Source organism: Anomaloglossus baeobatrachus, chromosome 4, assembly GCF_048569485.1.
Source record: "Anomaloglossus baeobatrachus isolate aAnoBae1 chromosome 4, aAnoBae1.hap1, whole genome shotgun sequence".
In the NCBI taxonomy this organism is placed as follows: Eukaryota; Metazoa; Chordata; class Amphibia; order Anura; family Aromobatidae; genus Anomaloglossus; species Anomaloglossus baeobatrachus.
Genome location: NC_134356.1, coordinates 484,800,611 through 484,944,789, shown reverse-complemented (window position 1 = coordinate 484,944,789; position 144,179 = coordinate 484,800,611).

Genomic DNA, 144,179 nt, shown 5'->3' with positions numbered 1-144,179 from the left:
AAAGTAGAGACCCTGTGGCATCCCCGAAGGTGGATAGATGTCCCTGGGACTGGTGGGCTCAACAGAATGAGTTAGATTAATGAAGTGAGGTGATAGGCCTGTCTAAGGAGAAGTGTTTGCTCATGCTTAAAAATGTGCGGGCTAGAAATTAATCTTCTTATATGGGGTAGTTCGTTCAAGGAACCTGGCTCAGTACGGATGATGTCTTGGAGATGCAAGTGGGAAGTTTAGATTATGGTGGATGTTAGTCTGAGATCAGTTGCAAAGTGGAAAGCATGGGTAGGGTGATAGGAGGAGATGAGGTAAGAGATGTATGGCTGCACAGAACGGTGGAAAGCTTTGTGGGTGAGAGAGATAACTTTATATTGTACTCTGCAGTGGATGAAAAATCAGTGCAATGACTGGTAGCAAGGAGAAGGCATTAGTGTAGTAGCTGGACAGAAATACAATCCTACCTTCCGTATTCAGGATGAATTGGAGAGGAGAAAATTTAGTAAGAGTTGAAGTAGTCCAGACAAGAATGAATATAGAAGACATTACATTTTTACAGTTTCAAAGATGAGAAAAGGTCAGATGCTAGAGATGTTTTTAAAGTGCAGTTAATATGAGTGAGTGAACATTTGGATATGGGGAATAAAGTAAAGTTCTGTGGAAAGTATGATCCCAAGACTAGAGATGAGCGAACCGGTCCCGGTTCGGCTCGAGGTCGGCTCGACGAACGGGGGTCCCGTTCGAGTTCGGTTCGTCGAACGTTCGACGAACCGAACTCGAACGTATAGGCTATAATGGGAGGCAATCACAAACACATAAAAATGCATTATAAATGTACACAAACAGTTAATAAACATTGCCATAACACTTACCGGTCCTCGCGATCCCTTCTGCACTCTGTCTCCTGCCGCTATTCCATCCGATGATCGCTGAATCCTCCCGGTGACCTGCACTGCCAGCAGAGAAGCAGGACCTATCGTGACGTCAAAATAGCCATGTGACCAGTCACGTGGCTATTATCTCATTGGCTACAGACTGGTCACATGACTATGACACGTCATGTAGGACCTGCGAGTGCATCTCTCCGGTACACGGTGCACATATGTGTATCGCCGTGTACCGGCGACATGCTCTAGCACACGGTCGACTCCCCGTTCCGTTAGGGACCGGCTGACACAGCCGGTCATTAACGGAGATCACCGTTGCCATAGCAACGCAGTTAGCGGTGACGTCACCGCTAACCGCGGCTCCGAGAGCACCGTTGCTATGGTAACGCGTCTGTCAGCATTACCGCTAGCAGCCAGCACTGATCACTCACAGAGTGAAGGCTGTACGCTGCTTCCCGATTGTAGTGAGCATTGTAGTGAGGATGAGGTTCCCCAGCCCCAAGTGATGAGCTGGTGAATCTCATCCTCACTACAATCGTCACTACTACTACACTAGAAAGAAAGAAGACAGAAGAGCAGGATCGTGGAGGGGTGACAGGGGGTAATAAAGATGGAGTCTCTAATGTGTCTGTGTATTTATTTCTATTAAAGTATTTTTTCTCTGTGTGGTGTCTTTTTTTTTAACCCTTTATTGGAGATTCTTAATGGCCGGGTCAAACGTGCCTGACATTAAGAATCTCTGGCTTAATACTGGCTGGTAAAACAAAGCCAGTATTAACTCATGATTACCCAACAAGCCACCCGGCTCCAGGGCTGTTGGAAGAGTTGGATACAGCGCCAGATGATGGCGCTTCTATGAGAGCGCCATTTTCTGGGACGGCTGCGGACTGAAATCCGCAGCAGAGGCGCCCACAAACCTCGGGCTAACCTGTGCTGCGGATTCCAATCCCCAGCTGCCTAGTTGTACCCGGCTGGACACAAAAATAGGGCGAAGCCCACGTCATTTGTTTTTTAATTATTTCATGAAATAAGTGAAATAATTAAAAAAAAACGGGCTTCCCTATATTTTTGGTTCCCAGCCGGGTACAAATAGGCAACTGGGGGTTGGAGGCAGCCCGTGGCTGCCAGCTGTACCTGGCTAGCATACAAAAATATGGCGAAGCCCACGTCATTTTTTTGGTGGGCAAAAAAATTCTGCATACAGTCCTGGATGGAGTATGCTGAGCCTTGTAGTTCTGCAGCTGCTGTCTGCTCTTCTCCATACAGACAGACAGCAGCTGCAGAACTACAAGGCTCAGCATACTCCATCCAGGACTGTATGCAGAAGTTTTTTGCCCCCTGAAAAAATTATGTGGGCTTCGCCATATTTTTGCATGCTAGCCAGGTACAGCAGGCAGGTACGGCTGCCCCCAACCCCCAGTTGCCTATTTGTACCCGGCTGGGAACCAAAAATAAAGGGAAGCCCTTTTTTTATTATTTCATGAATTTCATGAAATAATTAGAAAACAAATGATGTAGGCTTTGCCCCATTTTTGTGTCCAGCCAGGTACAACTAGGCAGCTGGGGATTGGAATCCGCACCACCGGTTGGCCTGAGCTTTCTGGGCCCCACTGCTGCGAATTGCAGTCTGCAGCCACCTCAGAAAATGGCATTTTCATAGAAGCGCCATCTTCTGGCGCTGTATCCAACTCTTCCAGCACCTGCCTGCTATACCTGGCTAGCATACAAAAATATGGCGAAGCTCACGTCCTTTTTTTGTAGTTTTTTGGCAAAAAAAATAAAAAATGCTTCCCTGGATTTTCCATTGCCAGTGAAGGTAACACCAAGCAGTGGGGGTTAGCAGCCAGTAGCTGCTTGGATTACCCTTAGCTAGCAATACCAAAAATGCAGCGGGAGCCCATATATATTTTTTTTAATTATTTATTTAAATAACTAAAAACAAAATGGGCTTCCCTGTATTTTGATTGCTGGACATCACAGTGCTGTAAAAATAAATCTTTAAAAAAATGACGTAGCGCTCCGCGGTATTTTTGATTCTCAGCGCAGATAAAGCAGACAGCTATGGGTTGCCACCCCCATCTGCCTGCCGTTACCTTGGTTGGCAATCAAAATACAGGGAAGCCCATTAATTTTTTCTATTTAAAAAATAGTTAAAAAAAAAAAATTACGTTGGGTCCCCCCATTTTTGATAGCCAGCTAGGGTAAAGCAGACGGCTGTAGCCTGAAAACCACAGCTGGCAGCTTTACCGTGGTTGGGGATCCAATGTGGAGGTCCCCTCAGGCTCTTTTTTATAATTATTTTATAAATATTAATAATTACACAATAAAAGTAGGGTCCCCCCCAAATTGGATCACCAGCCAAGGTAAAGCGGACAGCTGTGGTCTGGTATTCTCAGGGTGGGAAGGTCCATAGTTATTGGGCCTTCACAGCCTAAAAATAGCAGGCCGCAGGCACCCCAGACGTGGCGCATCCACTAGATGCGCCAATCCTGGCGCTTCACCCCAGCTCATCCCGTGCCCTGGTGCAGTGGCAAACGGGGTAATAAATCAGGTTGATACTAGCTGTAAAGTCACCTGAGATCAAGCCCAGCAGTTTGTGATGTCATGGCGTCTATTAGATACCCAACATCATAAACTGTCAGTACTAACAAAAACAAAAAATCGACAAAAGAAATTTATTTGAAAAAACAGTCCCCAAAACATTTCCTCTTTCACCAATTTATTGTAAGAATAATAATAAACGGGTCCCACGACGACTCTGGACCGTCTAGAATATGGGGGGGAGACACTCAGGGAACGTATCCCCCATTTTCTAGGAGTGCGGACCCTTCATGTGAGGAGTGTGGGTGCAATGAATCTGCACTCACTCTCCCCGGGTCCACAGCAGCAGAGTCCATGTCGTAATGGTTGCTACCAAAGCTGCAATGCCCTGCTCATGAGGTAAGGGCATGCCTAATCAGGAGAACTACTGTAGAGGAAGCTCTGCTCACTGGTATATAGGTGCTCAGAGGTAATAATAGATAAAATTAGTGAGTAACCTTGGCACTCTATATCTCCCAGACTAAGTCAGTAAGTCACAATGGATAGTAATGCAAAATCACTCTTTATTGGTTGGTATTAAGAAATTTTTTTTTTCATAAGCATATATGTTTTTGTCCAAAACAAGTTACAAATGACGTTTCGGCCTGAGCCTTCGTCAGATTGGACTTATCTGCATGTAATCATGAAAAATGACAATAATCAGTATCACATAAGAGTGAGAGAACAATAACATAAACTCGAACAATGTAGAGGTACAATTGGGATGCAGCAAAAAAATTGCAACACAGCAAGAAATGAAACACATGATACAAATGTCATAATACAGTACAAGGACAATATAGTAATGACAAATATGGGGTCAGAGTAGGCTTAGACAGCTCTGGTACGAAAGAGATGTCAATCATAAAGTAACATGTGCAGTAGGTGTAGAGCTACAGTATGCATGGCAGAGCTAATGGGTAGACTGACCATAGAAAAAGAACGGAGAAAAAGTGGAGAAAAAGTGGAGAAAAAGTGGAGAAAAAGTGGAGAAAAAAGTGGAGAAAAAAGAGGAGAAAAAGTGGAGAAAAAGTGGAGAAAAAAGTGGAGAAAAAGTGGAGAAAAAGTGGAGAAAAAGTGGAGAAAAAGTGGAACATAAGAGGAGAAAAAGTGGAGAAAAAAGTGGAGAAAAAGTGGAGCATAAGAGGAGAAAAAGTGGAGAAAAAAGTGGAGAAAAAAGTGGAGAAAAAAGTGGAGAAAAAGTGGAGAAAAAGTGGAGCATAAGAGGAGAAAAAGTGGAGAAAAAGTGGAGCATAAGAGGAGAAAAAGTGGAGAAAAAGTGGAGAAAAAGTGGAGAAAAAGTGGAGAAAAAGTGGAGAAAAAGTGGAGCATAAGAGGAGAAAAAGTGGAGAAAAAGTGGAGAAAAAAGTGGAGAAAAAGTGGAGCATAAGAGGAGAAAAAGTGGAGAAAAAAGTGGAGAAAAAGTGGAGAAAAAGTGGAGCATAAGAGGAGAAAAAGTGGAGAAAAAGTGGAGCATAAAAGGAGAAAAAGTGGAGAAAAAGTGGAGAAAAAGTGGAGCATAAGAGGAGAAAAAGTGGAGAAAAAGTGGAGAAAAAAGTGGAGAAAAAAGTGGAGAAAAAAGTGGAGAAAAAGTGGAGCATAAGAGGAGAAAAAGTGGAGATTAAGAGGAGAAAAAGTGGAGAAAAAGTGGAGCATAAGAGGAGAAAAAGTGGAGAAAAAGTGGAGCATAAGAGGAGAAAAAGTGGAGAAAAAAGTGGAGAAAAAGTGAAGAAAAAGTGGAGAAAAAGTGGAGAAAAAGTGGAGCATAAGAGGAGAAAAAGTGGAGAAAAAGTGGAGAAAAAAGTGGAGAAAAAAGTGGAGAAAAAGTGGAGAAAAAGTGGAGCATAAGAGAAGAAAAAGTGGAGATTAAGAGGAGAAAAAGTGGAGAAAAAGTGGAGCATAAGAGGAGAAAAAGTGGAGAAAAAGTGGAGAAAAAGTGGAGAAAAAGTGGAGCATAAGAGGAGAAAAAGTGGAGAAAAAGTGGAGAAAAAAGTGGAGAAAAAGTGGAGCATAAGAGGAGAAAAAGTGGAGAAAAAAGTGGAGAAAAAGTGGAGAAAAAGTGGAGCATAAGAGGAGAAAAAGTGGAGAAAAAGTGGAGCATAAAAGGAGAAAAAGTGGAGAAAAAGTGGAGAAAAAGTGGAGCATAAGAGGAGAAAAAGTGGAGAAAAAGTGGAGAAAAAAGTGGAGAAAAAAGTGGAGAAAAAGTGGAGCATAAGAGGAGAAAAAGTGGAGAAAAAGTGGAGCATAAAAGGAGAAAAAGTGGAGAAAAAGTGGAGAAAAAGTGGAGAAAAAGTGGAGCATAAGAGGAGAAAAAGTGGAGAAAAAGTGGAGAAAAAAGTGGAGAAAAAAGTGGAGAAAAAGTGGAGAAAAAGTGGAGCATAAGAGGAGAAAAAGTGGAGATTAAGAGGAGAAAAAGTGGAGAAAAAGTGGAGCATAAGAGGAGAAAAAGTGGAGAAAAAGTGGAGCATAAGAGGAGAAAAAGTGGAGAAAAAAGTGGAGAAAAAGTGAAGAAAAAGTGGAGAAAAAGTGGAGAAAAAGTGGAGCATAAGAAGAGAAAAAGTGGAGAAAAAGTGGAGAAAAAAGTGGAGAAAAAGTGGAGCATAAGAGGAGAAAAAGTGGAGAAAAAAGTGGAGAAAAAGTGGAGAAAAAGTGGAGAAAAAGTGGAGCATAAGTGGAGAAAAAGTGGAGAAAAAGTGGAGAAAAAGTGGAGCATAAGAGGAGAAAAAGTGGAGAAAAAGTGGAGCATAAGAGGAGAAAAGTGGAGAAAAAGTGGAGAAAAAGTGGAGAAAAAGTGGAGCATAAGAGGAAAAAAAGTGGAGAAAAAGTGGAGAAAAAAGTGGAGAAAAAGTGGAGCATAAGAGGAGAAAAAGTGGAGAAAAAAGTGGAGAAAAAGTGGAGAAAAAGTGGAGCATAAGAGGAGAAAAAGTGGAGAAAAAGTGGAGCATAAAAGGAGAAAAAGTGGAGAAAAAGTGGAGAAAAAGTGGAGCATAAGAGGAGAAAAAGTGGAGAAAAAGTGGAGAAAAAAGTGGAGAAAAAAGTGGAGAAAAAGTGGAGAAAAAGTGGAGCATAAGAGGAGAAAAAGTGGAGATTAAGAGGAGAAAAAGTGGAGAAAAAGTGGAGCATAAGAGGAGAAAAAGTGGAGAAAAAGTGGAGCATAAGAGGAGAAAAAGTGGAGAAAAAAGTGGAGAAAAAGTGAAGAAAAAGTGGAGAAAAAGTGGAGAAAAAGTGGAGCATAAGAGGAGAAAAAGTGGAGAAAAAGTGGAGAAAAAAGTGGAGAAAAAGTGGAGCATAAGAGGAGAAAAAGTGGAGAAAAAAGTGGAGAAAAAGTGGAGAAAAAGTGGAGCATAAGTGGAGAAAAAGTGGAGAAAAAGTGAAGCATAAGAGGAGAAAAAGTGGAGAAAAAAGTGGAGAAAAAGTGGAGCATAAGAGGAGAAAAAGTGGAGAAAAAGTGGAGAAAAAGTGGAGAAAAAGTGGAGCATAAGAGGAGAAAAAGTGGAGATTAAGAGGAGAAAAAGTGGAGAAAAAGTGGAGCATAAGAGGAGAAAAAGTGGAGCATAAGAGGAGAAAAAGTGGAGAAAAAGTGAAGCATAAGAGGAGAAAAAGTGGAGAAAAAAGTGGAGAAAAAGTGGAGCATAAGAGGAGAAAAAGTGGAGAAAAAGTGGAGAAAAAGTGGAGAAAAAGTGGAGCATAAGAGGAGAAAAAGTGGAGAAAAAAGTGGAGAAAAAGTGGAGCATAAGAGGAGAAAAAGTGGAGAAAAAGTGGAGAAAAAAGTGGAGAAAAAGTGGAGAAAAAGTGGAGAAAAAGTGGAGCATAAGAGGAGAAAAAGTGGAGATTAAGAGGAGAAAAAGTGGAGAAAAAGTGGAGCATAAGAGGAGAAAAAGTGGAGAAAAAGTGGAGCATAAGAGGAGAAAAAGTGGAGAAAAAGTGGAGCATAAGAGGAGAAAAAGTGGAGAAAAAGTGGAGCATAAGAGGAGAAAAAGTGGAGAAAAAGTGGAGAAAAAGTGGAGCATAAGAGGAGAAAAAGTGGAGAAAAAAGTGGAGAAAAAGTAAAGAAAAAGTGGAGCATAAGAGGAGAAAAAGTGGAGAAAAAGTGGAGAAAAAGTGGAGCATAAGAGGAGAAAAAGTGGAGAAAAAGTGGAGAAAAAAGTGGAGAAAAAAGTGGAGAAAAAGTGGAGCATAAGAGGAGAAAAAGTGGAGATTAAGAGAAGAAAAAGTGGAGAAAAAGTGGAGCATAAGAGGAGAAAAAGTGGAGAAAAAGTGGAGCATAAGAGGAGAAAAAGTGGAGAAAAAGTGGAGAAAAAGTGGAGCATAAGAGGAGAAAAAGTGGAGAAAAAGTGGAGAAAAAAGTGGAGAAAAAAGTGGAGAAAAAGTGGAGAAAAAGTGGAGCATAAGAGGAGAAAAAGTGGAGATTAAGAGGAGAAAAAGTGGAGAAAAAGTGGAGCATAAGAGGAGAAAAAGTGGAGAAAAAGTGGAGCATAAGAGGAGAAAAAGTGGAGAAAAAGTGGAGAAAAAAGTGGAGAAAAAAGTGGAGAAAAAAGTGGAGAAAAAGTGGAGAAAAAGTGGAGCATAAGAGGAGAAAAAGAAGTGGAGAAAAAGTGGAGCATAAGAGGAGAAAAAGTGGAGAAAAAGTGGAGCATAAGAGGAGAAAAAGTGGAGAAAAAAGTGGAGAAAAAGTGGATCATAAGAGGAGAAAAAGTGGAGAAAAAGTGGAGAAAAAAGTGGAGAAAAAGTGGAGAAAAAGTGGAGAAAAAGTGGAGCATAAGAGGAGAAAAAGTGGAGATTAAGAGGAGAAAAAGTGGAGAAAAAGTGGAGCATAAGAGGAGAAAAAGTGGAGAAAAAGTGGAGCATAAGAGGAGAAAAAGTGGAGAAAAAGTGGAGAAAAAGTGGAGCATAAGAGGAGAAAAAGTGGAGAAAAAGTGGAGCATAAGAGGAGAAAAAGTGGAGAAAAAGTGGAGAAAAAGTGGAGCATAAGAGGAGAAAAAGTGGAGAAAAAGTGGAGCATAAGAGGAGAAAAAGTGGAGCATAAGAGGAGAAAAAGTGGAGAAAAAGTGAAGCATAAGAGGAGAAAAAGTGGAGAAAAAAGTGGAGAAAAAGTGGAGCATAAGAGGAGAAAAAGTGGAGAAAAAGTGGAGAAAAAGTGGAGAAAAAGTGGAGCATAAGAGGAGAAAAAGTGGAGAAAAAAGTGGAGAAAAAGTGGAGCATAAGAGGAGAAAAAGTGGAGAAAAAGTGGAGAAAAAAGTGGAGAAAAAGTGGAGAAAAAGTGGAGAAAAAGTGGAGCATAAGAGGAGAAAAAGTGGAGATTAAGAGGAGAAAAAGTGGAGAAAAAGTGGAGCATAAGAGGAGAAAAAGTGGAGAAAAAGTGGAGCATAAGAGGAGAAAAAGTGGAGAAAAAGTGGAGCATAAGAGGAGAAAAAGTGGAGAAAAAGTGGAGCATAAGAGGAGAAAAAGTGGAGAAAAAGTGGAGAAAAAGTGGAGCATAAGAGGAGAAAAAGTGGAGAAAAAAGTGGAGAAAAAGTAAAGAAAAAGTGGAGCATAAGAGGAGAAAAAGTGGAGAAAAAGTGGAGAAAAAGTGGAGCATAAGAGGAGAAAAAGTGGAGAAAAAAGTGGAGAAAAAGTGGAGAAAAAGTGGAGCATAAGAGGAGAAAAAGTGGAGAAAAAGTGGAGAAAAAGTGGAGAAAAAGTGGAGAATAAGTGGAGAAAAAAAATGGAGAAAAAGTGGAGAAAAAGTGGAGAAAAAGTGGAGAAAAAAATGGAGAAAAAGTGGAACACCCTTTGGTACCTTTCATGTGGCACTAAGGGGTGCTTAGCTTTGTATTTAGCCAAAAAAATGAAAAAAAAATGACGTAGGGTTCCCTCTAGTTTTGTAGCCAGCTAGGGTAAAGCAGACGGCTGCAGCCTGCAGACCACAGCTGGCAACCTCACCTTGGCTGGTAATCCAAAACTGAGGGCACCCCACGCTGTTATTTTAAATTAAATAAATAATTAAAAAAAAAAACACGTAGGGGTCCCCCAAAATTGGATCACCAGCCAAGGTAAAGCAGACAGCTGGGGCCTGATATTCTCAGACTAGGGAGGTCCATGGTTATTGGAATCTCCCCAGCCTAAAAATAGCAGGCCGCAGCCGCCCCAGAAGTGGCGCATCCATTAGATGCGCCAATCCTGGTGCTTCGCCCCAGCTCATCCCGCGCCCTGGTGCGGTGGCAAACGGGGTAATATATGGGGTTAATACCAGATGTGTAATGTCACCTGGCATCAAGCCCTGGGGTTGGTGAGGTCAGGCGTCTATCAGATACCCGACATCACCAACCCAGTCAGTAATAAAAAAAAAATAGACGACAAACACATTTTTATTTGAAAAAACACTCCCCAAAACATTCCCTCTTTAACCAATTTATTAGATAGAAAAACAAATCCAGGTCTGGTGTAATCCAAGGGGTTGCCATGACGATCCACACTGTCCCAGTCAATGAAGAGCAGGATGTTCCCCATTGGCTGGGAGAGCAGTGCAGTGACCTGAGCTAACATGAATAGGTCAGCCCAGGTCACTGCAGGGGGATGACAAGTGCTGCTGTCAGCGAGGTACATTACCTGCGCTGATCTCCAGCACACTGACAGCCCCTGTCACTGAGGTCAATGACCGGCGCCTTCACAGCAAGTATCGCGAGAGGTCCGTGACGTCACCGCTAGTCAGTCTCGGGTCGGAAGCGAGAGGTGATGTGACAAGCGGCGGCCATGGAGGGCAGTGACAGCGCTGAGGTCGGGATGGCGAGACTTCATCACCGCAGGTAAGCCGAGCGGGGGCCATGTGTGTGTGTGTGTGTGTGTGTGTGTGTGTGTGTGTGTGTGTGTGTATGTGTACATGCCGCGGGCAGGAGGGGGCGGAGTGAGCTGAGCGGGAAAGTGTGGGCTTCCTGCACGTAACTAAGATAAACTTCGGGTTACTAACCAAAGCGCTTTGCTTGGATACCCGATGTTTATCTTGGTTACCAGCTTCTGGCAGGCTGCCAGCGATGGCTCCTGCACACTGTAGCTGTAAAAAGCCCTGCTTTTTGCTGCTAGAACCGTTCTCGAACGTATCTAGAACTATCGAGCTTTTAGCAAAAAGCTCGAGTTCTAGTTCGATCTCGAACAGCCCAAAAATCACTCGAGCCTAGAACTGGAGAACCACGAACCACGAACCGCGCTCAACTCTACCCAAGACAATGACTGTGCTGCTTTGGAGTTATGGCTCAATCATGCAAGAAAAAATGCAATATTAGTTATAGGTAGGTTTGTAGAGGGAGTAAATATGAGAAGTTCAGTTTTGGAGAGACTCAGTTTCAGATAGCGGGAGGACATGATGTTACAGACAGTGGACAGAAAGTCACTAGTATTTTGTATTAAAGTGGGTGTGATGTCAGGAGAAGATGTGTGTAATTGGATATCATCAGCATATACAGTAGATGGTACTGGAAACCAAATATGTTGATGGTTTGTCCAATAGGGGCAGTATATACAGAGAGGGGGCCTAGATCTGAACCATGAGGAATCCTGGCAGTAAAGGCAGAAGCTTATATAGAAGTCATGGGGCCTCATAGCAAAGGTCTGAATGGGGTCATTCCTCCCCCCAAAAAAGTTAAATATTCAACAGATGATCTTAAATACAGGCATGCATGTATTAGATGCCAAACAGTGTCCAATAAAGAGATACCATGTGCCATTGTACATCAAGCCATAATATATTATGCTATAAAACATTGTTTCATGTGCCGTAATACATGATGCAGCATGCCATGACCCCCCAGACAAAATAGACAGGTGGATGGCCATTATTATAACTATGATTTATTTCTAAAGCAAACCTGTTTCCCGTGCCATAGTGCACAATGGCCCCGCTGCATGTTGGTCAGATATAAGGGCCATTGTAGCATTCTAAATCTTATAAAGACATAAGAGTTGTCCCCCATCCCCCTTCATTATGTACTAATGTCCCCCATCCTCTAGTAATGTCCCCCATCCTGTGCCACTTCCTGATAAATATATCCCCCATCCTAGTAAATATGTCCCCATCCTGGGTACATCCTGGTATATATATATATATAGGGCGGCACGGTGGCTCAGTGGTTAGCACTGCAGCCTTGCAGCGCTGGGGTCCTGGGTTCAAATCCCACCAAGGACACCATCTGCAAGGAGTTTGTATGTTCTCCCCGTGTTTGCGTGGGTTTCCTCCGGGTACTCCGGTTTCCTCCCACACTCCAAAGACATACAGATAGGGACTCTAGATTGTGAGCCCCAATGGGGACAGTGTTGCAAATGTATGTAAAGCGCTGTGGAATTAATAGCGCTATATAAATGAATAAAATTATTATTATTAATTATTATTATTATATATGTCCCCCATCCTGGTATGTATGTCCCCATCCTGGTAAATTGCCCCATCAGGGGCTCATCCTGGTATATTTCTCCACATCTTGATATATATGTCCCCATCCTAGTAAGTTTCTCCTCATCCTGGGACCCATCCTGGTATATATGTCCTCATCCTGGGCCAAGCCTAGTATGTCTTTCTCCATCTTGGTATATTTTTCCCCATTCTAGTTTATATGTCCCCATCCTTGGCTCTTCATGGTATATTTGTCTCCATCCTGGTACATGGCCCTCATGATGACTCCATCCTGGTACAGGGCTCTCAATCATGCCCCTATCCTGGTACATTGCCCTCATCATGACCTCATCCTGGTACACGGTCCCATCATGGCCCATCCTGGTACACAGCCCTCATCATGACCGCATCCATGTACATTTGTCCCCATCCTGGTACATGGCCCTCATCATGGCCCCATCCTGGTACATGGCCACATACTGGTACATGGATCTTATGGCCCTATCCTGGTATATATGTCCCCATCCTATTACATGGTCTTCATCATGGCCCCTCCTGGCATATTTGTTCCCATCCTGGTACATGGCCCCATCGTGGTCCACATCATGCCTCATCATGCCGCACACAGTAAAACAATACTTTTCTACTCACTTCCTCTCTGCTCCCCTGATGTACTGTGTCTTTTTCTGACACTGTCAGCTGATTTTGAAGAGTAAGTGGCCACTTATACTGGAATCAGCTGCCAGCATATATTCGCTGTTCCCCACGCCTGGGATTATGGGTGTGGGGAACAGTGAATATTCATTCTCTTTAATGCCAGCACACATGATCACCCAGCAACTGCAGGAAGCTGGCATCTGGGTGATCATGTGTGCTGTAATTAAAGAGCATAAATATTCACTGCTCCCTACGCCCATAATTCCTCCCAACTCTAAGCATTGGCTGCAAAGCCGAGAAGTGGGCAGGACTATAGGCATAGGGAACAGTGAAGCATATTCTTAATCGATTTGCAAATTGCAGTGCAGGGGCTCAACAGGTCTCTATACTACAATGCATTTCAGTGGGATATGTGCTCTCAAATGTACATCCAGCTGAAACAGGCCCAGGGGTTGAGGGGACCCTCAGCTCATGGGCCCTAAAGCAGTTGCGTGGCTTACCACCATTGATGGTACGCCACTGAGCAAGGGAAATAGGAGAGTAAGAAGAGCCAGCAAAAGATACAATGAAGTTGCTGTCTGAGAGGTAGTAGGAAGAGAAAGAAAGAAGGGTTAATTTGAGGCTGAGAGCGCATAGCATAGTGAGGAGGAGCTGGTGGTCCACAGTGTCAATTATAGCAGAGAGATGCAGTAGAATCATTAGGGAATAGTGACCATTAGATTTTGCTATTAATAAATCATTAGAGACTTTTATAACGGCAGTTTCAATAGAGTGTAAAGAATGGAAACTGGAAAGTAAAGGGTTACAAATAGAGATGAGTGGACCTGAACAGTACCGAAGACAGACTCTTCAAAAAAAATCAGTGTTCAAGTTGAGAGTTCGAGTGCTTTTTGTATGCTGACCACTAGAATACCCGAGTATGTTTGATGCTTGGCCCAGTGCAAGCCGCATGAAGTGTTTTAATGCCTTTCACTGGGGGTAAAAATAGCATTATAGGATGTAGTGTGTACAAAATAAAAGTGAAAAACCCTCGACACTCCTCCGATGGAAGTGATCTGTTTATGGCTGTCTGCATGTAGGCTGTCTGCATGTAGACCTTATCTAAAGTTCTGGGTGTGCTCATCTAAAGTTAAGAAGAGCTATCTAACAGACAGTGGATAAGACAAGAGTGGGTCAAGCATTTCAGGAGTTAAGAGATGAAACCCTTCAACAAATTAGAGCAGTTCTGTTGAAGTTTTTTTTTTAATGGATTAGGACTACATGTTTGAATAAGGAGGGAAAAGTTTTGGAAGAAAAATATAATATGGTTAAAGTGATAAATATTAGTTCAATGAGAGTTGAATAGTGAAAAGAAAGCCCATGGCAAGGCTGTTGTCTGATATTTTTATTACTGTGTCTCAAGCGCATTGTTCTCTAAAGAAAGATTCAATGGTTATCTTAAGGCCACTTTACATGCTGCGATATCTGTTCCGATATCGCTAGCATGGGTACCTGCCCCCATCGGTTGTGCGAAATGGGCAAATCGCTGCCCGTGGCGCACATCGCCCAGACCCGTCATACTACTTACCTGCCCTGCGACGTCGCTGTGACTGGCGAAACGCCACCTTTCTAAGGGGGCGGTTCGTTCAGCGTCACAGCTGCGTCACTGAACCGCCGCCCAATAGAAACGGAGGGGCGGAGATGAGTGGGACGAACATCCCGCCCACCTCCTTCCTTCCGCATTGAGGGCGCGAGGCAGGTAAGGAGAGGTTCTTCGTTCCTGCGGTGTCACACGTACCGATGTGTGCTGCTGCAGGAACGAGGAACAACTTCGTTACTGCTGCAGCAACAATATTAGAGAATGGACCTCCATGACACCGATGAGTGATTTTGCACGTTTTTGCAACGATGCAAAATCGCTCATAGGTGTCATACGTAACGGCATCGCTAAAGCGACCGGATGTGCGTCACAAATTCCGTGACCCCAACAAGATCGCTTGAGCGATGTCGCAGCGTGTAAAGCGGCCTTTATAAATATAAACCCTACTCTTTTATTTTGGCCCAATCACTGGAGGTCTGCTTCAAGATTTGGTGATTTTCCATGTTTGAGTTTTTCTTTTTCCCGCTGTTTCCTTCATGAGCTATAAAAGTTTTATATCTCAGTCGACATAAACCAATTCTAATGTATCATAATACATCTCTTACATCATTAATAAAGTGAGGTGTTAGCGACCCGCAAATTAAATAATATTCTCTAAATGTTCTATACAAGCAACAAATTGTTTTCTTGTAAACCATATGCTTAGGTTTACAGTTTATGAATTGTCTAACTACCTGAGTAACATGTCCTATACACAAAATAGGAGCTCTTTATGCAAGAGTGATATCTAATTATCATCTTGCATCATTTTATCTAACAAATTGTTAGAGCAACTCAATATCCTGCGTCTACCATATTGTTTAGGTTGTAGTTGTGATTGGTTTAATATTTTTGGTTTACATGTAGCAATCTCTCTTAAAGGGATCCTGTCACTTGGAAAAATGCTATTAATCAGCAGATATGGGGTAAATCTGTAAGTTAATATTTTAAACCTGCCCGATGCTTGCACATTAAAGCCCCACTGCCAGGAGGAAATTAACTTTAATCCTCCTGGCAGAGTTCGGGTTTTAGTCACTGGGCACCGCTTTGTGTATGGAGCACGGTGGCTGTAACTATGACCTCCACTGTCAGGCAACACACATGGCGAGAGTGTTCAGACCAACCAAGGTCTGACGCACAAAGAAAAACACACCTAACAAGCACCACAGACAAGGCAGGAACACCAGGGATACAAAAACAACGGTTATGAGAGGGTATATGGGTACCCTCTAATCTCACCTGTAGTTGTCCCTACTCTTCTAGCCAGGTCCTATACATTCTCCGCAACTGTCACTGAGCAGCTCTCTGGGTCAATACGAAAACCCTACAGATGCCCTCACTAGTGAGAGGCGGGTGAGGTACACTAGACCCACCGCTGCACAAATGGGATAAATAACCAAAATGGAGAGGGTACAACTTCAGAAGAATCTACAGCAGCTCCTTCCATCAAGGCAGCTTTCATACAAATAGCTTTGTATAGTCAGCAAAGCTTACTGGGAGACCTAGCTCTTGAAGTACAAGGGGGTGTATCTACAAGGCAGTTGCAGCTGACCTTAACTGCAGGAGAGCTACTGGCAGAAAAACTGACATTTAACTACTTCAGTACCAAAGGAAATGAAACAACATTTAAATGCAGAGTCCCAGATAGAGATAAGGGGCTCCAGTGTTCAAGCAGCCATTAGTCTCTAAAAACAGGGAGATGACCGTGACATCCACACTGGCTGACCCCTCTGCATCAGAGGAAGCTCAGTCAGTGCTGGCAGGATGGTTACAGCTGCCACTTTCCATACATAGAGCTGTGACTGAACCTGCTCTGGAACCACCTCCATTATTGAAACCGGAACACTGTCAGGAGGACTTTCATTCATTTCCATCTGGCAGGAGCTGGGAAATTTCAGAATGCTATTAACATGCAGAGTAACCCCATATCTGCAGGTTAATATCATTTTTCATATCTTTGGAACCATATAGTGGATTTTTAAGAAGAAAAAGAAATTGTCACACTGTACTAGGGAGATGCTAAAGCTACAAGCAGTGTAGATTCAGGGTGCAGCTAGCAGGCAAACCACAGAGGGCAGTGGAGAAGTCAAATCATGGTCAGGAGATAGCCGAGGGTTGGAAGCCGAGAGGTCACGGATATAGCAGAAGGGAGAGACAGAGGCTGGAGTAAGGAACGTGGATACAGATCAGATGCCGGGAAGTCCAAGTACAAACAAGGGAGGAGGACAAACAGGTCAGGACCGGGATAAGACAGACAGGGATGGGTACACAATAGACAGGAGTGGGTAGTCAGGGACTGGAATAGATGGATGGACAAACAAACGGAGGAGGGTACGGGTCAGAACAAGGTAGCTGGGAGGTAGGACAGATCAGGAAACTCAAGAGAGCTAGTAACAAACGCTGCAGACCATAAACTATCACTGGCACTGAACTGGAGCTGTAACGCTAGGATAAAGTGTCCCAGAAACTGGAGCGAGGCAGGGAGGATTTAACCCCTGATGTGACCAGGCCGAAACGGGGTGGAAAAATCAAATGACAGTGGCCGATACCGGCCTGCATCATGACACAAATGCATCCAGAAATTCCAATTTTGTAAACTTCTCTATAATGTAAATATCATATTTATTTAATTGGACTCTTTTCAGTGTAAACCATGAAACCTGTAAGTCCCTGACCAAAAAATAAAGACATTGGTCCCAAATAATCCGGTCTAGCTTTTTGCATGCCTACTCCACTATTTGCAATATTGGGACTCTCAGGCCATTCAACATGTGTCTCAGTCTCACTTTTTCGGTGCTTCAACTTCACTAAGAGCTTGGTGTCTTAAAGCACTCAGAATTTGACCTTCCTTTCTGACACATTCATTCAATAGTTTATGTATCTTCCACTTACAAATTATTTTAAAGACTATTTTTAAAGGGAACCTGTCCCCAGATTTGGTGACTATAACCTGCGGCCACCACCAGTGAGTTTTTATATACATCACTCCAGAATACTGTATATAAGAGCCCAGGCAGCTCTGTAGAACATAAACTCACTTTTATAATACTCACCTAGGAGGCAGTCCAGTCAGATGCGTATTGCTGCTCTTTGGTCCGACGCCTCCTCTCTTTGGTCTGGTGCCTCCTGTCTGCTGTGATTGCTGTCCTCCTTCAACCCAGCCCAGTATGGATGATGTGGCCTACATTATCCACACAAGCCAGCATTTCGTTCCTGCAGATGCGCGCTTTGATCTGCCGTGCTCAGGGCAGATCAACGTACAGTGCTGGCCAAAAGTTTTGGCACCCCTGCAATTCTGTCAGATAATACTCAGTTTCGTCTTGAAAATGATTCACAAATTATTTGGTATTATTATCTTCATTTAATTTGTCTTCAATGAAAAAAAAAAAATTGTCATAAAGCCAAATTGGATATAATTCCACACCAAACATAAAAAAGGGGGTGGACAAAAGTATTGGCACTGTTTGAAAAATCATGTGATGCTTCTCTAATTTGTGTAATTAACAGCACCTGTAACTTACCTGTGGGACCTAACAAGTGTTGGCAATAACTAAATCGTACTTACAGCCAGTTGACATGGATTAAAGTTGACTCAACCTCTGTCCTGTGTCCTTGTGTGTACCACATTGAGCATGGAGAAAAGAAAGAAGACCAAAGAACTGTCTGAGGACTTGAGAATCCAAATAGTGAGGAAGAATGAGCAATCTCAAGGCTACAAGTTCATCTCCAAAGACCTGAAAGTTCCTGTGTCTACGGTGCGCAGTGTCATCAAGAAGTTTAAAGCCCATGGCACTGTGGCTAACCTCCCTAGATGTGGAAGGAAAAGAAAAATAGACAAGAGATTTCAACGCAAGATTGTGCGGATGGTGGATAAAGAACCTCGACTAACATCCAAACAAGTTCAAGCTGCCCTGCAGTCCGAGGGTACAACAGTGTCAACCTGTACTATCTGTCGGCGTCTGAATGAAAAGGGACTGTATGGTAGGATACCCAGGAAGACCCCCCTTCTTACCCCGAGACATAAAAAAGCCAGGCTGGAGTTTGCCAAAACTTACCTGAGAAAGCCTAAAACATTTTGGAAGAATGTTTTCTGGTCAGATGAGTAAAAAGTAGAGCTTTTTTGGAAAAGCCATCAACATAGAGTTTACAGGAAAAAAAAAGAGGCATTCAAAGAAAAGAACACGGTCCCTACAGTCAAACATGGCGGAGGTTCCCTGATGTTTTGTGGTTGCTTTGATTTTTTTCTGGCACTGGACTGCTTGACCGTGTGCATGGCATTATGAAGTCTGAAGACTACCAACAAATTTTGCAGCATAATGTAGGGCCCAGTGGGAGAAAGCTGGGTCTCCCTTAGAGGTCATGGGTCTTCCAGCAGGACAATGACCCAAAACACACTTCAAAAAGCACTAGAAAACGGTTTGATAGAAAGCACTGAAGACTACTAAAGTGGCCAGCAATGAGTCCAGACCTGAATCCCAGAACACCTAAGAAGAGATCTCAAAATGGCAGTTTGGAGAAGGCACCCTTCAAATCTCAGGGACCTTGAGCAGTTTGCCAAAGAAGAATGGTCTAAAATTTCAGCAGAGCATTGTAAGAAACTCATTGATGGTTACCGGAAGCGGTTGTTCGCAGTTATTTTGGCTAAAGGTTGTGCAACCAAGTATTAGGCTAAGGGTGCCAATACTTTTGTCTGGCCCATTTTTGGAGTTTTGTGTGAAATGATCAATGATTTAATTTTTGTTTCATTCTCTTTTGTGTTTTTTCATTGCAAGCAAAATAAATGAAGATAATAATACCAAAGAATTTGTGATTGCAATCATTTTCAAGAAGAAACTGAGTATTATCTGACAGAATTGCAGGGGTGCCAATAGTTTTGGCCAGCACTGTAATGTAGTGTGCATTCACGGGCGGTCTTTCAGCTTTCCTCATGCCTGTGCATTACAGTACTTTGATCTGACCTGAACAGGGCACATCAAAGTGCACCTGCTTGTGTGGATAACATAGGGCACATCATCCATACTGGGATGGGTCAAAGGAAATCAGTGATTGCTGCAGAGAGGAGGCGCCGGACCAGAGAGTGGAGGCACCGGACCAGAGAGCGGTGACACCCATTGGACCTGACCACCCCCGAGGTGAGTATTATAAAAGTGATTTTTACGTTATACAGAGTGGCCTGGGCTCTTATATGCAGTATTCTGGAATGCTGTATATAAGAGCTCACTGGTGGTGGCCACTGGTTAGAGTCGCCAAATCTGGGTGATAGGTTCCCTTTAAAAGCCTGCTGATATAAATCTTCTATTAAACCAAATTTTAACCAAATTTTAACCGATTAGATATGAAAGTCATTCCTCTATTCGATATAATTTCTTTATTTCTAAGTCTTTATTTGGCCCCAATCGAAATATATTTAAGCAACAAACTAGAGGGCACTCGGTGTGAAATGATAGGTTTTCTAAGCAGATTTTGATCATTTGTTATTATTTGTGTGAGGTTGACAGTAAATAGTCATTATTGGGCTTTTACTTATTATGCATGTGAAGTGATATACATTCTGTGCTAACAGAATTATAAAGTTTCTTAGAGCATGAAATGATTAATAACTGCAATATATTTGACCTCCATTGTATTGCTGAACTGTACTGGAAGCTATGCCAGTACCAAGGAGTTACACATCAATGGTTTGTAAGCGGTCACATCAAATACACACAATACTCAGGGAGACAAACTGGTTTTCTCATGATCAGACAAGACCATTTAGGGGAAATCATTATTTCCAATTATAAAAAGAGCTCAATATCCAGCATATAGATTGTCAGATACGCTGAAAAATGTTTTGGTTTACATAGCATGAAGGTAAACAAGGCTGCGCAGCAAATTACATGCATGGCCATAGATCACAGATAAATGGGATGGAACATAGGCTTACAATAGGTGGGATTTATGTGAATATAGTGAAGGAAATGGAAATGGTAAGCTCCGTCCAGACAGATTACAGAAAATTCCTTTAAACTGCTTTTCCTCTCTATGTAGTATGCAATATCTCTTTCATTTAGCTCCACCAGTCCTACACCACTGAAACGTCAATTTGCTCTTGGGGATTGGAATGAGAAAATGAAATGCGCTGAGTGAAAAGAGCTCTGTGCAATTATCCGTCTGTCAATTAGAGACGGAGGGGTTTTTTCTCCTTTTTTTATCATCAGGCTGTGTCTGCTAACATGACAATTTGTTGCTGGCAGGGAAATAGAACATACAGCGCAATGAAACGCAGCTTGATAAAGCCCAAAGACCCAAATTAAATGCTCTGTAGCTGATGGTATAATACAATGCACTTTTAGAAGTTACAGACCATATAATCTGTAAAATGTAAAAAAAATGTATCAAATGGGAAGAATTAAAGCTACATTTTAAGATGACAGTATGTATACGAATGTAAAGTCTGTGTGTGGGTATGTGTGTATATATGTGTATGTATATACAGTGGAGAAAAAAAAGTATTTGATACACTGCCGATTTTGCAAGTTTTCTCACCTACCAAAAAAATGAGAGGTCTGTAATATTTATTGTAGGTGAACTACAACTGTAACAGACAGAATAAAAAATAAAAAAACCCTGAAAATCCCATTGTATGATTTTAAAAAATATTAATTTGCATTTTATTGCATGAAATAAGTATTTGATACAATAGAAAAACAGAACTTCATATTTGGTACATTTGTTTGCAATTACAGAAGCCAGATGTTTCCTGTAGTTCTTGACCCAGTTTGCACACACTGCAGCAGGGGTTTTGGTCCACTCCTCCCATACAGATCTTCTCCAGATGCAGGTTTTTTTTTTTTCAGTTTTTGGTGTATAATATTCAGCACCAAATCTGCATCTCTTGCCAGAAAAGATGTGGTGTTCTGCCAGGAGATGGAGGTGTAATTGAACTGAGCTCACCTGAGGCGAGTTTACCTGCTGTGACAGGTGGCGTACTGTAGGAACCTTCAGCCTGACTGCAAGTAAACTCAGTGACATCACCGCTCACAGCTGAGGCCAGACAGTGTCTGCCTGAAGCTGTAGAAGGTGGGCCTGCTCTCTAATGTGTTTGCAACTTCAGTATATAGCAGAATCAAGATCGTCATAGGAACTTGTGTGAATTACGTCTACCTGAGTGTTTGAGAAGTTAATAAATTGGAGAAACTGAGTGGGTTATTTTGTATTTTATTTCAAATAAATACCTTTTTCTGTCTTTAGTGTTTATTTATTGTCACTTGCAGGATTAGAAAATCAAAGGGAAGAAGAGATATGGATATATTCCGCGCTGTCACCACAGAAACGATGGTTGATTTAGTAAATTTTCTTTTTTATTCAGGTTGACGCGTTTCAGAGTGCACTGTCTCCTTCATCAGTACATCAAGAAAATGTCTTGAAGTCCTGATGGAGACAGTGCTCTCTGAAATGCGTTGAATTAAATAAAAAAGAAAATTGAATAAATCAACCATTGTTTCTATGGTGACAGTGCGGCATATGCCCATCTCTCTCCTCCCTTTTGATGTTCTGAATCATATACTCTGGGCTGAGGCGGTTGCCATTTTACTATGCTGTTTCAGGGATTGTGACTGGCACAACACCAATAGGTGAGTGTAATTACCTTCTCTCTCTCCTCTGTCTAATCTGGCAAGACCCATCTGCACTTTTGCCCACAGCTTTCATTGTTTCACTTACAGGATTAGTAATGGGGGGGGTCTCACCCCGATGCATAACTAATTTAGGGCCTAGTGGCAGCTGTAAGATGTCATTACCCCCTTATATTACCTCGATTGCCACTGCACAAGGGCCTTTGGGATGAGCCAGGTAAAGTGCCAGAATTGTCCCCAGCGTGAGAATACAAGCCCCCAGCTGTCAGCTTTATCATGGCTGGTTATCAAAATTGTGGGGGACCACATGCCGTTTTTTAAAATTTTCATTATTATTATTATACACAGTGAAGATAAGCACATGGTTGGACGCTGCAGCCTGTAACCGTATGATTTATCTGCGCTGGTTATCAAAATATGTGGGGACCCTATGCCATTTTTGAAATTTGTCATTTATTTTACACTACTATAGGGATGCAGACAGCGTGTGTGATTTCAACCAATCACAGATGCTGTCACATGGAGTGGTGCCGTGGTCTAAATGCAACCAATCACAGATGCTGGGACTGAGGTGGGAAAAGCAGTGAATATGTATGAGAGGTAATGAGCAGACCCGGAAGCAATGTGACAGCTGCGCGGGAGACTGTAAGTGTAAAGGCCCTGTCACACACAGATACATCTTTGGCAGATCTGTGGTTGCAGTGAAATTGTGGACAATCAGTGCCAGGTTTGTGGCTGTGTACAAATGGAACAATAGGTCCATGATTTCACTGCAACCACAGATCTGCCAAAGATTTATCTCTGTGTGTGACGGGGCCTTAACTGTCAAAGAATGTGACAGCTGGACGGGAGACTCTGTAAATATAACTCTTTACAGCCTCCCTAGCTTTTTCTACCACTATTTTACAGCACAATGTTAGAGTCCCAATAGATGTATTTGAGGCTCGTCATTTGGGCAGATATTCAGGTTCAATTCCAGTCCCAAACTTTTTTTTTCTGTATGGCCGGACCCGCCAAACTCGAATATTTGCAGGTTTGCCCACCTCTAATGACAAGTTTAAAGTAGTTGTCCAATGAAAATAAATTATCACCTACATATAGGCTGTGTGACATAATTTTGTGTTAGGGTCCAATCGCTAGATTTCACATCAATCATCAACATTTTTATCCTCAGTAGTACACTTTTATCCCTGTTACAGTGAAGCTCCAGTGTGCATGCCCAACCTTTACTCTTTTCATTTTCTATGGGGCTACCAGAAAAAGCAGAACACAGTGCTCGGCAGTCATATAGAGAATAAATGAGGCAGAAGTCGAGCATATGCACTGCTGCTCTATTCTAATGGGGATAAAAGTGCACCATTCTGCCAAAAATTGAGAGTTGTGCCCCCACCAATTGATAAGTTATTACCTATTCTAGGTAAAAAAGTTTGGTTCGGGAAACGGACCCGAACTTTACCCCATACAAGTCAATGGGGACCCAAACTTCTGTGTTGAAAACTGGCTGTAAAATAGTCAGCAGCAAAAGAAAGCAAAAAATAGGTAAAAGCATGCCAATTGCCTTGCAAATAGAAAGGTAAATTACTTCAATGGGTTCTATCACCATATCAATCATGGATACATAGCAAGTAAAGGAAAAAAAAAACAAAAACAAACTTAACAGTAACCCCACAGAGATGGATTTTAGAGTTTCTCCACAGACCAATAATTTTAAGAAAGACCTTTATAGATCCTGTTTACACAATTGACCCACACAGTCAACATTGGCAGAGTTTAACCATGGAGAATAAATTGTAAATATAGGCCCCAACAAAGCCTCTTTCCACAGTTGACCCACACAGCCAAGATTGACAGAGTTTAACCATAGAGCATACATTGTAAATATCCTGTAGGCCCCAACAGAGCCTCTTTCTACAGTTAACCTACAGAGCCAAGATTGGCAGAGTTTAACCCCAGAGCATGAAAGCTAATATATAAAGCTGAATGTGTGTGTGTGTGTGTGTGTGTGTGTGTGTGTGTGTGTGTGTGTGTGTGTGTGTGTGTGTGTATGTATGTATGCATGGGATTGGCATCTGCACCGTCGCAGCTACAGCCACAAAATTTTGCACACTTTTGCCCCTATCTACATAATGGGGAAAAAGTGAAACAAGAAGTGTATCCGCACCGTCGCATTTACAATCACGAAATTTTGCACAGACACCTCATGTGACCCAGGGAACATCGTAGACTGTTTGGACAGGAAAATTTAACCCCCAGGCTTTACAGTTACTCTCCAAAAAACATGCCTCCATTAAAGTAAATGGAGCCTGGAACTACAGGTTATTAGTAGCAGCTGTGATTGGTTGCTATAGGAACAAAAGACATTCATAGTATAAGAAGCTTATATGTGAGGTAATAAGATGTCGGTGGTGAGACGGATAGAGAGAGACAGAGAGAGAGAGACAGACAGAGACAGACAGAGACAGAAAGGGAAAGAGACAGAGAGATAGAGACAGACCTAAAAAGAAACAGACCTGGAAAGAGACAGATGGGGAAAGAGACAGACAGACATGCAGACAGGGACAGAGACAGGCAGACAGGGAAGGAGGAGACAGCCAGAGAGACAGACAAAGATAGATGGGGAAAGAAACAGATCTTGATATAGACAGACGGGGAAAGAGACAGAGAAATAGAGACAGACAAGGAAGGAGACAGACAGAGACAGGCAGACAGGGAAAGAGACAGACAGGAATAAACACAGACAAAGAGACGGGGAGACAGACAGGGAAAGAGACAGACCTGGGAAAGAGACAGACCTGGGAAAGAGACAGACCTGTAAAGAGACAGATGGGGAAAGAAACAGAGAGATAGAGACATACAAAGAAAGAGACAGGCAGATGGGGAAAGAGGCAGACGGGGAAAGAGGCAGACGGGGAGAGAGGCAGATAGGGAGAGAGGCAGACGGGGCGCATTACTTGGCCAATTTAGTTAAATCTGTGTGGAATATCTGTGGTGTTGAAATATATGTTGTGAAATGCTTCTATTAGCTTAGTTTTTGCCTTTTTAATAATTACATTTCTATCTATTTGTTTTGTGTTTTTTGTGTGCACAATACATTTTTGTTAATACATTCTATTTTGTTAACAGCAGTTATTAACCCTGGCGAAGCCGGGTAGTACAGCTAGTGTAAATATAAGCCCCAACAAAACCTTTCCACAGTTTACCAACAGAGCTAAGATTGCCAGAGTTTAACCATAGAGCATAAATTTAAAATATAGACTCCAACAGAGTCTTTTTCCACAGTTGACCCACACAGCCAAGATTGGCAGAATTTACCTGATCAAAGGCAACAACAAGCTGTCATCGGGGGGAGGTATATCATCTTGTAAACTTGGAAGAATTCCCCCACAGAGAAACCATTTAAAAAGGCACCTACAAAGCCTCTTTTCAAAGTTCTCCCCCCACAGATAAAATTTGAAAAACTCCCCCACAGAGAAATTTTTTAAAAAAAGTCACCTACAGATCCTCTTTCAGAGTCCTTGCCCACAGACAAAATGTGATGATTTCCCTTACAGAGAAAAAAAAAATGAAAAAGACACCAAAAGAGTTTTTTTTACAGAGTTGACCCACAGCCAAAATTTGAAGATTTCTCCCAAAGAGAAAATATTTTAAAAAGGCACCTACAGAACCTATTTTCCCCTTTCTCCCTCACAGCCAAGATTGCCTAAGATTCACCACAGAGCACCCAATTTTAACAAAGATGCGTCGCTTAACCTCAGTTATCAAAGTGCTAAATACAGCCTATTTTCCTGCTTGTCCTTCACAGCCAAGATTGCCCGAGGTCCACCACAGAACACCCAATTTTGGCGAAAATGGGCCAATTAATCTCACTTAGCGGAGTTCTCAAAAAGCCAAAGTGACTAGTGCCTGACTTGTTGATGTTCACACTTCTTTGCTGATTTGCAAGGAAGTTATGTTGAAGAAAGATACCAAGATTGCCTGAGAGCCACCACAGAGAACCCAATTTTTGAAAAGGTCCCTAAACAGCCTCTATTCCTGGTTGATCATCACAGCCAAGATAGCCCGAGATACACCACAGTGGATGTGAGACTACCTTGTCCTAAAATGTGTCTTTTTTTCACTTTTACTGTTTTTTTCCTCTAATCAGCAAAACTAAATATGGTCAATTTCACTAGTTTTTATTATGCAATTTTTTTCTGCATGAAAAATGCAAATCATGGCCAGAGACTCATGAAATGTATTGGTGTGTTTGTTTGGGTACGTTTTTTTATGCAAACCCATTGTGATCTCAATGGGGAAAACTGCAATAAAAGTGCTTAAAAAAGCTCAAAGAACTGCTGAATTCTAGTGTGGAGGGTGACAAATTGCAACCACCGGGAAAACACCCCAGATCGCCAAAAATGCCCCAGGTACCCCCCGGATACACTTTTCCTATTAGTCTTAATCATTATAGCAGAGCCAGTTCGCAAACTTGTCTATTGCCGCAGGCTGACTCATTTTGCATTTATAAAGAGCTATCCAGGAGTTTATAAGAGGTTGTATGTGGATAATAAAACGCTGATACTGCAGCTAAATATCAAGAGGAATAAATCATGTATAAATTGCCAATAGTCACTGCAATAGAAAGGCTGAGACTGACAAATGCCCAAAAGATTAATAAGTATATAGTAGAGCTTAAAGACAGGACTGTAATAATTTGATTATTAAAGCATAGCAACTTTAAGCTAAAATAACAATGGCTGCTTTATATCTAACTGTAAAACGTGAGTATCTTGAATGGTAAAGATTTACCATTAACATAAAGAAAGGTAACGTAATTTTTGCAGCTACCTAGCAGAAACATATTCAAATAAAAGCTGTAAAAGGATATATTTATAACAGTGCAAACCTGACTTCTTATCTGTAAATTTTAAATGTTTACTACGACACATTGCCAAACATATAAACAAAGGTTCTTAAAAGGTTAGCAGCACTATTAGGCTAGGTGCCCACGGGGGAAAGTGTCCTGCGGTTATATCCGCAGGACATTCCGCAGGAGCTCCCAGAAAACCGCAGCACAACTTTGTCTGTTTACATGCTGCAGTTTATTTGCAGAATATCCTGCGGATATGGTGCGGGCATTCTGCATTGAGGATACAGTACCATGGCTTTCGGCACTGCATCCTCAATGCAGAACAAGTGCTGGAGTGATCGGGGCGTTCATACCTCCATCATGCAGCACTTCTCTTCCATCTCCGGCCATGTTTACACTGTGAAGGAGAAGGTGGGCGAGCCTGAACTAGCTCCGGCTATCACATGACCAGAGCTCGTGCAGGCCCCGCCTACCTCCTCCTTCCTGCTCCTGTGCACCAAGGGAAAATGACCAGGTGTCTGCTATCAAGGCATGTAAGTATGGGACCAAGCATGGGATTTCCACAGGTAATGCCGCAGGAATAATTGACATGCAGTTATGTGCGGCTGCTGGATATCCGAAGTATATTCCGCAACCGCACATTCCGCAACATGGACACAGCACTCCCCATGTCACATAGGATAACATGGGGAGTGTCTGTACATGCTGAAACCTGCGGATTTACCTGGAAAATCCAGATAAATCTGCAGGTTTTCCGCGGCAAAATCCACAGAAGCAAGCTCCCGTGGGCACAGGGTCTAAAACCAAATCACGTGGTTGTCTTCTTCTAAGGGTTAAATCACTAAAAAAAAATAGGGAAAAAAGCAGGCAAAGTTTTATGAAATTTGGAGATGTTCACTTCACATAAAATATGTGAGTTATTGTTGCATATACACTAGAGATGAGGGAATATGCTTGATTGGAATTGAATTTTACTCAATATTACATCAGTATTCACAAAAATGCAGTTTTTTGTAATTCGCTTGCCACCATTTTACTGAACTGTATAGGGCTATAAAAAATACTTAAACTCACCTTACTGCTCATCCCTTCAGTCCCTCAAATCCTTGCCATTATCCATCTGTTCCATGCCCCATCTTATCATCACTAGTATTGATGGGCAGACCCAAATTGTAAAAACCTAGTGTCCTTGCATGTACCATGAACACAGACTTTTCAGGTTCAGTGTTACTGTTTCGGTTCGTCCACCCAAATAAATGGCTAGGGTGCTAGAAAAGGAAGCAAAATGGTAAATTAAAGTAGAACAATTATATTTACTGAGTTTCCAAGTGGGTGACATGCAGTTTCCCGGTCCACTCATTAAACCTTATGAATATTCACTGAATCCCACTTCTACACTCTGTGCCGGCGTCTGTCATTGGTTGCCCTCACACTAGCTGTCTGAGTCAAACTGGAGTGTCAAAATAAATAAATAACGGGAAAAAATTATGTGGTTCCCCGTATTTTGATACCCAAACCTTATAAAGCAGAGAGCTGGAAGCTGCAGCCCCCCGCTGTGTGTTTTATCTTGGCTGTGAATCAAAATTCGAGGGATCCCACTCTAGTTTTTTAAACTTATTTAACCCTGCTGTTCTGTTCACATTTACTATACACTTGTAATTTTTCAGGTCAATATGACCCAACCTATTAAACCTTGATTTTTAGCTACTGTGTTTTATTTGAATACCTATTTCATTAATAAACTGTATGTGAACATGGTTTATCATAAACAAATGAAAAATGAAATTAAAACTTAATTTTTATTTATTTTTTTCTGAAAAAGGTTACACGGCTGTTTGCAATTATGTTCGCTTTATAGCATTTTGCGCACAAACAACAAACATGCTTTAGATTTGTATTACTATAACATGAAATCTAACTAAATCTAACTTTGTGATAACATATTTTATAAAACAACAAATGATAAATAATAAAAACTTCAGTTTTACTTTATTCTTTCTAAGAAGGTTGAACAGGTTCATGCATTTTTACATTGAACACAATAATAAAACACATGTCCTTTACATTGATATTTTGCACACCCAGCACGTCAGATTTGTTTTATTGTCACAAGAAGATGGACAAAAGCTACATCTTTTCCTTCTTTGGCCGGTAGCTGTGCTGGTTGAGGCCGTGGAGTCTCTTTCTTGAGCATGCTGTTGGACACTATTCACAATGGCTGCTGTGCCTTCACTTCTGGGGATTACTTTTCTGGCTTCGATATATGGCCTAACTAGGGATTTTCCTATTTCTTTGAAAAAAAAAAATCTTCTTTTATGCGGCTTATTTCTATTCCAATTGGGGTTGATTTCTCTCCATAAAACAAATGCATTGTATGCAGAAACATCAAGAATGTTGTAAAATCTAATCATTAGCCACCGATTGGTTTTGTGTTTGCATGTGTATGTTGATATTGCTTGATCTAGAGTAATGATGGGCAATCACCCCCGATGGTCGGGATCGGGGAGACACTCCCGATCGTTTTGTGAAGATCGACATTGGGATCGAAATAACATGATCTTGTGTCCGATCCCCAATCCTGGACTTTACAGTTATGGGATGGGGCGGGGGGCTGTAAAATAATGAATCTAGTTAATAATAAACATTGTCCTTATACTTACCGCTCCTCCGTTGCAGACTCTGTTTCCCTCCACTTCTGCTTCTGAGTGCGATCGTCGTTGTGCCCTCCAAGTAACCACTGCTGACTAAAGGACCTTAATCATGTGACCAGTTAGGTGTGAATTTTGTATTAACTCGTTGGTTACAGACTGGTCACATGGCTATGATGTAATGCAAGGTCCTGTACTCTCAGTGGATAGGGATGGGTGAGCATACTCGCCAGTACTCTGTGCTCGCCTGAGCATCTCAGTACTCGAGATACTCGGCGAGTGCCAAGTACAGGCGAGATGCTCGAGCACATGCTCGGTTCCCCCTCCCTGCATGTTGGCGCTCTTTATAGAGTCAGCCTACATGCAGGGATTGGCTGCCACACACTGTAATGCTACAGCTGGTGAATAGCGGCATCGGGAATCAGGTGATCGCAAGTCACTGTTGCTATAACAAACTCGTTAGGTTACTATGGCAATGGTGGCAGCAGTGACGTCACTGCTTACCAACCCACAGTCTCTGCTCACTCATTGAGTGATTAGACAGCAGGGGGAGCAGAAGTGTTCTTCCTCCCCCTCTGCTTTCTGATATAGCAGAGCTAGATCGGTGACAGAAGACCAGGATCATGGAGGGGGGAGAGGGAGTAATAAAGATGGAGTATGCCTGATCTCTGTGTTATCACGGATAGAAAGATCATGGCACACGGAGGGACATACCTTTATCACGTCAGTGAAAAACGTGTTTTTCACTGACGTGTGATGGGTGCCTAAAGGTGCTATAGACATGAATCTCTCATCAGATGTTGATAACAACTAATCCAATCCACACAGCAAAGGATTCAAACCATAGATAAACGTAAATTTAGTGGTATGTAACACAGAGAAATGATATGGGGAAAAAGTATTATATACGCCTACTGAAATTAATTTAATAGTCTTTGTTGGTGATGACAGCTTCAAGATACCTTCTGTATGGAGAAACTAGTCATATGCATTGCTCAAGTGTGACTTTGGCTCGTTATTCCACACAAACACTATTCAAATCCTGAAGGTTCCATGCACTCCTTTTATGAACCCTGAAATTTAGATCCTTCAATCCATTTTATTCAATTGTCTAGACTTTACTAGCAGCTAAATTTTTTTCTCAGAAGCCAAATGAGAGTTTACATGGCTGTGTGTTTGGGATCATTGCCTGGCTGAAATATCCACCCTAATTTCATCTTCTTCCCCCTGGTAGATGGCAGCAGACTGTTATGAAGAATAGAGATGACCGAACCTTTCAAAGTTCGGTTCGCCGAGCCTTACTGAATAAACACTATGTTTGCTGAACCGTTCACCGAACTGAACTCCGAATTTTATCAAACCTTTTCGAACCCCATTGAATTTAATGGGAGGCCAAACATAGGGTTTTAGAAAGCGTATAGCAGAGAAAACACCTTTAGGGGGTCAAAAAGTTTCCAAAACAGCAAAAATACGTTTTACAGTGCACCACCACTGCTTTGGCTAATCCATTAGCTTCTTAGACTATTGACATAAGAAATATAGAGGTGGATGAGAGACGGGTGTAGGGCTGGTGCTCCCATTACCCTGCCAGTACAGACAAGACACAACTTGGAGACCTATCTTGGAGTCTGACTCTTGACATTTAAAAACCTTTCAGCCAGACAGCAGAACAGTGGCATCAATTACCCCCTTTCTATTTCCCCATAGTGTGTTTGCACAAGAGGGAATCATGATCCATGCAACACACAGGATTGGGGCTGGCAATTTAATTTTAAAAAGTGAGCACACAGCGACCGGAATAGCGCACTAGAAATTTTGGTGCAGCCAGATTGATCCATGCAATGCATTTGTGATGTCGCCCAGGCGTAGTCCCACCCCTAGTTTTGTACCGCTATCACATGTGACCATCCCTGGCACCAGGTTCAGTGGAGACAGCCATTTGATCAAATCAGGCAAGGATAGTTGTCCAAAACTCTGCAGCTTTGTGACTGTGTTCTCCAATGCATATTAATTTAAGCACAGCCTGATTGTGTTGACTTAAAAACAGGATGTGGCCTAGCATTTTCATTTAAAAAATCAAGAGATGAATGAGTGGCAGGTGTAGGCCTCTTGTTCCCAGAACACTGGCACTACAGACAAAAGACAATTTGGAGACCCATCTTGGTGTTTTGAGATTAAAAACATTTCAGGCACACAGCAGGACAGTGGCATCAATTGACCCTACCCCCCATTTCACCATAATGCATTTGTACAGCACGGAATTATGGTACATGCAACACACAGGATGTGGGCTAGCATTTTTATTTTAAAAATCAATAGATGCATGAGTGAAAGGCGAAGAGTCCCAACCCTGGCACTACAGACAAAAGACAATTTGGGAGACCCTACTTGGAGTTTGCACATTTCCAAAAATTAAGGTAAGGCAACAGGAAAAATGGCAGCAATTGGCACCGGCTTCAAATAGTCCAACAAAGCCTTCACCAGAGACAGCAGGATGACAGACAGGCATAGTCCTCTTGCTTCCCGAATCCTAGCACTACACCATCGCCTAGTCTGCACAGTCTGGGACTCGCATGTCAAAGTCATTGGACATCCATGACTTGTTCATCTTAATGTATGCTTTCAGGGGACAGTCGGATGCACTTATCCGTCAATACATTAGCAGCAGCACTGAAGAAAACTTCCAAGGCATTACTGGTGAGCTTTGGCCACTCTTCTATTTTTGAAAGCCAAAATGCAAAAGACTCCAAATCACCCATTTATGGCATTGATATTTAGCTCTAGTTACTCCTGCACCATCCTCTCCAGTCGTACAGTATGTTTCAAACTTCTATTTTGTTCTGCTGCTGCATGCGATAGTCTAAAAATGTGTGCCGAACCTCACAGTAATTGCTTCTGCCACTTGAACTACTGCTAACTTTTCTGCATTGACGACGTGACATTCCCGTAGTTGGAATTCTAAAATGCACGGTTGTGCCTCCCTGCTGTCTTGTGCAAAACTACTGTTTAGATAGTCTACAAGCCTCTTTCGATACCACAGCTTCCGCAAATCACTTTCTGATGGGGAAGCAAATTGCTAAATTTACTCTTATACCATGGATCTAGCAGAGTAGCAAACCAGTAGTCAGCACTATTTCTAATACTAACAATACAGACATCATGTTGCATATATTGCAGCAAGAAGGCACTCATGTGTCAAACAATTCCATGATGTAGCCTGGAATTTTCATGTTAAAAATCAAGAGATGCATGAGTGACAGATGTAGGCCTCTTGTTCCCACAACCCTGGCACTACAGACAAAACACAACTTGGAGACCCATATTGGAGTCTTATTATTTAAAAACATTGCAGGCACACAGCAGGACACTGGCATCAATCCCTCCTCCCTCAATTTCCCTATAGTGTATTTGCACACCAGAAATATGGTCCATGCAACACACAGGATGTGGGCTGGAATTCTCATTTGAAAAAAATTAAGACATGCATGAGTGACAGGTGTAGGCCTCTTGCTCCCAGAACCCTATCACTACAGAGAAGACACAACTTGGAGACCCACATTGGAGTCTTGATATTTAAAAACATGTCAGGCACACAGCAGGACACTGGCATCAATTCCTGCAACATACATTTTTATTTTAAACAAATCAAGAGATGCATGAGTCACAGGCATTGGCCTCTTGCTCCCATAAACTGGCACTACAGACAAAACACAACTTGGTAGACCCATATTGGAGTCTTGATATTTAAAAACATTTCAGGCACACAGCATGACAGTGGCATTAATTGCCCCTTCCCCTCAATTCACCATAATGTGTTTGCACAGCAAGGAATTATGCCCCATGCAACACACAGGATGTAGGCTAACATTTTAATTTAAAAAAAATCAAGAGCTGCATGAGTGACAGGTGTAGGCTGCTTGCTCCCAGAACCTTGGCACTACAGACAAGACACAACTTGGAGACCCATATGGGAGTCTTCATAGTTAAAAACCTTTCAGGCAGACAGCAGGACAGTGGCATCAATCCCCCCTCCTCAACCAATTTCTCATTTTGTTTTTGCATACCAAGAAAGTATGGTCCAATAGCAGGATGTGGACTGGCATTTTAATTTTAGAAATCAATAGATGCCTGAGTGACAGGCATAAGTCTCTTGCTCCCAAAACCCTGGCAATAAAGACAGAAGAAAATTTGGAGAAGACTCATCTTGGAGTCATGAGATGAAAAACATTGTGGGCAGACAGCAGAACAGGACCTCATATGTGGTGAAAAACCACTCTTTGGGCGCACGGTGGGACTCGGAAGAGAAGGAGCGTCATTTGACTTTTTGAACAGAAAATTAGCTGGAATCGTTAACCGCACCATGTTGCGTTTGGAGAGCCCCTGAGGTGCCGAAACAGTGGAACTCACCCACATGTGACCCCATTTTGGAAACTAGACGCCTCATGGAATTTATCTAGATGTTTATTGAGCACTTTGAACTTCTGGGGGCTTCACAAAAGTTAATAAAGTTGAGCCGTGAAAATAAGAAAACATTTTTTACCATGAAATTGTTACTTCAACCAGGTAGCTTTTTTTTCACAAGGGTATCAGGAAAAATTGCACCATAAAATGTATGGTGCAATTTCTTCTGAGTACACAGATACTTCATATGTGGTGGAAATCAACTGTTTGGGCGCACAGCAGGGCTCGGAAGGCAAGGAGCGTCATTTGACCTTTCAAACGCAAAATTGTCTGAAATAATTAGTGTATTCCATGTTGTGTTTGGAGCCCCCCCTGAGGTGCCGAAACAGCGGAGCTCCCCCACAAGTGACCCCATTTTGAAAACTAGACCCCCATGGCATAAAAAAAAAAATCAGGGCGCATTAACGGATGTGCTGCAAAAAGGGGGGAGACTAGGTGGGATGGAAAAAAGAAGTCCTGTCCAAAGTTGAGTATGGCTGCAGGACACTTGCTGATCAGGTACCTAGTTGTTCAAGTTTTGTCTTTTTTTTTTTTTCTTATTTGGGGTGCACAAAAAAAAGCAAAAACTCGAGCAACAATTACGTACCTGATCAATTAATCACGTAGCTGATCAGCAAGAGCGGGGGGGGGGGGTTGGGTGGAGAGGGAGTGGGAGATGTGATTGGGGATAGTTAGGAAAGAGCCACGAACAATACTTACAGGATGGATCAGAACAGCAGCAGATCATCCAGTGGTGCAGTGAGCATATTGACACTACCAGTGTGTCACAAAATGTTACACTATTGAGTGGAGAAGAAAAAGTAATTATACTTTTACCAGTAAAATGATGTTTTAACTCCAGATTTCCAATTTTCACAAGGGCAATGTTACAAATCGGCGCCACCGTAGCCGCAAGCAGCCTGCTGCGGTTCCTGCTATGACCAGGCGCCGGCCGCCATTTTTGGCCGTGCCTCGGGTCGTCCAGCTGGCTGCTTCTTCCTCCATGTCTAAGTATGGAAAGGCAGCTAGGGCGCATGCGTGAGCCTATTTGCCCCAACCAGAGCCTATGTCCCTGTATTTTGCCTACTGAGCATGCTCAGGCTGATTGTCTCATTTCTGAGACAAAGTCTGTGGTTCAGGTTACTGAGCATGCTCAGGCACTTAGTGCATTGGAGGCCCAGTCCAGTAAGGACTTCACTGGGCATGTTTGTGAGGTAGCAAGTCCTGATAGGCTGGATAGCATCAGGTATCCTGACAATGTCGCCACTCCGGACTGGCTCGCGAAGGCCCGCCCCTATGACCTGGCACCCCACCATTGGTCATCAGATGATGATGACTGGTAGGGTGTTTTGGACGGTGCTGCCCATGTGTCAACAGTGACGTGGCGGTTCCGGATAGGCCGCTGGTGACATCACTGATGATGTGTCACTCCGCTATTGGCCCCTAGAGCTCCATTGTGGCTCACCCTGGGTTTGGGGTGGACCTTAAGTGTTAAAAGGGTATGGAGACCGCATGGAGGTGTGCAGTCTTCACATGCTCATACCCATGATTAGAGCCCCATTACAGCTACAGCCACTAGTTCTGGAAGCAGTAGGTAGGGTTAAGCATCACGCCAAGATTCGTGGCTCGGTCAGGCACTGCGCTTCCCCTCCTATCACTCCAGTCCTGTTGTAGCAGCCCAGTAGAGTTAACTGGGCTGCGGCTGCTGCGCCAACTGTCTGGGTGTGCCACCTATGCACAGTGTACCCCAGGACCCCTGTGGTCTTAACAGGGGAGTTCTTGGTTTGGGTGTGTGGACCCACCCTGCAGCGTTAGCAGGGTTCACAATAGTCCTGGTTCAAGTAATGCCTATCTTGGATCAGGTTCATATTATTTCAGAGCCACCCGCCTGACCTACGGGTTGTCAGCAGCTCTTTTACCATCTTGGAGCACGGTGGACCCCGACTAGCGATTGGGATATTCACCACCATTGTCCTAATCCGCCAGTACCCCAATAACAGGCAATAGGTAAAAAAATGCCCCATAACGTGTTACACAAATTCTCTTGAATGTGGCAATATCTCACATGTGATTACACAGTACTGTTTGACCGCATCAATGTGGGACATTACCTTTCACTGCTCTGATAACAGCTGCACTGTACTGCAATGACCGATCATTGCAGTACAATGCAGATGTCAGAGCTGCACTGTCAGAAGCTTCAGTGATCGTGCCAGATGTAGTCATGATTAAAGATATATTTTTTTGTGTGTGCATGTTTTTAATGTCTTACAGCTAGTGCAAAACAAAGCAGCATAATTGAATAGTTTTACAGTAATTACATTCTTATACATAATGGAGGAGTTTACACTACCTTTTCTACACTAGACGTCTAACCCATATAATGCCTTACACTTTGCACTTTCTATAAACCCGATAATTATAATAAACCTGAGGTGGATTAAACAGGCAGCAGATATAAATTACGATTGGAGAAGTGCGGGAGTATTAGCAGGTAAGCCACAGAGGAGGATGTTGCAGTAGTCGAGGTGGGAGATAAGAAGTACAAGCATTTTAGTAGATTGAGGGTTTAGGAAAGGACGGATTCTGGAAATATTCTTGACCTGGAGGTGGTCATGAAGGTGAAAACAGGCTGAAGAGGAATGAAGGGATTAATAAATCTTCATATGTTATCAAAATAAAACCATAAAATACAGTCCTTCCACTAGCTTTGTGGTTTAATGGAGTCTTTAGAATTTACACCGCAAATGACAGAGCTCTAGCACCCATTTAGTTTCTCCCTAAAAGCATTTAGAAATTAGGCATTTGTTATATATTTTATCAGTTTTTAATTAATTTTAAAGGTATTTAGTTTTATATGATGTTTTAAGCATGGCAGTAATGACAATATGTTTTCAAGTCTATTCTGTTATGTCATGTTTTTACTGGCTTTTTTTTTTCCTTTTTCTAAACCACAGCTCCCTGACACCCAGGTGGGAGTTTCTTTGAATGTTGACACCTCTTTTGTGTATTTAAACCCCTCCTTGTATTGGTCTTCATATGTAGTTCAGTTTTGAGAAAGGTTTCAGTACGAACCTGAGATGTGTAAGTTAAGGCTACTTGAAGTATTACTTCACCATCAGCATTCTATACATATCCATTCCTGAGCAATGAAATTACAACTAGAGATGAGCGAACCGGTCCCGGTTCAGCTCGAGGTCGGTTCGCCGAACGGAGGTCCCGTTCGAGTTCGGTTCGTCGAACGTTCGACGAACCGAACTCGAACCGCATAGGAAACAATGGCAGGCATTCACAAATACATAAAAACACCTAGAAAACACCCTCAAAGGTGTCCAAAAGGTGACAAACAACTCACAACACAACACAAACACATGGGAAAGTGACAAGGACATATACTCATGCGAAAACAAAAGAGCAGGACAAGAAAAAAGAGGAGGACACACAGATATAGGCATGGCACGCCCTTCTAAAATCATGTAAAACACCGCAAGGTGACTCCAAGCGTAGTCTCCCTTTTTTTCCAAAAATTGGGCCCCACACACACCCACCCATTCAGTGGCAGCAGTTGTGCCCCAGTTGTACACTTCACAGCTAGATTTGCATCAAGCACATTCAAAAATACGCCATAATTAACCGTCCCCAGCATGACACCGGGATAGGTAGATAAAGTCTTAGCTGAACCATGACTTGTTCATCTTGGCTCCTTTTAAAAAAACATAGCAAGCAAGGGTTACTCCAAGCGGAGTCTCCCTTTTTTTCCAAAAATTGGGCCCAAAACACACCCACCCATTCAGTGGCAGCAGTTGTGCCCCAGTTGTACACTTCACAGCTAGATTTGCATCAAGCACATTCAAAAATACGCCATAATTAACCGTCCCCAGCATGACACCGGGGTAGGTAGATAAAGTCTTTCCTGATCCCAGCTCCGTTCATCTTGGCTCCTTTTTAAAAACACAGCAAGCAAGGGTTACTCCAAGCGGAGTCTCCCTTTTTTTCCAAAACTTGGGCCCCAAACACACCCACCCATTCAGTGGCAGCAGTTGTGCCCCAGTTGTACACTTCACAGCTAGATTTGCATCAAGCACATTCAAAAATACGCCATAATTAACCGTCCTCAGCATGACACCGGGGTAGGTAGATAAAGTCTTTGCTGAACCATGACTTGTTCATCTTGGCTCCTTTTAAAAACAATGTAAGCAAGGGTTACTCCAAGCGGAGTCTCCCTTTTTTCAAAAAATTGAGCCACACAGACACCCCATCAGTGGCAGCACTTGTGCCCTAGTTGCAAACAGGATGTTTTGATTTGCATCAAGCACATTCCAAATCCACAAGCATTTACTCTCCCCAGGATGACACAGGGGTAGTAAATTCCTTGTGGATCCATGACTTGTTCATTTTGATGAACGTCAGTCTGTCCACATTGTCACTGGACAGACGCGTGCGCTTATCTGTCAGCACACACCCAGCAGCACTGAAGACACGTTTAGAGACAACGCTGGCAGCTGGACACGACAAAATCTCAAAGGCGTAAGTTGAGAGCTCTGGCCATTTTTCAAGATTTGAAGCCCAAAATGAGCAAGGCTCCATTTGCAAAGTCATGGCATCGATGTTCATTTGGAGATACTCCTGTATCATCCTCTCCAGCCGTTGACTATGTGTCAGACTTGTTGTCTCTGGTGTCCTTGCAAAGGACGGTCTAAAAAAATTATGAAAAGATTCCATAAAATTGCTGTTACCAGCACCAGATACGGTGCTACTGGTACGGGTAGAGTGTTGAAGATGACGAGACCGTCCCATGTTTGTCAAGTTACAACTGGGAGATTCACTCCCTGCACCTGCACGGTTGTTTGGTGGAAAAGCCGAGCTAAGATCGAGTAACAGCTTCTTCTGATACTCCTGCATACGTGCGTCCCTTTCTATGGCTGGAATTATGTCACAAAATTTGGACTTGTACCGGGGATCTAATAGTGTGGCAAGCCAGTAGTCATCATCACTTCTAATTTTGACAATACGAGGGTCATGTGGAGGTAGTGCAGCAAGAAGGCGCTCATGTGTCTTGTGCAGCCATGCGGACCAAGTCCACGCTGTGTTTGTGGCATAGAGGTGCTAACCATTCTTTCTTCCTCTGACATCTCCCCCCAACCTCTTTCAACTGAAATTTGACCAAGGTCTCCCTCATCCGCTGAGTCGTCCATGTCCATGGACAGTTCGTCCTCCATTTCTTCATGTTCTCCTGCACCTTCCTCAACATCTCGCATGCTACCATGCGCCCTTGTTGATCCCTGTCCCCCATGGTCCCATGCCTGCCGCCTTGGTGATGATGAACGTCTGGACCTTGGTGATGTTGTTGTGTCTTGCGCATATGAATCCTCCTGTAGTTCATCCCCTTCCTGTTGTCCCACCCCCTGACTCCGAATAGTGTTTAGCGTGTGCTCCAGCATGTAAATGACTGGAATTGTCATGCTGATAATGGCATTGTCAGCGCTAAACATATTCGTCGCCATGTCGAAACTCTGCAGAAAGGTGCATAGGTCCTTGATCTGAGACCACTCCATCAGGGTGATCTTCCCCACCTATGCATCTCGTTGGCCCAGGCTATACGTCATGACGTATTGCACCAGGGCTCGATGGTGTGCCACAGTCGCTGTAACATGTGGAGAGTCGAATTCCAGCGTGTCGGCACATCGCATTTCAGGCGATGAACCGGCAGACCGAAAGACTTCTGGAGCGATGCAAGTCGCTCAGCTGTGGCGGTTGAACGGCGGAAGTGAGCAGACAGTTTTTGTGCCCTGGTCAGAAGGCCATCTAGGCCGGGATAGTGTGTTAAGAATTGCTGGACAACAAGGTTCAACACGTGAGCCATACAAGGCACGTGTGTCACCTTGCCCAGGCGAAGGGCCGCACCCAGGTTTGCAGCATTGTCGCACACGGCCTTACCAGGCTGCAGGTTGAGTGGAGACAAACATTTATTAAACTCGGACCGCAGAGCTGACCACAACTCCTCAGCTGTGTGACTCTTATTCCCAAGACATGTCAAGCTAAAGACCGCCTGATGCCGTTGCGCTCTGCTGCCAGCATAGTAATGAGGGGTTCGTGATTCCTTCTGCGCAGTGAGAACGCTGGTGGCCTGACCAGGCAGGCTTGGGGCGGAGGTGGAGGAACCAGATGAGGTGGAGGAGGCAGAAGCAGTGGCGGAACTTGGACAGACAGAGGATTGACACACAAGTCGTGGGGACGGCAAGACTTGTGCAGCAGACCCTTCACGATCTATCACCATAGTTACCCAGTGCCCAGTCAGCGACATGTAACGTCCCTGTCCATGCTTACTGGTCCAAGTATCGGTGGTGAAATGCACCCGTTGACACACAGAGTTTCTCAAGGAAGCGGTGATGTTGTGTGCGACATGCTGGTGTAGCGCGGGCACACCTTTCTTAGAGAAGTAGTGGCGACTGGGCATCTGGTACTGGGGCACAGCGACAGACATAAGGTCTTTAAAATCCTGTGTGTCCACCAGGTGGAAAGGCAGCATTTCAGTAGCCAAGAGCTTACAGAGGCATAAAGTCAACCTCTTAGCTTTGTCATGGGTCGCAGGAAATGGCCTTTTATATGTCCACATCTGAGGGATAGAGATCTGGCTGCTGTGTGTAGACGGTGTTGAGTAGGGTGTCCCTGGAAAAATGCAGCTTTGTGAGGAAAGTGCAGGCGTAGACATGATGTTGCCTTCATCAAACGTTGGTGCTATCGATGTCTGAGAGAGCTGCACACACGCACTTGTTTCCCCTTCCAAACCAACTGACGACCTACCAAGCAAACTGCCTGTTGCGGTTACAGTGGTGGAAGTTGTGCGTGGAAAACCAGGTGTGACAGCTGTCTCCACAGTCCTAGAAAATGAAGAGCGCGCGGATGCACTGGAAGGGGCAGGCGGTGGATGGTTCGCTCCGCTAGGCCGCATTGCAGCACGGTGAGCTTCCCACCGGGACATATGATATTTATTCATGTGACGATTCATGGAAGAAGTTGTCAAACTGCTGAGGTTTTGACCTCTACTAATAGAACCATGACAAATTTTACAGATCACATAATTTGGGCGACCTTTTGCTATGTCAAAAAAGGACCAGGCTAGGCAAGGCTTAGAGGGCATGCGACCTGTTGATCCACCCCGACTAGTGCTCATAGGCAGAGTGGTGGCTGAGGATGCAGTTGTAGACGTGCTACCAGTACTCCGACTCTGTCCAGGAAGGCACAAGGTAACTTCGTCATCAGTTGCATCCTCCTCCACCACCTCTGTTGACCTCCTCGAGTGCCTGACTGTGGGTTGACAGTAGGTGGGATCTAGAACTTCCTCATCAATTGTTGTGTTTGCACTCCCCTCACCCTCAGACCGAGCCTCTTCTTGCCCTGACCGAATATTTAAGTTGTCATCCCAATCTGGTATCTGCGTCTCATCGTCATCAGTATGTTCCTCATTGTCTATAACAACAGGTGTTACAGTTTGTGACAAAGGGTCAACATTATGCTCAGAAACTTGGTCCTCACGGCCTGAATCAGAGTCACAAAGGTTCTGGGCATCACTGCAGACCATTTCCTGTTTTGTACTCACTGTAGCTTGGGAGCAGACCTCTGATTCCCAGGCTATAGTGTGACTGAACACCTCTGCAGACTCAGCCATCTCAGTTCCACCATACTGTGCAGGGCGGATGGAGACTTCAGAGCTGGGAGAAAGCAAGTTTGATTGGGATGACAACTCAGAGGACTGGTGTTTTTTGGATGCGGTAGTTGAGGTGGCGGAGAGGGCACTTGTTGGACCACTTGAGATCCATTCAAGCATTTTCCTTTTTTGGCCATCATCTACCTTTGTTCCAGTTGTCCGTGTCCGTAAAAAAGGGAGCACATCGGATTGTCCACGGTAAGTAGTAGACATCTTACTTTTGCTGGTAGATGGTCTATCTTCAGCAGATATTAATGGAGCTTTGCCACCTTCCCCATGGACAAACCATTTTTTTCCTTTTCAAACACGCCTCTTACCCTTTCCAGCAGCATCTGTCATTTTGCCACTCATTTTGATTGCGACAAGATTGTGCACTTAAAATGTGGTAGTAAAAATTGAGAGGTGGTGTAGATTGCAGCGGTGGTCTATCTTTATTAACAGCAGAATAAACAACAATAATTATCACTGACAATGCAACTACGGCCCTTAAACTGGCAGCAGTGTCTGCTAGTATAATGGCTTAGTAACAATGAGTTTGAGTGTGCAATGCAGGGAGACGTCCTGCAAATATCTTTGCACTAGTGGGACTATACACAAGTCCAATAGCCACGTTTAGGATGCCACTAGGTTCAATCAGTGTTTGCTAGTATAATGGCTTAGTTATAATGAGTTTGAGTGTGCAATGCAGGCAGAGGTGCTGCAAATATCTTTGCACTAGTGGGACTATACAAAAGTCCAATAGCCACGTTTAGGATGCCACTAGGTTCAATCAGAAAATTATATTTAGGAATACTGCACTACGGCAATAATGATGGAAGTATCTGCAGCAGACAGCCTGGAGGGCACAGGTGCAGGATTACTAGCAGGGAGAGAGGGAGCGAGCACTTTTTTCACTGAATGCAGTACCAAGCTAGACACGGACGTTATTAGTACTAAAAGTCTTGAATATAAGATTGCCACTATGGCAGAAAAAGAAATAAGTCTGTTTTGGACGATCCAGTCTCTGACATCGTATAAAGCCTCTGATAGAGTGCCTAGAGGACTACGAGTCATGAAAAATATCTCTTTTTACCAGCACGACTCTGATTTTAGAGATAAATGGGAACAGGTCCAAAAAGAAAGTTCTATGCAATTCCTTACCATTGTTTTGGAAAAGAATATTGAAGATTTGGTTACCCAAGAGCTTATTAGACTCAAAAGAGAATTGCAGTCCCGTTTTTCACAAGATCAATGGCAGAATTTTTTGAAAAATCTTGATAAAAAACTAATCCCATACCAAACCGTAATCAAAGAAAGGAAGAAAGAAAAATTCCTAAGAGATAAGGTTGATTACGAAACGAATATGATTTTTAGGTGGAAGAATAGAATAACAACTACAGGCTCACCACCTAGGAAGAATACATTTCGTAAAAGATTTTCTAAAAACTTCGGAATAACTAAAAGAGGCGCGTGGACCACAGAGTCTGACTCCAGTGGGACTGATGAACCACCACCCCCCAAAAAAAGGACTGGCGGAGAGGACAGTCAAGGTCCATCAGGAATAGCCCCTTTAGGAGGACTACACGCAGAGGGGGAAGGAAGCAAAGAAGACGCCGACATCAGGAGAATAAAACAAGTTTCATGGAGAAATTGAATAATCAGGGACATAAAATCTATAACTTGTCCCAAAGAACCCTAACCAAGGACATGACCACAGCTCTAGAAAAGGGACTTAATTTTTGTTTGCCTGAGAAATTCTGTTTCACAGATTTCCAAATTGATCTCTACAAGTCTTGCAGAAAAATCCACCTAAAAAAATTCTTCGCTGGTGCCAATACTACTAATAAAGAAAAGGCCGTGGCAGAACAACCCTGTAGAATAGGTCCAGTTGGTTTTTGTTTTAAGGACTCTGCACTTGACTCAGTGAGAGAAGATACACTGACCCTATTGAGTCTGACAGAAAATGATGAGTCCTTACAGCGATCACCAATAGCCACACAGGCTGCATATTTTCAGGGAGGGATTAAATCAGATTTCTTTCCACCAGTGGTTCCTGGTAACTGTATTGATGTATTCCAGAAGTTAGTGCTGCAAGACATTGAAAGCCTGAAATATCCTCTAATGCCCCCTAACCTGACAGACGCAGAAACAGCAGCGATTAGACAGTTAAGTTCATGGGAAGATATAATAATTCGAAAAGCAGATAAGGGGGGAGCAACAGTACTGCTAAGTAGAGATTATTATCTACAAAAAGCTAATAGACAACTAGCTGACGCTAATGTATACACAAAATTAAAAACAGATCCTATGCCTAAGATCCAAGAAAAAATACGCAGCTTTCTCAATAGACAGGTAACTCTGGGCACGATTTCCAACAAAAAAGCAGAAAGCCTTTTTCCCTTACATCCGAATAGACCTCATTGGTACTTCGTACCAAAAATTCACAAGTCGACGGAAAGGCCTCCTGGACGTCCTATTGTATCAGGAGTGGGTTCAGCAACTGAGCCATTATCAAGATACTTACATTGGCTGCTGAACCCACTCCTGAGAGAGATACCTTCCTTTATCCGTGACTCAGATGACTGCCTGAAAGTGCTGAAGGATGTCCAGTGGCAGCCGGGATACAACCTAGCTTCTATTGACGTCGAGAGCCTCTACACCCGGATCCCTCAAGATCAGGGTGTGGAGGCTGTCAGATACTTTTTGACTAACATGGGCGAATCCTGCGACTTTGTGAATTTTGTAAGTGAGGCTTTAACAATTGTATTCAAAAATAATGTGTTCAAGTTTGGCAACACCTGGTATCTACAACATGGGGGTGTGGCTATGGGCACCCCCATAGCATGTACATTAGCCAATTTATTTTTGGCCAGATTTGAGGATGACATGATCTATACTGATGCCAACAGTTTTTTGTGCCACATCAAGTATTTTTTTCGCTATGTGGATGACATCCTGATCATTTGGGATGGCACACAGAAACAATTTGAGGATTTTGTGACGTCCCTAAATAAAACAAATAAATATAATATGTATTTTACCAGCGTGTTTGGGGGTTCCAACTTAGAATTCCTGGATATTAAAATCTCGGTTCAAAATAACAACCTAGAGACAGAGCTATACAGAAAATCAATAGCAGTGAACACTCTCTTGCGGCATGATAGTGCCCACCCCGATCACATAAAAAGATCAATACCATATTCCCAATTTTTAAGAGTCAAAAGGCTGAATAGTAGCAAAGAACGTTTTTTGGAACAAGCAAATGAGCTAAGCACTAGACTAAGAGAAAGGGGATACCCGCAAAAAAACATTTCTAAAGCCCTAGAAAAATCTTTACAAAAACACAATAAAAATATTCATACTCCTAAAAAAATGGACATAGAAAAAAATGAACGGTTTAGATTCAATTTCAAATTTGGTTCCATGGACCAGAGAATAAAATCAGTGATTAATAAACACTGGCACATTATTGAAAATGATAAAGATTTACAGGAGATAGCAGCTAGAAAACCGCAAATTACTTATCGTAGGTCCAAAAATATAGGAGATTTACTCATAAAGAGACGATTTATCCAACAAAAAACCTGGATAGAAAGGGCAGCCCCCATAGGGAATTTCAAATGCGGGAATTGCTCCTTTTGTGATCAACATCTCACAGGGAAAAACATCAAAGTAGGTGATAAATGGTATAAAATAGAAGGATTAGTTACTTGTCGCACTAAGTGGGTAGTGTACGTCATCTTTTGCCCATGTGGGTTTTTCTACATAGGCAAGACAATTAGACCCCTTTTTATCAGATTCCGGGAACATTCACACTCGATCAGTACTGGCATTGGAGCCACACGACTCATCACTCATATGCGTAACACACATAATGGTAATCATAGACTTTTACAATTTGCAGGTTTGGAAAAAATTACACCCTCCCCAGCAGGGGGGGATATGCACAAATATTTGCTGAGAAGAGAGGCCCGAAGGATTATAGAAAGTAAGGCAATGGGACCTATTGGGTTCAACGATAAGAATGATTTAGCCATTTTTTTATAGTAGAATTTTTTTTTTTTTTCCCTATATTATACATCTGTCCTCTCTTTTCAGATTTTTCTGTCTTGATCAAGTATATAAGATATATACAGTAGTCATATGATATAATAGTTCTACATACTTTTTTGGTCACTAAAAATCAAGATTAATATATTTATAAAACTAGTGTTTGAAATGAGATTTCTGACACGACAATGATTATATATCATGTTTTTGAAATGACTATTGAATTATTAGTCCTAATACACAATGTCTTTACTGAATAATATCTATTTGAGTCATACTGTGATTATGTCCTAACATCAGCTTAAAGAGTGTTTGTTATTCAGTGAATGTTTTTAATTTGTTTTTAACAAGTAACACGTTGAGTTAAAAATTACCCTATTTAAGTGGTTAACACTCACGTTGCTCTGTGTGGACCCGTGAAAGCACCCCTAGAGGTGCGAAACGGTACCGTCGTCCTTGTGCTCCGCTCCCCCTGCTCCCTCATGTTTGTATCACCTGTCTGCAAAAAAGAAATATAAAATAGATTTCTTGACACCGCAGAGTGCTGCCAAAACTTCTCTTTTTTATGATATAGGTTCAATCAGTGTTTGCTAGTATAATGGCTTAGTAACAATGAGTTTGAGTGTGCAATGCAGGCAGAGGTGCTGCAAATATCTTTGCACTAGTGGGAATATACAAAAGTCCAATAGCCACGTTTAGGATGCCACTAGGTTCAATCAGTGTTTGCTAGTATAATGGCTTAGTTATAATGAGTTTGAGTGTGCAATGCAGGCAGACGTGCTGCAAGTATCTTTGCACTAGTGGGACTATACAAAAGTCCAATAGCCACGTTTAGGATGCCACTAGGTTCAATCAGTGTTTGCTAGTATAATGGCTTAGTAACAATGAGTTTGAGTGTGCAATGCAGGCAGACGTGCTGCAAATATCTTTGCACTAGTGGAACTATACAAAAGTCCAATAGCCACGTTTAGGATGCCACTAAGTTCACTCAGTGTTTGCTAGTATAATGGCTTAGTTATAATGAGTTGGAGTGTGCAGAGGACAGGAGGGTACAGTGCCAGGATTGTGGGGCTCTGGGTAGAGGAATGGAAGCCTGCCTTTCTATCCCTCCTAATGGGGAAATGCAGCGAGGAAATCCCTGAACTTAGCTACACAGACGCTATCGCTGTTTTCAGGACCTGTCACCTATGGCTCTGACCCTGCCCGTACGAGCCCTTAAAAGGACTGATAGAAAGTGCTATCCCTAAGCTGTCCAGCGCTGTGTATGGAGCGCATATAGCAGTATCGGCGATAGGACTCAGGACGGAGCTGCGCCAGTGATGTCTGACACCAAGGACGCAGAAGAGATAATGGCGTCCGGACGGGCAGATACTCGTTTTTATAATGCAGGGACATGTGACATGGACATCCTATCACACATGCCGTTGCTTCTCTGGCTAAAAGTACACTTAGCTGTGTGTGTGTCTGGGATTGGCTGACATAATGGCCCTCCCCACTACACGCGCGCGCTTAGGGAAGAAAGACAAGGAAAAAAAAAATGGCGATCACCATTATCCATACAGCAGTGATCTGAATGCGCTGTTCCCGCACACTATACACTGAAATGTCATAATAGTGTGAGTCACAGAGTGACTTACACTATTACAGCGGAAAGCCAGCTATGAATTAGCTGTTTTTTTGCTGCTAGAACCGTTCTCGAACGTATCTAGAACTATCGAGCTTTTGCAAAAAGGTCGAGTTCTAGTTCGATCTAGAACAGCCCCCAAAATCACTCGAGCCTAGAACTGGAGAACCTCGAACCTCGAACCACGCTCAACTCTAATTACAACACCAAGAATGAAAAGTCATGTGATTATGGAAAGCACAAGATCATTAACCCCTATGTAACTATACATCTGGATTGCAGGTGATTTCCCACAGGGCATACAGTTACACTTGACAAATTGCCCTTTTGATCCATAGAAGGAGCTAGCTGTATGTGCTGAGACCAGACATAGTGCCGATTCCAAGCACTTTTCACCCTCAGATGCCACGGTCAACAATGACAGTGGCAAATTAGGAGTTAGAAAAAGGAAGATTGTGCCCCAAACAGCCCGATGCTCAATTTAGTAAGTAAAAATTTGTGGCGAGCATGCTCATTAATCACTAATAATACAACATTGTACATAGTACAACATTGGTTGGGCTGAGTATTATCAATTTGATAAAAATATTGCATGCCGAAGTCCCCTTTTGGCTACTATTAAAAATAAAGAAAACAAATTACTTAAAATTTATTTTTTAAGAAAAACAACTCCCTACTAAACCAAATAATTGGCATTGCTGCCTTAATAATGACTTGAACTTTAAAACTAACTAACTAACTTTCATCTTGTTCACTGTTAAAAAATGGGAAAAAAATTGCCAAAAGAACAATTTTCTTAATCTGCTAAAAAAAATAAATAAAACGTGATAATTGTATGTATTCCAGCAGGAATGGAGTGGACACTCATTATTCACAAAATATTAAAAAAAAAGTTCAGCTCACATTGTATTTCATTGGAAAGAAAATAATCTGAATCACAGTATTTAGATGGGAGGGTCCTGGTTTAATTCGGACAAACAACAGTAGTGATGCCAAAGAAAGAAAGGGCGAGTAAAGATGAGCAGATGTTTTCAAATTTAAATTCACTGACTTCATTAGATTTAATAAAAATAAAAAGATGGCCACCAGAAGTAACCAAGTTATTTTAGGCTTCATAAATTATACAATTGGTTTACTGCTTATCTATTGGTGGTGGGGGTGGATGCATGAATTGCTGTTGTTTACAGACTATAGGTAGTGCAAATAGGTGAAGCCATGGCAATTTCCCTTGGTTGAGTTCAACAATTCTCTATTTGTGGGGTATAAAAAGTTTTGCACTTTGCTATATGAAAAAGTGATGGCTTTTTTATAAATCATCCAAAAATTATCCCTTTGAGAAGGAAACAAAATAGTGTACTGTACTGTTTCAAACGTAAAGTGGCTTCTCATCCAGAAGTGAAAACATTACCACTTTCTTGTGGTCCACTACTGGTTTGCTAATCACAAAATCAATATAGGCAATTGCAAAAAAGCTTTTTATCAAGCTGTCTAAAAATTATCCTTATTTCTGGAGACAAAAAACAGCAATGTTTTGAACAGGAAGTTCTTACATGTTGTCATCAAGCCTTTTGAAAAATTAACCTTATTTTGAAAGCTATTTCCTGAGGATAGAAAAACATGAGTGGATTTCTCAATATCAGTAGTACAGTCAATCATTATGAAACACAGTGGGTATCCAGGAGGTATGTTGCTGGAGTAACTGTGCAGTGGTATCAGCAGGAACAGCACAGTACAGACTTAAGATGGGGAACTCATGGAGATACTTGTCAGTTTAGGGCCAGCAATTGCAGCCATGGTTGCATCAGTACTACAGTATAGATGACATGAGAGACAATGAGCAGATGCCAAGCAGACTGTAGTCCAGCAGCACTGGCAGTAGCATAATGGTGTAGACATCAATCAATGGACAAAAAGACAGATGTATGCCTGATTTATTTATTGGCATCAGCTGTTTGTGCATGAAAGTCAGCACTGATCCATGACTGATTTATTTTGACAAATGTTAGATTTCCCATGCTTGTGACAGGTAACCTGGTCTGCTTTGGTGTGATAAATCCACCAATCACAGTGAATACTCTCTCTGTTATGACACCGGAAGATTGACATAACATTATGCTCGTAATAAACTGGGCTAATTATTGCCAATTGCTTAATTTTTTGACCCAGAAGCCCAAGTGATCAGAGTAAGGGTATCTGAATGAGAAAGAGCACAGTCTAGATATGACTGAACCTGGCTGTTCAGATGGTGTTTGCTGAAGTGCGCTAGTCGTCGCAATGACAGAAAAAACAAGTGTTCCACATGTCAAATACATTGTAAGTGTTGCTCCTGCCTTGGCTACTTGTTGTATCCCTAATGCTGGCATTGGTTGGGGAATGTTGTATTTACATAGAACCACTTAAATATTTAGCTATTTAGGCATAGATAATGTACTGAACACTCATACTTGGTTTGAAAAGTCATTTTGTGTTGACAGAATACCTTTAACAATATGCTCATCCTTCCCTAAAAACTTGGCAGTATACAGTTTGCCATGGCTATCAGAACAACCAAGTGTGCCATTATGTCATTATTGTAACCCCACTGTAACAGTTAGTTGTCATCGTCCTTGTCATTTTCAATCTGGTTGCCTTGTCTACTGCCTGCACCAAGTCTATGTCCTCCTTCACCTGTGCCAACTTTTCTTCCATCTTCCAAATACTGCGGTATGTGACATAGGCTTTCAGGGTCCCCAATAGGCATGGGGCAGGATTACATCACTGATTCCACACGTGTCCCTGCCAACAATTTTTGCCCGACTATAGTAGACAAAAAGTGTGGCACCCCTGACCTGGTCAGGCACCACTGAGTACTGCAGCCATGCTGGGACAGTGGCGGTAGCGACTTCCCTGGATAGACCCCACGGTACTTCAAGTCAGGGGTTATCCGAACAAAGAAGTGGAAGAAAGGCAAGTTAATGGTTACCCTCAGATCAGCCTGAAAGGATTTCCTGGTTCCCCTTGGTTTGTCACAGTATCGCCCGGGTTACCTCATGATAACAGCAAAAGTGAGTAAAAAGCAGTTGAAAGACATTTGGACTGAGACTGAGTTATTCTGGAACCTGTTGTTCTACACACCCGAGGCCCTGGGGCCAGCCTCACTCACAGGAGGCCACACCCTCCGACTGCAGACTCCATCAGCCCCAGACGCTCATTAAACCTGCAGTGGCGGTCACCCATATTCCTGACCGCAAACCGTGAGTGGCGTCACGACTCATATATATACAAAACCGACATACCTGTTGCCGTATATACCCAAAAGAAAACCCTGTGGCATCCCTGAAGGTGGAGTGATGTCCCTGGAGCGACTACAGCAGGTGGGCTTCACATTTGGCGTCACCAACAGGATCAAGGACTAGACCTGTTTAGACAGGTGACAGTGTGCCTCAGCGGTCTGATCGAAAAATTTGAACCGCCGCCATTTTGTCACCATTAAAAGCGCATGATTTTAAAAGCTGCAGCACGCGCAGAAGAAAAGGTAACTGCCCATGGAGAGGAGTGGCTGGCCCAGCATCGGAGGAGCGCTCTGACACAGTGAAAGGAGAAGATGGGGGCGGATCTGTCCCCGGACTGCGAGGACGTCCCAGTCCTGTGGGAGGAGAACAGCCAAAACCAAACTAAGACTAAAGCGTGACCAGAACCTGATGAGCAACGATAGAGACAAGATGGCGTCAGCGGAAGGTGACAACAAGGAGCCAGGATGGACCAGGCGCATGACTGCAGAGGAGCTGGAGGCAGAAGTGGAAAGAATTGCCGACGGTATGGAAGAGCAGAGGAGGCGAGAGGTAGCCGCTTCAAAGAAGAAAATGATAATGGCAATTAGAAACCTGCGGTTGTCAGTGCAGCGAGGCCCGCCTAGAGGCGCCGCCCATGCTCAACTGGAGTCATCGTCAGCAATAGCAACCATGCTACAGGATGTCTCCAGCACGAGCCTGAGTGAGTGCAAAATCGCCCCTGTTCCGCCTGGTATGCTGACCCCACCGCCATTGTTATCAGAAGCCGGTGCGATGTCCGGTGCGATGCCCGATGCGATGTCTGGTGCGATGTCCGATGCGATGTCCGGTGCGATGTCCGATGCGATGTCTGGTGCGATGTCCGGTGTGATGCCCGATGCGACGTTCAGTGTGACCCCCGATGTAACACCAGATGCGACACCCATGGCCAGGCCAAACCAGGCCGCAATGCCTCCTGTCCCAGTTGCCCGACCAGAGGTGGTCACAGCGCCCCAGTTGCTGACTTGGGATCCAGCTCCTGCTCGCAGACCAGAGGTGGTCACAGTGCCTCAGTTGCTGACTGGGGATCCAGCTCCTGCTCCCAGACCAGAGGTGGTCACAGCACCCCAGTCGCTGACTGGGGATCCAGTCCCTGTGCCCTGACCTGAAGTGGACACAGTACCTCCACAAATAAAGAAAGAACCGCAACCTTTGACCTTGGCTCACCTGATTGCCAGGTACATGATCCACAAGCTGCCGTCCCGACCTGAAGCAGTCACAGCACCCTCTCCTCTGGAGAGGGATTAATCGTCCTGCCTGGCTGCGGAAAGCTCATCCCCAGAGCTGCTACCCACCCAACCGGAGGAGGTCACAGCACCCTCTGAGAGAGAGGGAGGCCATGAGGCCGCACTGCTGTTCCCCCAACGACCGGAAGAGGTCACAGCACTCTTCACCAGGGAGAGAGAAGAGATCTCACAGCCATCACTGCTGTTCCCCAGCCAACTGGAGGAGGTCGCAGCACTGTCAGAGAGAGGGAGGCCAGGAGGCCGCGCTGATGTTCCCCCATCGATTGGAGGAGGTCACAGCAACCCCTGCCAGGGAGGAATAACTGGTAGCAGAAAGTCCTGGCATGTATGTTAGCTGGTTGCCTAATGATGACCAGGTGATGGTAATGCGGAGACCAGCCCACAGAGAGCGGCGGTGAGTAAGAGCTAGACCCCCACGCCCACTTGTAAAGCTCACCCTAGCTCATGAGAGAGAGCAAGTGGAGACCATGGACCTGCAAGAAAAGCAGTCTCTGCAGCTGACCGGATTCCAGTCTCGAGGCCCCTCCACAGAGGAGTAGTGGAGGAGTTTAACTCCCGTACAGGGTATGGCTTTATAGTAGAGGCTGGAGTAAAGGAGGGAATCTTTGTGTCCCGGCAGGACGTGCAGTCACATCTGCAAAGAAGTCACCCTGGTCGTGATTTGTATGTGGGGGATGTGGTGGAGCTCATGAGGCATAAGAGAGAAAGAGGCTGGTTTGCCTTGGACGTGGTACAGTGTCCAAAGGAAACCGTAGCAAGCCCAGGCTCCAACCAGGTCCCATTGCCATCACCACCAGGGGACACTCCAAACCCAACCTCCAGGTATCAGAGCACTGAGAACACGAGCCCTGGTCTTGAGAGGAGAAACTCCATTTAGTCTAAAATGCCTTTATGAAAAGTAATGTTTAACATGTTTTAAAGTTAAGTAGCGTTCAAGAAATTGTGCCCACAAGAACTTTTGCGCGAACTGTTTGAGTATTTATTGATTTAGCACCTGGTTACGTGCACTTTAAAAAAAATGGACCACAGGTTATGAACTGGCTATAACCACAAACTCTCGCAGTGTAAAAAGTTACCTCAGTAGTACCAACCCCAGAGTGTGCCTGTTTATGGGGCATGGCTCTGCACCACCAGGGAGCATGCCTGTTTATGGGGCCTGCTCTCCAACTCAAAGAAGCTGGTACGCCTGTTTATGGGGCCTACCCTACACCGTCATCCTCAGGAGAGGAAGATTGGAGGAAAGGTCTGGGATTCAGATGGCCCAGACCTGGTCACCAAAGGGACCAGTCACCTGCCTCCTGGACGTTTCTGGGTGGGACCGGGACTTGTGGCGGTGGGTGGTGGTGGAATGGTACCTGGTATGTTTAAATGTATATAACTCCCCTGTGTGGGAAAAGTTGTATTTCATTTTCTTGTCTTTGCAGCCCGGGGACGTGCTGTTGATAACCAAGGGGGAATGTGGCACCCCTGACCTGGTCAGGCACCACTAAGTATTGCACCCATGCTGAGACAGTGCTTCCACATAATTCCAAAGGCCAGAATGAGGTGTGTACACACAGACACATAGCAACCAGGTCTCCCACACCATTAGATGAGACCTTTGGGTAGCCTCTAGAGGAGACTAGCCTTCAATTCTTGTCAAGGGGTGTAGAGGAGGGGCTGGAAGCTAAGCTGCAGAGGCTGTCAGGAAAGAGTTGAAGCGGGCCAGTCTGGGAGCAGTGAGCGCAGTTACTAGGAGACGCAGGCACGCGCACACGCTGGTCAGACCCTGCATGTGGAGTAGCCGTTAGTGGGGGAGAACGGTTACCAGTGAGTCAGTCAGAAAAACACTTGAGGAGAGGCAGTCGAGTACGGGGACTGCTGGTGACTAGGCACGCATGGGGAACAGGTCCCTAGAGTAGACGTCCATTTATTGATCTGCTAAACCTGCCGGTGAGGGGACTAGAGGTACCTCACCAACCATACAGAGTCCAAGACTCAGCAGCAATGAAAGGACCAATAAGGAGACAGAGCTTGAAGCCATCTCACCTGGTCCACGCTGCCGGCAAACGGGCCAAAAAGGGGAGAAAAGGCAGTAGCGATTTCCCTGGATAGACCCCACAGTACTTCAAGTCAGGGGTTATCCGAACAAAGAAGTGCTAGGAAGGCGAGTTAATGGTTACCCTCAGATCGGCCTGAAGGAGTTCCTGGTTCCACTTGGTTTGTCACAGCATCACCCGGGTTACCTCACGATAACAGCAAAAGTGAGTAGAAAGCAGTTGAAAGACATTTGGACTGAAACTGAGTTATTCTGTAACCTGTTGTTCTACACACCCGAGCCCCTGGGGCCAGCCTCCCTCACGGGAGGCCACACCCTCCGACTGCAGACTCCATCAGCCCCAGACGCTCATTAAGCCTGCAGTGGCGGTCACCCATATTCCTGACCGCAAACCGTGAGTGGCGTCACGACTCATATATATACAAAACCGACATACCTGTTGCCGTATATACCCAAAAGAAAACCCTGTGGCATCCCTGAAGGTGGAGTGATGTCCCTGGAGCGACTACAGCAGGTGGGCTCCACATTTGGCATCACCAACAGGATCAAGGACTAGACCTGTTTAGACAGGTGACAGTGTGCCTCAGCGGTCTGATCGAAAAATTTGAACCGCCGCCATTTTGTCACCGTTAAAAGCGCGTGATTTTAAAAGCTGCAGCTTGCGCAGAAGAAAAGGTAACCGCCCATGGAGAGGAGTGGCTGGCCCAGCATCGGAGGAGCGCTCTGACACAGTGAAAGGAGAAGATGGGGGCGGATCTGTCCCCGGACTGCGAGGACGTCCCAGTCCTGTGGGAGGAGAACAGCCAAAACCAATATGGTCACCCATATTCCTGACCACAAAAAGTGAGTGGCGTCACGACTCATATATATACAAAACCAACATACCTGTTGCCGTATATACCCAAAAGAAAACCCTGTGGCATCCCTGAAGGTGGAGTGATGTCCCTGGGGCGACTACTGCAGGTGGGCTTCACAAAAGCATCTCTCATTAGCTGCCAATGTCAGATCACAAGGTAACCCACACTCCAGTTTGACTGCTTTATGTTGTAGTCTGTCACTTTACACTGTTCATATAAATGCTGCCACATACATAGTGTCAAATTCAAGTGGGCTGTGACTATTCAAACCAGATGACACGCTGCCATTTGTTTTTCAAAGCCAGGAGTATGCGCTTTGCTACATATCACTTATTGAAGTAGACTTACTTTTCTCTTCTGCTTTCTAATTTCTTTCTGCTTTTAAATTGTGACAATGGAAATGCAAGGTCAGTTGATTGTTTTCAATGCCTTCTAACTTTATTTATAGACAGGCACACTTTAGATTTCTTGAGAAATGTGTAAAATTAACAGCTTTTAATTAGAATCTCTCATCTATCTACAGCTCTCTGTTTCACTTCAAATGGCACATACAGTTCTAAAGTGATTAAAACTTTAGGTGTTCTTCGTTGAAGATATTTGAAGCTGAACGAAGAAGACTGATGAACAACTATTTTCAGGTCATATCAGATATTAGATTGGGTTCAAGTTTGGGCTCAGGCTGGGCAGATTCAGGTCATTCGGGCACAAATGTTGATACTAGTCTGAAGGCTGGAGTAGATTTTATCAAAGCGCTCTCTATTAGTTTGCTCTATTAATCTTTCCCTTGATCCTGCAACTAAAAATAATCCTAAAATGATGCAATACTGTATATTGCTGCAGATTCGCAGTAAGTGTAGGTAATGATGTTGAGTGTGGGGAAACTATGAGGACCTCATACTGTGGGGTGAGCACTTTAGAGCCATCATTGTCTGGAGACCTTATATTGTGTTGGGGCAATGTGGAGGAATACTTTTGCTGGTGTGGAGGGGCAGTTGGTGAAATTTTGGCAAAGAAGTCACTGCGGGGATATTATATTCTCTGTATGTGTGTGGGCACATTTTTGATCATTAATCTCTATAATTATAACTGCCATTAAATAGTAATAATGGATGATAACAAGTGGCTTCAATATTGGCATAATTACTGTGTACATGCTGCAATACATATTTTTTTTTCTTGATTATAAAAATTGGAATAAAATATCCCACCTACTCTGCTGAATATTTTTTGAGGCGGAGGGGAAGCCAACTAGAGCTTTAGCTATGGTTGAGGTTTTCCTTCATTAATCTTGTTTGGTAAGTTTCAGAGCTGTAAATAAACAAAGGAATTAGGTAGGTTTTTTGTTATTATATAGTTTAAATAAAAAGTGTAAAAATTCATGAAGCCTTGTACCATCCAGCCAGGTCAATTACTAGATTCTGTGAGTCGCTCTTAAAATGGTTTTTAGGATGTCAAAGCAATTTCAGCGCTGAATGAAAAAGATTACAATCTCTTTTTTATTGTCTTGTCACTCTACCTCTGCACCGCGCTCACCTGTCACATCTTCACTGAATTCTGAATACCTTCTTATCATCTTAAATAAGATTCAGAAGTGGAGCAAAGGATAGAGCGACGGCAAAGACTATGCAAAAACATGTCACTCTGGAATGGTATACAATGGCACTTCCAGAAAACACCTTCTAAATATTGCCCTGCACTATGCCTTGGGAACTTGGGTAAAAAGTACAGCATAAAATACTGTAGATTTGTGAGTTAAGTAGTTATTCATAAATCCTCATTTATAACTGAAAGATACTATGTATTAGAGTGCTTTTACTTGTGCCACCTTGGTAGTTTTTACGAAGTTTTTTTAATCCAAAAATGTAAAATCTTTTTCAGCTGTATTATGCCAGAAAAAAAGCGCCAAAACATGAACATATGCAACGCAATGTAAAAATGACTTGCTGTGCATCCGTTCAGGATTTGTTTTACTAATTTTAATGAGTGATAGACCAGCAGGTCCACCGGATGTTTTTAAAAAAACAGGTTTGGGCCCAGAATTTCGGATATCTGTCCGGACACCGATCCCGAAATCTATTGGGATTTCAAGCAGGCACTTTAAAATGGTGGTAGAAGAGATAAGGGGATTAAAACAGGCATAACCATTACTTACCAGTCTCCCAAATGGCAGTAACACTACTTTCGGGACTTTCAATAACCTCATGCATATGCACTGCTTCCCCTGCCCACCAGCAGTCCGGGGAAGACTTTTACAGTCTGGGATCACCTATCCCTACTTTTAATCAATTTAGGCCTCTAAAGCTGCAAAGTAAAATATGTGATCAGAAAAACTTTCTGCTGACTTCTGCTTTGAACTTGTTCATTATCAGTACATACAGTAAATAAACACTGTAGGCAAAGCCCATCTCTTTGCTTCTAAGGTATGTAAAAGTAGAGAACCACTTTAAGTCCCATAATCACAAAATTACCCCACCCACTGAAACCCAAGCATGATACAGAGACGCTCACAGCTTAACATTACTTTTAATCTGCAGGGGTTAATAACTGCACAAGTTGGCGAGAACACACAAGTTTCACATGCATGAAGCTTGCCTTTTGCCTGAATATGGCAGTGCCTGTACCCAAAAGCACCAAAAATAATTTTAACCCCTTCAGCCCCCGGGCACTTTCCGTTTTTGTTTTTTGCTCCCTTTCTTCCGAGAGCCATAATTTTTTTATTATAAAAATTCACAAGTTTGTCCAAAAAAAGTGGCGCACGTTTTCCGCCATTTTCCGAAACCCGTAGCGTTCTCATTTTTCGGGATCTATGGCTCAGTGATGGCTTATTTTTTGCGTCTCGACCTGACGTTTTTAAATGGTACCATTTTTGCGCAGATGCTAAGTTTTGATCGCCTGTTATTGCATTTTGCGCAAAATTTGCGGCGACCAAAAAACGCAATATTGGCGTTTGGATTTTTTTTGCCGCTACGCCGTTAACTGATCAGATTAATTGATTTTATATTTTGATAGATCGGGCATTTCTGAACGCGGCAATATCAAATGTGTATATTTTTTATTTTTTTAAACCTTCAATTTTCAATGGGGTGAAAGGGGGGTGATTTGAACTTTTAGGTTTTTTCATTTTTTTTAATTTTTTACAACTTTTTTCTAACTTTTTTTTATTTTACTAGTCCCCCTGGGGGGCTATAGCAATCAGCAATCCGATCGCTCTGCCCTATCTGCAGACTACAGCTACAAAGCTGAGAACTGCAGATTTGGTGCTTTACTTTCAATGATTGCTGTATTCCGGCATTGAGAGGAAGTGATTCATGTTAGCTACATGCGTCATCACATGACCCTGTGCTACCATGGCAACCACCGAAAGTCACATGATCATGTCACGTGACTTCCCATGGGGGCGGGGTAAGTGACTGTCATGGCGGCGCGCATATACATCTCGGTGCCAGATTTTGGCAGCGAGATGTAAGGGGTTAATGGCCGCGGGTGGAAGCGATTCCACCTGCGACTAGCAGGCACACATGTCAGCTGTTGAAGACAGCTGATATGTGCGTGGATCGCCGCCTGCCCACGGCAGGGGGCGGGGATTAACTGCACATGATCCATAACGTACCCAGTACGTCATGGGTCCTGTCAGTGGGAGTTTAATCTCTCAAATTTTTTTCAGGCACATTTAGCTCTTTAAAAGACAAGACAAGCAATATCTTTACATGGCCAGGAAAATAGAGTTGAAGTGACCAATGCTTCAGATTTACAGCCTCATTTGAATTTCAATTGCCTATTTTTTTGGTAATGCACTAGTGGATTGGCCATGTAAAGCTGTTGCTGGATTTATCTTTGAAAGAGCAACATACATATCTAAATAGTTTAGGTTTGAAATCCTGCAGAAAAAATTCCCTTTCAAAGGGCTTTTGACATTTTGTGATTCATATATTTTTTTTATTTTAGCCATATTTTACCAAGAGTTCCATCTTTTTTCTTCACAAAGAAGAGACGTGCCTGCCAGTTAGGACAACATCTGGATTTCTCTTGCCAGGTTTCTTTGACATAATCAGATATGGGTTGGTTCTCTGCCAGAGACGAGATCGATACGACCTGGAGGAGGAGAGGACCCCAAAGCAAATCAATGGCACATCTCACCCTTCTTGTTGAAGACATCAGTGTAAGACCAGTAGGCAAGTCTGGAAGACTAAATGTGTCACAGGAGGCCATACTGGTTGTACTTCGTTATGGCACATTTCATGACAATATTGACCCCAACAGAGCACCTCTTCAGACCTCAAGTCCAAAACGGGTTTGTGAGTATGTAGCTAAGGCAGTACCAAGAGGAGAGGGTGTGACAGGTTTGGAAACACCAGAAAGGAGATCTTCTCTGTATGCTTCATTCCGATCCTTAGTTCCATCTGTTTGGTAGTAAGGTGTTTGGACTCGGAGTTTGGAGATGTTGAACTGGAAGTTCATACTGCTCAGCCAAAGCTTGCTGCAGGAAATTTCCTGCGATCCAAAGTCCAAGAAGGCCTACACACATAACCAGATATGTTCACATTACCTAGACACAGACATAATCAGAGGATGGGAGGAGATATCCTCATCTAGCACAGCTTCCCCAACAGATCCTAGGCTTGGGAGTTTCCCAGCTTCATGGTACAAGAGCGGAATAAACTTCCAGAGTAGAAGCACAGTCCTTTGGCTCAATGATGTTCCTGTCACTGTTTGGTTAACTTAACATAGTCAAACTGCATTAGTTCTGGATCAGCAGTGAACACAGGAGACTGGGAAGTCAGAGGCCTCTGGACGGATGGAGCTAGGCACAAGATGCCCTCTCATGTGTCACAACTCTGGTTCATTTCTGGAACCAGGTAGCCAAAGAAAAAAAGGTCTTCATGGTTAGTGGGGATATAACGACTAGAGATGAGTGAACCTTTCAAAGTTTGGTTTGCAGAGCCTAACCGAACAAACACTATGTTCACCAAACTATTCGCCAAACCGAACTCTGAACCTTTTCGAACCCCTTGGATTCAATGGGAGGCCAAACGTAAGGCAGAGAAAACACTTTTATAGGTGCCAAAAACCTTCCAAAACAGCAAAAATATGTTTTACAGTGCAGCTCCACTGTTTTGGCATAGCCATTATCTTCCTAGACTATTGACATTAGAAGTGGATGAGAGACAGGTGTAGGGCTGGTTCTCCCATACCCCTACCAGTACAGACAAGACACAATTTGGAGAGTCATCTTGGAGTCTTGACATTTAAAAAACATTCAGGCAGACAGCAGGACAGTGGCATCAATTTTCCAACTCATTTCTCCACAGTGTGTTTGCACAGCAGAGAATTATGGTCCATGCAACACAAAAGAATGTGGGCTAGCATTATAATTTTAAATGTGAGCACACAGCTATTGTGCCTTCTGCAGCAGTGCATCCAGTCTGGAATAGTGCCCTCAGAATTTATGTATAACCAGGTTTATCCATGCCGTGTATATGTGATGTTGCCCAGGTATAGTGCCACCACCGGGCTTGAACCATTATCGCACATGTCCTTCCCTGGCTCCAGGTTTTGAGGAGACAGCCACTAATAAAACTGGGCTTGGACGTCAGTCCAAAACTCTGCAGCTGTTTAACTGTGTTCTCACATGCATATTAATTTAAGCATTGCCTGATTGCGTTGACTTACGGTCTGGATGATGTCTGTCACTTTCATTTTTAAGAATAAAGAAATGCATTAGTGACAGGCATAGGCCTCTTGCTCCAAGAATCCTGACAATACAGACAAAAGACAAATTTGGAGACCCATCATAGAGTCTTGAGATTAAAAACCTTACAGGCAGACCACTGGAAAGTGGCATCAATTGCCCCCCCTCCCATTTCCCCATAATGCGTTTGCACAGCAGGGAAGTATGGTCCATGGAACACACAGGATTTGGGCTGGCATTTTAAATTTAAAAAGTCAAGAGATGCTTGAGTGACAGGCATAGGTGTCTAGCTAACAGAACCCTGGCACTAAAGACAAGACACAACTAAGAGACCCATTTTTGAGGCTTGAAATTTAAAAACATTTCAAGCAGACAAAAGCATCAATTACCACCCCCTCCCCCATTTCCCCAGTGTGTTTGCACACCGGGGAAGTATGGTCCATACAAAACACAGTATTTAGGCTGGCATTCAAATTTAAAAAAAAAAATCAAGAGATGCATGAGTAAAATGTTTAGGCCTCCTGCTTCCAGAACCCTGGCACTACAGACAAAAGACAGTTTGGAGACCCTACTAGGGGCCTCCACATTTAAAAAAAAATTAAGGTAAGGGAACAGGAAAAGGGGCAACATATGGCACAGATTACAAATAGTCCAACAAAACAACATGGATGCTCCGGACTGGCCCTGTAACAAGGCCTTAACCAACATTTCTACCGTCACTAGAGACAGCAGCATGACAGACAGGCATAGACCTCTTGCTTCCAGAACCCTAGCACTCTAGACAAAAAAACAATTTGGAGACCCATATTGGAGTCTTGATATTTAAAAACTTTTCAGACAGACAGCAGGAAAGTGGTATCAATTCCCTCTCCCCCATTTTCCCATAGTGTGTTTGTACACCAGGGAAGTATTGTCCATGCAACACACAATATTTGAACTGGCATTTTCATTTTAAAAAATCAAGAGATGCATTACTTATAGGCATAGGCCTCTTGCTCACAGAAACATTGCACTACAGACAAGACACTTCCATATAGGAGTGTGATGGTGTGATATTGTGTAGGCTCATATTTTAGGTGTGGTTCACTGTCAATTCTCTGTATTGCTTGTGTATACATTGTATTGTCTGTAGGTAATCACCCCCTGTAGTGTTCCTGTCCCTATGTCTGGGGGAGGGGGCCTGAGATCCACCTAAACTCTCTGCTTACCTGAAGAATTAGGCAGTCTGTTGGAGAACTTCAAGAGAGAAGAAACAAGATTGAACCTCTGAGGGAGACACTGAGGCTGCAGACAGCACCCAAGAGAGACTGTGAGAAACCCTGATTTCCCTGGAGAAGGACTGCTGGAGGATTGTGACTGAACTGCGAGACATTTATGCCATTTCTTGACTATTTTTACCCTCCGCATGGTGGATTATTTGATGGACATTCTGTTTTGCTTGGACTAAATATTCTTGGATTACTCACTCATCTCTCACTCTTGATTGTGTGATATGGGTGAAGGACACTGTGACAACTGATGGCAGCAGTGGGATCAACAGAGCGCAGCCCAATGGAGATCCACCCACAGAGTGAGTACAGAAACTGGACTGCATTCAGTCTACAGGAGAGAGCCAGAGATCTGGGCCTGAGCTGCCAGGGACTGAGTAAAGAAGCCTTAATTGATCTACTAGCGGGTGAGAGCCAGCCACCTCCTCCCAGATGTCTAGTAGACAAATGCTGGGCACGGGGATCCTTGCCCCAAAAAGCCAGTGGTTGGTGTGGTTCAAAGAAGAAATGGCAGTTCTGGGCTCAGGTGTATCTCAGGAGTATAAGGAGGAGGCTGCTCGCCGAGCACAGAGGAGACAAGAAGCAATGGAGTTCAACACAAGGAGTAATGTGAGTTGGAGTGTAAACCCAGCGATCCGAGAGCCTGTACGGATCACCTGGGTGGACTTCAAGCCATTTGATGAGGCGTCCGGAGATGTGGAAGGGTTCTTTAAGGACTTTGAGCAGCAGTGTGCCGTGATGGAGGTGCCTCACTTTGGCTGGATGCGTTTGTTAGTGGGACTCCTGAACGGAAGCCTGGCAGAGGCTTATCGCACCATTGCCTCTCAGCGGAAACGGGATTACAACATTGTAAAGCAGACTATCCTGGAATACCATGCCATCACCCCAGACTCACATAGGGCACAGTTCCGAGAACTTCCATGCACCACGGAGGGATCGTTTAGGATGTATACCCATAAGATGTCCCAGGCATATCGGAGATGGCTGGAAGCGGAAAATGCCTTTACTGTGGAAGACATCATACAGGTATTTCTTATAAAACAATTTCTGTACAAGTGTCCCTCAGAAATACGGGAATGGGTAAGAGAGTGCAAGCTGTGCACCTTGGATAGAGCTGCAGCCCTGGCTGATGAGGCCCTTACTATCTGACCGCAATGGAGGAGGCTTATGGACAATAACCCACAGCCTGCTCCTGCTCCCGTCCCTCTCCAGTTATATCTGCCCCTCCACGCAACTGCAAGCCAATTACAACCATGGCTCACCATTCTGGGCCCCAACAGTTCCAACCACACCCTGGGGGAATTACAGGGAGGAGATGTTATGGGTGCGGGCAACCTCGGAACCTGCAATCCAGTTGTCCCTCAAGGACTCTGAGGGACCCCCACGCACATCCACCTTATCCGGTGCATTTTGTGCATTCCATCCTGCCTGAAGAATAGAGTTGAGCGCGGTTCGTGGTTCGTGGTTCTCCAGTTCTAGGCTCGAGTGATTTTGGGGCATGTTCTAGATCGAACTAGAACTCGAGCTTTTTGCAAAAGCTCGATAGTTCTAGAAACGTTCGAGAACGGTTCTAGCAGCCAAAAAACAGCTAAATCATAGCTTGGTTTCTGCTGTAATAGTGTAAGTCACTCTGTGAATCAAACTATTATCACATTTCAGTGTATAGTGTGCGTGAACAGCGCCTTCAGATCACTGCTGTTTCTATAATGGCGATCGCCATTTTTTTTTTTTTTTTCTTGTCTTCCTTCCCTAAGCGCGCGCGTCTTGTGGGGCGGGCCAGCATGTCAGCCAATCACAGACACACACACAGCTAAGTGGACTTTGAGCCAGAGAAGCAACGGCATGTGTGATAGGATCTGCATGTCACATGTCCCTGCATTATAAAACCGGACATTTTCTTCACGGACGCCATTATCTGCCTTCTGCGTCTTTGGTGTCAGACATCACTGTCGCAGCTCCGTCATCCTGAGTCCTATAGCCGATACAGCTGTATGCGCTGCATACACAGCGTTAGACAGCATAGGGAGAGCACTTTATAGCAGTCCTTTTAAGGGCTCAAACCGGCAGGGTCAGAGTTAAGGTGACAGGTCCTGAAAACAGCGCCAGCGTCTGTGCAGCCAAGGTCAGGGATTTCCTCCCTGCATTTCACCATTAGGAGGGAATAGAAAGGCAGGCTTCCATTCCTCTACCCAGAGCACCACAATCCTGCCACTGTACCCTCTTGTCCTCTGCACACTCCAACTCATAACTAAGCCATTATACTAGCAAACACTCAGTGTACCTAGTGGCATCCTATCTGTGGCTATTGGACTTTGCTTTAGTCCCACTAGTGCCAAGACATTTGCAGAGCGCATCTGCCTGCATTGCACACTCCAACTAATTATAACGAAGCCATTATACTAGCAAACACTCAGTGTACCTAGGGGCATCCTATACGTGGCTATTGGACTTTGCTATAGTCCCACTAGTGCCAAGACATTTGCAGAGCGCATCTGCCTGCATTGCACACTCCAACTAATTATAACGAAGCCATTATACTAGCAAACACTCAGTGTACCTAGTGGCATCCTATACGTGGCTATTGGACTTTGCTATAGTCCCACTAGTGCCAAGACATTTGCAGAGCGCATCTGCCTGCGTTGCACACTCCAACTAATTATAACTAAGCCATTATACTAGCAAACACTCAGTGTACCTAGTGGCATCCTATACGTGGCTATTGGACTTTGCTATAGTCCCACTAGTGCCAAGACATTTGCAGAGCGCATCTGCCTGCGTTGCACACTCCAACTAATTATAACTAAGCCATTATACTAGCAAACACTCAGTGTACCTAGTGGCATCCTATACGTGGCTATTGGACTTTGCTATAGTCCCACTAGTGCCAAGACATTTGCAGAGCGCATCTGCCTGCGTTGCACACTCCAACTAATTATAACTAAGCCATTATACTAGCAAACACTCAGTGTACCTAGTGGCATCCTATACGTGGCTATTGGACTTTGCTATAGTCCCACTAGTGCCAAGACATTTGCAGAGCGCATCTGCCTGCGTTGCACACTCCAACTAATTATAACTAAGCCATTATACTAGCAAACACTCAGTGTACCTAGTGGCATCCTATACGTGGCTATTGGACTTTTCTATAGTCCCACTAGTGCCAAGACATTTGCAGAGCGCATCTGCCTGCGTTGCACACTCCAACTAATTATAACTAAGCCATTATACTAGCAAACACTCAGTGTACCTAGTGGCATCCTATACGTGGCTATTGGACTTTGCTATAGTCCCACTAGTGCCAAGACATTTGCAGCACGTCTGCCTGCGTTGCACACTCCAACTAATTATAACTAAGCCATTATACTAGCAAACACTCAGTGTACCTAGTGGCATCCTATACGTGGCTATTGGACTTTGCTATAGTCCCACTAGTGCCAAGACATTTGCAGAGCGCATCTGCCTGCGTTGCACACTCCAACTAATTATAACTAAGCCATTATACTAGCAAACACTCAGTGTACCTAGTGGCATCCTATACGTGGCTATTGGACTTTGCTATAGTCCCACTAGTGCCAAGACATTTGCAGAGCGCATCTGCCTGCGTTGCACACTCCAACTAATTATAACTAAGCCATTATACTAGCAAACACTCAGTGTACCTAGTGGCATCCTATACGTGGCTATTGGACTTTGCTATAGTCCCACTAGTGCCAAGACATTTGCAGCACGTCTGCCTGCGTTGCACACTCCAACTAATTATAACTAAGCCATTATACTAGCAAACACTCAGTGTACCTAGTGGCATCCTATACGTGGCTATTGGACTTTGCTATAGTCCCACTAGTGCCAAGACATTTGCAGAGCGCATCTGCCTGCGTTGCACACTCCAACTAATTATAACTAAGCCATTATACTAGCAAACACTCAGTGTACCTAGTGGCATCCTATACGTGGCTATTGGACTTTGCTATAGTCCCACTAGTGCCAAGACATTTGCAGAGCGCATCTGCCTGCGTTGCACACTCCAACTAATTATAACTAAGCCATTATACTAGCAAACACTCAGTGTACCTAGTGGCATCCTATACGTGGCTATTGGACTTTGCTATAGTCCCACTAGTGCCAAGACATTTGCAGAGCGCATCTGCCTGCGTTGCACACTCCAACTAATTATAACTAAGCCATTATACTAGCAAACACTCAGTGTACCTAGTGGCATCCTATACGTGGCTATTGGACTTTGCTATAGTCCCACTAGTGCCAAGACATTTGCAGAGCGCATCTGCCTGCGTTGCACACTCCAACTAATTATAACTAAGCCATTATACTAGCAAACACTCAGTGTACCTAGTGGCATCCTATATGTGGCTATTGGACTTTTCTATAGTCCCACTAGTGCCAAGACATTTGCAGAGCGCATCTGCCTGCGTTGCACACTCCAACTAATTATAACTAAGCCATTATACTAGCAAACACTCAGTGTACCTAGTGGCATCCTATACGTGGCTATTGGACTTTGCTATAGTCCCACTAGTGCCAAGACATTTGCAGCACGTCTGCCTGCGTTGCACACTCCAACTAATTATAACTAAGCCATTATACTAGCAAACACTCAGTGTACCTAGTGGCATCCTATACGTGGCTATTGGACTTTGCTATAGTCCCACTAGTGCCAAGACATTTGCAGAGCGCATCTGCCTGCGTTGCACACTCCAACTAATTATAACTAAGCCATTATACTAGCAAACACTCAGTGTACCTAGTGGCATCCTATACGTGGCTATTGGACTTTGCTATAGTCCCACTAGTGCCAAGACATTTGCAGAGCGCATCTGCCTGCGTTGCACACTCCAACTAATTATAACTAAGCCATTATACTAGCAAACACTCAGTGTACCTAGTGGCATCCTATACGTGGCTATTGGACTTTGCTATAGTCCCACTAGTGCCAAGACATTTGCAGCACGTCTGCCTGCGTTGCACACTCCAACTAATTATAACTAAGCCATTATACTAGCAAACACTCAGTGTACCTAGTGGCATCCTATACGTGGCTATTGGACTTTGCTATAGTCCCACTAGTGCCAAGACATTTGCAGAGCGCATCTGCCTGCGTTGCACACTCCAACTAATTATAACTAAGCCATTATACTAGCAAACACTCAGTGTACCTAGTGGCATCCTATACGTGGCTATTGGACTTTGCTATAGTCCCACTAGTGCCAAGACATTTGCAGAGCGCATCTGCCTGCATTGCACACTCCAACTAATTATAACGAAGCCATTATACTAGCAAACACTCAGTGTACCTAGTGGCATCCTATACGTGGCTATTGGACTTTGCTATAGTCCCACTAGTGCCAAGACATTTGCAGAGCGCATCTGCCTGCGTTGCACACTCCAACTAATTATAACTAAGCCATTATACTAGCAAACACTCAGTGTACCTAGTGGCATCCTATACGTGGCTATTGGACTTTGCTATAGTCCCACTAGTGCCAAGACATTTGCAGCACGTCTGCCTGCGTTGCACACTCCAACTAATTATAACTAAGCCATTATACTAGCAAACACTCAGTGTACCTAGTGGCATCCTATACGTGGCTATTGGACTTTGCTATAGTCCCACTAGTGCCAAGACATTTGCAGAGCGCATCTGCCTGCGTTGCACACTCCAACTAATTATAACTAAGCCATTATACTAGCAAACACTCAGTGTACCTAGTGGCATCCTATACGTGGCTATTGGACTTTGCTATAGTCCCACTAGTACCAAGACATTTGCAGAGCGCATCTGCCTGCGTTGCACACTCCAACTAATTATAACTAAGCCATTATACTAGCAAACACTCAGTGTACCTAGTGGCATCCTATACGTGGCTATTGGACTTTGCTATAGTCCCACTAGTGCCAAGACATTTGCAGCACGTCTGCCTGCGTTGCACACTCCAACTAATTATAACTAAGCCATTATACTAGCAAACACTCAGTGTACCTAGTGGCATCCTATACGTGGCTATTGGACTTTGCTATAGTCCCACTAGTGCCAAGACATTTGCAGAGCGCATCTGCCTGCGTTGCACACTCCAACTAATTATAACTAAGCCATTATACTAGCAAACACTCAGTGTACCTAGTGGCATCCTATACGTGGCTATTGGACTTTGCTATAGTCCCACTAGTGCCAAGACATTTGCAGAGCGCATCTGCCTGCATTGCACACTCCAACTAATTATAACTAAGCCATTATACTAGCAAACACTCAGTGTACCTAGTGGCATCCTATACGTGGCTATTGGACTTTGCTATAGTCCCACTAGTGCCAAGACATTTGCAGCACGTCTGCCTGCGTTGCACACTCCAACTAATTATAACTAAGCCATTATACTAGCAAACACTCAGTGTACCTAGTGGCATCCTATACGTGGCTATTGGACTTTGCTATAGTCCCACTAGTGCCAAGACATTTGCAGAGCGCATCTGCCTGCGTTGCACACTCCAACTAATTATAACTAAGCCATTATACTAGCAAACACTCAGTGTACCTAGTGGCATCCTATACGTGGCTATTGGACTTTGCTATAGTCCCACTAGTGCCAAGACATTTGCAGAGCGTATCTGCCTGCGTTGCACACTCCAACTAATTATAACTAAGCCATTATACTAGCAAACACTCAGTGTACCTAGTGGCATCCTATACGTGGCTATTGGACTTTGCTATAGTCCCACTAGTGCCAAGACATTTGCAGAGCGCATCTGCCTGCGTTGCACACTCCAACTAATTATAACTAAGCCATTATACTAGCAAACACTCAGTGTACCTAGTGGCATCCTATACGTGGCTATTGGACTTTGCTATAGTCCCACTAGTGCCAAGACATTTGCAGAGCGCATCTGCCTGCATTGCACACTCCAACTAATTATAACGAAGCCATTATACTAGCAAACACACAGTGTACCTAGTGGCATCCTATACGTGGCTATTGGACTTTGCTTTAGTCCCACTAGTGCCAAGACATTTGCAGAGCGCATCTGCCTGCATTGCACACTCCAACTAATTATAACGAAGCCATTATACTAGCAAACACTCAGTGTACCTAGTGGCATCCTATACGTGGCTATTGGACTTTGCTATAGTCCCACTAGTGCCAAGACATTTGCAGCACGTCTGCCTGCGTTGCACACTCCAACTAATTATAACTAAGCCATTATACTAGCAAACACTCAGTGTACCTAGTGGCATCCTATACGTGGCTATTGGACTTTGCTATAGTCCCACTAGTGCCAAGACATTTGCAGAGCGCATCTGCCTGCGTTGCACACTCCAACTAATTATAACTAAGCCATTATACTAGCAAACACTCAGTGTACCTAGTGGCATCCTATACGTGGCTATTGGACTTTGCTATAGTCCCACTAGTGCCAAGACATTTGCAGCACGTCTGCCTGCGTTGCACACTCCAACTAATTATAACTAAGCCATTATACTAGCAAACACTCAGTGTACCTAGTGGCATCCTATACGTGGCTATTGGATTTTGCTATAGTCCCACTAGTGCCAAGACATTTGCAGAGCGCATCTGCCTGCGTTGCACACTCCAACTAATTATAACTAAGCCATTATACTAGCAAACACTCAGTGTACCTAGTGGCATCCTATACGTGGCTATTGGACTTTGCTATAGTCCCACTAGTGCCAAGACATTTGCAGAGCGCATCTGCCTGCGTTGCACACTCCAACTAATTATAACTAAGCCATTATACTAGCAAACACTCAGTGTACCTAGTGGCATCCTATACGTGGCTATTGGACTTTGCTATAGTCCCACTAGTGCCAAGACATTTGCAGCACGTCTGCCTGCGTTGCACACTCCAACTAATTATAACTAAGCCATTATACTAGCAAACACTCAGTGTACCTAGTGGCATCCTATACGTGGCTATTGGACTTTGCTATAGTCCCACTAGTGCCAAGACATTTGCAGAGCGCATCTGCCTGCGTTGCACACTCCAACTAATTATAACTAAGTTGCATTGTCAGGGATATTTATTCTTTATTATTCTGCTGTTAATAAAGCTAGACCACCACTGCAATCTTCACCACCTCTCAATTTTTACTACCACATTTTCAGTCCACAATCTTGTCGCAATCAACATGAGTGGCAAAATGACAGATGCTGGTGGAAAGGGGAAGAGGCGTGGTGGAAAAGGCAAAAAAGGTTTTGTCCGTGGGGAAGGTGGCAAAGCTCCATTATCATCTGCTGAAGATAGACCATCTACCAGCAAAAGTAAGATGTCTACTACTTACCGTGGACAATCCGATGTGCTCCCTTTTTTACGGACACGAACAACAGGAAGAAAGGTAGATGATGGGCAAAAAAGGAAAATGTTTGAATGGATCTCAAGTGGTCCAACAAGTGCCCTCTCAGCCACTTCCAGTACCGCATCCAAAAAACACCAGTCCTCTGAGTTGTCATCCCAATCACACTTGATTTCTCCTAGCTCTGAAGTCTCCATCAGCCCTGCACAGTATGGTGGAACTGAGATGGCTGAGTCTGCAGAGCTGTTCAGTCACACTATAGCCTGGGAATCAGAGGTCTGCTCCCAAGCTACAGTGAGTACAGAACAGGAAATGGTCTGCAGTGATGCCCAGAATCTTTGTGACTCTGATTCAGGCCGTGAGGACCAAGTTTCTGAGCATAATGTTGACCCTTTGTCACAAACTGTAACACCTGTGGTTATAGACAATGAGGAACATACTGATGAAGATGAGACGCAGATACCCGATTGGGATGACAACTTAAATATTCGGTCAGGGCAAGAAGAGGCTCGGTCTGAGGGGGAGGGGAGTGCAAACACAACAATTGATGATGACGTTCTAGATCCCACCTACTGTCAACCCCCAGTCAGGCACTCGAGGAGGTCAACAGAGGCGGTGGAGGAGGATGCAACCGACGACGAAGTTACCTTGCGCCTTCCTGGACAGAGTCGGAGCACTGGTAGCACGTCTACAACTGCATCCTCAGCCACCACTCTGCCTATGAGCATTATTCGGGGTGGATCAACAGGTCGCATGGCCTCTAAGCCTTGCCTAGCCTGGTCCTTTTTTGACATCGAAAAAGATCGCCCAAATCATGTGATATGTAACATTTGTCATGATTCTCTTAGTAGAGGTCAAAACCTCAGCAGTTTGACAACTTCTTCCATGAATCGTCACATGAATAAATATCATAAGTCCCGGTGGGAAGCTCACCGTGCTGCAATGCGGCCTAGCGGAGCGAACCATCCACCGCCCGCCCCTTCCAGTGCATCCGCGCGCTCTTCATCTTCTAGGACTGTGGGGACAGCTGTCACACCTGTTTTTCCACGCAAAACTTCCACCACTGTAACCGCAACAGGCAGTTTGCTTGTAAGGTCGTCAGTTGGTTTGGAAGGGGAAACAAGTGAGTGTGTACAGCTCTCTCAGACATCGATAGCACCAACGTTGGATCAAGGCAACATCATGTCTCCGCCTGCACTTTCCTCACAAACCTGCATTTTTCCAGGGACACCCTACTCAACACCGTCTACACACAGCAGCCAGATCTCTGTCCCTCAGATGTGGTCAAATAAAAGGCCACTTCCTCCGACCCATGACAAAGCTAAGAGGTTGACTCTATCCCTCTGTAAGCTGTTGGCTACCGAAATGCTGCCTTTCCGCCTAGTGGACACACAGGATTTTAGAGACCTTATGTCTGTCGCTGTGCCCCAGTACCAGATGCCTAGTCGCCACTACTTCTCTAAGAAAGGTGTGCCCGCGCTACACCAGCATGTCGCACACAACATCACCGCTTCCTTGAGAAACTCTGTGTGTGAACGGGTGCATTTCACCACCGATACTTGGACGAGTAAGCATGGACAGGGACGTTACATGTCGCTGACTGGGCACTGGGTAACTATGGTGATAGATGGTGAAGGGTCTGCTGCACAAGTCTTGCCGTCCCCACGACTTGTGTGTCAATCCTATGTCTGTCCAAGTTCCGCCACAGCTTCTGCATCCTCCACCTCATCTGGGTCCTCCACCTCCGCCCCAAGCCTGCCTGGTCAGGCCACCAGCGTTCTCACTGCGCAGAAGGAATCACGCACCCCTCATTACTATGCTGGCAGCAGAGCGCAACGGCATCAGGCGGTCTTTAGCTTGACATGTCTTGGGAATAAGAGTCACACAGCTGAGGAGTTGTGGTCAGCTCTGCGGTCCGAGTTTAATAAATGGTTGTCTCCACTCAACCTGCAGCCTGGTAAGGCCGTGTGCGACAATGCTGCAAACCTGGGTGCGGCACTTCGCCTGGGCAAGGTGACACACGTACCTTGTATGGCTCACGTGTTGAACCTTGTCGTCCAGCAATTTTTAACACACTATCCCGGCCTAGATGGCCTTCTGAACAGGGCACGAAAACTGTCAGCTCACTTCCGCCGTTCAAGCGCCGCAGCAGAGCGACTTGCATCGCTCCAGAAGTCTTTCGGCCTGCCGGTTCATCGCCTGAAATGCGATGTGGCGACACGCTGGAATTCAACTCTCCACATGTTACAGCGACTGTGGCAGCACCGCAGAGCCCTGGTGCAATACGTCATGACGTATAGCCTGGGCCAACGAGATGCAGAGGTGGGGCAGATCACCCTGATGGAGGTGTCTCAGATCAAGGACCTATGCACCCTTCTGCACAGTTTCGACATGGCGACGAATATGTTTAGCTCTGACAATGCCATTATCAGCATGACGATTCCAGTCATTTACATGCTGGAGCACACGCTAAACACTATTCGGAGTCAGGGGGTGGGACAACATGAAGGGGAGGAACTACAGGAGGATTCATATGCGCAAGGGACAACAACATCACCAAGGTCCAGACGTTCATCATCACCAACGCAGCAGGCATGGGACCATGGGGGACAGGGATCGACAAGGGCGCATAGTAGCAGGCGAAATGTTGAGCAAAGTGCAGGAGAACATGAAGAAATGGAGGACGAACTGTCCATGGACATGGAAGACTCAGCGGATGAGGGAGACCTTGGTCAAATTTCAGTTGAAAGAGGTTGGGGGGAGATGTCAGAGGAAGAAAGAACGGGTAGCACCTCTATGCCACAAACATAGCGTGGACTTGGTCCGCATGGCTGCGCAAGACACATGAGTGCCTTTTTGTTGCACTACCTCCAACATGACAGTCGTATTGTCAAAATTAGAAGTGATGATGACTACTGGATTGCCACACTATTAGATCCCCGGTACAAGTCCAAATTTTGTGACATAATTCCAGCCATAGAAAGGGACGCACGTATGCAGGAGTATCAGCAGAAGCTGTTACTCGATCTTAGCTCGGCTTTTCCACCAAACAACCGTGCAGGTGCAGGGAGGGAATCACCAAGTTGTAACTTGACAAACATGGGACGGTCTCGTCATCTTCAACAGTCTACCCGTACCAGTAGGACCGTATCTGGTGCCGGTAACAGCAATTTTATGGAATCTTTTCATAATTTTTTTAGACCCTCTTTTGCAAGGCCACCAGAGACAACAAGTCTGACACATAGTCAACGGCTGGAGAGGATGATACAGGAGTATCTCCAAATGAACATCGATGCCATGACTGTGCAACTGGAGCCTTGCTCCTTTTGGGCTTCAAACCTAGAAAAATGGCCAGAGCTCGCAACTTACGCCTTGGAGATTTTGTCGTGTCCAGCTGCCAGCGTTGTCTCTGAACGTGTATTCAGTGCTGCTGGGTGTGTGCTGACAGATAAGCGCACGCGTCTGTCCAGTGACAATGTGGACAGACTGACGTTCATCAAAATGAACAAGTCATGGATCCAGAAGGAATTTACTACCCCTGTGTCATCCTGGGGAGAGTAAATGCTTGTTGATTTGGAATGTGCTTGATGCAAATCAAAACATCCTGTTTGCAACTAGGGCACAAGTGCTGCCACTGATAAGGTGTCTGTGTGGGGCCCAATTTTTGGAAAAAAGGGAGACTCCGCTTGGAGTAACCCTTGCTTACATTGTTTTTAAAAGAAGCCAAGATGAACAGAGCTGGGATCAGGAAAGACTTTGCTACCTACCCCGGTGTCATGCTGGGGACGGTTAATTATGGCGTATTTTTGAATGTGCTTGATGCAAATGTAGCTGTGAAGTGTACAACTAGGGCACAAGTGCTGCCACTGAATGGGTGGGTGTGTGGGGCCCAATTTTTGGAAAAAAAGGGAGACTCCGCTTGGAGTAACCCTTGCTTGCTGTGTTTTTAAAAGAAGCCAAGATGAACAGAGCTGGGATCAGGAAAGACTTTGCTACCTACCCCGGTGTCATCCTGGGGACGGATAAGAATGGCGTATTTTTTAATGTGCTTGATGCAAATGTAGCTGTGAAGTGTACAACTAGGGCACAAGTGCTGCCACTGAATGGGTGGGTGTGTGGGGCCCAATTTTTGGAAAAAAAGGGAGACTCCGCTTGGAGTAACCCTTGCTTGCTGTGTTTTTAAAAGAAGCCAAGATGAACAGAGCTGGGATCAGGAAAGACTTTGCTACCTACCCCGGTGTCATCCTGGGGACAGATAAGAATGGCGTATTTTTGAATGTGCTTGATGCAAATGTAGCTGTGAAGTGTACAACTAGGGCACAAGTGCTGCCACTGAATGGGTGGGTGTGTGGGGCCCAATTTTTGGAAAAAAAGGGAGACTCCGCTTGGAGTAACCCTTGCTTGCTGTGTTTTTAAAAGAAGCCAAGATGAACAGAGCTGGGATCAGGAAAGACTTTGCTACCTACCCCGGTGTCATGCTGGGGACGGTTAATTATGGCGTATTTTGGAATGTGCTTGATGCAAATCTAGCTGTGAAGTGTACAACTAGGGCACAAGTGCTGCCACTGAATGGGTGGGTGTGTGGGGCCCAATTTTTGGAAAAAAAGGGAGACTCCGCTTGGAGTAACCCTTGCTTGCTGTGTTTTTAAAAGAAGCCAAGATGAACAGAGCTGGGATCAGGAAAGACTTTGCTACCTACCCCGGTGTCATCCTGGGGACGGATAAGAATGGCGTATTTTGGAATGTGCTTGATGCAAATGTAGCTGTGAAGTGTACAACTAGGGCACAAGTGCTGCCACTGAATGGGTGGGTGTGTGGGGCCCAATTTTTGGAAAAAAAGGGAGACTCCGCTTGGAGTAACCCTTGCTTGCTGTGTTTTTAAAAGAAGCCAAGATGAACAGAGCTGGGATCAGGAAAGACTTTGCTACCTACCCCGGTGTCATGCTGGGGACGGTTAATTATGGCGTATTTTTGAATGTGCTTGATGCAAATGTAGCTGTGAAGTGTACAACTAGGGCACAAGTGCTGCCACTGAATGGGTGGGTGTGTGGGGCCCAATTTTTGGAAAAAAAGGGAGACTCCGCTTGGAGTAACCCTTGCTTGCTGTGTTTTTAAAAGAAGCCAAGATGAACAGAGCTGGGATCAGGAAAGACTTTGCTACCTACCCCGGTGTCATCCTGTGGACGGATAAGAATGGCGTATTTTTGAATGTGCTTGATGCAAATCAAAACATCCTGTTTGCAACTAGGGCCCAAGTGCTGCCACTGATGGGGTGGGTGTCTGTGTGGCCCAATTTTTGGAAAAAAGGGAGACTCCGCTTGGAGTAACCCTTGCTTGCTGTGTTTTTAAAAGAAGCCAAGATGAACAGAGCTGGGATCAGGAAAGACTTTGCTACCTACCCCGGTGTCATGCTGGGGACGGTTAATTATGGCGTATTTTGGAATGTGCTTGATGCAAATCTAGCTGTGAAGTGTACAACAAGGGCACAAGTGCTGCCACTGAATGGGTGGGTGTGTGTGGGGCCCAATTTTTGGAAAAAAAGGGAGACTCCGCTTGGAGTAACCCTTGCTTGCTGTGTTTTTAAAAGAAGCCAAGATGAACAGAGCTGGGATCAGGAAAGACTTTGCTACCTACCCCGGTGTCATCCTGGGGACGGATAAGAATGGCGTATTTTGGAATGTGCTTGATGCAAATGTAGCTGTGAAGTGTACAACTAGGGCACAAGTGCTGCCACTGAATGGGTGGGTGTGTGGGGCCCAATTTTTGGAAAAAAAGGGAGACTCCGCTTGGAGTAACCCTTGCTTGCTGTGTTTTTAAAAGAAGCCAAGATGAACAGAGCTGGGATCAGGAAAGACTTTGCTACCTACCCCGGTGTCATGCTGGGGACGGTTAATTATGGCGTATTTTTGAATGTGCTTGATGCAAATGTAGCTGTGAAGTGTACAACTAGGGCACAAGTGCTGCCACTGAATGGGTGGGTGTGTGGGGCCCAATTTTTGGAAAAAAAGGGAGACTCCGCTTGGAGTAACCCTTGCTTGCTGTGTTTTTAAAAGAAGCCAAGATGAACAGAGCTGGGATCAGGAAAGACTTTGCTACCTACCCCGGTGTCATCCTGGGGACGGATAAGAATGGCGTATTTTTGAATGTGCTTGATGCAAATGTAGCTGTGAAGTGTACAACTAGGGCACAAGTGCTGCCACTGAATGGGTGGGTGTGTGGGGCCCAATTTTTGGAAAAAAAGGGAGACTCCGCTTGGAGTAACCCTTGCTTGCTGTGTTTTCAAAAGAAGCCAAGATGAACAGAGCTGGGATCATGAAAGACTTTGCTACCTACCCCGGTGTCATCCTGGGGACGGATAAGAATGGCGTATTTTTGAATGTGCTTGCTGCAAATCTAGCTGTGAATTGTACAACTGGGGCCCAACTGCTGCCACTGAATGGGTGGGTGGGTGTGGGGCCCAATTTTTGGAAAAAAAGGGAGACTATGCTTGGAGTCACCTTGCGGTGTTTTACATGATTTTAGAATGGCGTGCCATGCCTATATCTGTGTGTCCTGCTCTTTTTCCTTGTCCAGCTGTTTTGTTTTCGCATGAGTATATGTCCTTGTCACTTTCCAATGTGTTTGAGTTGTTTGTCACCTTTTGGACACCTTTGAGGGTGTTTTCTAGGTGTTTTACTGTGTTTGTGATTGCCTGCCATTGTTTCCTATTGGCTCGAGTTCGGTTCGTCGAACGTTCGACGAGCCGAACTCGAACGGGAGGTCCGTTCGGCGAACCGACCTCGAGCCGAACCGGGACCGGTTCGCTCATCTCTACTGAAGAAGAGGTATCACCACCTCCACCGGAGTGTACCGCTAACCCCTGTCCCAGAGATGCCCCTGTTAGAGTGTATGGGCTCCGGCCTTTGTCACCACATTCTCCTACTGCCTTCTACAGAATGCACACTGGAAGGAATATGACACAGCGTAGATGTTATCGATGTGGGCAGCCTGGGCAGTTGCAAAACAAGAATGCTGGGGAGACACCATCACATGTTTCTCAACGCTGGCAGGAAACTAGCCAGGTCTTTCACCAGGAAGGAACAACCACGTGAAGGGCAGTCTTGAGTCAAGGAAACCGCCTATACCAAAACATGGTATCCATCTACAGACAGCTGTTTCAGGGTATTTTCCCCTCATCAGTCTGGAGTAGGAAACTGGATAGTGGGAGCAATGCCTAGTAGAAGACTACATAAGTAAGAATGGTTGACCTCGGGGAGATCAACATCCAACACCGCGGAGACACCATCACATGTTTCTCAACGCAGTGACACTTGAACAAGGCCCCCTGGGATGGATGATGTCTCCGCGGCATTCTTGTTTTGCATATTTCCCAGGGGGCCTTGTTCTAGTGTCACTGCATTGAGAAACATGTGATGGTGTCTCCGCGGTGTTGGATGTTGATCTCCCCGAGGTCAACCATCCTTACCTATGTAGTCTTCTACAAGGCATTGCTCCCACTAGCCAGTTTCCTACTCCAGACTGATGAGGGGCAAATACCCAAAAACAGCTGTCTGTGGATGGATACCATGTTTTGGTATAGGTGGTTTCCTTGACTGAAGACTGCCCTTCCCGTGATTGTTCCTTCCTGGTGAAAGACCTGGCTAGTTTCTTGCCAGCGTTGAGAAACATGTGATGGTGTCTCCACGGCATTTTTGTTTTGCATATTTCCCAGGGGGCCTTTTTCTAGTGTCACTGCATTGAGAAACACGTGATGGTGTCTCCGCGGTGTTGGATGTTGATCTCCCCGAGGTCAAACATCCTTACCTATATGGGCATTTGCAAAACACTTGCCCAGTTGATCCCCGGGTGGTTTGGCCAGAGGCAATACATCATGGACCAGAGATTGCTATTGAATTGGCTGGAGGACAAAGGAGGAATATCCCAAAGGCGACTTTAGATCTGGACTTTGGCTTTGAGGATAAGCAATGTGTGGTTGGGGAGATAAGCGGCCTAACTGCAGATATTCTCGTAGGAAATAATGTGGGAGATCTACAATGCCAATTTGTGGGGGTAGGAAACACAGTTTAAGTGAAGTAGGACTTCACTTAAGAAGCAGGGAGAGGTTGTGATGGTATGATATTTTGTAGGTTCGTATTTTAGGCCTGGTTCACTGTCCATTCTCTGTATTGCTTGTGTGTACATTGTATTGTCTGTAGGTAATCACACCCTGTAGTGTTCCTGTCCCTATGTCTGGGGGAGGGGGCCTGAGAGCTACCTAAACTCTCTGCTTACCTGAAGAATTAGGCAGTATTGTTGGAGAACTTCAAGAGAGAAGGGACAAGATTGAACCTCTGAGGGAGACACTGAGGCTGCACCCCAGAGAGACTGTGAGAAACCCCGATTTCCCTGGAGAAGGACTGCTGGAGGATTGTGACTGAACTCCGGGACATTTATGCCATTTCTGGACTATTTTTACCCTCCGCGTGGTGGATTATTTGATGGACATTCTGTTTTGCTTGAAATAAATATTCTTGAATTGCTCACTCATCTCTTGCTCTGTTGATGGTGTGATATGGGAGAAGGACCACGTGACAGGAGTCTTGATATTTAAAAACATTGCAGCCTGTCAGCAGTACAGTGGCATCCGTTGCCTCCCCCCATTTCCTCATAGTGTTTTTGCAAATCAGGGAAGTATGGTCCATGCAACACAGGATGTGGCCTAAAACATACAAAATAGGGAAGTTAGATTGTGAGCCCCAATGGGGACAGTGTGTCCAATGTATGTAAAGCGCTGTGTAATCAATAGCGCTATATAATTGAATAAATATTATTATTATTATTATTATTATTATTAAATGCCAGGCATGGTGACTTCCATAACAGCTGATGGGCTCTCACTCACAACTACTGTAGCGGGTAAACAAGTGGAGGTTGTGCAGTCAACCTGTACGAGAATAGTCTTGATGGTGACACAGGAGGAGGAAGAAGCAGCAGACGTGGTTGATTTGGTAGCTGGTGGTCGGGTAGGCCTGGTAGTACGCATTTTAGCGGAGTAAAATTCCCACAGTAAGATTTCCTTGCACATGTGCTGGTTAATGCATGTAGTACTCAAATTATTTTATTTTTTGTCTCTACTATCTTATTGTTTACAATGTTGGCAGTTAATGAACGTTGGGTCATCCTTTGCAGTCTCAAAAAATGCCCAGTCCAGGCAACCCTTAATGCAAACTGCAGATCTGTGACTGCTGCTGGCCACAGCTACAATTGTGGTTGAGGATGCAGTGCTTATTATGGTTGCATCACTATGTGGTTGTATGGAAATTGCCAACGTAACCTTCTCAGCTTCCTCCTCCTCCTTATCTACTGAGCTACACAGCTGCAAGCCTCTGGGTTCTTACCAAGTGGGATCTACAACTTCATCATCAGGCTGTATGTTGTCTCACTCCTCTTCTTCCTGACCTGACATCAGATACCAGTACTTGTGTGCCTCAGGTATCTAAGTATCATCATCATCATCATTTCCACCCCCTGGGCTTAACAACGAGACGAGAGTCCGGATCTTGCTCTGATCCTATTTCAGAATCCAACCCACAAACATTTTGGGCATCGGTGCACATGCTTTCCTCGTCTTGAGTCTGGAAATCTTTGGAGCAGACCACTGATGCCCATGGGATACAAGATGTGAACAATAATTCAGATTCGCCCATGTGTGGTTCCCCACAATCAATTTGCCGGTTGGAGATTTGTGACGCTGAGGGGAAAAGAAGTGTAATTGGGGTGGCACCTATGAGGAATGAATTATTTGTGATGTTGAGGCACAGGAAAAGGAGGAGAGGCCACTTGATGCAGCACTTGTCCTCCGCTTTAGCACATACCGTTTATCAGCCTCATTTTGACATTGACACGATGTGTAGCTGCCAAAGAAATCTAGTGGAGTAGGTTGTCCAGTAATGGAAGTTGTTCTTATTTCCCTTGGGATAGAATAAGCCGCCATTTGCATACTAGAGCTATGACTAACAGAACTTCCCACACGAAGACCTACAACACCCCATCTATTCACTTGTGCACCACAATCTTGTCGCGATTTACCACTCCTGGTTGATGTAACCTTCCATTTTCAAACAGATGTTTTGCAATCCTTACGTTCACAGCTGTCAGACACCTGAGACAAAAGATAAATTATTTATTTCCTGACTGAGTTGTCAATATTGTGAAAGCACTGAAAAGTACCAATAACTCAAAATGTGGTTCACTGTGTAATTTTGCCACGACCTTTTTACCTAGTTCACTAGCAAATTTACAGCAGGCACTACTAAATAACAGAACTTAGAACTCCTTATACTTAAAAGGGAGGTAACAAGGATCCTGTATTTGGAAAATAGACATCCACGTGTTTTAAATTTGAAAACACATTTGTTCTTAATCTTTTAAGATTTTCCAGGTCTACAAAAATTTTAGGTTTTTGCTTTCCAGGTTTTGTTTTTTTTAATTTTCTTCTTTTGGGGGGGCGTTAATTTTATTTTCTGTGTAATTATTTAATAACTTCCAGGATGACCGTGTTTACTGTAATTCAAATTGTCTCTCCAGTAAAGGAGACAAACTCTAGCACAACGCCACTTATTGGAAGTAGCGATCCTTAAAGTCACAAGTGGATTTTTAACAATCCTTTGCAATATGACTCAGGATATATGCCAGATCAGAATCTCAATTTGCAGATACGGTGTTTCGGGGTGCTTGCACCTCGTCAGTGCAAAGTATGGGGTGTCTGATCTGGCTCATGAGAAAGCCATGTAGCAGAGCTGAATGGCAGATGACAGCAGACACAGATAGAGCCGCACGATCAGAATGAACTTGGGTGAACTTCACCCGACTTCATTGTCATGGCGCGGCTCTGTCTGTGTCGCGTCCTGATTAGCGGTCACCCGTGAAGGACTCACCGGTGACCGCTAATCTCCTGAGTGACTGAATTGAGCGGCGCGATTAGCGCTGCCGTCACTCAGGTTACCCGCGGCCAGCTGGATCCTCCCCCCATGACCGCAACTCACCTGTGACTTCATTGCTGTCACTCGGGCAACTTGCTGTCACAGTTGAAGGATCCCGCGGGGGCCACGAGTTACCTGACTGACATCAGCTGATCGCGCTTCTCACCTCAGTTGCTGCGTGGAGGTGACAGGAGCAGCGGTGTTCTTCTGCAGCTCCTGTCACCTTCATGTAGCAGAGCTGGAAGCGACGCGGGACCTCCGTGGATTACGTCGGACAAGGATGGGTTTTTTGCGTACTTAATAAAGTGGTGAACGAGGATCTTTATTATTGTTTGTTATTTCAAATAAAGGATTTTTCGTTGTGTGTTTATTAACTTTAATTTACAGGTTAATCATTGGGGGTGTCTCAGACGCCTGCAATGATTAATCTAGGATTTAGTGGCAGCTATGGGCTGCCATTAACTCCTTATTACCCCAATTGCCTACGCACCAGGGCAAATCGGGAAGAGCTGGGTACAGTCCCAGAACAGTCACATCTAATAGAAACAGCCATTCTGGGTGGCTGCTGGCTGATATTGTTAGGCTGGGGGGCTCCCCATAACGTGGAGCTCCCCATCCTGAGAATACCAGCCTTCAGCCGTATGGCTTTATCTGGCTGGTATTAAAATTGGGGGGGACCGCACGCCGTTTTTTTAAATTATTTATTTATTTTACTGCACAGCATAGACACGCCCACCGGCTGCTGTGATTGGTTGCAGTGAGACAGCTGTCACTCAGCGTGGGGGCGTGTCTGACTGCAACCAATCATAGGTGCCGGTGGGCGGGTAAAGCAGGGAATAATGAGCGGCCGGCTTTTTCAAAAGAGAAGCCGCCAGAGCAGTGTGAACGCCATGCAGCGCCGCGCTGGTGATCGGGGATTGGTGAGTATGAGAGAGGAGGGGAGAGGGATAGACCGACATGGACAGAGAGTGAGGGACAGAGATAGTGACCGACAGAGAGAGAATAGAGACCGAGAGGGAGAGACCGACTGACAGAGAATAGTGATTGACAGACATTGTGAGACATCACTCGTTTCCAGTGTTTTAGGAAACATGCGAGAAATGTATTTAGAAAATCGGATGTCACTAGGATGGTGTGAGTGCCGTCCCGTGACATCCGATTTTTTACACGCTCCCATAGACTTGCATTGGAGAGACTCGCAGTAGAAACTCGCAAAAAAGCAGCATGCTGCGATTTTTTTCTCAGTCCGATTTGGACTGAGAAAAAAAAATCGCAAATGCGAGCTGAATCATTCACTAACATGTGTCCGATTCCAATGCGAGATTTTCTCGCATTGAGAAACTCGCAAGTGAGAAGCAGCCCTTAAGGAGACTTTGCATGCCAGTCTGGCTGCCAAGTAAGGGGACTTATAGCTGCCACGCCCCTCTGGGAAATATTCAAATTGTCTCTCCAGTAAAGGAGACAAACTCTAGCGCAGCGCCACCTATTGGAAGTAGCGATCCTAAAAGTCACAAGGGGATTTTTATCAATCCTTTGCAATATGACTCAGGAATCAGGATATATGCCAGATCAGAATCCTAATTTGCAGACACGGTGTTTCCTGTGTACTCTGTGCGCACGTTGCTTTTTACCTGCTTTTTACCTGCTTTTTTGCTGCTTTTTCTTCTGCGCTGTTTAATGCCAAAATGGATGTGTTCTTCTATTCAAGCAAAGTCTATGGGAATTTGGGTTTCTTGTTCACACTATGTTGTTCAAAATGCTGCCTTTTTGTGGCAGAACTTTGGTCAAAAACTCAGCTTTGCAGTGCAAAACCCAAATGGCAAAAACAATTGACATGTTGCTTCTTTGAAAAGCTGAGTTTTTGACCAAAGTTCTGCCTCAAAAAGGCAGCATTTTGAACAACATAGTGTGAACAAGAAACCCAAATTCCCATAGACTTTGCTTGAATAGAAGAACACATCCATTTTGGCATTAAACAGCGCAGAAGAAAAAGCAGCAAAAAAGCAGTTAAAAAGCAGGTAAAAAGCAACGTGCGCACATACCCTTAGGCCAGAATCACACTTGCTAGTGCATCGCGTGTAACTCGCGTGAGTCTCTCATGGTAGAACCCGGCATGGCCGCACACTATGCATACAGGAGTGTCTGAGCTGCATAGAGATACATGCAACCGACCAGCTCCTGTCAGGAGAGTGTGCGGCCAAGCCGGGTTCTGCCATGAGAGACTCGCGCGAGTTACACGCGAGGCACTAGCAAGTGTGATTCTGGCCTTACAGTGATGATGGTTCTGTTTTTCAATCCACAATCTGAGTAAGTCTGACATGTTTCCTGCATCTAATTGTTTATTTTATTTTACAATGGTTTTGCTTCATTCCAGCAACGTTTGTCTGTTGGTATTTCATTTAGATTACGCTAAACCCTCAGTCTGAGATGTTTTAATTTACACTGCATTATTTAATCATTATTTCCATTTATTTTTTTGGATGGTTTATATATTTATTTCATTTTAATTATTTATTGCAATATTAATGAAGACTATGTATCCAGTGGACTATTTATAACATATGTTTGATGATCTTTATTTTTTTTATATTTCTTTACCGTGTTTGGATGGTCTATGAACTTTGATATACCTGGACGAACTTTGTCTGCTGATACATCCTATGTGATGGTATCGAACACACCTTATTTGAATGGCCATGAGCTTTCCTGGACTAAAGGCCCCTTTACACACTGAGACTTTCAGCGATCCCACCAGCGATCCCAACCTGGCCGGGATCGCTACAAAGTCTCTGATGAGTCTCTGGTGAGCTGTCAAACAGGCAAACCTGGCCAACGACGCAACAGCGATCCGGACCTGCAGAACGACCTAGCTAGTCAAACACTGGAAACGAGTGATGTGTCACAATATCTGTTAATCACTATTCTCTGTCAGTCGGTCTCTCCCTCTCGGTCTCTATTCTCTCTCGGTCGGTCCGTCACTATCTCTGTCCCTCTCTCACAGTCTGTCGGTCATTTTCCCCTCCTCTCTCATACTCACCGATCCCCGGCGCGGCGCTGCATGGCATTCACACTGCTGCAGCGGCTTTTACTATTTTGAAAAAGCCGTCCGCTCATTAAACAATTTCGTATTCCCTACTTTCCCTGCCCACAGGCTCCTATGATTGGTTGCAGTGAGACACGCCCCCACGCTGAGTGACAGGTGTCTCACTGCACCCAATCACAGCAGCCAGTGGGCGTGTCTATACTGTGCAGTGAAATAAATAATTAAATAATTTAAAAAAACGGCGTGTGGTCCTCCCCAATTTTAATGCCAGCCAGATAAAGCCATACGGCTGAAGGCTGGTATTCTCAGGATGGGCAGCCACACGTTATGGGAAGCCCCCCAGCCTAACAATATCAGTCAGCAGACGCCCAGAATTGCCGCATACATTATATGCGACAGTTCTGGGACTGTACCCGGCTCTTCCCGATTTGCCCTGGTGCGTTGGCAAATCGGGGTAATAAGGAGTTATTGGCAGCCCATAGCTGCCAATAAGTCCTAGATTAATCATGTCAGGCGTCTCCCCGAGAAACCTTCCATGATTAATCTGTAAATTACAGTAAATAAACACACACACACCTGAAAAAATCATTTATTAGAAATAAAAAACACAAATTCCCTCATTACCAATTTAATCAGCCCCAAAAAGCCCTCCTTGTCCGGCGTAATCCACGGATCTCCAGCGTCGCTTCCAGCTGTGCTGCATGGAGGTGACAGAAGCAGCAGAAGACACCGCCGCTCCTGTCACCTCCATGCAGCTAATGAAGACAGCCGCGCGATCGGCTGAGCTGTCACTGAGGTTACCCACTGTCACTGGATCCAGCGGTGGGTGCAGCGGTGGCCGCGGGTAACCTCAGTGACAGCTCAGCTGATTGCGCTACTCACCCCTGTTGCTGCGTGGAGCTGACCGAAACGGCGGTGAGTAGCGCGATCAGCTGAGCTGTCACTGAGGTTACCCGCGGCCACTGCTGCACCCACCGCTGGATCCAGTGACAGTGGGTAACCTCAGTGACAGCTCAGCCGATCGCGCGGCTGTCTTCATTAGCTGCGTGGAGGTGACAGGAGCGGCGGTGTCTTCTGCTGCTCCTGTCACCTCCATGCAGCACAGCTGGAAGCGACGCTGGAGGTCCGTGGATTACGCCGGACATGGAGGGCTTTTTGGGGCTGATTAAATTGGTGATGAGGGAATTTGTTTGTGTTTTTTATTTCTAATAAATGATTTTTTCGGGTGTGTGTGTTTATTTACTGCAATTTACAGATTAATCATGGAAGGTTTCTCGGGGAGACGCCTGCCATGATTAATCTAGGACTTATTGTCAGCTATGGGCTGCCAATAACTCCTTATTACCCTGATTTGCCAACGCACCAGGGCAAATCGGGAAGAGCCGGGTACAGTCCCAGAACTGTTGCATATAATGTATGCGGCAATTCTGGGCGGCTGCTGACTGATATTGTTAAGCTGGGGGGCTCCCCATAACATGGAGCTCCCCATCCTGAGAATACCAGCCTTCAGCCGTATGGCTTTATCTGGCTGGTATTAAAATTGGGGGGGACCGCACGCCGGTTTTTTAAATTATTTAATTATTTATTTCACTGCACAGCTGTGATTGGGTGCAGTGAGACACCTGTCACTCAGCGTGGGGGCGTATCTCACTGCAACCAATCATAGGCGCCTGTGGGCGGGGAATGTAGGGAATACGAAATTGTTTAATGAGTGGCCGGCTTTTTCAAAATAGTAAAAGCCGCCGGAGCAGTGTGAATGCTGTGCAGCGCCGCGCCGGGGATCGGGGATCGGTGAGTATGAGAGAGGAGGGGAAAATGACCGACAGACTGTGAGAGAGGGACAGAGATAGTGACGGACCGACAGAGAGAGAATAGAGACCGAGAGGGAGAGACCGACTGACAGAGAATAGTGATTGACAGATATTGTGACACATCACTCGTTTCCAGTGTTTTAAGTCCCCTTTACACACTGAGACTTTCCTGCACAGCGGGAAACAAAGGACCAAAAAATGGTCCTGAACGATTTGTAGCGATCAGCAACTTCACAGCAGGGGCCAGGTCGCTGATGCGTGTCACACACTGCAATGTCGCTGGGGAGGTCGCTATTACGTCACAAAACCGGTGACGTTACAGCGATGTCGTTTGCGATGTTGCAGTGTGTAAAGCCCCCTTAACTTTAGCTGGGTTTACACACTGAAACTTTCTAGCGATCCCACCAGCGATCCCAACCTGGCCGGGATCGCTACAAAGTCACTGGTGAGCTGTCAAACAGGCAAACCTGGCCAACGACGCAACAGCGATCCGGACCTGCAGAGCGATCTAGCTGGTTGTTGGGGACGTGTCAAAGCTGCTATTTGAAAGGGAAGTCGCTGTAAAGTCCCCTTTACACACTGAGACTTTCTAGCGATCATGCTGCACAGCGGGAAACAAAGGACCTAAGAATGGTCCTGAACGATTTGTAACGATCACAACTTCACAGCAGGGGCCAGGTCGCTGATGTGTTTCACACACTGCAATGTCGCTGGGGAGGTCGCTATTACGTCACAAAACCGGTGACGTTACAGCGATGTCGTTTGCGATGTTGCAGTGTGTAAAGACACCTTTTGTCTGCTGATCCTTTTACTTGGAGTTTTGAAGATACCATATCTTGAATGTCTGAGTATTCTTGCACAAATTTTGCCTGCTGACTTAACTACCTAATTATACTGAAGACACTGACTACTTATGAGCTTTCCTGGCTTAAATTTGCTTGCTAATTCATTATCTTCAATGTTCATGGGTTTTCCTGGATGTTTTTTGCTCGCTGATTTATCTATCTCATGATACTGAAGACACTTTGTTTGAATACCCATGAGCTTTCCTGGACTAAATTTGGCCGCTGATTTATTTTCTGATCCTATTGAAGATAGTTGAACAATATTTTTTCCAGGGGCGGACACAGACTGCAAGGGGCCCCTGTGCAAGAAATCTTTCAAGCCCCCCCCCCTTCATACCACGACAAAATGATGTAAACATATAGATTGCAGTTTATTCCTAGCTTAGGACACAACTACCAAATCTAAACAATAAATAAGTTCCATATTTACCAACTGAATATAAACACAGAACTTTCCTGCCGCCCTTCTATCTTGCTGCAGCTTCAGCGCTGTCTCCAATGCTTCTATTTACATTGGCTGGAGATGGCAGAACCTGGATAACCTGAACGTTTTGCAGCTTGTCAGTGGTAAACGGCTTGAGTCTGAAGCCAGTGATTGACTGCAGCGGTCACATGGGGCACCTGGGCTGTGATGTCTACAGCCAGTGTAAACTGAAGAATCAGGGAATGCAACACTAGAGCTGTCAGGTGCAAGAAACATGAGGATTTATAGTTTATTAAAGGGATTGTCCAGACAAATAGGGCATTACCTGGAGGCCAGATTCTGTAAAAATAACAAAATAAATTGTGTTCACCTGCTGTCACCTCCTAGATCCAGAGCAGGCCGTCCTGTGGTCGCATTAATTATTTCACTGTTCTACTAGACACATGACCACTGCAGCTTGTGATGCATGCAATCCAAGTCACCAAAGCGCTGAAGCCAATCACAAGCTGCACCGGTCCTGTGTCTGGTAGAACAGTGACACAATTAATAATAGCACAAGACCTCAGGACGGCCTGCGCTGAATCCAGGAGAGTGACAGCAGGGGTGAAGAATTTATTTTGTTAGTTTTAGAAAATTTAACCCCCATAGAATATTTTGCCAGACAGTTTCTTTACAGTACATGTATTATTTCACACAACTCCTTTAAAGGGAACCTAACAGCTGATATCTATGAACTGTGGGCAGCCTGTACCAGGCAGTGGCTGTATGATCACAGCCAGGCATGTGTGACCCTAAAACACTGTGGAGAGTTAGAGAAAGATGAATAGATGTCAGGGACTCAGTCACATGAAATGCTAGTCGGACAAATGTGATGTCTGATACAGGCTGCTTGATCCATGGGTGACATGTGACATGCATCTGCTGTCAGGATTCTTTAAGCAGTGCTCTATACCACAGGAGGTGACAGAAGAGAAATAGAGGAAATACAACAAAACACACCCGCACTATAGACATCATGAAAGAAGCCTCTCTAACTCTCTCTGGGATCCAGCGCTGTTCTGCTCCTCTTCTCAGTGACATCACTGCTCTCAAGTATCTCTGGTGACCAGCGCTGTTCTGCTCCTATTCTCACTGACGTCACCACTCTCCAGTATCTCCAGTGTCCAGTGCTGTTCTGCTCCTCTTCTCACTGACGTCACCACTCTCCAGTATCCCCAGTATATAGCACTGTTCTGCTCTTCTTCTCACTGACATTACCACTTTCCACTATCTCTGGTGTCAAACGCTGTTCTGCTCCTCTTCTCAGTGACGTCACTGCTCTCCAGTATCTCTGGTGACCAGCACAGTTCTGCTGCTCTTTTCAGTGAAATAACCACCACTCTTTCTAATGTCCAGTGCTGTTCTGCTCTTCTTCTCAATGAGGTCAATGCTGCTGTCTCTGGTATCCAGCGCTGTTCTGCTCTTCTCAATGAGGTCACCGCTGCTCCCTCTGATGTCCAGCACTGTTCTACATTTCTCAGTGAGGTCACTGCCACACTCTCCAGTGTCCAGCACTGTTCTGCTCCTCCTCTCAGTGATGTCATCACTTATCTCTGGTGTCCAGCGTTGTTCTGCTCCTCTTCTCAGTGATGTCACTGCCGCTCTTCTCTGATGTTTAGCGCTGTTCTGCTCTTCTTCTCAGTGACTTTACCGCTCACGAGTATCTCTAGGTCACACTTCGCTTTGCAGGACTCTAAAGTAACTTTTAGGCTATGTACCCATGGGAGCTTGCTCATGCGGATTTTGCCGCGGAAAACCTGCGGATTTATCTGCATTTTCCAGATAAATCCGCAGGTTTCAGCAAGTACAGACACTCCCCATGTTATCCTATAGGACATTGGGAGTGCTGTGTCCACGCTGCGGTATGTGCGTTTGCGGAATATGCTGCGGATGTCCTGCAGCCGCACATATCTGCATGTCAATTATTCCTGCAGAATTACCTGCGGAAATCTGCCTTGGTCCCATACTTACCTGCCTTGATAGCAGACAACCGGTCACTTTCCCTCGCTGCAGAGGACGGCAGTGGAGCTAGGAGCAGGAAGCAGGAGGTGGGTGGGGCCTGCAAGAGCTCCGGTCATGTGACAGCCAGAGCTAGTTCAGGCCCGCCCACCTTCTCCTGCACAGTGCAGACGCTGACAGAGTGACACGGCCGGAGAGGGAAGTGCTGCGTGATGGAGGTAAGTATGAACTCCCCGATCACTCAGCACTTGTTCTGCATTGAGGATGCAGTGCCGAAGCCATGGTACTGTATCCTCAATGTAGAATGCCCACACCATATCCGCAGGACATTCCGCAATACAACCGCAGCATTGAAACAGACAAAGTTGTGCTGCGGTTTTCTGGGAGCTCCTGCGGAATGTCCTGCGGTTATAACCGCAGGACACTTTCCCCGTGGGCACATAGCCTTACAATGTAAATCTATGGAGTGTCAGAAAGAGGCCAGAAAAAGGTGTTATAGAACTTCATTGCAAGGCTATGTGCGCACACTATAATTTTGTTTCTGCAGTGAAAAACACACCTTTTGGTGGAAAAAAACACATCAAAAAATGCATTGCCGCGTTTTTGATGCGTTTTTGCTGTGTTTTTCCCATACATTTTTGCCCATGCATTTTTTTCATTATATTCAATGGAAAAATGCAGGGAAAAACACAAAATGAAGTGACATGCTGCTTCTTTTTTTCCACCAAAAACTGCAGGCAAAAAAGAAGCAACGTGTGCACAGCACTTCAGAATTCTCAGACTTTGCTGGTGAAGGAAATGCATGCAGTTTAGGGCCACAAACTGCACCCAAAACTGCACCAGAAAACACAGCAAAAACTATAGTGTGCGCACAGGGCCTAAAAGAGACTTCCGACTCAGAGTGTAGTGTTACCCAAGGTACTGGAGAGTGGTGACGTCACACAGAAGAGTAGAGGAGAAGACCGGCGGCGGTAGGTGAGTATATAATATATTCACACTACATCAATAAAAAAGTGAGTAGGAGACTTCTGTAAATGAATGTATTCATCTACATGTTCACATGTGACTTCACCATATGCGGCCTCACACTTCTAATGGAGCTGAAACAATATGAACATATCGGTGAATACAAGGATGTACATACATAAATACATAGACATCACACCCACAGATGCATACAAATACATAGACATGACACATATACCAACATATGGATGTATGGATGGATGGAGGGATAGGATAGAGGGACAGGATAGAGGGACAGGATAGAGGGACAGGATAGAGGGACAGGATAGAGGGACAGGATAGAGGGACAGGATAGGGACAGATAGAGGGACAGATAGAGGGACAGATAGATAGAATCATAGATAGACAGACATATTACACATGGACTCACCCTCTCTGCAGATTGATTGCACATGGTGCCCAGGATGGCCGTTTGGAGCCTGCACTTCTATCTTCTCTGTGGTGCAGCCTCCTTTTCTCCTGGGGTCCGACTGCTGTGTCCTCCTGCAGTAATTTCAATGCAGCAGGGTGAGAGTAGCTCTGCGATGAGGAGGATGCCATGGGAGGCAGGGAGCCATGTTTGTATCCAGTAGAGGCCTCTCTGCTGCAGATGGAGCTGTGGGCGGAGCTTCCTTTCTGCCTCACAGACGTCTTTCCTCTGCGCACAATAAAGTTAACAGATTCCTGTGAAAAAAACATTTTCCGTTTGTGATTTTTTTTCTATATCCTGTATCTAGGAAAGGAGAGAGAGGGGAGAGAGATATATTTTTCTGTGTGTTCATTATTGTTATGGATATATAATGTGGATATACACAGATAAATGCATTTATGTCTACATATGTTTTATATACAAATTTTTTTTATTTATTTATTTTTTCCATTAGGCAATGAATCCAACCTGTGTTTATTCATGTCAACTATGTTCCTTGGCAATATCATGGTGGTTGTGAGAGTTTTCACCTTTTGTGTATTTGTCTAATAAAGCACTTAACATTTAATTCCTTCTAACATGTAGAGATATGTCAGAATTAAGAGCGGTTTTCCGCTCAAAATGCTTAGACCTCTGTCTACACTGCTGCTTTAATGTTTTTTCTTTTTTATGGATTTGGTATAAAGTTTGATTTTCAGTATACTCTTTATGCGGATGCTGGTAAGACTGTCTTCTTTTATCATCAACTAATAAAACCTACAAATGTGATTGACTGCATAATTTTGAGCAGGCTATGAAAGCTGACAAGACCTTTTTACCTAGTTTACTAGCAAATTGACAGTGGGCTGTACTAACTAACAAAAAATTCCCGATAAATGTGATTGACTGTGTAATTTTGAGCAGGCTATGAAAACTAACAAGACTTTTTTACCTAGTCAGTCACTAGCAAATTTACAGCAGACAGTTATAACAATACTTAGAAATGTGATTAACTGGCTAATTGGGAGCAGGCTAGAATAAGTAGCAATAGCTTTTTAGATCATTCACTGGGAACTCTTTAGCAGGCACTGACAAGTAGCTACCCCTATACCTATCATGAAATGCCAATTTGTGGCACACGATTTTCCCTACACTGCATGTCCCTATTATACACTTTTGCTCTCCTATCTATCTCATCTACTATCATTAATCCCCTAGCTAAGCTAACTGTCTGATAGCAGCACTGGCAGCAGCACCTTCCCTAACATTTAACATTTACAAAATGGCGCCAACGCCGCATGTCCACATTTTATATGCAGATGTACATATGACTTGGGCAGTCAATGACACATGCCCTTGTGTCTGAACCTCATGGATGTTTGCTGCACCGTGATTAGCTGCAGGAATATCCGCCAATAAAGAAAAAAAAATTGTGCTGTGTGCGTCTGGTTTCTCCCTGCCCCCTCTACTCATTAACCACATACCCCCATTCATCATACAGCACCACAATCCTATCCAAAAGCATAATATGTTATTAAAAAAAAACATTTTTTTTAATACGCAATCAGTGATCGAACAAAGCCAAGCATTGCCGACTTTTGAGGAAAGGACTCGTGGTTACCGAACCCAATCGAACAAGCTAAGGCTAGTACCGAATTTGAAATTGGCAAACCTTTATCAAACAGGTTTGCTCATTTCTATTAATGAATATAGAAGGGAGTAGTGTATATACACTACATTATGTAGAGGTGCCACTGTATGTAATGTGGATTCCCCACTATATGAATATACATCATATAGGAGACACCGCAACTGCTGAAAATATGGCACATTGTGACTGTGTATTCATTATATAGGATATACCGAAAAAATGCAATGATAAAAGCTAAGGGGAAGTATACAATATGAAAAATACCTACAGAAAACCTAACACACCATGGATAAAAATATATATATTATAAAACTATATAATATGTATCATATACATAAAAAAGTCAAATAAAACAGGGGAAAACCAAACAATAAAAAAGAAAATACAACACACAGATGACAGAAAAGGTGGGTTCTCCTGGGAACAAGAATTGGTAAGACCTGAATATACAGTGTGTCCACCCATATCCTGTCCACCAACATTAACCATGAACGGCCGCAGCTATAGACAGAGAAGTGGTGTCTAGGTATAGTAAAGTAGCCATGCGCTACACAATGAAACCGCCTATAGCATCACCTGGTGGAAAACAAAGGAGTTAGCATTTTTATCTCAAAACGGAATGAGATAGAGAAAAAAAGTGAATTACAAAGTTGTAGGGCATCATCAATTCAATACAAATCGACACCTTGCATACAGAAAGGCTATGATAAAAATGTGTAAAACTCACAAGGCTGCGGACACAAAGCGATACCTCATGGAGACCTTCCTACAAGTCATTGGGTATGGTGGCTGTGTGGAGTGGCCTCCATGCTCACCTGACCTGACCCCATTGGACCTCTTTCTGTGAGGTCACATCAAACAGCAGGTGTATGCGACCCCTCCACCAACATTGCATGACCTACGACGACGTATTACAGATGCTTGTGCAAACGTGTCACCTACCATATTGCACAACGTGCAGCAAGATACAGTATGCTGTCCAGAGTCCAGATGTGCATTGCAGCTGACGGTGGCCACTTTGAGCATCAAAGTTAAATAGTGCCATATGCGTGACCAGCATTCAAAATTTTGTTTCATATCATAGCATTTCTGTATGCAAGGTGTCGATTTGTATTGAATTGATGATGCCCTGCAATTTTTTAATTCACTTTTTTTTTTTCAGATAAAAATGCTAACTTTGTTTTCCACCAGGTGGCAATATAGGTGGTTTCATTGCATATTGCATGGCTATTTTACTATACCTAGAAACCACTTCTATGCCTATAGCTGCTGCCGTTCTCAAGTTAATGGCGGTGGACAGGATATGGGTGGACACACTGTATAGTTATAGTAAACTGAACTCCAAAAGAAGACCAGCAAGATTATCCTTGTTCCTTTCGGACAGACCTTCCCAGAAGGTGGCTACCAGTGCTTCATCATTCCATCCCATCGTAGAGAAAAGGGTACAGAATTGAACCGCATATTGCCTATCAAGCTGCAACATGGAGGCCAGAAGGTAAAGGGAAGATGCTGAAAAGGAAACAGGACCTGGCTCATCGAAGAACATACTAAATGCCCCTAGAAAAACTAAATATCCTAGGCGAAAGGGTCTCTTCTCTCACATAGAAGGTTGATCCAGGTGAGAGCCTCTCCTCCCAGATGGGAAATTAAAATGGCCTCTTTGGACAGGTCAGAGGTTAACTGGTGTGACAGCAGTTCAAAGTGCAGCATGCACTGTTGATGAACTCTTAGAATAGTTTAGGGTCATGTCAATTGGGTGGGCAGACATATGTGAATTGGCCCAGTGTGTGAGGGTTGCAGGCTGAGTAGTAGTTGCTGAGGTTACTGCAACATGGGCATCTCAGGAAGGTCAGCATTTAATCCTGCTGCTTTTGTTGGCAGATCATCTCTTGAAATAACTCAGAGAGTGAAGAGTAGTTGGAGTCAGCAGAGTCCATGGCATGAGCAAACTGTTAGGATAGCGGATGTCGACCCATTGGGCCATGGACCGGGCTTACCCAGAAGGGGCATGACTAGGTCTTGACCAGAGTCTCTGATGGTGAGGATAGACTGGGCTACTGGTAGACATTAGGTCCTTCTTCAGGGCTCCACCGGTACTGAAGCAGCTGACCCAAGAGTCATGGACACAGGTACAGCAGTAAAAGCAGGATTCAGGGGGTATTGAAGATACAGTGCCTACAAGTAGTATTCAACCCCCTGCAGATTTAGCAGGTTTACACATTCGGAATTAACTTGGCATTGTGACATTTGGACTGTAGATCAGCCTGGAAGTGTGAAATGCACTGCAGCAAAAAAGAATGTTATTTCTTTTTTTATTTTTTTTTTAAATTGTGAAAAGTTTATTCAGAGGGTCATTTATTATTCAACCCCTCAAACCACAAGAATTCTGTTTGGTTCCCCTAAAGTATTAAGAAATATTTCAGGCACAAAGAACAATGAGCTTCACATGTTTGGATTAATTATCTCTTTTTCCAGCCTTTTCTGACTAATTAAGACCCTCCCCAAACTTGTGAACAGCACTCATACATGGTCAACATGGGAAAGACAAAGGAGCATTCCAAGGCCATCAGAGACAAGATCGTGGAGGGTCACAAGGCTGGCAAGGGGTATAAAACCCTTTCCAAGGAGTTGGGCCTACCTGTCTCCACTGTTGGGAGCATCATCCGGAAGTGGAAGGCTTATGGAACTACTGTTAGCCTTCCACGGCCTGGACAGCCTTTGAAAGTTTCCACCCGTGCCGAGGCCAGGCTTGTCCGAAGAGTCAAGGCTAACCCAAGGACAACAAGGAAGGAGCTCCGGGAAGATCTCATGGCAGTGGGGACATTGGTTTCAGTCAATACCATAAGTAACGTACTCCACCGCAATGGTCTCCGTTCCATACGAGCCCGTAAGGTACCTTTACTTTCAAAGCGTCATGTCAAGGCTCGTCTACAGTTTGCTCATGATCACTTGGAGAACTCTGAGACAGACTGGTTCAAGGTTCTCTGGTCTAATGAGACCAAGATTGAGATCTTTGGTGCCAACCACACACGTGACGTTTGGAGACTGGATGGCACTGCATACGACCCCAAGAATACCATCCCTACAGTCAAGCATGGTGGTGGCAGCATCATGCTGTGGGGCTGATTCTCAACCAAGGGGCCTGGCCATCTGGTCCGCATCCATGGGAAGATGGATAGCACGGCCTACCTGGAGATTTTGGCCAAGAACCTCCGCTCCTCCATCAAGGATCTTAAGATGGGTCGTCATTTCATCTTCCAACAAGACAACGACCCAAAGCACACAGCCAAAAAAACCAAGGCCTGGTTCAAGAGGGAAAAAATCAAGGTGTTGCAGTGGCCTAGTCAGTCTCCTGACCTTAACCCAATTGAAAACTTGTGGAAGGAGCTCAAGATTAAAGTCCACATGAGACACCCAAAGAACCTAGATAACGTGGAGAAGATCTGCATGGAGGAGTGGGCCAAGATAACTCCAGAGACCCGTGCCGGCCTGATCAGGTCTTATAAAAGACGATTATTAGCTGTAAATGCAAACAAGGGTTATTCCACAAAATATTAAACCTAGGGGTTGAATAATAATTGACCCACACTTTTATGTTGAAAATTTATTAAAATTTAACTGAGCAACATAACTTGTTGGTTTGTAAGATTTATGCATCTGTTCATAAATCCTGCTCCTGTTTGAAGTTTGCAGGCTCTAACTTATTTGCATCTTATCAAACCTGCTAAATCTGCAGGGGGTTGAATACTACTTGTAGGCACTGTAGGTAGGACGGATAGGTACTGGAGACAGGCAGGATGAGATCAGGCTGGGGACACTTTACAGTGCTTGTGCTGCACTTTTAGGAGGCGAGGAGTGGGTGTGGGTGTGCCCTAAAAATGTTGCCAGGAGATCTACACAATGTGTGCAGGCCCAAGCACCTGGAGATCAGGGACAGCACAGAAGAGAGGCACAGATGGCTGGCTTTGGTGGCGAGTATGTAGCAGTCCCTGCCGAGAGGAGGTGAGACAGTGCAGAGGTGCCAGCGTTACAGTATGATTTCCAAAATGGAGTCACTCGAGGGGTTTTTACTGATTAGGCACATCAAGGGCTGTGTAAACACAAAATGGCAACTGCTATCGATTCCAGCTGATTTTGTGTTCAAAAGGTCAAATGGTGATCTTTCCCTTCTGAGCCCAGCCATGCACCCAACAGTGGTTTTCCAAAACATATGAGGTATGTGTGTACTCAGGAAAATTTGCACAACAAACTGTTTTGTCCATTTTCTCCTGTTACTGTTGTGAAAATAAAAAATTTGGGACTGGAGCAACATTTTTGTTGGGAAAATGTGATTTTTTTTTTTTTCTTCATTTTTACGGATATGTTCTGTGAAGCACCTGAGGGTTTAAGGTGCTCACCGCACATCTAGATAAATTCCTTGGTGTGTTTAGTTTCCAAAATGGAGTCACTTTTGGGGTTTCCACTGTTTAGGCACATCAAAGCCTCCGCTATCTATTCCAGCTTATTTTGTGTTCCAAAAGTCAAATGGTGCTCCTTTCCTTCCGAGTCCAGCCGTTTGCCCAAACAGTAGTTTTCCACCACATATGGACTATCGGCGTACTCAAGAGAAATTGTAAAATACATTTATTTTGTGGCCCATTTTCTCTTGTTACTCGTCTTGTAAAAATACAAAATTTGTGACTAAAGGAACATTTTTGTAGGGAAAAGATTTTCATTTTTTTCCTCCCACATTGCTTTAATTTCTGTGAAGCAATTTTTTTTTTTTAAGTATTTTGAGGGCTGCAGTTTTAAAAATAGTGTCACTTTTGGATATTTTCCGTCACTTCAAATGTAATGTGGTTTGTAAAAAAAATTGTTTTTGTAAATTTAGTTTAAAAAATGAGAATTTGCTGATAAACCTTTTAACCCTTATAACAAAAAAATGATTATGGTGTAAAATAGACAAGTGGTAAATTATATTAATTATTTTGTGTGACATAACTTTCTGGTTTAAGGGCATAAATATTTCCAATATTTTCACAAATAAACCCCAAACATATTGTCCTAAATTTACGACTAATATAAAATACATTGTGTCATGAGAAAAAACAATCTAAGAATCAAGTCTTCTAGAGTTATTATCTTTTTAAGTGACACTATTCGGAATTGTAAAATTTGTCCTGATTGGGAATGTGAAAGCTGGCTAGGTTTTGAAGTGGTTAAAAGGTATCATAGAAGTCACTATTACTGGTGGTGGTGTTCTATGGCACAGCTCAGTATAGTGTCATGACAAAAGCACTGTGCAGTAGGTTTCAGTATACAGATACTGCGCAGTGCCTAAGCTGCCTGAGCTGGAGGAGCTGACAAGGCAGACTGGCACACCAGACTGGTGAGGCAGAGTGGTGGGGCAAAGCCACGTTCGGTGGCAGGGCAGAGAGCAGAGTGGCAGGGCAGTGACAAGGCAAAGGGACAGGGCAGTGTCACAGTCTGGCACATCCCTATTCTCACTTGCCCCCATCATCAGGTCATATCAGGGATCAAACTATTTTTGACTTTCAGGATCCTGAAGGCCTTTGCTGTCTGCACTGAGCTAAGAGGCATTGGGATTCTATCAAAGATATGAAATAAGGAACATGACCTACACAAAAGTGGACTAGTTTTCACATGAAAGACTCCCTCCCATTCCCAGAGAAGTGATGTCCTGTGTCTCCTGCCCTTCCATCCACACACTGGAAGCACAGCGAGCAGTATTTGTGCAGTGCTTGTGTCCACACACTTTTCTGTCTTGCAGCAGCCATCTCACTGAGCCACAGAGACTGATTAGGTGCAGAGCTTCCTCCTCCTGAGCGCTGCCTTCATTCTCCACCTTTCAACTTCCAGTGTGAAAGCAATTGGCATTTTGATTGGTGGAACATCACAGATCAGCCCCCTGCTGACTGCTGTTTCACCAATCAGCGCTTTACTTTCATTTTCTCCCACTCTGTCACTGCCACCTGATCTGTGTGCCCTCGCAGCACCCCAACCCCTGCAGAACAATCCCAGATTTACCTACTAGTCTGTCAGGAGACTAGAAGGAGGCCTAAACATTTATTATTAGGCACTTGCCCCTTTGCCAAATGATAAATATGGCCCTGCTCCCTTTTCTAAGGTAGAGCTTTAAGGGGTATTCCCATCTCTAATATCCTATGCCAATATGAAGTAGGTGTAATAAAATATTAGCAAATAATTCCACTTAGAAATGTTGTATAGTTCTCCTGATTCACTATGTTGCTTAAGTCATATTTAGGGCTTTCAGGACCTTCAGTATTCATTGTTATGACCACTAGCAACTAACTGTGACTATATGCATAGTCATACCCATGGATACCTAAGATCCTGCAAAGGTCTGAACATGAGGTAAGCGACATAGTGAATGAGAAGAACTATACAACATTTCTAATTGGAGGTATTTGCTAATACTATTATTATTACATCTACTACATATTGGGATAGGATCCTGGAGATGGTAATATTCCTTTAAGGCATAATCGTCATTTTAATTTTTATTTTCTAAATCAATAGTACACATTCTATGTGGATAGAAGATAGATGAGTGGGCGGAGCTCTACCTCTAGCTCCTCCTGTCATCATAGATTCTCATCAGTAAAAACTGCCATCTCCTAACTCAGTAATGGGAAAGTCTTCACTGACTACAGATTTTACCTCAGAATTGAGAATTTTGATAATGACTGATCAATTCATGCAGAGAAAGAAGCAAATTTGTCTGGTAAGATATATTACAAAGTTACTTATTTTCATGTCCACTATTGATTTGTGAAATAAAAAGTAAACCGATGGTTATGCTTTAACTATATTCGCGCACTGTGCATGCCGATGCAGTTAGGAGTAGCAGTAGCTCCGGGTAGGCCCCTCTGAGCGCGCGGCCTGGGGGCAACCTCTCTGCTTGCCCTCTGGTAACTCCGACACTGATGCATTTTGTTTACTCCACATATTCCCATCTTGCAGTGTTTAATTAAACCTTATCTAATTTATCATACAGGTTTGTTTGACTGCTAAGTAACTCTTGAAAAAATAAATATAAAAGCAGAATTACATTGCATAAAACTTCTTTCTCCAAATTTACACCTCACATCATAAATAAAAGTACAGTTGTCAACTGTTTAAGTGTTCAGCCCTGAGGATAGGACTGTCGAGGAGTCTTATTTACACGGTTCTAGTATGAACAGGCCTCAGTGTTTCATGTGTCCTTTAAAACCTTAATGTCCTGTGACTTCATCCATTATTTAAGATTCCAAGATGAGTTATGCTCTTCTTTTCTCCCCAGATGGCCCAGGAGCATCTGCTGCTGACATATCATTTGTAACCTCAAATATTTGAAAACTGCTGTATCTGTCCCTGCAATGAACTGAGGCCACCTGGCATCTCAATACACGGCATCTTCAGATGATGTAATATAACAAAGACTATTAAGTACAGGAACATAAACAGCCAAAGTTATACGTTTAAGTTATTAAAGGTGAATTACGATAAGTTTTTTCACTACATTAAAGAATGGTTGACCAGATTTTATATTCTTCATGTCCTTTGGCTGACGGGAGATTATAGTTTAATTGCAGGACTCACGTCTATTTATGTGTGGAAGGGTGAACAATGTGAATTGAAGATTCAACATGTTTGAATTAAGTCACGACTAAGCCTATTAGCCAGAACTAGGCTCCCAAAGCAGGAAGACCAGAATTGTTCACACCGATTTTGATGAGGAGGAGTCTTGGAGTCAGTCCCTCCTGATTCATTAAGAGGTGCCTCTTCAGGGCTAGGATGAGGGGTAGGCAGGTTAGGCCCCCATCTAGGGATCAATCTATTGCCACCCTTGATGGGGCGCCATTTAAAAAAAAACAAACAAACAGAAAACATTGGCATTGCTGTGTCAGCAGCCACGTGGTACCCTCTTTCGGGCACCGACATACATCACACTAACAGCCGGGGCGCAGGCACAGGTAAGCATAGTCATGAGTCATTAACAGCAAACTCAAACTGTAAAGTTTGGGGTCCGTATCGGACACCAGTAGTCTGCGTGCTGGACCTGAACACAGACTTATACTTGTATGTCCGGCTCCTGTTCGGGTTTGTCATCCAAATAAAGCTTGCTGAAGTAGTACTAATCAGCCAATCAGCAAGATTATCCAGTGTGGGCACTTCGGGCTCCATCAAAGCCATGTCAAGTATTGGCAAGGAAATCATTGTAAAAAAAAAAATCTACTTAGGCCCTTATGAATTTCCCATTACTTCTGTAGTTAATCTCACTTTTCTGATGACATGATCACTTCAGCTACGTGTCTGTGATTGAGTGTATTTTGTCATTTGGTGTTTTTTCTGCTGTTTCTTTATATCAATCTTGTACTTTTTCACGCCAATCATATTACATATTTATATTTATTACTTCTTAAGGAGTTTGGTTTACTATTACTATATATCTAGGTCTTACCAATTATTGTTCCCAGGAGAACCCACCTTTTCTGTCATCTGTGTGTTGTTGTTCTCTTTTTTATTGTTTTATTGCTTGGTTTTCCCCTTTTTAATTTGACTTGATGTATATGATATATATATATATATATTGTAAAGCAATATAAAATGTAATTTTTTTTAGCCATAGTGTGTTAGCTTTTCTGTAGGTATTTTTCATATTGTATGCTTCCATTTGGCTTTTATCAGATTGCATTTTTTCGGTATATCCTATATAATGAATACACGGTCGCAATGTGCCATATTTTCAGCAGTTGCGGTGTCTCCTATATGATGTATATTCATATTGTGTGGAATCCACATTACATACAGTGGCAGCTCTACACTATGTAGCATATACACAGCTCCATTCTATTTTTGTTAAAGCGAACCTGTCACCGAGAATATGTGTTCTGACCTATCAGCAGATGCATGTGTGCCCTAATTACACCTCCCTACCCATCCCTGTGTTATAAAATTGTATAATATGAAAGTAACAAATGTTTTATTACCTTCATATTTCCTATTTAAATAGCAGGGTATTTGGTCACAGGGGCGGCGCCTTGCCCCTGCATACTTTCCGTGGTATCACGCCCCTGCGCATGCGCAGTGCGCATCTGAAGCCAGCGCGTGGACACCCGGAAATGAAGCCTGCCACAACGCACGCAGGATAGAATGAGCGACGAGGACGTCACTCATGTGACTCCATAATATCACGCCCAAAGGGGCGTGATACCACGGAACGTATGCAGGGGCAAGGCGTCGCCCCTGTGACCAAATACCCTGCTATTTACATAGGAAATATGAAGGTAATAAAAAGTTTTTTATTACTTTCATATTACACAATTTTACAACACAAGGATGGGTAGGGAGGTGTAATTAGGGCACACATGCGTCTGCTGATAGGTCAGAACGCATATTCTAAGTGACAGGTTCCCTTTAATAGAGATGAACAAATCTGTTCGATAAAGGTTGGTCAATTTCAAATTTGGTATGAGCCTTAGCTCAGGCTTGGCAATACGAGCACTTTCCCCAAAAGACAGCAATGTTCGGTTTTATTCAATAACTGATCGAATTTTCCAAAAATGCTTTTCTAATAACATGTTATGCTTTTGGATAGGATTGTGGTGCTGTATGATGAACAGGGGATCTATTTAATGAGCGGAGGGGGGGAGGATTCAGGAGAAACCCAAGTAGAACGGCTTTTTCTCAATTTTATTTGTGGACGTTCCTGCAGCCAATCATGGCACAGCAAACATCCACAACGTTCTAACACAAGGGCTTGTGTCATTGGCTGCTTAAGTCTAATGTCCCTCTACACATATAATGAGGACATATGGTGTCGCCACCATTTTGTGAATGTTAAACAATCGGCAAGGTGCTGCCGCTGGTGCTGTTAGACAGTTAGCTTAGCTAGGGTTATAATAATAGGTAGTTAAGATAGCTAATAGAGCGATAGTGTAGAATAGGAATGTGCTGTGTAGAGAAAGCTGTGTTTCACAAATCAGCATTTCATGATAGAAATAGGTATTGCTACTTGTGAGTTCCTGCTAAGGAGCTGCAAGTTTCTAGTTAGCTATTCCTCAATACTTTACAAGGCCAACTACAGCATGCCCATTGGTATGTTCATCTTTCACCTGAGGTGCCTAAAGTGGTCCTGTAACAAATTTTTATGCAGGGACTGCTGTTTCTTATACATTTGGGTGGTCCTTCCCTCATTGAAACTTAGATAGTGGAATACATATTCCATAGCAGTTTACAATGTATGTGCCTATTGTGGCGGTGGCCTTTACCCTCCTCCTCCTCCACCATGTCATTCTGTGGCCCTCAATTCAAGTTTTCAGAGGGTCATTACATGTTAATCAACAATCATGCTAAATTGCTATCTCAGTCACAATATGGGACAACTCAGGGATGCTTTTTTGCCAGCTATGATGACTGACAGATTTCTAACGAATATGTATCCCATATCTCAGTTACAATTTAGGACAACCAGTAACAAGGGTCTCTAATGACAAATATTATTTTGGTAGGACTACTGTTCTGCTTTGTCCAGTGCACAATTTGCCTAGTGTTTACAAAAATTAGCCCTATGGCCTGAGTCATGGTTGACGCAGTGAGTCACTATTACAAGGGCCTCCAATGACAAATAGTAGTTAGCCTGGAGTAGGAGTACTGTCCTGGTTGTCTACCACAGCACAATGTGAATATTGTTTACAAAAATTAGCCCTATGGTCTGAGTCATGGTTGATGCAGGGAGTCACTATCACAAGGGCCTCCAGTGACAAATAGTAGTTAGGCTGGAGTAGGAGTACTCTCCTGGTTTGTCCACCATTGCACAATGTGCTTAGTTTTTTAAAAAATTACCCCTATGGCGGTGGGGTGCTTTTGGGAACAGTTGACCCAGTTCTCACTTTGGGTAAACCACTACCCCATGGTGCTTGTGTTGAAGCTGGCTATGCATGTCAACTGTTCAGGTCAGATCAGTGGACTCATCATCGACCACCTCATCTTCCATCTCATCCTTCCATCCAGCCAGTCAATCACAGGAATCCCACAACTAAGATGGGTGCAGCATTATTGTGATTGGTTAAGAAGTCCAGCATGTTTAATGAATTAAAATCAGGCGCCAAGATGGCTGGGCAGGACATCCAAATGTAGCGAGATGAATACACAAAAGCTCGCAATACAACGAATACCACAAATACCGTACAATTGATGCGAGTAACGATTACACTGTCATCACTACATGGAACGTCTTTCCCTGCTCTTTTAACTCCCTATGGGGAGGGGGGGGCAATTGATGCCATTGTAGCATTGGAAGGCTTTTGAATCTCAAGACTCCAAAATGAGTGTGAAACTTATGTCTTGTGGGTAGTGCCAGGCTTCTGTGACCAAAAAGCTTATACTGGTCACTGTAGCATGTCTTCCTTTTTCTAATTCTAATACCAGACCACAGGCCTGTGTTTTGCAGGAACCATTTTCCCTGCTCTTTTAATGCCCTATAGGGAAGGGGCCATTTATGCTACTGTACTGCTGTGTCACTGAAATGTTTTTTAATGTCGATACTACTACATAAGTTGTAAGTTGTGTCTTGTCTTTACTGGCAGGGGTATGGTAGCACCAACCCTACACCTGTCTCTCATCCACCTCCTATATTTCTTCTGTCAATAGCCTAGAAAGCTAATGGCTATGCCAATAACAGTGATGCTGTACTGTAAACATATTTTTTCTCATTTGGAAGCTTTTCGACCCCCCTAAAGGTGTTTTCTGAGCCTAACATTTGATCTCCCACTGAATCCAATGTGGTTAGTAAAAGTCCGATAAAGGTTCGAAGTGCATTTCTAGAAAGGTTCGGCAAACGTACCACTTGTTCGGTTCAGTTTGCCCAAACGAAAAGCGGAGGGGAGGGGGGGGGGGTCGCTCATCTCTAATTAGGATTAGTCAGAGAACACCAAGTAAACAGAAATGGATCAGGTGAGTAGGAATTCCACAATAGAAGCATCTCTCTTTGGTGTGATGGTCCTCATGCCGAGGTTTTGCCAAGTTCACATGATCTATCTCCATGGACTCAGGATAATCATCCAGGTCCAATCTATTGAACTATAAAGTGAAATAATCTAATCTGTCAATGGTGTAATGAAAAAAAAACATCAAAATGTCAGAACTGCAGTTTTTTAGCCACCATAGCAGCTACAAAATAAATTCAATAAGAGGCGATCAAAACATTGCATCTGCACCAAAATTTTATCCAACAAATCTGTGATGAGGCTGCAAAAAACAAGCTCTCACACAGCTTCATTAGCCAAAAATGTAAAACATTCCAGCACTTTGTGAATGGTAACACAAATTAATTTTTTTTTTTTTTATAAATTTCTAAAAAAAATGTAATCACTTAAATTAAAAATAAAATATACATGTTTAATATATCCATAATCGTACATATTTCCAGGTGATTTTTGCCATGAAGTGTGCTCTTCATTATTTTCTTGCACTTGGAATATTTTTTCCAGTACTTTACATGATACAATGGATTTTGCCATTCCAAAGTACAAATCGTCCTACAAAAATGTAAAGCACTTATACAGCTATATCAAATAAAACACAAACGGGTTATGCTGTTATACTGGCTATGAAAGTCCCTCCTGTTTGGCTGCAGTTTACAATGTAATATGTAACTGCAAGGCCTTGTGGAGAATCCCAAGTGGACACGACTGAGGTCATGTGAGCCTTTTGTTGCTAATGGAATGTGTTAAGTAGGGGGTAATAATTTTTGGGGAGATTTGCAAATATGGAATTGCAGTACAAATTGTTCAAATTCACCCGGACTTTGAATTTTATAAGATTTGATACAAATTTTATTTTCATCAAATAACTCATGTCTAGTTAGCAGGCATACATATCACCTCTGAGTGTTGATTGTGTTCTCTGCATGGATACAAACATCTGTAGGATATATTACAATAAATCAGGTAACAGCAATTTTTAATAACATACACACTTTATTTATATTTATATTTTTTTATGAACATAAAAAGACAAGACCCAGAAAAGTGCTTCCACTTTAATGTAAGTCCAGCCGATAATTAATAAAAAAAAAATGGCATTTTAATTATTTTAAATAAAACAAAACAATGCCTTTCAGCTAATCATGTAGCCTTTATCAGGTTATACACTGTATATAAAAAATACAATCACTGTCACTTAGATAGTGAATCTTGGATGTTTTCTGTGTGGTCATTGCCTCGCTTGCACTAACGTCACTCATAGTGCCATCTTCCACTTTATGAGTGGTAAGGTTCATAACATCAGACATTACATCACATGTGGCACTACCCATGTAGTTTATTTTTCAACGTGCCCTCTCATTTACGTGAACCTCATTTCTCGTAAGCTCCGTGTGAAGGTCAAGGAGCACGTCCATGATGTTGGTGCAGCAACGGCAGTGAATGACATCACCCTGCTTAAGAGGTTACCACGCCATTTTAAATTCCACCATGGATGTGATGCCACTTTGCTAAAAATCTGAGGTATTGACGTGATACATGGGGGTGTCAGGGTGGCAACCTTAAAAATCGTTTGGCTCAATGTGAAACCAAATGGATTGCCACCCTTAATACAATGGTCCCAAAGGGTCTTACTGAAGCATTAAACTTTGGCGTATTTCTATAGTCATTACCACCTTTGTTCCATTTTATATTTCAACTTTATTGCTTTACTAGCTGTAGTACCCGGGCATTGCCCGGGATAGTAACTGTCTCTCTGTCTCTCTCCCAGTCTCTATCTCTGTCTGTAACAGTCTCTCTGTCTGTCTTTGTATCATTCTCTGTATCAGTCTCTGTCTGTCTCTCTCTCTCTCTCGGTGTCTGTGTCTCTCTCTATCTCTGTCTGCCTCTTTCCCCGTGTCGATCTCTTTCCCCGTGTCTTTCCCTGTCTCTTTCCCTGTCTGTCTCTTTTCCTGTCTTTCTCTGTCTGTCTCTTTCCCTGGCTGTCTGTGTCTGGCTGCCTCTGTCTCTTTCTTTGTCTGTCTCTTTTTGTTTCTCTCTATCCATCTCCCCACCGACATCTTATTACCTCACACATAAGCTTCTTATACTAACAATTTATTTTGTTCCTATAGCAACGAATTACAGCTCCTATTAATAACCTAATAGCTCGCAGCTCGATTGACTTTAATGGAGGAGGTTTTTTGGAGTGTAACTATAAAGTGCGGGGTTAAATTTTACCGTCAAAACATAGTCTATGACGTTCCCAAGTCACATGGGGTATCTGTACAAAATTTGTAAATGCAACGGTGCGGATTCCTTTAGCGGACATACACACATACACACAAACACACACACAGCTTTATATATTAGATATGTTCTTTCCACATTTTAGTTTATCCTTTTATTTTTTTAATTTTATTTCTGTCTTTTATTAGTTCATTTCTTTCATTACATTCCATTTTGGTTTTAGGTGCACTTAGCCATGTTACTTTTCTATTATTTATTTATATTTTATTTCTATTTTTGTTCCCCATAGATCTGAACCCATATGAGTGTATTATCTGAAAATCCTACAATACATAAACTACTGGGTTTCAAAACCATTCATTTCTGTGCTATGCACTATTATTCTAGCTGGACCAATCATTTTGAGAGCAATGGAGCTTATTTTGTTGGAGTTTTCTTTACCTTCTATGTCCTGCTTTTAGAATTATGTGCTGACACTGTGGTGCGTGTGCGCACATGGCAGCCCTCCCTGGGCCGAAACTCTTGCCGTCTATTAGCGATGCTCCCATGCGCAGGAGCCAGGGTGATGCATCCCCACTTCCGTGCATATGCGATCTCCAGGTTGAAGGCCAGACTGACAGCCCTCGCCTCTGTGGTCACTTGGGCGACCCAGTCTGACTAGCTACAGCAGCCGTGACCACTACAGGTGTGCAGCCTGTACCAACAGCTGTCCCTAGAAATTACTTCATGTTGCTATCTTTATCTCATTCTCCGCTGTCCATGGAAATGGTGCTGATCTACAGTGCTGGCCAAAAGTATTGGCTCCCCTGCAATTCTGTCAGATAATACTCAGTTTCTTCTTGAAAATGATTATAATCACAAATTCTTTGTTATTATTTTCTTCATTTATTTTGCTTGCAATGAAAAAAACACAAAAGAGAATGAAACAAAAATGAAATCATTGACCATTTCACACAAAACTCCAAAAATGGGCCAGACAAAAAGTATTGGCACCCTAAAGCGAGCTTATCATGCTACGATATATCTAACGAGATGTCGGCGGGGTCACATCATAAGTGACGCACATCCGGCATCTTTAGTTATATCGTAGCGTGTGACAGCTATGAACGAGCAGAAATACTCACCTTCTCGTTCATCGTTGACACGTCGCTCATTTTCTAAAAATCGAACGTCCCGTTGTTCAATGTTCCCCGAGGCAGCACACATCGCTCCGTGTGACACCCCGGGAATAATGAACACAGCTTACCTACGTCCCGCCGGCAATGCTGAAGGAAGGAGGTGGGCGGGATGTTTACGTCCCCCTCATCTCCGCCCCTCCGCTTCTACTTGCCGGCCGCTGTGTGACGTCACTGTGACGCCGAACGCCCCCCCCCCCTTCTGGAAGTGGATGTTCGCCGCCTACAGTGAGGTCGTTTGGAAGGCAAGTACGTGTGACGGGGGGTTACAGCATTGTGCGCCACGGGCAATAAATTAACCATGCCACACAAACGATGGGGACGGGTGTGATCGCAAATGCGATCGCACGACATATTGAAACGTGTAAAGCAGGCTTAGGCTTAATACTTGATTGCACAACCTTCAGCCAAAATAACTGCAAACAACAGTTTCTGTTAACCATCAATGAGTTTCTTACAATGCTCTGCTGGAATTTTAGACCATTCTTCTTTGGCAAACTGCTCCAGGTCCCTAAGATTTGAAGGGTGCCTTCTCCAAACTGCCATTTTGAGATCTCTCCACAGGTGTTCTATGGGATTCAGGTCTGGACCCATTGCTGGCCACGTTAGTAGTCTCCAATGCTTTCTATTAAACCATTTTCTATTGCTTTTTGAAGTGTGTTTTGGGTCATTGTCCTGCTGGAAGATCCATGACCTCTGAGGAAAACCCAGCTTTCTCACACTGGGTCCTACATTATGCTGCAAAATTTGTTGGTAGTCTTCAGACTTCATAATGCCATGCACACGGTCAAGCAGTCCAGTGCCAGAGGCAGCAAAGCAACCCCAAAACATCAGGGAACCTCTGCCATGTTTGACTGTAGGGACTGTGTTCTTTTCTTTGAATGCCTCTTTTTTTTTCCTGTAAACTCTGTTGATGGCTTTTCCCAAAAAGCTCTACTTTTGTCTCATCTGACCAGAGAACATTCTTCCAAAATGTTTTAGGCTTTCTCAGGTAAGTTTTGGCAAACTCCAGCCTGGCTTTTTTATGTCTCGGGGTAAGAAGTGGGGTCTTCCTGGGTATCCTACCATACAGTCCCTTTTTATTCAGACGCCGATGTATAGTACGGACTGACACTGTTGTACCCTCGGACTGCAGGGCAGCTTGAACTTGTTTGGATGTTTGGATGAGATTGCTCATGCTTCCTCACAATTTGGATTCTCAAGTTCTCAGACAGTTCTTTGGTCTTCTTTCTTTTCTCCATGCTCAATGTGGTACACACAAGGACATAGGACAGAGGTTGAGTCAACTTTAATCCATGTCAACTGGCTGCAAGTGTGATTTAGTTATTGCCAACACCGCTTAGGTGTAACAGGTAAGTTACAGGTGCTATTAATTACACAAATTAGAGACGCATCACATGATTCTTCAAACAGTGCCAATACTTTTGTCCACCCCCTTTTTTATGTTTGGTGTGGAATTATATCCAATTTGGCTTTATGACAATTTTTTTTTTAAATTTTTTTCATTGAAGCCAAATTAAATGAAGATAATAATACCAAAGAATTTGTGATTGCAATCATTTTCAAGAAGAAACTGAGTATTATCTGATAGAATTGCAGTGCCAATACTTTTGCCCAGCACTGTATATTGTTGGGGAAGTCTCCATCTTCAGGGCCGCATCCTCCAGGGTGTGGCTTCTCCCGTTTCTTCATTGCCACCTTTCATCCCCTATCAGTTTCTCAGGAGTTGTGGGTTTCCCTCTTCGATACACCAACTCAGAGTGTTTCTTAATCCCCAGCCTTCGAGCACACAGGGTCCAACTTTGAACTTTTTTACACTGTACCACCCATGATGAGGGGGCTTGTTTCTTGTCCAAGGCCATATCCTACTATCTTTGTTTTCACCGCCACTTATCCTTTAATCTTAGGCATCTTCTCTGCAGACTTCTTTATCAGGTTGTGTGGGAAATGACCCTGCTCGCAGTGCCACTTGAAGGAGGGGAGCACCTGGCTGCTTGGGTGCCACACTCCTTTGCCAAGGAGAAACTGTGTGTAGATGTGACTTTTGGTGGTGTGCATGACACTTACTGGTTTCTTCAGGCCGGTGCCATCACCCCACTAGCAGTTGTCATCCTAGACAGTAACACACAGACCAGAGTTTGCTTAGCCAACCATAATCATTTACTTTTATTCTTCACAAAGTTATGACAGACATGGCCTTCCTTTCCTACCTTCCTCAGTGTGGGGTACTGTACCTTGACCTGTTCCCCACTATTTTGCATGTTGTTCGCAACCACAGGGGTCTGTGCCTCCTTCTCCATAACTCTGCTAATTTTTGTCCAATATTGGGCCCCAACAGCTCTCTAGCCAGATGACTCTCTAAGACCGTCGAGGTTAGGCATTGGCTCCAGACCTCTCAAAGTTACATAAGTGTTCCTTGACTGGCCTTAGCACCGAGATCACGTTTTCTTACAATTGAACCCTATTCTCTACTAGTCCTTGCTCGAGCTTTCCCTCATGTTCTTTCCCACCATCTGACACTCCTCCCTTCCACTACCTTAACCCTTTCTTATCTTGCATAAAATCTAAAGTTCACGCACCATTAGATGGCAGCTGTTGATACAAACACATACATCTTACAGCGTTCAACAGTTTATAAAACATGGTAGATGTACATGGTGGGGCACAGCCCCCTTTCCTTCTACTTTTCTGTTCCATTAAGTATTTTACATAAGAACACAGAATTTGTGCCTTTAGTGTAATATTTTCCTAAGAGTAAGATTATGTTAGGTAATATAAAGTGGAAAGAGGAGACTGTGGAGAAAGAGCGCATTAGGGTCTTATCTGGTATAAGAGTAGATAATATAAGTGAATGAACTCACCTATAGGGGTTGTGAAAGTCCCAACTCCTATATAAACGTGGTAGTAGGGTGAATAGCCGCAGCCCCGCAGGATAGGAATCAAGGTAGATGTAGAAAGACGGGTCTCATGCCGCGCTTATCACCATTCAAGAAGCAGATGTTTTTAATCCATGTCCTTTATTCCAAAAGCATAATACAGGTCTACACATTTCAAGGGTCTCAGCCCCCTTCCTAAGGACAATTTTGAAATGACAGGATAATACAGACAGAAAAGATAGCCGATAGATATATGTTCGTAAGGAGAGACGTCACAAGTCCTCCCTCTTAGAATAAATAGATGGGATTCTTATTTAAAAACAACGGCTGAACCTTCATTGTCTACAGTATATGAAATAAAATACATTGATAAAAATGGAAATAGATTCATATTTAAAAAAATTGAAAAATATCAGTGTACTGAAAACTAAAAAAAAAATTATTAAAGAAGAAAAAGAGGGAGTAAGGGAGGGCAAAAGATTAGAACTTGAAATGTCTGATAAGAATCAGAAAGTCAGGTTAACTGTTGTGTCTATTCTGTTTACAGATAATTGGAACCCACGGAACTGGAGTGAAGAGAGCAAATCATAAAAAAAAACAAAAAAAAAAAACGTAAAAACATTTTTCAAATTTCTATCTTCACATTACTGCCACTTCAACATTTTTTTATTTTTTCCTTACGATTTGATCTCTTCACTCCAGTTCCGTGGGTAAACATAATAGACAACGGTTAATCTGACTTTCTGATTCTTAGCAGACATTTCAAGTTCTAATTTTTTGCCCTCCGTTTCTCCCTCTTTCTTTAATAATTTTTTTTTACTTTTCAGAACACTTATTTTTCAATTTGAATCTATTTCCATTTTTATCAATGCATTTTGTATCATATAGACAATGAAGGTTCAGCCGTTTTTTTTTTAAATGATAAGAATCCCGCCAATTTATTCGAAGAGGCAGGACTTGTGACGTCTCTCCCTATAAACATATATATACCTGCTATCTGTTCTCTCTGTATTATTCTGACATTTCAAAACTGTCCTGAGGAAGGGGGCTGAGACCCTTGAAATGCGTAGACCTGTATTATGCTGGAATAAAGGACATGGATTAAAAAAAAAAAGCTTCTTGAATGGTCATAAGCGCGGCATGAGACCCGTCTTTCTACATCTACTTAGGTGATATAAAGTAGCTGATTCAGTCACAGGAGTTGCTTGCTCCTTGTACCTTTACAACCTCAGAGCTAGTAAATCAATACAAAATTGAAGAAAAGTCAATGAGAAGATTCAAAGAAGTTCTGCTCTGACACATGGCAATCTAAGGTAAATCTTTTATTCATACAATGCATTTTAATACACAAATAGCAGTGCTACTTCAAATCTCCTTCTTGACCTTGCAACACAAAATAGCTTATTGTATGAGAGGTATGAGAGTCAAGCAAAGAGATTCTTCTTTACTATTTCATGTTTTTTTCAGAAATTTTATTTAATATTTTTACTATGATAGATAAATGAAAATGACCCACAAATAAACCCATTCCACCAACCCTCTTGTTTGGGTTACCTTGACATTAGCTGCTAGATCTACTCTATGTACTACATGATAATGTAACTGCAAAATACCCTGATCAAACCTAAATGAAGGTTGATGTCACAATAGAATTTATATACACAGCAGGCGAAATAAGTATTGAACATGTCACCAATTTACTAAGTAAATATATCTCTAAAGGTGCGATTAACATGAATTTCTTACCAGATTTCTATAACAACCCATCCAATCCACAAAAAGAAATCAAAACATAGATGTTCATAAATTATGTGTAATAATGAAAACCAACACAGGGAAAAAGTATTCAATACGCTTACTGAAATGTATTTAATATGTCATACAAAAGCCTTTGTTAGTGATGACAGCTTTGACATGCCTCCTTTATGGAGAAACTAGTCACATGCATTGCTCAGGTGTGATTTTGGCCTATTCTTCCACACAAGCACCCTTCAAATCCTAAAGGTTCAGTGGGCTCCCTCTATCAACTCTGAGCTTTAGTGCCTTCTTTTATAAGATTCTGGTCAAGTGATTGGCTAGGCCACTCTAGCCGCTTTATTTTTTTCTCTGAAACTAACTAAACATTTCCTTAGCTATGTGATTGGGATCAATATCTTGCTGAGATGCCCACCCTCGTTTGAGCTTCATCATCCTGGCAGATGGCAGAAGACTTTTATCAAGAATTTCTTGGTACATTTGTCCATTCATCTTTCTTCCAACTATATGCTGTTTGCTGGAAAACAACTCCACACCATGATGGTGCCACCTACAAACTCTACTGTTGATATGGTGTTTTGGGGGAGATATGCAGTGTCATTTGGACTGCAAACATGGTGTGCATTATGACATACAAAGAGTCAAATTAAATTTTGGTCTCATCTGACCTAACTATATTCTCCCAGTATTTCACAGGCTTGTCTGAATGTTGTTGAGCAAACTTTAAAACACACTTGAACATGGTTTTTATTGAATGGAGTCTTGCATGGTGAACTTTGAGCACCTTACTTATTGTTTTCTTTGCAACAATTGTACCTGCTGATTGAATGTCTTTCTGTAGCTTTCCACATCCTTGGCTCTTCGACAACTCTTCTGATAATTTTTTTCCCCTCCTCTGTCTGAAATCTTGCAGGAACACCTAGTCATGGCCATTTTATGGAGAAATTATGTTCTTTCGATTTCCAGATTAGTGCCTCAAAAGTGCTCACTGGAACCTTCAGGAGTTTAGAAACTCTTCTGTAGCATAGTGCCTTGCAAAAGAATTCACCCCCTTGGTATTTAAATAAATAATTTAAAAACTGGTGTTGGGTTCCTCCCCTTTTTCATAACCAGCCAAGGTAAAGCTGACAGCTGGGGGTTGCTATTATCAGACTGGGAACAGCCATGGTTATTGGCCCCTCCCAGCCAGAAAATACCAGCCTGGCCTGCAGCTGCCCAGAATTGGCACATGTAGATGCCACGTGCTGCCGCTTTATCTGGCTCATCTCGATTGACCTGCTGTGGCAGCAATCGGGGTAATATATTGAGTCAATGTCACCTCTGATTTGACAAAAACAACTGCTGTAATCAAGCCCTAGGTTAGTAGTTGGGAGGAATCTATGAGACACCTCCATTACTACCCTGTAAGTCAAAAGAAATAAACATGCACACACAAAAATCCTTTATTTTTTTATTTTACCTTAAAAACAAAGACATTCTCTTTCACCCTTCTATTAACCCCAAAAGCACCACTGCAGGTCTAACAAAATCCATAAGTAACACAATGATCACAGGTCTGCTACATTCAGAGACTGCAATGTTGGAAAAAGTAACCAATCACTGCAGCCTCTGGGACACATTGAGGGCAGCGGGGAAGCAGGCTGTGAAAAGTGGTTAAGTCACTCAGTTCACCGGATGTTACAGCTGGGCTTCCCCGGAACCAAGTGAATCTGCTTCCAGATTGCTGGACTGTTGGATTGTGAGATACAGCAGTCCAGCAATCTGGCAGTCAGGTAACTGCCAGAATCCACTGCCACCATCAGTGAACTTAGTTGAACTAACTGCCGGATTGCTGAACTGTCGGAATGTGAGACAGTTGCACAGCAGTCCAAGAATCTGGCAGCGAGTTCAACTAAGTTCATGAAAGCAGCAGGGAAGCTGCAAACTCTGGGGACCTGCCTGCTGGATTGCCGCTCTGCTGTGCCACCGTGTCCCTGAATCTGAAAGTCTGGCAATGCAGCAGGGAATTCAACTGAGTGACCTGATTGCTGGATTGCTGTGCAGTCATGTGAAAGTGAAAAAAAGTGTTGGCTACTTCTGCTTCTTTTAGCTTCACCACCATGTCCCCTCCACCTCCACTTGGACCTCAACCTGCTGGTTATATTTTTTTTTTCCTAGATTGTTTTAAAGGGGTTATGGGTGCTTTGTGAGTCAACATTGAAAATAAGTTCTTTAATGGTCGTTTTGAATATTTTTGCTCTATGAGTAAACTATGCCAATCTTGGCTGTCTGGGTCAACTCTGAAAGCAGGCTATGTATAGGCCTTTTTGAGAATTGTTCTTCTGTGGGGGAAGTCTTCCAATCTTGGCTGCGTGGGTCAACACTGAATTGTCAATACAATGATCTTTCACTTGGAAATCAACCCAATAAAACACTGAACATTAGGGAATGTGAGAACAGGTTATAATTTGTAGTATATATGAGCAAAAACATTTTTCAAACACCAGGAGCACAACTGTAACAATGCAGTTTCATGACAAGAATCTGCATAACTAATCATATGCTAAATAGCTGCAAGTCAAATTTATGTACAGTATGACATAGCCAAGTTGATTTTCTATAAAATCAAAGTGAGTCTCACGTTCAAAGATGCAGTGGATGGTGAGATATGGAGCCTGAAAGTCAAAAATTTAAATCATTTTCCCCCTTTTGCTTGTCACTGTGGGTCTCCTAGAAAAGAAAGGGCTGGAAAACCCCTTTAAATACTTTTCCATACTAAGCCCAGATATTGTTGTGTTGTTTTTCTTTATTTTTTTGGATTAGAAGTGGAAAACATAACACCACATTGTGCTAAGTTAATGTATGTTATCCAGTAATGGTCATTTTCTACAAAGTGTTGATTTGAATTTTTCATCTAATTATTTCTATCTAAATGTGTGATTAATGAAATAGTTTTTATAATTATACCTAATGTAATTTGTTGTGAAACACATTGAAATCTATTATGGGAAAGTACATTTAATCAATTATGCTAAGCAGTCCTAATATGTTTACAAGATAACATCGTATATTAAGTGTACCCTTTCTTAAATATGTCTAGTCTAGTTTTGCTAGAGAACATAGTGCCTGGAAAGCCTCTTATTTCTAGTCATTTATAAGATAAAGAATTAAAAATGTCAATAATAGTTAAAATTACTCATTGTGAGCATCCTAATTATTTTCTCCCAGTTTGCTATACAAACAGATGTTTGCAGAGAAACACTGGTTTCACATTAGCGGTATTCTGCCGTACTGCCGATCCGGCACAAGTGCAGTACAGTTCAATACAGTTCACAGGCATCACGGCAAGCCCCGGTCACATACTGTCACATGCTCCGGTTACATGACCGCATGTGACCGGAGCTTGCCAGTGAACTGTATTGAACTGTACTGCACTTATGCCGGATCCAGAAGTGCGGCAGAATACCGCTAATGTGAAACCAGCGTAACCTGTCTTAAACCCTTTGACAAGTGATTGCTTTTCAATGAGTAATTAAACAGCAATCTTGCTACTACTTGGTAAAGCACCTCTAAACCTCTATATTTCTTCATGTTTGATGTAAAAAAATATATATAAATGGTAATATGAAAGCTCACTTCTTTCAAAAAATGTATTTTTTCTCCTATTAATTTGACTTTTAGGTCTGGCATATATGGGTTAAAATTAGTGATCGGCAAACATGCTTGCTAATGCTTGATACTTGATTGAGCATCATGATTTTTGGGCACTCTCGTTACTCGATCGAGTATCATTGGTGCTCGAGCGCCATGCTTGAATTCCCTCACCGCATGTTTTGCTGTTGCTTTTCAGCCACTAAACATCAGAGGACTGCCTGTCAATCATGGTAATGCCATAGCCATGTTGGCTACTGGCATTACTGTGATTTGCCGGCCGCAATGCATCATCGAGTCTTTAGAAGACCTCGTGACGTGAGCCTCGGCACACTCTACCCTGGAAACAGTGTAGCGATACCCAGTGGAGGAGGGATAGATTTGGATTACAGGCATATAGGCAGGGATTATAGCCTTACAGTCATTGCTGCTGCAACCTAAAATTAAAAGTCCTTTGTCAGGGCTAACTCTATTATATTGCCAATTAAGAACACAAAATTTGCAGGCATAGCTAATCTATCTAATTTAATATGTACAAGGTGTGCGTTAAGGGTAGGGGATGTGGACATGCTGCTTATCGTGAATGCAAAGGCCGAGGCTGTGGGAAACGTGAGACTGCTCCTTCTGCTGGAACACAATAAACATGCTCATCCACAAGACCCATCATCCTACTCCTGGCTTCAGGAGGGGTGTCCCACGCCCCTCTGAAAAGTGAACAGTGAAAACAAATGGTCAGTCGGGTGGCAGAGAATGCTTCCAGTATGTTTACCAGCACCACTCTGTCTTCCACATGGTTCAGTCTCACTATCCAAGAGTCTGGATCACATGATCCTCACCCTACTTCTTTCATCCCATCATGGGGAGTCCCAGAAGACAAGAGATCCCAGACTCGGACACTCCAAAGAGCTCTTTACATTTCCATATATTTATTCTGGCCTCTTGCACTGTATATTTCAAAAGGGACATGAAGAGATCATGTGTAGTGATAATCAAATATTTGAGCAGCCATGGTCAGAAGAAACTGACAGAGGGAAAAGGCAATTAGTATCTCAAGAGGTAGATGATGATGATGAGACAAAGTTGCCAACAAGTAAAGTTGTTAAATCAGAAGGGGCTTTGCTAATATGACATGGCACCCCCATATCATTCCAAAAAAATCTGAACTCCAATATGGCGCTCCTTACCTTATGAGGTATGTACTGTGTCTCAGAAGGGAAGGAGCAACAATTAACTTTTAGAGTGCAAATTTGGCTAGCATTGCGGACCCCATGTCACGTTTCGAGAGCCCATGTAAACAGTAGAAACCCCCACAAGTAACCTCATTTCAGAAACTACACCCCTCAAGGAATTTATTTAGAAATATTGTGAGCACCTTAAACCCACAGGTGCTTCACAGAATTTTATAATGTACAGTGAAAATGGAAAAATTAATTTTACCCACAAACATTTTTCATTTTTACAAGGGTAGCTAGAGAAACCTCACCTAATAGCCCACACACCAGGAAAATCAGGATGAGCCAGATAAAGCGCCCGTATTGTCGTGTTGCATCTATTAGATGCAATAATTCTGGATAGCGGCTTGATGCTATTTTTAGGCTGGGGTAAAATCACCATGGGCCTCTCCTGCAGGAGAATACCAGCCCTCAGTTGTCGGCTTTATCTTCGCTTCAAAATGGGGGGGGACCGCATGCCATTTTTTAAAATTATTTATTTAAATAGGTACAAAAAGCCGAATGGGGTCCTTTGTATTTTAATACATAGCCAAGATAACTTGCACAGCTGGAGGCAGCAGCCTGTAGCAGTCTGCTTTAGCTGCACTGGGTATCAATATATGGGGGACCCTATGCCATTATTTATTTATTTTTACACTCCATTAGAGGAAAAAGACAACCTCTGTGAGGACAACTAATGTGAAATGCCAGCAGTCTGACTGTAACTAATCACAGATGCTGTCACAGATGGTGGGAGGGGGAAACAGTGAATATGTATAAGAGCTAATGAGCAGGTCTGGAAGCAGTGTGACAGCGGCGCATGCGGAGACTGGTAAGTAATCCCCTTATCAAACACCTCTCCCCTCCCCAGCTCATCATACAACACGACTATCCTAGCCAAAGTCATAATAACGTAGAAGAAAAGCATTAGTGGAAAGTTACCGAACAGAGCTGAACATTGCCAATTTTTGAGAAAAGTGCTCATGCTTCCAAACATGAATCCAAATGGACTTTATGTGATATACCAACACACTGTAGCAAGCATTTGTGAACTTTAGAGGAAATTATACATAGGTTTTCTAAATCTTTAAAAATATAAATCTGAGAATTGTGACATCCATTTGTATTCAGCCCCTTTGAGTCAATACTTTGTAGAACCATCTTTTGTTGCTGTAATTACTGCTGCAAGTATTTTGGGGGTATACCTCAATGAGCTTTGAACAACTAGAGGCTGAAATTTTTGCCCATTCTTCTTTGCAAGATAGCTCTAGCTCAGTGAGATTGGATGGAGAGCGTGTGTGAACACAAATTTCCCAAAGATTCTCAGTAGTATGTAGATCTGGACTTTGACTGATCCATTCAAACACATCAATTATATGCTTTCATCTAATTCCACTGTAGCTTTGGCAGTATGTTTAGGGTCATTGTCCTGCCGCCATGTGGATGTACACCCCAGTCTCAAGTCTTTTGCAACCTCTAACATATTTTCCTCGAAGGTTTGCCTAGTATTTAGCTTCATCCATCATCCAATCAACTCTGATCAGCTTCCCTGTCCCTGTTGAAGAAAAGCATCTCCACAGCATGATGCTGCCTCCAGCAAGTTTAAAGGGGGGATACGGTGGTTTGACTGATAATGACGAGACAGTCCCATGCTTGGCAAGTTACAACTGGGAGATTCACTCCGTGCACCACTGGTGTTTGGTGGAAAAGCCGAGCTAAGATTGAGTAACAGCTTCTGCTGATACTCCTGCATACGTGTGTCCCTTTCTATGGCTGGAATTATTTCGCCAAATTTGGACTTGTACCGGGGATCTAATAGTGTGGCAACCCAGTAGTCATCATTACTTCTAATTCGTACAATCCGAGGGTCATGTTGTAGGTAGTGCAGCAAGAAGGCGCTCATGTGTCTCGCGCATCCATGCGGACCAAGTCCTCATTGTGTTTGTGGTGGCAAGGGGATAACCGTGCTTTCTTCCTCTGACATCTCGCCCAACCTCGTTCAACCAAAATTTGACCAAGGTCTCCCTCATCTGCTGAGTCTTCCATGCCCATCGAGAGTTTGTCCTCCATTTCTTCCTGGTCTCCTGCACCTTCCTCAACATTTTGGCTGTTACCATGCGCCCTTGTTAATCCCTCTCCTCCACCGTCCCATGCCTGCTGCCTTGGTGATGCTGAACGTCTGGACCTTGTATATGCTGGTATCACTTGCGCATATGAATCCTCATGTACTTCCTCCCCTTCCTCTTGTCCCACACCCTGACTTTGAATAGTGTTTAGAGTGTGCTCCAGCATGTAAATGACTGCAATTGTCATGCTGATAATGGCATTGTCCGCGCTAAACATATTCGTCGTCATGTCGAAACTGTGCAGAAGGGTGCATAGGCCCTTGATCTGAGACCACTCCACCAGCAGGATTTGACCCACCTCTGCATCTCGTTGGCCCAGGCTATCACTTCCGGCCTCAACACTCACAGCCGGTTACCACATTTTGATATACACCACCTATGGTATGTTTAACTATACAAATCTCTTATAATTAACTAAATTTTGATCCTCTATAAATACTTATCTTAATGCAATCTTGGACACACCCCTCCCCTGACGAAACTGTCCACAGCGATATGCGTGGGGTCCCCCCACGTCTCTCCCTTTTGTGGGTACTGCCTCGTGCTCAGCTCCCTTCACAGGTTGGGAGCATGATATACGATATATGTCTTTACTCAGGCACCTGATTGATAGCCATCTGTGGGTTTGTTTGGCACAGGTTCTGGTTAACCCTTATGCCTAATGTATTATGTGCACTGTGTGATTCTGCATGCCATTGTTTTGTCATCTGCTATCCCAGCAGGTTTGGTTGGCTCCATTCAGGGCCATTCTCAGCTGTAATTTTCAGTTACCAGTACAGCTTATAGGTGTTGTTCCTGGCACAGAATTTATCCTGATAGATTGTTTATTTGCTCTAACATATGCAATTCAGGTAATACGGCAGCAGGTTATCTGTCCCTCAGTGATTGGACTTATTTATACATTATTGCGTTCCTTGCACAGGGTGGCACCCCTCATTTCCATCATGAGAGATGTGGGGGGTTTTTTTTGTACATTTGATATGTATTTTAAATGATTTTAATCATGTTTTGTGTGTAATCTTGATTGTTTAATAAAATGGACTATTAATTATATTGAGGATCACTGTGATATGGTTTTATCCTTTGGATTGCGCGTTCCTTATGCATGAGCTTACCTCTCCCCAGTTGTCTCTATTTTTCATGCAGGACGCAGCACCCCATTGTCCAAATATTCACACACTTGGCTGTGCACCCAGAGCTTTTTTGGTTTAACCTCTTTGTCATGGCTTGGAGGAAATGGCCTTTTAATTGTCCACATCTGAGGGACCGAGATCTGGCTGCTGTGCGGAGACGGTGTGGAGTAGGGTGTTCCTGGAAAACTGCTGGTCCGTGAGGAAAGTGCAGATGGAGACATGATATTGCCTTCATCCAAATTTGGTGCTCTCGGTGTCTGAGAGAGCTGTACAACAGCACCTGTTTCCCCTCCCAAAACAACTGATGATGACCTGCCAAGCAAACTGCCTGTTGTGGTGAAAGAGGTGGAAGGTCTGCGTAGAAAAACATGTGTGATAGCTGTCCCCACAGTCATAGAGGATGAAGAGCGCGCAGTTGAAGGGGCAGACGGTGGTTGGCCCTCTCCCCTAGGCTGCATTGTAGCACAGTGAGCTTCCCACTGGGACTTATGCTTGTTATTCATGTAATGGTTCATGGACAAAGTGGTCAAACTAGTGAGTTTTTGGCCTCTACTTACAGATTGCCAACAAAGCCTACAGATCACTTGAGTTGGGTGATCCTTTGTGATGTCAAAAAAGACCAGGCAATGCAACTATTAGAGCCCATGCGACCTGCAGAGCCACCCCGACTTGTGCTCAGAGGCAGAGTTGTGACTGAGGATGCAGTTGTTGACGTGCTGCCAGTACTCCGTCTTTGTCCAGGAAGGTGCAAGCTAACCTCGTCGTCCGTCGCATCCTCCTCCACCGCCTCTGCTGACCTCCATGAGTGCGTGAATGTGGGTTGACAGTAAGTGGGATCTAAAACTTCATCATCAAGCGTTGTGTTTGCACTCCCCTCGCCCTCAGACCTAACCTCTTCCCGCCCTGACTGAATAGTTAAGTTGTCATTCCAATCAGGTATTTGAGTCTCATCGTCATCAGTATGTTCCTCATTGTCTCCACCAAGAGGTGTTACAGTTTGTGAATGAGGGTCTACATTATGCTCAGAAACTTGGTCATCAGGGCCTGAATCAGACTCACAAAGCTTCTGGGCATCACTGCAGACCATTTCATGGTCTGTACTCACTGTAGCTTGGGAGCAGACCTCTGGTTCCCAGCCTATAGTGTGACTGAACAGCTCTGCAAACTCACCCATCTCTGTTACACCATACTCTGCAGGGCGGGTGGAGACTTGAGAGCTGGGAGAAAGCAAGTGCAATTGAGGTGACAACTCAAAGGACTGTTGTTTTTTGGATGTTGAAGTTGAGGTGGAGGAGAGGACACTTGTTGGAGCACTTGCGATCCATTCAAGCATGTTCTTTTTTTGTGCATCATCTACCTTTGTTACAGTAGTTCTGTTCCATAAAAAAGGGAGCACATCAGATTGTCCATCGGATTGAAAGTAGTAGACATCTTACTTTTGCTTGAAGCTGGCCTTTCTTCAGCAGATGTTATTGTAGCTGTATCACCTCCCCCACCGACACAAACTTTTTTTCCCTTTCCAACATGCCTGTTCCCCTTTCCACCAGCATCTGTCCTTTTGCCACTCATTTTGTTTGTGACCAGATTGGACACTTAAAATGTTGTAGCAAAAATCGAGAGGTGGTGTACAATGCAGAGGTGGTCTAGCTTTATTGACAGCTGAAGAACAAACACTGACTATCCCTGACAATGCAACTATGGCCCTAAAACTGGCAGCACTGTTTGCTATAAAAATAGTGTAGCAAAAATGGGCAAGAGGGTAGAATGCAGAGGTGGTGGACCTTGCTTGGCACCAGTCGGACACTAAGTTACTATAGCAGACACTTTTTGGATGCCACTAAGTGTCAGCACTGTTTGCTATAAAAAAAAGCGTAGCAAAATGGGCAGGAGGGTAGAATGCAGAGGTGGTGGACCTTGCTTGGCACCAGTGGGACACTAAGTTAGTGGCATCCAAAAAGTGTCTGCTATACTAAGTGTCAGCACTGTTTACTATAAAAATAGCCTAGCAAAAATGGGCAGGAGGGTAGAATGCAGAGGTGGTGGACCTTACTTGGCACCAGTCGGACACTAAGTTACTATAGCAGACACTTTTTGGATGCCACTAAGTGACAGCACTGTTTGCTATAAAAATAGCGTAGCAAAAATGGGCAGGAGGGTAGAATGCACAGGTGCTGTAGGTAGCAGGACAGCAAAGGAAGCCTCAGTTTCTATCCCTGCCAATGAAAAAATGCAGCAAGGACTTGTCAGAGCTGATACAGCCAGATGCTGTTATCTAACGCCCTGCACAGCGTTTTCACGGACCAGCCTAGCAACAATGCCTATGAACGGCTGTAATGCAGCCCTGAAAAGGGCTTAAATTACAAGGATTCCCTAATCCCTAAAGCTCTGTGAAGATTGCACTGTATGGCTATAGCACGCACAGCAGCAGCAGCGGGAGGGGGACAGTGACTATCACCCACCCACAGCAGAGAGATGATGGCGGCGACGGGGAAAATGGCCGAATCTTATAGAGCAAAGACATGTGACATGCACAGCCTATGACACATGCCCTTGCTTGTCTGTCAAAAATCCACTTTGCAGTGTGTGTCTCTATGATTATGGGGAGATAAATTATGCACACCAGTGACTATGGAAGGGGAATACATGGAATAGCAGAAACTGCTGTGTGAATACTGACATGAAAAATTCAATAGCTATTTGTAAGAATGAAATGTGAAAAATGGAACCTGCATTACTGCCATGAATATATGAATAAAGAGAAATTTAGCTACTGAATTGATCAATGCAGAAGAGCCCCAACACTACGCCAAAGTATTTCTCTACGTTGGGGTCCCTAGCTTGTGTGTGTCCTCTCATGCAGTTAAAAAACTTACCGTGTATGGGACGCTGAGACCCAGGCTATATATGCGTATAATGTGGATTGGCAATAGGTGTGTATGGGGAGGGTTCACAAACGAAAAACTACTAACATTAAGGAATAACGTTTGGAACTCCATTCTATGTCTGAACTGGGTGCAAAAAACCTAAAAAACATCACTATGGGGAGATAAGGTATGCACACCAGTGACTATGGAAGGGGAATACATGGAATAGCAGAAACTGCTGTGTGAATACTGACATGAAAAATTCAATAGCTATTTGTAAGAATGAAATGTGAAAAATGGAACCTGCATTACTGCCATGAATATATGAATAAAGAGAAATTTAGCTACTGAATTGATCAATGCAGAAGAGCCCCAACACTACGCCAAAGTATTTCTCTACGTTGGGGTCCCTAGCTTGTGTGTGTCCTCTCATGCAGTTAAAAAACTTACCGTGTATGGGACGCTGAGACCCAGGCTATATATGCGTATAATGTGGATTGGCAATAGGTGTGTATGGGGAGGGTTCACAAACGAAAAACTACTAACATTAAGGAATAACGTTTGGAACTCCATTCTATGTCTGAACTGGGTGCAAAAAACCTAAAAAACATCACTATGGGGAGATAAGGTATGCACACCAGTGACTATGGAAGGGGAATACATGGAATAGCAGAAACTTCTGTGTGAATACTGACATGAAAAATTCAATAGCTATTTGTAAGAATGAAATGTGAAAAATGGAACCTGCATTACTGCCATGAATATATGAATAAAGAGAAATTTAGCTACTGAATTGATCAATGCAGAAGAGCCCCAACACTACGCCAAAGTATTTCTCTACGTTGGGGTCCCTAGCTTGTGTGTGTCCTCTCATGCAGTTAAAAAACTTACCGTGTATGGGACGCTGAGACCCAGGCTATATATGCGTATAATGTGGATTGGCAATAGGTGTGTATGGGGAGGGTTCACAAACGAAAAACTACTAACAGAGTAATACTTTGGCGTAGTGTTGGGGCTCTTCTGCATTGATCAATTCAGTAGCTAAATTTCTCTTTATTCATATATTCATGGCAGTAATGCAGGTTCCATTTTTCACATTTCATTCTTACAAATAGCTATTGAATTTTTCATGTCAGTATTCACACAGCAGTTTCTGCTATTCCATGTATTCCCCTTCCATAGTCACTGGTGTGCATACCTTATCTCCCCATAGTGATGTTTTTTAGGTTTTTTGCACCCAGTTCAGACATAGAATGGAGTTCCAAACGTTATTCCTTAATGTTAGTAGTTTTTCGTTTGTGAACCCTCCCCATACACACCTATTGCCAATCCACATTATACGCATATATAGCCTGGGTCTCAGCGTCCCATACACGGTAAGTTTTTTAACTGCATGAGAGGACACACACAAGCTAGGGACCCCAACGTAGAGAAATACTTTGGCGTAGTGTTGGGGCTCTTCTGCATTGATCAATTCAGTAGCTAAATTTCTCTTTATTCATATATTCATGGCAGTAATGCAGGTTCCATTTTTCACATTTCATTCTTACAAATAGCTATTGAATTTTTCATGTCAGTATTCACACAGCAGTTTCTGCTATTCCATGTATTCCCCTTCCATAGTCACTGGTGTGCATACCTTATCTCCCCATAGTGATGTTTTTTAGGTTTTTTGCACCCAGTTCAGACATAGAATGGAGTTCCAAACGTTATTCCTTAATGTTAGTAGTTTTTCGTTTGTGAACCCTCCCCATACACACCTATTGCCAATCCACATTATACGCATATATAGCCTGGGTCTCAGCGTCCCATACACGGTAAGTTTTTTAACTGCATGAGAGGACACACACAAGCTAGGGACCCCAACGTAGAGAAATACTTTGGCGTAGTGTTGGGGCTCTTCTGCATTGATCAATTCAGTAGCTAAATTTCTCTTTATTCATATATTCATGGCAGTAATGCAGGTTCCATTTTTCACATTTCATTCTTACAAATAGGTATTGAATTTTTCATGTCAGTATTCACACAGCAGTTTCTGCTATTCCATGTATTCCCCTTCCATAGTCACTGGTGTGCATACCTTATCTCCCCATAGTGATGTTTTTTAGGTTTTTTGCACCCAGTTCAGACATAGAATGGAGTTCCAAACGTTATTCCTTAATGTTAGTAGTTTTTCGTTTGTGAACCCTCCCCATACACACCTATTGCCAATCCACATTATACGCATATATAGCCTGGGTCTCAGCGTCCCATACACGGTAAGTTTTTTAACTGCATGAGAGGACACACACAAGCTAGGGACCCCAACGTAGAGAAATACTTTGGCGTAGTGTTGGGGCTCTTCTGCATTGATCAATTCAGTAGCTAAATTTCTCTTTATTCATATATTCATGGCAGTAATGCAGGTTCCATTTTTCACATTTCATTCTTACAAATAGCTATTGAATTTTTCATGTCAGTATTCACACAGCAGTTTCTGCTATTCCATGTATTCCCCTTCCATAGTCACTGGTGTGCATACCTTATCTCCCCATAGTGATGTTTTTTAGGTTTTTTGCACCCAGTTCAGACATAGAATGGAGTTCCAAACGTTATTCCTTAATGTTAGTAGTTTTTCGTTTGTGAACCCTCCCCATACACACCTATTGCCAATCCACATTATACGCATATATAGCCTGGGTCTCAGCGTCCCATACACGGTAAGTTTTTTAACTGCATGAGAGGACACACACAAGCTAGGGACCCCAACGTAGAGAAATACTTTGGCGTAGTGTTGGGGCTCTTCTGCATTGATCAATTCAGTAGCTAAATTTCTCTTTATTCATATATTCATGGCAGTAATGCAGGTTCCATTTTTCACATTTCATTCTTACAAATAGATATTGAATTTTTCATGTCAGTATTCACACAGCAGTTTCTGCTATTCCATGTATTCCCCTTCCATAGTCACTGGTGTGCATACCTTATCTCCCCATAGTGATGTTTTTTAGGTTTTTTGCACCCAGTTCAGACATAGAATGGAGTTCCAAACGTTATTCCTTAATGTTAGTAGTTTTTCGTTTGTGAACCCTCCCCATACACACCTATTGCCAATCCACATTATACGCATATATAGCCTGGGTCTCAGCGTCCCATACACGGTAAGTTTTTTAACTGCATGAGAGGACACACACAAGCTAGGGACCCCAATGTAGAGAAATACTTTGGCGTAGTGTTGGGGCTCTTCTGCATTGATCAATTCAGTAGCTAAATTTCTCTTTATTCATATATTCATGGCAGTAATGCAGGTTCCATTTTTCACATTTCATTCTTACAAATAGCTATTGAATTTTTCATGTCAGTATTCACACAGCAGTTTCTGCTATTCCATGTATTCCCCTTCCATAGTCACTGGTGTGCTTACCTTATCTCCCCATAGTGATGTTTTTTAGGTTTTTTGCACCCAGTTCAGACATAGAATGGAGTTCCAAACGTTATTCCTTAATGTTAGTAGTTTTTCGTTTGTGAACCCTCCCCATACACACCTATTGCCAATCCACATTATACGCATATATAGCCTGGGTCTCAGCGTCCCATACACGGTAAGTTTTTTAACTGCATGAGAGGACACACACAAGCTAGGGACCCCAACGTAGAGAAATACTTTGGCGTAGTGTTGGGGCTCTTCTGCATTGATCAATTCAGTAGCTAAATTTCTCTTTATTCATATATTCATGGCAGTAATGCAGGTTCCATTTTTCACATTTCATTCTTACAAATAGCTATTGAATTTTTCATGTCAGTATTCACACAGCAGTTTCTGCTATTCCATGTATTCCCCTTCCATAGTCACTGGTGTGCATACCTTATCTCCCCATAGTGATGTTTTTTAGGTTTTTTGCACCCAGTTCAGACATAGAATGGAGTTCCAAACGTTATTCCTTAATGTGTCTCTATGATTGGCTGACAGCCTGGCCTGCCCCACTGTACGCACGGTTAGGGAAAGGGAAAAAAAAATGGCGATCGCCATTCTATCAGCACTCAGCAGCAGCAGCACTGATCTAAACCCCATCCCCTCCGCACACTATACGCGGAATTTTGACAATAGCGTGATTCACAGTCACTCACACTATTACAGTACAAAGCCAGCTAGTAACTAGCGAGGCTTTTTGTTGATCGAACCATTCTCGAATGTAACTGGAACTACCAAACTTTTACCAAATCGTTCGAGTTTGTCGAACGACTTGAACACCCCCCAAAATCACTCAAACATGAAATTGGCGAACCTCGAACATCGCACATCTCTACTAAATACATGGCAATCCTGCAGGAAATCCTGACAGAGGCAGCAAAAGACTTGTGACTAAAGCATAGGTTAGCATTCCAGCAGGATAACGACCCTAAACATACTGCCAGAGCTGCAATGCAATGGTTTAGATCAAAGCATATTCGTGTGTCTGAATGGCCCAGTCAAGATCCAAAAGAAGAAGAATGGGGAAAAATGTCAGCCTCTATATCTGCAAAGTAGGAAGAGACATACACTAAAGGATTTGCAGCAGTAATTGCAGGAAAAAGTGCTCCTACAAAGTATTGACTCAGGGGAGATGAATGCAAAAGCACATCACAATTTTCAGATTTACATTTTTAAAATATTTAGAATGTGTAATTATTCATGGAGTGCTAGTCGACTTCCTTATTCATCTACTGTATAGTTGTTTATACAAGGCGAAAGATAACTATCTATTAAACTGCAACTTAATACCCTTTTTAGTCTTCTAAACCACTTTCTCTCCTATTGCTGTCAATGCATATTACCTTTGAAGCTAAAGTCTTATTGACAAGTCTTCTGCTATTTAACCACTTTCTTTAACTAACAGTCTGGTAATTAACAAACTGCTGTAACTTAAAATGTATAGCTTAAGGTTTTTAACAGTCTGTTCAGCTATCAGTTGACTAACTGCCCAGTAGATTTTGTTAATGTCTTAAGCCTGCTTTACCCGGTACGATCTATCGTGCAATTTCACGATCGATCGTTCCCGCCCGTCGTTTGTGCATCACGGGCAATTAGTTGCCCGAGGCGCACAAAGTCGTTAACCCCCGTCACATGCAAATACCTGCTGTGCGACGTCGCTATGGGCGGCGAACATCCTCTTCCTGAAGGGGGAGGGATGTTCAGCGTCACAGTGACGTCACACAGCGGCTGGCCAATAGAAGCAGAGGGGCGGAGATGAGCGGGACGTAAACATCCCGCCCACCTCCTTCCTTCCGCATAGCCAGCGGGTGCCGCGGGATGGAGGTAAGCTGCTGTTCATCGTTCCCGGGGTGTCACACAGAGCGGCGTGTGCTACCCCGGGAATGATGAGCAACCGGCGTCATTTTAATTAAACGAGATTATGAAACTGAGCGACGAGAACAGGACTCACGATTTGTGAGCGATAATGCGTCGCTCGGAGGTGTCACACAGCCCGACTTCGCAAGCGATGCCAGATGTGCGTCACAAAAACAGTGACCCCAACGATCTATCGCACGATAGATCGTCTCGTGTAAAGCACCCTTTATAGTTGTTGGACAATTGAATAAAAAAATGTCTAAGCTTTTTAACTTAAGGACAAACCATTGTCATCGAGTGTAGCCTGAAAAAGGGTTGTGGATCTTTTGTTATTTCTTGGGTCTCGTTGATCTCCACTAAGATACTGCAATAATATTAAGTATCTGGTTAAAACTTACGAAAATGTTTGCTTTATGAAATACAATGCATCCAATATCTCGATTCATCCTGATTTCACATAAGTTCAGAAAAGGTAGTCCAGCTTTTTAGCAGTAAATGCTGAACCACCAAATTAAATACTCAATGCATTACCCAGCCATGAAGACGGTAGTTTGGAAAATATCTACGAACACTTTTGACTCTCCAAAAGATATTTGCAAAATTAAACTACTGGAACTAGAAATAGGAAAAAAGAAAACATATTTTTGAAAGGTGATGTGAAAATTGAGAAGAATGTACTGTAGTTGCTACCACTAAAGGGGTAAGACAGCTAGATTTGAACATTAGAAAAGATTAATACATTTTTTTGTTATGTGTCATTGCCTCTCATCTTTTTTTAACTGATGGTATGGCTAATAGAGCAATATGGTGGCTCCGTGGTTAGTACTGTAGCCTTGGAGTGCTGAGGTCCTGCGTTCAAATCTCACCAAGGAGGGTGATAACTCAGCTGCTTTCTTTAATTGGCCCAAATCTCTTACTTAATCATTCAATTCGGGTTGGGTAAATTGCTGAGGGGTAATGACTGCTTGGCCTCAGAAGAAGACCCTTTAGATTCTACATTAATTTCCTCATGCTTGTTATCAAAATAAATTTGATCACCATGTTCACTTTCTTTGTCCTTACAAGAAATAAAACTATTGAAAACTGGAACTGGGAGTGTCTCAAAGTGTGGGATCGGTCGTATTGCTGAATATTAGGATATGTGATCATATACAGTTTTTTCTTGACGATGCCCTTTGTATGGATCAGACAGAAAAAACAGTCACTGCTGCGGTCCTTAGGTTCACGCCAAACCATGAGAATACCAAAAGGCATTCCTTTGCGTTTTCCTTTTGTCCCGTCACAAAGCATTTCCTCACAATCATGATACACAATATGAGGAGCCCAATTCTTGTCTTGATTAGAGATGAGCGAACCGGTCCCGGTTCGGCTCGAGGTCGGTTCGCCGAACGGAGGTCCCGTTCGAGTTCGGCTCGTCGAACGTTCGACGAACCGAACTCGAACTGCATAGGAAACAATGGCAGGCAATCACAAACACAGAAAAACACCTAGAAAACACCCTCAAAGGTGTCCAAAAGGTGACAAACAACTCACAACACAACACAAACACATGGGAAAGTGACAAGGACATATACTCATGCCAAAACAAAACAGCTGGACAAGGAAAAAGAGGAGGACACACAGATATATGAGTATATGCAAGGAAACATCGATTCCATTATTGTGCAACTTGAGCCCTGCTCATTTTAGGCTTCCAATCTGGATAAATTGCCTGAGCTCGCCACGTACGCCTTGGGGATCTTGTCATGTCCTGCAGCCAGCGTTCTCTCGGAACCTGTCTTCAGTGCTGCTGGGGGTCTGCTGGCAGATAAGCACACGCGTCTGTCCACTGACAATGTGGACATGGCTCTCCGAGGACTTTTCTTCCCCTGGGTCAGCCAGGGGATGGGAAAGGCACGCGTATTTTTGAGAGTGCTTCATGCAAAGCATCTTTTTCATTTTGAAAAGGGGCATCAACCGATGTCAGTCAAGTGGGGTGTGTGTGGCCCAATTAGTGGCAACGAGGGAGACTGTGGTTGGAGTCCCCTCGCTGTGTTTCTAAAAGAACCAAGATGAACAAGTCATGGCTCTCAGAGGACTTTTCTTCCCCTGGGTCAGCCAGGGGACGGGAAAGGCACGCGTATTTTTGAGAGTGCTTCATGCAAAGCATCTTTTTCATTTTGAAAAGGGGCATCAACCGATGTCAGTCAAGTGGGGTGTGTGTGGCCCAATTAGTGGCAACGAGGGAGACTGTGGTTGGAGTCCCCTTGCTGTGTTTCTAAAAGAACCAAGATGAACAAGTCATGGCTCTCAGAGGACTTTTCTTCCCCTGGGTCAGCCAGGGGACGGGAAAGGCACGCGTATTTTTGAGAGTGCTTCATGCAAAGCATCTTTTTCATTTTGAAAAGGGGCGTCAACCGATGTCAGTCAAGTGGGGTGTGTGTGGCCCAATTAGTGGCAACGAGGGAGACTGTGGTTGGAGTCCCCTCGCTGTGTTTCTAAAAGAACCAAGATGAACAAGTCATGGCTCTCAGAGGACTTTTCTTCCCCTGGGTCAGCCAGGGGACGGGAAAGGCACGCGTATTTTTGAGAGTGCTTCATGCAAAGCATCTTTTTCATTTTGAAAAGGGGCATCAACCGATGTCAGTCAAGAGGGGTGTGTGTGGCCCAATTAGTGGCAACGAGGGAGACTGTGGTTGGAGTCCCCTCGCTGTGTTTCTAAAAGAACCAAGATGAACAAGTCATGGCTCTCAGAGGACCTTTCTTCCCCTGGGTCAGCCAGGGGACGGGAAAGGCACGCGTATTTTTGAGAGTGCTTCATGCAAAGCATCTTTTTCATTTTGAAAAGGGGCGTCAACCGATGTCAGTCAAGTGGGGTGTGTGTGGCCCAATTAGTGGAAACGAGGGAGACTGTGGTTGGAGTCCCCTCGCTGTGTTTCTAAAAGAACCAAGATGAACAAGTCATGGCTCTCAGAGGACTTTTCTTCCCCTGGGTCAGCCAGGGGACGGGAAAGGCACGCGTATTTTTGAGAGTGCTTCATGCAAAGCATCTTTTTCATTTTGAAAAGGGGCGTCAACCGATGTCAGTCAAGTGGGGTGTGTGTGGCCCAATTAGTGGCAACGAGGGAGACTGTAGTTGGAGTCCCCTCGCTGTGTTTCTAAAAGAACCAAGATGAACAAGTCATGGCTCTCAGAGGACTTTTCTTCCCCTGGGTCAGCCAGGGGACGGGAAAGGCACGCGTATTTTTGAGAGTGCTTCATGCAAAGCATCTTTTTCATTTTGAAAAGGGGCGTCAACCGATGTCAGTCAAGTGGGGTGTGTGTGGCCCAATTAGTGGCAACGAGGGAGACTGTGGTTGGAGTCCCCTCGCTGTGTTTTACATGCTTTTAGAAGGGCATGACATGGCTTGGAGGTTGACTTTCAGCATCTGCAAACTGTTGGCTACCAAAATGCTGCCTTTCCAACACCTGTGGTTATAGACAATGAGGAACATACTGATGAAGATGAGACGCAGATACCCGATTGGGATGACAACTTAAATATTCGGTCAGGGCAAGAAGAGGCTCGTTCTGAGGGGGAGGGGAGTGCAAACAACAATTGATGATGAAGTTCTAGATCCCACCTACTGTCAACCCACAGTCAGACACTCGAGGAGGTCAACAGAGGCGGTGGAGGAGGATGCAACCGACGACGAAGTTACCTTGCGCCTTCCTGGACAGAGTCGGAGCACTGGTAGCACGTCTACAACTGCATCCTCAGCCACCACTCTGCCTCTGAGCATTATTCGGGGTGGATCAACAGGTCGCATGGCCTCTAAGCCTTGCCTAGCCTGGTCCTTTTTTGACATAGAAAAAGATCGCCCAAATTCTGTGATCTGTAAAATTTGTCATGGTTCTCTTAGTAGAGGTCAAAACCTCAGCAGTTTGACAACTTCTTCCATGAATCGTCACATGAATAAATATCATATGGCCCGGTGGGAAGCTCACCGTGCTGCAATGCGGCCTAGCAGAGCGAACCATCCACCGCCTGCCCCTTCCAGTGCATCCGCGCGCTCGTCATCTTCTAGGACTGTGGGGACAGCTGTCACACCTGTTTTTCCACCCACAACTTCCACCACTGTAACCGCAACAGGCAGTTTGCTTGGTAGGTCGTCAGTTGGTTTGGAAGGGGAAACAAGTGAATGTGTACAGCTCTCTCAGACATCGATAGCACCAACGTTGGATGAAGGCAACATCATGTCTCCGCCTGCACTTTCCTCACAAACCTGCATTTTTCCAGGGACACCCTACTCAACACCGTCTACACACAGCAGCCAGATCTCTGTCCCTCAGATGTGGTCAAATAAAAGGCCACTTCCTGCGACCCATGACAAAGCGAAGAGGTTGACTCTATCCCTCTGTAAGCTGTTGGCTACCGAAATGCTGCCTTTCCGCCTAGTGGACACACAGGATTTTAGAGACCTTATGTCTGTCGCTGTGATCCAGTACAAGATGCCCAATCACCACTGCTTCTCCAAGAAAAGCATGCCCGCGCTACACCAGCATGTCGCACACAACATCACCACTTCCTTGAGAAACTCTGTGTGCGACAGGGTGCATTTCAACACAGATACTTGGACCAGTAAGCATAGACAGGGTCATTACATGTCACTGACTGGGCACTGGCAAACTATGGTGAGAGATGGAGAATGGTCTGCTGTCCAAGTCTTGCCGTCCCCACGAGTTGTTTCAATCCTTCTTCTGTATGTAGAAGTTAATACACTGCTTCTGCCTCTTCAACCTCGTGTGGGTCCTCCACCTTGGTGCAAACCCTGTGTGGTCAGGCCACCCTTCCTTGTAACTGCGCACAAGGACTACCACACACCTCCTTACTATGCTGGCAGCAGAGCTCAATGCCATCAGGCGGTCAAAGTTTTACTTTGAAATGTATGGGAAATGTGAGTCACACCGCTGAGAAGTTGTGGACGGTTAGCTCTGGATACCGAGTTTCATCAATGGTTGTCTCCACTCAACCAGCAGCCAGGGAAGGCCGGGTGCGACAATGATGCAAACATGGGTGCGGCCCTTCGCTGTGACAATGTGACACACATGGCTTGTGTGGTTCACGTGTTGAACCTGGTTGTCCAGCAATTTTTAAAGCACTATCCTGGACCACATGGCCTTCTGCAGAGAGCACGGTGTAACGCCTTCCTTGATCCACACACTCAGATGGGCTGTTAATGATAGGCTAGAGGGAAGCCACTCACCAAGCAGGACCCCTAGAACCCTGAAACCCTTTAACCCCTATACAGGGATTAGGAATTGCACAGGGCCCAAGGTGATTAATACCTGTGGAAGGCTGCAGTTCCAGAGAATAGTAGTCAGGCAGGGTCAAAACATTAATTGAGGAACAGGAACAGAATGGGACGGCCAGGACTTAATCAGAAAACAAGCATAGGTGAAATGCGGATCGGCCAACAAGGTACATAAACAGCAAGCAGGAAAAGTAGTCAGGTAACAAGCACACAAAATCATAAAACTGAACTGGGGGTAAAAGTAACCAGAGGTCATAGCTATGTCTGGCAGTGGTCTGCAGACAGGATGGGCATAAAAAAGGGTGTGGTGTCTTCCCATTGGTTGTAGCTGAATGATGGTATTTCATCTGTGAGATACCCACCAGCTACATTCAGCCAGAGATTCTGCATCTGTCAAGGTAATGCAGCCCAGTGGGTGAGCATACCCTGCGTCCACCTGCGCCGCTGGCATCGACTCCTCTCCCATCATCAGCACTATTCATGAAAGGAACACGTTGTCACCTGGCGACCGGAGTACAAATTGACGGAGCGGACTCCGTTGGTGACTTAACAGCCGTGTGCGGCAATGATGCAAACCTGGCTGCGGGCCATCGTCAGGGCAATGTGACACACGTGCCTTGTATGGCTCACGTGTTGAACCTAATTCTCCAGCAATTTTTAAAACACCATCACGGCCTACATGGCCTTGTGCAGTGTGCACGCTCGCTATGTCCTCACTTCCATCGTGCGCACACAGCAGCTCAACAACTTTCGTCGCTACAGAAGTCTTTAGGTCTGGTGGTTAAACGCCTGAAATGCGATGTGCCCACACACAGGAATTTGAATCTGCACATGTTGCAGCGTTTGTGGCAGCACCGCCGAACCCTGCTGCAATACGTTATGACATATAGCCTGGGATAACTTGATCCAGAGGTGGTGCAGATCACGCTGCTGGAGTGGTGTCAGATCAAGGACCTATGCACCCTGCTACACAGTTTACAAATGTCGACGAAGATGTTTAGCACTGGCAATGTCATTCTCAGCGTGACAATTCTGGTCATCTACATGATGGATCGCACTGTAATTATTATTCGGAGTCAGGTGTTGGGACAAGAGGAAGGGGAGGAAGTACAGGAGGAGTCATATGCGGAAGGGATAACAAGATCTACGAGGTCCAGATGGTCAGCGGCACCTATGCGGCAGTCATGGTGAGGGAGAGGGATTAACAAGGGCGCATAGTATCAGCAAAAAGTGTTGAGGAAGGTGCAGGAGCCCATGAAGAAATGGAGGACGAACTGGCGATGGGCATGGAAGACTCAGCAGATGAGTGAGAGCTTGCTCACATTTCGGTTGTGCGAGGTTGTGGTGAGAGGGCAGAGGAAGGAGGCACGATTCTCACCTCTCTGCCACCAACACACCAAGGACTTGGTCCTCCTGGATGCACAAGACACATCAGCGGCTTCTTGCTGCACTACCTACAACATGACCCTCGGATTGTACGAATTCAAAGTAATCCAGAATACTGGGTTGCCACACTGCTACATCCCCGGTACAAGACAAAATTTGGCAAAATAATTCCTGCCATAGAAATGGACGCACGTATACAGGAGTATCTGCAGAATGTGGTACGCAATCTTAGATCTACTTTTCCACTAAACACCAGTGCTGCACAGAGTGAATCTCAACGCTTTGTCATGGATAGGAGGAAATGGTCTTTTACTTGTCCACATCGGAGGGACCGAGGGATGGCTGCTGTGCTGAGATGGCGTTGAGTACGGTGTCCCTGCAGAGTTGCACTTTTGGTCATATACCAAAATGAGTTGAAAAAGGACAGATGCTGGTGGAAAGGGAAACAGGTGTGTTGGAAAGGGGAAAAAAGTTTTGGTCCGTGGATTTGGTGGTTAAGCAACAGTAACATTTGCTGAAGAAACACCATCTGTTACAGTGGGACTGGCAGATTTGGATAAAGTGGTATATACTATGTTACCGCTATATAACGAAAATTAATAAGAAAAGAAAGAGAAAGGTATATATCCCCATCAGCAGTCAGTGTCCACCGTGCTCCCAGATGGAAAAGGAGAGGTTGGCAACTGGAAGGTTTGGTGGAGGATACAGAGCTGTGTGGCTATGAAACTAATAGTAGCCTGAACTGAGTTAGACGCCATTCGGATCTGGAGACTGTGAGCCCTGTTAGCGTCACAGGGTCCACATGCCCACCCAGCCCAGGAACTCCCTGTTAACAACACAGGGGCCATTGAGTACGCTGACCGTGTGCGTAGGGGCACACCTGTGGACAGCAGGCGCATCAGCAGCAGCAGGCCTGTTAATGCCACTGGGCTGCACAAGCAGGACTGGTAGGACAGGAGCTGGTCTTAACCGTTCTGCGTTACCAACTGTGGTGGTGGCCTGCATCGACACCCTATCCCTGCCTACCTCTGGCCTAAAGCCACAATGGGTTCAACACATGGAGGTGTGCTCTTTCGTAGCATAATAGAAGACTGCGCACCTCCTTGTTGGCTCCAGCCCCTTTTATAACCTGGGTCCGCCCCAAACCAGGGTGAACCACAATGCACCTCCTGGAGACAAAAGTAGAGTGACACGTCATGAGTGGCATAACTAGCGTCCTATTTGGAACCGCAACTTCAATGATGACCTCATGGCTGCCATGACCCAAACACCTCACCAGTCATCGTCTGACCATCAATAATGCGGTGACAAGTCATAGGGGTTGGGCTCTGCAAGCCATTTGGGAGGACACCTGATGCCCTGTGGTCTATATGGGACCCCCACATCAGGGGCAGGGCCAAAGAGTTCATTACCGGACCTAGTCTCTGATGCAGTAAGTGCCTGAGCATGCTCAGTAGCATGAAATACAGTCTCTGAAAAAAGACTATCAGCTTTAGCATGGTGTCTAGGCACAAAACAGGACTTAGACCCGGCACGGAATGCAAGCACCTGTGCAAAGAGGCTTTTCACACTTAGTGTGGGAGCATGCGCTGTATCCCGAAATGAAGACTTAGCGTCAGGAATAACACAGTCAGGCTGAGCATACTCACTAGGCGAAACACTGTAATTAGGCTGCAGCTGGGGTAAATCGGCACACGCATGCGCACTAGCTGCCTCTCCACACTTAGACGTGGAGGGGAAATTGCTCTTGGAGATGCTGTCTATGAACAGAAGGAAAAGCTAAAGGAAGCCTCACTTTCTATCCCTCCGAATTATGAAATGCAGCAATGAATTCCATGAGTTTGCTATAACATTAGCGTAGCAAAATGTGCATGAGGGTGTCATGTAGAGGTGCTATAAATAGCTTGTCACCAGTGGGGCACTAATGGAATACAACAGCCAGTTCTATGATTCCACTAAATGGCAGTATTTTTTGCTATCATTATAGCTTATTAAAAACAGAGCAGGAGGGTGTCATGCAGAGGTGCTGCACATAGATTTGCAGTAGTGTGACTAGACAAAAGTCCAATAGCCACGTTTAGGATGCCACTAGGTACACTGACTGTTTGCTAGTATAATGGCTTAGTTAAAAAAAGTTGGAGTGTGCAATGCAGGCAGACATGCTGCAAATATCTTTCCACTAGTTTGAGTAGACAAAAGTACAATAGCCACGTTTAGGATGCCACTAGGTACACTGACTGTTTGCTAGTATAATGGCTTAGTTAAAAAAAGTTGGAGTGTGCAATGCAGGCAGACTTGCTGCAAATATCTTTACAATAGTGTGAATAGACAAAAGTCCAATAGCCACGTTTAGGATGCCACTAGGTACACTGACTGTTTGCTAGTATAATGGCTTAGTTAAAAAAAGTTGGAGTGTGCAATGCAGGCAGACATGCTGCAAATATCATTCCACTAGTTTGAGTAGACAAAAGTACAATAGCCACGTTTAGGATGCCACTAGGTACACTGACTGTTTGCTAGTATAATGGCTTAGTTAAAAAAAGTTGGAGTGTGCAATGCAGGCAGACATGCTGCAAATATCTTTCCACTAGTTTGAGTAGACACAAGTCCAATAGCCACGTTTAGGATGCCACTAGGTACACTGACTGTTTGCTAGTATAATGGCTTAGTTAAAAAAAAGTTGGAGTGTGCAATGCAGGCAGACGTGCTGCAAATATCTTTACAATAGTGTGAATAGACAAAAGTCCAATAGCCACGTTTAGGATGCCACTAGGTACACTGACTGTTTGCTAGTATAATGGCTTAGTTAAAAAGAGTTGGAGTGTGCAATGCAGGCAGACGTGCTCTGCAAATGTCTTTGCACTAGTGGGACTATAGCAAAGTCCAATAGCCACGTTTAGGATGCCACTAGGTACACTGACTGTTTGCTAGTATAATGGCTTAGTTATAATGAGTTGGAGTGTGCAGAGGACAGGAGGGTACAGTGCCAGGATTGTGGGGCTCTGGGTAGAGGAATGGAAGCCTGCCTTTCTATTCCCTCCTAATGGTGAAATGCAGCGACGAAATCCCTGACCTTGGCTACACAGACGCTGTCTCTGTTTTCAGGACCTGTCACCTTAACTCTGACCCTGCCGGTTTGAGCCCTTAAAAGGACTGATAGAAAGTGCTCTCCCTAAGCTGTCTAACGCTGTGTATGGAGCGCATACAGCTGTATCGGCGATAGGACTCAGGAGGACGGAGCTGCGACAGTGATGTCTGACACCAAAGACGCAGAAGAGATAATGGCGTCCTGGAGGAAAATGTCCGGTTTTATAATGCAGGGACATGTGACATGGACATCCTATCACACATGCCGTTGCTTCTCTGGCTAAAAGTCCACTTAGCTGTGTGTGTGTCTGGGATTGGCTGACATGCTGGCCCGCCCCACTACACGCGCGCGCTTAGGGAAGGAAGACAAGGAAAAAAAAAAAAAATGGCGATCGCCATTATAGAAACAGCAGTGATCTGAAGGCGCTGTTCACGCACACTATACACTGAAATGTCATAATAGTGTGATTCACAGAGTGACTTACACTATTACAGCGGAAACCAAGCAAGGATTTAGCTGGTTTTTTGCTGCTAGAACCGTTCTCGAACGTTTCTAGAACTATCGAGCTTTTGGAAAAAGCTCGAGTTCTAGTTCGATCTAGAACAGCCCCCAAAATCACTCAAGCCCCGAACTGGAGAACCTCGAACCGCGAACCACGCTCAACTCTAGTCTTGATCGCCAAGGGAACTTGAAAATAGTCATTATATGCACGTGTCACAAATGATAAAACATTGCGCCTTTGACATTGAAATGTATAACAGACACATATATAACAGAAGGTGTCAGGACTATTCTTACATTTACGCCTACTCGAGGAAGCCATGATTCAATCTAAAAATAAAATAAGAGGGGTTTTTATATCAGATAATATTTTTCTTTACACTTCAAAACAACTACAATTGTGTAAAAGTGATGTTTGTAAAACATTAAGGAAACTTTCTCAGCAGATTGTACCTATGTACTAATGCTACTAATTGCTACTATTAAATAATGCTCCTAATGCTACTCTACATGATCCTATATGTAGATTACACACCAAAATGTGATGACAGGTCCTTTTTTATAGCCTTGTCGTTATCTTCAGTCTAAAGCCTGCTTTACATGGTACGATCGATTGTGCGATTTCACAATCGATCGTACCCGCCCCCGTCCTTTCTGCGTCACGGGCAAATCGCTGCCCGTGTCGCACAAAGTCAGTAACCCCCGTCACACATACTTACCTCTCGTGCGACCTCGCTGTGGGCGGCGAACGTCCACTTCCTGAAGTGGGAGGGACGTTTGGCGTCACAGCGACGTCACACGGCCGCCGGCCAATAGAAGCGGAGGGGCGGAGATGAGCAGGATGTAAACATCCCGCCCACCTCCTTCCTTCCACATAGAGCCGGCGGCGGCCGCGGGAGGCAGGTGAGCTGGTCATCGTTCCCGTGGTGTCACACGGAGCGACGTGTGCTACCACGGAAACGATGATCAACCAAATTAAACGATATTATGAAACCTAACGAGCAGTACCCGACTCACGATTTGTGAGCGATACTGCGTCGCTAGGAGGTGTCACACGCCAGCGATGCCGGATGTGCGTCACAAAAACCGTGACCCCGACGATCTATCGCACAATAGATTGTCTGGTGTAAAGCAGCCTTAAGAGTCGTTGCCCTTTAAAGGCCCCGTCACACAAAGCAACATCGCTAGCAACATCGCTGCTAACGAACAACTTTTGTGACGTAACAGCGATGTTGCTAGTGATGTTGCTGTGTGTGACATCTAGCAACAACCTGGCCCCTGCTGTGAGGTCGTTGGTTGTTGCTGAATGGCCTGGGCCATTTTTTAGTTGTTGCTGTCCCGCTGTGAAGCACAGATCGCTGTGTGTGATAGCGACAGAGCAACAACTAAATGTGCAGGGAGCAGGAGCCGGCTTCTGCGGACACTGGTAACCACGGTAAACATCGGGTAACCAAGAAGCCCTGTCCTTGGTTACCCGATATTTACCTTCGTTACCAGCCTCCTCCACTCTCACTGTCAGAGCCGGCTCCTGCTCCTTGCACGTGTAGCAGAGTACACATCGGGTAATTAACCCCATGTGTACTGTAGCTAGGAGAGCAGGGAGACAGCGCTAAGCAGTGTGCGCTGCTCCCTGCACATGTAGCTACAGCACACATCGGGTAATTAACCCAATGTGTGCTGTAACTAGGAGAGCAGGGAGCCAGCGCTAAGCATTGTGCGCTGCTCCCTGCTCTGTGCACATTTAGCTGCAGCACACATCGGGTAATTAACCCGATGTGTGCTGTAACTAGGAGAGCAGGGAGCCAGCGCTAAGCGGTGTGCGCTGCTCCCTGCTCTCTGCACTTGTAGCTGCGTGCGCTGGTAACCAAGGTAAATATTGGGTTGGTTACCCGATATTTACCTTAGTTACCAAGCGCAGCATCTTCCACGCGGCGCTGCTGGCTGGGGGCTGGTCACTGGTTGCTGGTGAGCTCACCCGCAACTCGTGTAGCGACGCTCCAGCGATCCCTGCCAGGTCAGGTTGCTGGTGGGATCGCTGGAGCGTCGCAGTGTGACATCTCACCAACAACCTCCTAGCAACTAACCTGTAGAGATGAGTGAACCGGTCCCGGTTCGGTTCGAGGTCGGTTCGTCTAACGGAGGTCCCGCTCGAGTTCGGTTCGTCGAACGTTCGACGAACCGAACTCGAACAGCATAGGAAACAATGGCAGGCATTCACAAACACATAAAAACACCTAGAAAACACCCTCAAAGGTGTCCAAAAGGTGACAAACAACTCACAACACAACACAAACACATGGGAAAGTGACAAGGACATATACTCATGCGAAAACAAAAGAGCTGGACAAGGAAAAAGAGGAGGACACACAGATATATGAGTATATGCAAGGAAACATCGATGCCATTACTGTGCAACTTAAGCCCAGCTCATTTTAGGCTTCCAATCTGGATAAATTGCCTGAGATTGCCACGTATGCCTTGGGGATCTTGTCGTGTCCTGCAGCCAGCGTTCTCTCGGAACCTGTCTTCAGTGCTGCTGGGGGTCTGCTGGCAGATAAGCACACGCGTCTGTCCACTGACAATGTGGACATGGCTCTCAGAGGACTTTTCTTCCCCTGGGTCAGCCAGGGGAGGGGAAAGGCACGCGTATTTTTGAGAGTGCTTCATGCAAAGCATCTGTTTCATTTTGAAAAGGGGGATCAAGTGATGCCAGTCAAGTGGGGTGTGTGTGGCCCAATTAGTGGAAACGAGGGAGACTGTGGTTGGAGTCCCCTCGCTGTGTTTCTAAAAGAACCAAAATGAACAAATCATGGCTCTCAGAGGACTCGTCTTCCCCTGGGTCAGCCAGGGGACGGGAAAGGCACGCGTATTTTTGAGAGTGCTTCATGCAAAGCATCTTTTTCTTTTTCAAAAGGGGGGTCAACTGATGCCAGTCAAGTGGGGTGTGTGTGGCCCAATTAGTGGCAACGAGGGACACTGTGGTTGGAGTCCCCTCGCTGTGTTTCTAAAAGAACCAAGATGAACAAGTCATGGCTCTCAGAGGACTTTTCTTCCCCTGGGTCATCCAGGGGACGGGAAAGGCACGCGTATTTTTGAGAGTGCTTCATGCAAAGCATCTTTTTCATTTTGAAAAGGGGCATCAACTGATGTCAGTCAAGTGGGGTGTGTGTGGCCCAATTAGTGGCAACGAGGGAGACTGTGGTTGGGGTCCCCTCGCTGTGTTTCTAAAAGAACCAAGATGAACAAGTCATGGCTCTCAGACGACTTGTCTTCCCCTGGGTCATCCAGGGGACGGGAAAGGCATGCGTATTTTTGAGAGTGCTTCATGCAAAGCATCTGTTTCATTTTGAAAAGGGGGATCAAGTGATGCCAGTCAAGTGGGGTGTGTGTGGCCCAATTAGTGGAAACGAGGGAGACTGTGGTTGGAGTCCCCTCGCTGTGTTTCTAAAAGAACCAAAAATGAACAAATGATGGCTCTCAGAGGACTCGTCTTCCCCTGGGTCAGCCAGGGGACGGGAAAGGCACGCGTATTTTTGCGAGTGCTTCATGCAAAGCATCTGTTTCATTTTGAAAAGGGGGATCAAGTGATGCCAGTCAAGTGGGGTGTGTGTGGCCCAATTAGTGGAAACGAGGGAGACTGTGGTTGGAGTCCCCTCGCTGTGTTTCTAAAAGAACCAAAATGAACAAATCATGGCTCTCAGAGGACTCGTCTTCCCCTGGGTCAGCCAGGGGACAGGAAAGGCACGCGTATTTTTGAGAGTGCTTCATGCAAAGCATCTTTTCCTTTTTCAAAAGGGGGGTCAACTGATGCCAGTCAAGTGGGGTGTGTGTGGCCCAATTAGTGGCAACGAGGGACACTGTGGTTGGAGTCCCCTCGCTGTGTTTCTAAAAGAACCAAGATGAACAAGTCATGGCTCTCAGAGGACTTTTCTTCCCCTGGGTCATCCAGGGGACGGAAAAGGCATGCGTATTTTTGAGAGTGCTTCATGCAAAGCATCTTTTTCATTTTGAAAAGGGGGATCAAGTGATGCCAGTCAAGTGGGGTGTGTGTGGCCCAATTAGTGGCAACGAGGGAGACTGTGGTTGGAGTCCCCTCGCTGTGTTTCTAAAAGAACCAAAATGAACAAATCATGGCTCTCAGAGGACTTGTCTTCCCCTGGGTAAGCCAGGGGACGGGAAAGGTACGCGTATTTTTGAGAGTGCTTCATGCAAAGCATCTGTTTCATTTTGAAAAGGGGGATCAAGTGATGCCAGTCAAGTGGGGTGTGTGTGGCCCAATTAGTGGCAACGAGGGAGACTGTGGTTGGAGTCCCCTCGCTGTGTTTCTAAAAGAACCAAGATGAACAAGTCATGGCTCTCAGAGGACTTGTCTTCCCCTGGGTCATCCAGGGGACGGGAAAGGCACGCGTATTTTTGAGAGTGCTTCATGCAAAGCATCTGTTTCATTTTGAAAAGGGGGATCAAGTGATGCCAGTCAAGTGGGGTGTGTGTGGCCCAATTAGTGGCAACGAGGGAGACTGTGGTTGGAGTCCCCTCGCTGTGTTTCTAAAAGAACCAAAATGAACAAATCATGGCTCTCAGAGGACTTGTCTTCCCCTGGGTCAGCCAGGGGACGGGAAAGGTACGCATATTTTTGAGAGTGCTTCATGCAAAGCATCTTTTTCTTTTTCAAAATGGGGGTCAACTGATGCCAGTCAAGTGGGGTGTGTGTGGCCCAATTAGTGGCAACGAGGGAGACTGTGGTTGGAGTCCCCTCGCTGTGTTTCTAAAAGAACCAAGATGAACAAGTCATGGCTCTCAGAGGACTTTTCTTCCCCTGGGTCATCCAGGGGACGGGAAAGGCACGCGTATTTTTGAGAGTGCTTCATGCAAAGCATCTGTTTTATTTTGAAAAGGGGCATCAACTGATGTCAGTCAAGTGGGGTGTGTGTGGCCCAATTAGTGGCAACGAGGGAGACTGTGTTTGGAGTCCCCTCGCTGTGTTTTACATGATTTTCGAAGGGCATGACATGCCTAAGAGGTTGAGTTTCATCATCTGCAACTTGTTGGCAACAGAAAGGCTGCCTTTACACCCTTTTGAGACCGAGGATTTTCGAGACCTTATGCCCATTGCAGTGCCCCAAGAGCTGATTGCCAGTCAATACTCCTTCTCCAAGAAAGGCATGCCTGCGCTACCACAGTAGGTCGCACACAACCTCACCGATTCCTTGAGAATCTGTGTGTGACAGGGTGCATTTCAACACAGATACTTGGACCAGTAATCATGGACAGGGGAGTTACATGTTGCTGACTGGGCACTGGGTAACTATGGTGAGAGATGGAGAAGGGTTTGCTGTACAAGTCTTGCCGTCCCCACGACTTGTGTGTCAATCCTTCCTCTGTATGTACAAGTTCCTCCACTGCTTCTGCCTCCTCAACCTCGTGTGGGTCCTCCACCTCGGCCCAAACCCTGTGTGGTCAGTCCACCCTTCCTTGTAACTGCGCCCAAGGAATCCCACACACCTCCTTACTATGCTGGCAGCACAGCTCAAGGCCATCAGGCGGTCAAATGTTTACTTTGGAATGTAGGGGAAATGTGAGACACCGCTGAGGAATTGTGGACGGTTAGCTCTGGAGAGTGAGACCGAATTTCATCAATGGTTGTCTCCACTCAACCAACAGCCAGGGAAGGTCGGGTGCGACAATGATGCAAACCAGTCTGCGACCCTTCTTCAGGGCAATGTGGAACACGTGCCTTGTATGGCTCACGTGTTG